The sequence below is a fragment of the Archocentrus centrarchus genome, chromosome 21, assembly GCF_007364275.1.
Source record: "Archocentrus centrarchus isolate MPI-CPG fArcCen1 chromosome 21, fArcCen1, whole genome shotgun sequence".
NCBI lineage: Eukaryota > Metazoa > Chordata > Actinopteri > Cichliformes > Cichlidae > Archocentrus > Archocentrus centrarchus.
In genome coordinates, this window is record NC_044366.1 from 29,092,760 (window position 1) to 29,214,655 (window position 121,896).

General features: G+C 40.6%; 3 protein-coding genes across 5 annotated transcripts; 1 reads left to right on the forward strand and 2 right to left on the reverse strand.

The window, feature by feature from the left end:
- Positions 1–2,797: 2,797 nt before the first annotated feature.
- Positions 2,798–4,425, reverse strand: LOC115801173 (zona pellucida-like domain-containing protein 1). The gene has a single exon (XM_030758910.1). The coding sequence runs from the start codon at positions 4,356–4,358 to the stop codon at positions 3,198–3,200; it is 1,161 nt and encodes a 386-aa protein (XP_030614770.1). The 5' UTR covers positions 4,359–4,425; the 3' UTR covers positions 2,798–3,197.
- A 49,817-nt stretch (positions 4,426–54,242) lies between these two features.
- Positions 54,243–67,052, reverse strand: wdr3 (WD repeat domain 3). 2 transcript variants are annotated; one of them, XM_030758083.1, is made up of 27 exons: positions 66,963–67,052; positions 65,291–65,492; positions 64,980–65,189; positions 64,644–64,762; positions 64,294–64,372; positions 63,656–63,751; positions 63,214–63,327; positions 62,859–62,960; positions 62,211–62,311; positions 61,742–61,846; positions 60,787–61,017; positions 60,563–60,656; positions 60,248–60,349; positions 59,978–60,060; positions 58,787–58,925; positions 58,620–58,676; positions 58,359–58,459; positions 57,831–57,942; positions 57,419–57,553; positions 57,280–57,330; positions 56,767–56,832; positions 56,554–56,646; positions 56,211–56,261; positions 56,074–56,117; positions 55,794–55,922; positions 54,685–54,778; positions 54,243–54,592 (listed from the first exon to the last, which is right to left on the reverse strand). In XM_030758083.1, the coding sequence occupies exons 2-27, from the start codon at positions 65,462–65,464 to the stop codon at positions 54,437–54,439; spliced, it is 2,838 nt and encodes a 945-aa protein (XP_030613943.1). In that variant the 5' UTR covers positions 65,465–65,492; positions 66,963–67,052; the 3' UTR covers positions 54,243–54,436. The 2 variants fall into 2 exon arrangements, with proteins under 2 accessions (XP_030613943.1, XP_030613942.1); XM_030758082.1 differs by having other exon boundaries at positions 65,291–65,540; positions 66,963–67,003.
- Positions 67,053–68,206: 1,154 nt separating this feature from the next.
- On the forward strand, positions 68,207–118,916 carry gdap2 (ganglioside induced differentiation associated protein 2). 2 transcript variants are annotated; one of them, XM_030757336.1, is made up of 14 exons: positions 68,207–68,268; positions 70,499–70,723; positions 74,075–74,214; positions 75,678–75,831; positions 77,089–77,177; positions 77,821–77,897; positions 78,395–78,554; positions 80,730–80,880; positions 81,663–81,739; positions 83,465–83,541; positions 84,124–84,263; positions 108,870–108,924; positions 110,261–110,404; positions 116,407–118,916. In XM_030757336.1, exons 2-14 carry the CDS (start codon positions 70,545–70,547, stop codon positions 116,446–116,448), a joined length of 1,485 nt encoding a protein of 494 aa, XP_030613196.1. In that variant the 5' UTR covers positions 68,207–68,268; positions 70,499–70,544; the 3' UTR covers positions 116,449–118,916. The 2 variants fall into 2 exon arrangements, with proteins under 2 accessions (XP_030613196.1, XP_030613195.1); XM_030757335.1 differs by having other exon boundaries at positions 68,234–68,460.
- The last annotated feature ends 2,980 nt before the right edge of the window (positions 118,917–121,896 follow it).

Below are 121,896 nucleotides of genomic sequence, written 5' to 3' on the forward strand. Positions count from 1 at the left end.
CATTTTTAGACCTTAGTGCTGCATGCCCTGCATCTGAACAAAAGCCTTTAAATACCTCACTGTCTCGTTAGCTGGCTGAGCAGAAGTATAGGCCTTTAAAGGAAGATGAATTTTAACTGCAGGAAAAGTACAGGAATTTAATTTGGCTGCTCCAGTTTTAGGGTCCTGCATGCACACAAGGACACTATGAGCCATTGGCAATGGCATGACTAACACTAATAGTGTGCATCAATTTGGATATTTCTGTCTTTCATGTAGTAAACATGTAGCCTCCATAATTCCTTGTGTAGGATGTGAATTTTAACAGATTAGTATCTCACTGAAGAGAACAGGTTGTCCACTTGTTTGAAATTACATTTGCAAACACTAAACACAATGATGCATGCAGTAATGCAAAGATGCATCTAAAATGTGGTTTTGCCAGAAATGCCTGGTAAAAAAAAAAAATCTGCTGTTAGCAAGCTAGCTAGGTTTCCATCATCGTTGGTGCTTACACTAAGGCGTCCTTTCAGTAGATGAAAATTGTTTGGTGGTCTCTCCCTTTGTGTTATGCAGCCGAGATAATACCCACTGAGAGAGAGAGAGTGTACAGTATTCCAGAGGAACATTTGACAATATTGAATGCATCCCATCTGGGAATTCATAAGGTACTTTATATAGCTGTCTTTGGCAGTGTGACCTATATCTCTATGAAAGTACACAATCTGAGACAAGATTGTTGTGAAATTACTGAAGTTAGTTTCTTCACCCAAACTCTGGGCTAGCTAACATGTCTGTTCACACAGTTCACATTTCTCCTTCTGCCCAACTCACTGCAAGTTTTCGTATATTATTTTAATGCTTTTATACTACTCATCCAAACAAGATCTAAAAACTGTTGTTTAACACTGAACGGATTGTTCCCAGCAGACCTAGATACTTAGATGACTTAGGCTACCTTTTGTCTTCAGAATGAGCACACAGCTTTGTTAGCCTCCTTTTCTCTTCTTTCCTATTAGACTCCAAGCCAACAAGAAAATCTCTTTGAAATGTAACTCAGCCACTGAGCTTTGCTGCCTCCAGAGGCTCTCTGTCTCTGAGATTGAACTTAAGTTCCATTCTGTGCATAAATGAAATTCAATCTGCTACATACATATATGCATGCATGCACATGCCAGCTGGAGTCAGGGACAGTCGGGCAGATAAATTGACTTCCCAGTAAACTAAACTCCCTTGAATAAAGCCTTAGAGAATATATCTCAAAATATATAATACCTATACACAGGAGACCAATCAAAAAATGGGCCTCCTTCCTCTTGGTCTTTAGCTCTTATCATTTCCTTGCCAAACCTTGTTGGTGCTAAACTGCCGTAGATCAAATCCTGCATGACTCTGGGAAATGGTTCAATTCCAAATTTGCCCGTTGCTACAGCAAAAAAATAATGATCTGATCAGTTTTGGAGGTTAGCGTGAAACCCATGCATAACTTGCTCCATGTGCTGTATGTGAAAGTGATCTGCATATGTGGGTAGGCTTACAGTAAAGGCTGCTCAACAATGCCAAATGTTTCTATTGAAACTCTGTATTTTCCACCTCACTTTTATCCAATCTATCTTTCACTGACAGATAGTGATGACTGGCCCATCATTTACAACTGGTATGGCATGGCGTGACATTACTGTGGACCTGAATACTGAAAATGCAATTTTTTTTTTTAAAGTATATTTAACTGACTTGAGTACTGGATGGATCCAACATCTGAAAAATCTGTTAAATGTTTGATTTACCTATTCTCATTCTTATTCTTGTGTTTGGTGTTGTTTTGCAGTTGGGATTTATGATTTATGCATTTAATTTGTATTGTGAACTTTGCACTTTATGGCCACCTCTGTGTATGAACAGCAGCTGCTACAGTAACAATGGTTCCATTAAAAAAGTTTAAATGTTGCGTGAGTTCTCTGTTTGTATATCTTCTGTTTCCAAGATGTGATGTTCAGTTTAATTTGTGATCAAGCAGGTTTTCAGCAAGTTGTGTCATAACAAATGTCTGCAGTACTTTGAATAATCTAAATAATCCTTGTTTCCATTTGTGCAATTACTCCAACTACAGGTTCTCAATCTAATCAAAAACAAGCAAAAACATGATTTCTGACATGTTTTTCTTAGTTTTGAACTGAAGCAGGAAATTATTCATCTAGCATCATAGAAGGACTAAAACAGCAGCAGAGAGTTGTTAGTAAAGATTAGGTACATGTCTGGACTGGTCAAGAAACTCTCCTGAGGGAGCTCAGCCTCTTCTTTCCATTTATCAGCCTATGTCTCCGGAGCACATCACAGAGCGGTGGGGCAGTTGCAGCCCAGTGGGGTCAGAGATATACTGCCCTGTGTATTCACATAGCTAAACAGCTTCCTCCTCTGACATATACACTGGCCTTGTGGGGCGTGATGTCAGTTGGGAAAACTCTGGGGACTTTCACAAAGGAAAAGGACATAAAGAGAAACCTTAGAGTCTGACGTATTAAGAAGCAGTCCTGTATTGTCATGATATATTCAATTATGAACCCATTTTTTATAACCTTTGTAACCGTTTATTTATAGTGCAGCCGAGACGATCATTTTAGGTGAATGAATAGTTTTGTTGTCATCTTGTGTTGTTTGTTCTCAAGCCTCTCTTGCATCAAGAGACCTCAATTTCAGTTAGATTTATCAATAAAACAATTATTTTGCTTTATCTGTTTTTTTATTATGGCACATCTTTCATGCTTCAGATGCTAAATACAGCCGTAAACTACAGCTCTTCTATACAATTATATGGATATTACAGGATATAATGCCATGGTGCCTTTTTTTCTTTGTATTTATGTATCTTGGACTGACAATCCTCTCCTATAGGCTCACTGATAATTTCATGTACAGACATGCATGAGTAAGACTAATTCCTAAAAAGCATGACCCTGTTTTATCTGATACACCAATGTAAACACAAAGAAATCGATTACAAAGTCAATGCTGGGTTTTACAGTCAGTGTCATAAAACAATATCAACATTGTCATAATGGGTAGTCAATGAGAGAAAGCTGACAAGTTGCTTTGTGAAAGACACCATACTTTTAAGAGTGCTCTGAGTTTACTTTCAAAAGATCGCACAAATTTAACATTTTACAGGTATCGTAATTTCTGAAACACTATTTTCTCTACTGTTTCAGCCGGTTGGTTACCTAACATCTTCTGCGCCTTTTACAAAGCAAGACAGCAAGAATAAGGGCAACTAAGCAGGCAAAGGCAAGGACGCCAACAGCCACACCAAGCCCAACAACAGAATTATCTTTGTCGGCAACAAGAAGCTGCTCTTTGGACTCAGCATTGTCGGCTTTGGTGATGATCTTTGGAGAGATGATGGTGTAAGCCTTGGTTATGCCCACGTCAGAAGCATCAGGGGTGCTCCTCTTCCTTCTTTTTGTGCACTGCTTGAAGGTGCTGCAGGTGCTCCTTTCACATAGACGAGTGATGCAGTGAAGGTAGTAGGAGGACACAGGCTCTTTCTGCTGTTCGATGAAGCGGAAGGCTGGGAACTTAAAGCGGGCTCTTTGGCTTTCTCCATTCTCAATCATGGTTGTGAACTGATCCTTGGAGCAGGAGACAAACAGGTTGAAGTTGCTGGAGTTGGACAGCAAGGGGGAAATGGAGGCATAGCACCGGTCTAACAGGACGTTATACTGCATTGTCAGGTTGGTGGCCTTCACCTCAACATACACATTGGTCCTCAGTTCAATTCCCCACTGTGGTATTACCAGTGGTTTGGTGTAGCTGGCATCACTGAACAGCCCCATGCTCAATGTGCTAATGAAAGTCCCATTGTTATCCTTGACTGTGATGGTGGAGGCTGGCACACTGATCTGGGTGTTGTTGATCAGATATTCTAAGGGGTAGGCACAGGAATAATAGTACATCAACTCAGCTTTGTAGGAAATTTTTCCTATGCTGGGATCGACGGACCAAACAACACCACTGACGTTGAGTGTCTCAATGCTGGAAAAGTCAGCAAATATACCTGTCCCAGGAGCACTAGTGGTCCTGAATGTGCTTCCACAGGCATGAGTCATATTTAGTGAAAAGTTAAAACGAGCAACTGGTGGAGTCACAGATTCATCAAGGGTGGCTCGACAGAACGGGTCCCACATCTGGTTCAGGATCAGGAGAGTCTCATTGTAGCCAGAGTAGATAATTGGGCAGATTTCGATTGCAAGCCCAATGGCCGAAGTACCGCACTGCACTGTGATGTCACTGCTCCGTGGTAATCTTCCCTCTGTTCCACACTTGTTCATTGTTAGCTGACTACTTGTGACTATCAGGGAGAGTAAAGGTAAAATAATCTTCATCGTTCTTTTGCAGCCTTGTCTTCAACTTGTTTGTGCTAAAATCTTGACTTGACCACTGGCTGGAAAGTCTTCATAGTTTGCATGAAGACTTTGGATTGTGTTCAGGGATCTTTATACACAAGTATGTCTTTTGGGATTGGCTTAAAACAAGGTCAAGTATTGATTTTTTTTTTTTTTCCTTTTGAACAACTGCATTGTATTTAGTAGAAGAACTCCAAACTGGACCGTAACCTAAGGGCATTAACTGAAACCCAAAGCACCTTACCTCCTTGAATACAGATGTAATGGGCTTGTCCTTTTGTTGATTATGTTTTAAAACATAAAACCACCTTTAAGTAACATGAGATGAATCTCTTCTTCTATCCCATGAACAACACCAAAGACCTCGTTGAAATCCAGAGGGTTAAAGGTGTCTAACCACACTGGATTTCTTGGAAACATATTGACAAAATTTAAAAACAAAAACACACTTTAGAAGCAATTTCACATGTAAATTAGAAAGCAATAAAACATATTAGCATTATATGTGGGAAACATCAGCCTATTATGTTGTTATATTAATAGTCAGTAAAAAGGCAAGTACTGCAAAGATATCAAAGTGTATATAATGTAAGAGATTCAGTAGCCCAGCTGCAATCTAAAAAGTAGTCAGATAATTAAATTTACACATAAAAAGCAGACTGGACCAAAATATGTACAAACAGAAAATCACATTATGCCCAAATCCTTACAAGCATCCTTCTTTTCTTCTGGCAGACACAGAATTAATCAAATGCCCAGGGACTCGTGCACAATTGGGGGCCCATTGAAGAAGCAGCAGTGTCCCTCCCACCCACGTATTTCCTGATTGTCGAGCAAGCGCGTGACTCCCGATTAACTCAGGGGGACACCCTGACCTTCAGATTATGCCTTCCCGGGCTGACAGTTCAAGGGCCCACATTTGTGTTCAGGGGTCTGTAGTTTGATGATTAAAATAGAATGCAACAGTTTGAAATTCATTTAAACCTTTTATTACATTGAAAATAAAATAAAGGATTTAATTCAAATGTCCAAAATGAGAAATTTGCTTGTTTTGTTTTGTTTTTTAGAAAATATTCCAAAAACATTTTTAAAAATGATGGGATATATGTGACAAAAAGGCTGGAAAAGTTGTGATATGCTACAAAAACATCTAAGAGAAACCGCTTCCTTGTAATTAGGTTATTAAGTCACTTGACTGGGTACACAAAATAAGCTCCCCAGAAAAACTGTGACTTTCAGAAGTAAAACTGGAAAGGGGCTCACCACACAGTACAAGATGGTGTAGGCAAATAATTGAGGAATTTAAGTGTAAAATTTAAAAGAATTTGGGTATTTAATCATATATGGTGTGGTGCTGCGGTGGTTTGCACTGCAAGAAGGTTCTGCATGAAGGTTCCTGGTTCGAACCCCATCCTTTCTGTGCGCTGGCATGTTCTCTCTGCGCCTGTGTGGCTGATTATAAACTAGCCATGAATCTGAAATAGATAGAATAAAATAAAGCAGTGTATGGTTAGTGTAACTTTTAGTCTGAAGCACTTTGAGTGGGCAGTGAGACTAGAAAAACAAATGTGCAGACATTACATTACAAACATTACAAACACACTTAAATAACCATGATCTTCAGGCCCTTGGGTGTCATTAAAAACAGACATGAGTCTGCAGGAAAAATCACTGCATAGTCTCAGAAACACTCCCGAGAACCACTGAAGGTGTGTTACTGCATTTGGCAATACAACTCTGCCATGCAAAGACAAAATTTAGCTCCACTGTATATCAGCTTTAAATGCACTGAGGTGAAAAGAAGTTCTGTAATCTGGTGACTCAAATTGCTGCTGAACAGTTGATGCAGGAAGGTCGTAGCCCTGTCCTGACTTTTGACACGCTGTTGCAGTCCACTTTTGTTTACACCTTGTCCCTATTTTTCTCTCTTTATTTAACATATAACTTCATTGATAAATACTTAGCTCAGTATTATCTGTATTAAAGTGCAAATGTATATATATTATTTCTGATAATGATTCATTCCAAAAATGACAGTTGCATTGCATGAAGCATGGTGCCCAAAGAGTACCAAGCACATCCCTTACCACTCTTTAAAAGTTCTTGCTACATTTATTCTATTAATTTACTTTTGTGTACCTAAAACAAAAGCCAACAACAGAATGCTACAAACCTGCTGTAGCAGCAAACAAAGCAGGGTAAAGAAACAAGTGAGAGAAAATTGTATGGATGGAGTATAAGGAATTACTGTATCTACCAGTTGCCGATACATATAAGAAAGTTATTTCATCCACTCTGTTTTACACACACACACACACACACACACACACACACACACACGCACACACACACACACACACACACACACACACACACACACACACACACACACACTTGTCAGTCTCATTAGATCTCCTCGTTGTCCTTTATTAAGCACTCCTCTTCTTTGTGGCGATGACATCAGGCAGGAAGTGAGAGGAAGGATGAAAAACAGACTGAGTCAAAGTCCTGCTGTGAATTTACTGGGGCACAGACGTGGTGTTTGGGGGGGGTGTGTGTGATGGGGATCACGAGTGTGGTCAGGGAGGGTCACCTGTTCTGCTGCTTGCTCACCTCTGCCTTAGCTGCGCCGTTAAAACCATGTGATTAATGGGCTGAGCCTCCGAATCAGCCGGAGGGTCTGTGGCATTGAAGAGTCACAGAGGCGGAAACGTGGAGAAAGAAGGCGAAACGAGGTGGGAATTCTGTTTGGAGGAAAAATACAACCCCTGTCTCTCTTTCACTGCACAGGTCGTGACCAAACGACCCCGTGTTTTGATTGGACCTTCCGGACTATTTTGTCCAGCGGTGAGCAGAAGCAAGGTGACGAGAGTTTTAGAAACAGAGGAAGTGATGTGATATGAACTCTATCAGCGAGAGTGTACAGAGAACATGAGCTGAGTGTTAATCTGCTGTTCAGACCACGGCTTCTTTAGCTGTAGGTTGACTAAAAGAACATGAAAGAAAAATACAACCATTTTGCCCATTATTTATTAGTCCGCATAACTGCTGCAGAATGTATTTATTTATTTTTTTTGCCATTTTTATTTTAATGTTATATTTTTTGAATGGATTGATTTTTTAATTTTTTTTTTACATAGTCTGGAAAATGCAATAGACAAGCTGTAATGAAGAGTGGCCTTGTCTTAATTGAAAATTTAAGACCTGAGTTTTCAGTTTGATTTGACATCCCATCTGAAACTTTTAAAGATCTCTGTGGCTTCAGCCTAACAAGAGCTTCGGTGAACACGCTTATGTTTTTTCCACATTAGGAAAAAGTAAAATATAACACGTGGAAACTTGCCTTCAACTCGGAGGAAGTGAAAAATAAACAGTTTGATATTTCAGGATATATGAGCCGCCTAATGAAAGTTTACGTTTACAAAAAAGGGGAATTTTTTAAAAGAGGTTTGGGGAACAGCACAAACACACACACAGGAGACCTTACCCAGTCACACAGCGCACTCACTCACTCACACACAAACACACACACTGTGGCTCTTTTCCAAATATAAAGCTCTGTACTAATTGAAAGCTCATCTGTTCCATACTTTACTTTCCTCGGCCATTTCCTCATCTGCTGGCTGTCTGCTGCGCAGCCATTGTCGGCGGTGACCTGGTTCACGCCAGATGATATATCACCCTGTAAAGTGAGCCGACATAGAAGTTGACCCAACACCCAATTGTTATGTTAAGGAAATTAAATGTCACATATGAAATGCTGTCAGTGCTCAGAGGTACAACATACTGTATGTTAAAGAGCACAATACTGGAAAAACTGTTAGAATTATATAAAAGGCTAAAGAAGGCATTGTCATGTGGCACGATGGGTTCATTACACATGAACATAAATCTGAGCAAAAAACCTCTGTGCTTAAAAATCAAAGTTACCTTTTCCCCCTAAACCTGGGAGTGTCAGTCTTAGAGATGCTGTGCAGCAAGTGAGATCACACCCTCCTGAGCACTTGAGAAAAAAAAAGATAACAGGTACTGCTGCTTCTCTTAGTGCTAATCTGAGACTTGACCCCTGAAACCAGAACTCTTCTCACTCTTTGTTATAAACAAATGAATGCAGCAATGCTATGCAGCATTAATGCTAGAAAACAGCAACATTACAGAAGAGCAAATATAAGAAATATGAGGAACAGTTGTACTATCTGTGCACTTCATGTTGTGCTTTGTCTATTAACTTGCTGGACGACACTTACTGTAGCTTTGTGTGTCCTTTAAGGTCCGGTGTTGCTTTGTATGGGACCAGTGCTGTCTTCTAGGAAAACTAAGTGTACATGTTGACTGGGTTTCATTTTTTGAATAACTGAAGTGCCACATTTATGAACTACATGCTTGGCAAGAGGTAATTGGGGTGGGTGAAGGACATACAGAGCACTTAGCCAGTATTTATATACAGACTCCCATCTGCGGTTCACACAACAGAAGCATGCAAACTTTGTTCAAGCGTTTTAACATCATAAAGCAAAAATAAGCTTCAGAGGCAGAAACTCAGAGGTTAGATCAACATTTTAGAAAAGTTTTTACAAACTATTTGAAGGATGATCTTGTGAGCAGGTTTTTTTTTATTGATTGTGTAGTATTTTGATTATTTGTTTTGTTAACATTTCATTAACCTTATTTATGTTAATACTGGTCAAACATGAAAATAAGAATTAGGTTAAAAATTGTCAATAAAGGTATATTTATATCACAGGGCATGTAGTGGACAATAAAGTTGGGTATAATTCTATTTCTAGATTAGATATATGCCTTCCAACATCTCTGACGAAGTGGATAACACTGATTATCTCTTCATCATGGCAGTTGTTATTGGGTGGGATATATCAGGGAGCAAGAGAACATTTTGTCCTCAAAGTTGATGCTAGAAGCAGGAAAAATGGGCAGCATAAGGATTTAAGTGAGTCTGACAAGGTCCGAAGTGTGATGGCTAGACGATCGAGTCAGGACATCTCCAAAACTGCAGCTCCTATGGGGTGTTCCCGGTCTGCAGTGGTCAGTATCTATCAAAAGTGGTCCAAGGAAGGAAGAGTGGTGAACCAGCGACAGGGTCATCGGTGGCCAAGGTTCACTGATGCATGTGGGGACTGAAGGCTGGCCCGTGTGGTCTGATCCAACAGACGAGCTACTGCAGCTCAAATTACTGAAAAGCTTAATGCTGGTCCTGATAGAAAGGTGTCAAAATACACATCAGAGTTTGTTGTGTCTGGGGCTGTATAGCATCAGACGAGTCAGGGTGCCCATGCTGACCCATCACCTGCTGAAAGCACCAACAACAGGCACCTGAGCATCAGAACTGGACCACAGAGCAATGGAAGAAGGTGGCCTGGTCTGATGAATGTTTTTTTTTTGGATTTCCATCACATGGATGGCCAGGTACGTGTGCATCATTCTGCTGGGAGGGAGGGAGGGAGGGATGGATGGATGGATGGATGGATGGATGGATGGATGGATGGATGGATGGATGGATAGATAGATAGATAGATAGATAGATAGATAGATAGATAGATAGATAGATAGATAGATAGATAGATAGATAGATAGATGGATGGATTTTTTGAATTACTTCTATTATAAAACTAATCGGTAACAGCAGCTCAAAGTCTATATGTATAAATCACACTTTCTGGCACACAGTTTTGTTCAAGCACACATCGTGTAACGCTGATTTATAAGACACTGAATATTTCCTCGATGCCTTTCTCTTTCATGTCTTACACACTGTACTCACACAAATGCATGTACACACAGCGTGACTGTTGCTCTTTCATGTGTGCAAAAGGGCAACTGCAGGGGCCAGCTGCTAAGAACTGAAGCAGATATGGCCCCTTAGCCGGAGCAGTTGCTTTTCTTATACTTGGTCTCACACACACACACACACACACACACACACACACACACACACACACACACACACACACACACACACACACACACACACACACACACACACACACACACACACAGTACAGTTATAAAATGTCATTGACTTTGACATACTGTTGACTGCCATTTACACTGGGGAGCTTACAGCTTGGTGGGGAGGAGGTTAAGTGTGTTCACAGTTTTCATGAAGACCAACATCTGAAAGCTCTTCATGGTCTTTGGTTCTATTTCCTCTTCTTTCCCTCTAAGCTTATATCTCTTTGTTGTCCATCTTCCTCTCCAATTTTTTCTCTGCTCTTCATCCTCTGGTCCCTTTATCTCTGCTTTCACTTCTCTTCATTTTCCCATCTTTTCTTTCCTCTTCTCTTCTTTTCATGGCTTTTCTTTCGCCTCTCACATCCCTTCCTTTTGAGCCATTCCCTTTTCCTCTCCTTTCCCTTTCACCCTTTCTTCTCATCTCTCTTTCATTCTTTGGTGAAGTTTGCTGCCATCACCTGCTGAATCACCTCACCACCCCCTCTCGTTTTGAGTTACACCAGATGTGGAACCTCGCTGTTTGGACGACTGATTGATTTTCGGCCTCACTGCAGTCCAGCTGTTGTATTTGTGAGCTGCTGGCAATTTAGGTTTTGTTACTTGGCTCTGTTGTATTTAACCATGCAGATATTTTCATTTTATTTGTGGAGGTGTCAGTGTGTGTGTGTGTGTGTGTGTGTGTGTGTGTGTGAGTGTGTGTGTGTGTGTGTGTGTGTGTGTGTGTGTGTGTGTGTGTGTGTGTGTGTGTGTGTGTGTGTTCTTGTATCTTTGAGAGTACCATTCAACCTTTAAAATGACTGTTTGGGATTTGGTTTATCAGTTGAAGCAGTCTGGGAGCTAATCAGGTAGTGCTCTGATGACCAATACTCCCAGCATTTCCAGTATCGTCCAGGTAGAGAATAAAGGACCTTCTGCTTCATTCACCAGTCACTGTTTCGAAATTCAAAAACACCTTTAAAAAGAAAATTGTTGCTACTGGTTTTAAGATTCGGCAAATCTATTTTTTACTCTCCACAGGGACTATTTATCTGAAAGCAACCAAACATGGCTGGTCAATAGAACCCAAACTGTTACACTCCAGATGGAAACCAGAAATCTCCCTGTACCAGAAATCTTGTTCCTTACCTACAGATTCAGCACATTTATATACAGAGGTCTATTTATAGAGAGTACAGGTTAAGGTTACAATAGTTTAAGGCTGGGGTAAGCGTAGAGCATTGAGTGTTGAGTGTCAAGCATGTAATTCTGGTGGTTAAGGTATGAGTTAGGAACAAGGAGATTTAACAAGGGTTCTCACAAGTACTGAAGCACCAGCATGTATGTGCAAATAATATGTGCAGGAATTCTTGTCACTGTGTGTTTCCACAACTGTGGGTGAGGAAGTGCGTGTGCTTTGTGTTCCAGACTCTCACGCACACACACTTGCAGTCTCTGAGCGTGCACGTGTGCGTACGCGTCAGTCTCCAGGGCTGGGCCATAACAGTGATGGATGGGCCGTGTGTGGAGGCTGTTATTATTTGTTATGTGAGCGGGTGTGTGTGACTGGGCTGAGTGGGCCATACACCTGCTGCGCGCTCAGAGAGCCCCGGCTAGCTTGGAGAACAGCTGGACGCATTGATTTAGCAGTTCGCTCTCCAGGCTGCAGGAACAAATCAAGCAACAGCTAATAAAACCGCCCTTTATGATGGCGGCTCCATTTGCCCTCCAAAACAACTGGCTACATCATGTGTTTTTCTAACGCCCGCCGCCACACAAAATTAAATCCCGGGCTAAGGTGTCGCTTCTGGATGCTGTGGAGCTTAAGGCCTAATGTCTGGCTTTAATGCAGCGAGAGTAATCAATGTTGCATGGTGGATGTGAGTTTGCATGTGCAACAACTTGCATAAATGAAAACAGTGCTTGTGTGCAGTGAAAATACATTTGCCTGTGCGTCTCTGTGTGAGGTGTTTGATGTTTGCTCAAACTTATGTGTGTATGTTTCAGGTATGTTTGTCTTTACACCTACATGTTAATGCGATCAATACTTTTCATGTCCAGGTGAAATAAGTGTTTGCTCAGTGCTAAATGCTGCAGCTGCATGAATGAGTTTTGGACATGTGTGTGTGTGTGTGTGTGTGTGTGTGTGTGTGTGGGGGGGGGGGGGGGGGGGGGGGGCTTTAAGACCGTTCCATATAGTGCAGTGACTGCAGCTGTGCTTGCAGATGATACACTAACACTATTGTCAGTCTATTGTAAAGCTTTTATCATGCCTGCTGAGCCAACGGATACAGAGGAACAGATTCACTAAGCCTTTGCACTTTGTTTAAGACACATACCACAACCAGAGATTTTTTTTTTTTTCGGATACAGCAGATGCACTGACCCTGGTGTGTCATCTGGAATTAGGGTTCTCTGTGTATCTCTACGCAGAGAAAGAAGTTATTTGTATCTGCAGGTCACAGACAAAAGGAATCTGATGCAGAAACTTCCCAAATTCCAACCACACATAACCTGGCCTTGAGCATCGAGTCAGCTGGTAGGTCGATCCAGTCGCTGGACAGCGGAGTGCAAATGGAAAAAATAAAACACATACTTTGCGTACAAGAGGAGCGGCAACCTGCAGGGGTGAAAAAGCAGCCAATATGGAAGTGCCAAAAACTGCCCACTTGAGGCTGAGTCAAGCAGCACTTTATAATACCAGTTATTAACAAATGGTAAATAGATGTTAATTAAACGTTAGTCACAGTGGCTGTAGGTGTTTAATTTTCTTTATAAATGCTTAATAAATACTTTGCTGTGCATCTTTTAACATGATTTGAATGGCTATCATAGATTTGAAACTGATGTTCAGAATATTTACACTGAAGAGCAGATAAGTTGCAGTTGGGTGGCAGTTGTATGAAAGTAGTCAGATGTAGTCAACACAGTTACTTGGCTAGATTCAGGAAAGGAATGTTACAGGGGATTTATACTTCTGTGTTAAATATATATGCTGTCAGAACATCGTGACTACAGCTGGAACCCTGCACCCTAACCTGAATTGCACCTCCTTAGAAATATAACTACACGTTGCCGGTGACACATCCTGCACAGGTACGCTGGCAACGCTGACACAGCCACATAAAACGGCACGATAAAATGATAACCATATGAAATAAACATGTTTATAAACCAGTTTATAGGTCGTCACAAAAAAGGTTTTGGGTCTCAATAAATTCACTTGTTTAAATTTTAATAAAGGCCTAAGGTATTCATGCCTTTTGGAGAACTTTTGTTTTGCTTATCGGACAAATAGTATGGCTTGCCTTGAAATTAATTTGACATCCAAGAAGTCTGTGCTCCTGTAGCGCTCCACCCTGTGGTCCTGATATTGTGATTTCTGGCTCAAAAGAAATCAGTGGGTTATGTCCGGTGTTGAGGTTATTAGTTTTAAAAAAAGTAATGCATTACTTAAAAGGAATGTAGTATTTTACTTAATAATTCATCAAAGAAAGTAAATCGTTAGACTACTCGTTACATTACTTTTGCGTTACTTCGTAAAATGACCTGAGACATTGTCACATAATTACCAGTTACCAGTGTAACGCAGTTGTTTCTGTCCTGGAGCATTTCACCATCATGCGCTCGTCCTTTCGTCCTTAAAATTAAAAGTAATGTCCACATCTCCACTCCACAAAAGCTGCAGAGCACTCCACACAAACTGAAATCAGCTAATTATAGCGCAAGTGTGCAGGTTTGATTTTTTTTTCTTTCTATCCACATTGTGCAGATAGTAATGACATAATTGTAACTGTAAGGTAATCACTGAATTTAGTACAGTAACGCATCACTTTGTTGCGCATTGCACCCAACATTGGTTATGTCCATGTCTCATATAAATCTATGGTAAAAGTATAAGCTACAAGCCAAGCAACTACAGTTCCACACAGCATATTTTAGCCATTAGGTGTATTTTGCAAGTAATAACTAAACCACACAATACTTTGATAGTTTCAGACAAGCTTCCTCAGCATAGGCATGTTTTTAAAGAAACATCAGACATGTGGCAGCTGCTTCAGTCTGTGAGGTGATACTATCAGAACAGCAAGGAGGAGAGTTGACGGAGCAAGCGGGGTGCTGTGTGGTCACCGCTGCCACGGTGCAAGAGTTGACACAACGTCAACCACAACAGCTATATTAAATATCTAAAGTGTGATGCCGTGGGCCAAAGCTATGACATTGTTAAATGGACCGACTGTTGTTGAGTGACACCACTTAGTATCACACTGTGAAACAGATGAAAGCAAAAAGCTTTTATTGAGCAACGAGCTGAGCCAGTCAGCTTGTTGTTGATGTGAGGGACTCACATTCTCCTGTAAATACACCCCAATAATAGATTTACAGGTCAACAGGCAGCAGTTACAAATCCGAGGAAAGATGACAGCCCAGCAGGACCATGGTCAGTTACATTAAGGCTTTGTGGGCTACAAAGGAAATATTTACAGTTGTATCTCAGCATCTTATGGCCTCAGCAGCATTTGTAGCTACCAGTAATGAAATCGGATTCAATAACTGAAGCAAAACAGAGAAGTACAAAGATTGCCTTTGACATTGTAGTCTCACCCACTTCTGTGCTCTGCGATATCTATTTCAGGAATCCTCAGGGCCAAGCCAAGACTATAAAACCCAAAGCTGGACTTCAGATGTTAAAGCTATCAGCTCTGTGCATGTATGCTCATGTGTATGTACAATGAATGATCTTACGTGCCTGTTTGTATCACATGCCTGAAGTACTTAGAGTCCATAGCTAAACCATGGAGCGTCACCATTCCATCATCTTTATTCACCCATGTGATAAAATCCCTGGCCGGTGTCAGAGACAGAGTGGGAGATGGAAAAAGATGTGATGAACCTCTCTGCTCACTGTGGCCCGACCTTCACAAGGATGTGCTCTCCCAATAAAACACACACACACATTCTTCTATCCTTACAGATGTACCGAGGCACCTGGGATCTCTGTAAGACCAGCAGGAACTGCAGCACCGTCAAGGTTGTCTTTCCCTATGTGAAGTGAGACATCCCCACCTTTATTGTCCACATTTTTTTTTACAGTAAACTCTAGCAGTATCCTGATATGATGGAGATTTTCACATGTGAGATTTCCGTCACCATCCCAGTACAGTCAGAATGAATGATTTTTTTAGTGCACAGTATTACAACTTTACACTGACTTTTAGGTGCAGCGGGACATGAGCTGATGAGCAAAACAGAATGATTTGTCCTCCTATCACAAAAAGCTCCAAAAGAAAAAAAGCTGACTGTGTATTCAGATGTACCCTTAACTATCAGAACAGTTTAATACCTATTTGTAGTTTATTATGGGAAACCTCTTTTGATGTCAAACCAGACAAAATGAAGACAATTATGTATTATTATGGAGACATATCAAAATAACTAATACTCAGCCCATGAAAACATGCCTTTTGTGGCTCTTAGGAGCTGTCAGTGGTCTGAAAAAAGTGACCTTGGTTGATGATATCATCACTATGGTTATTTTTGTTTAGGCAGAAGCTGTAAGCCTACATTAAAATAAAATTAGAGTCTAACACATGTAGGTATTTACCAGAAAAGATAATCACAGCATCTCATGTGCTGGTGTTTCTGTGAGCCTGTGGAGAGACCCATTTGCATACAGTCTTCCAAAAAGCTATCAGTGCCTACCTAGGGTTGGTCATAGGCCTGTCTTGTACAGGCAAGGAAACAACAGACTGACCCACTAAAAGGAAGAAGTGCAAAAAGAGAAAAAAGAAGGCTGCATGATAATGACAGCACTGGACAGTTTTTTTTTTTGACTATTACTCTTTCTGTATTTTCTGCAGTGTAGGATAAGTTAAAGAACCAAAAAAAGCACAAACTTGTTGCTCCAAAAATTTTTGATCCTGCTTTCTGCTGACACAGCCACAAAATAGGGGAAAGCCTTCAACTGCTGTTTTTCAGCCTCTCTATCTATGTAATAAGTAAACCACAGGACTGCACCTTTGTGTTTTTACTTTTTAGTTCACTATAATGTTACACGTTAGTACACTAAGCAGTAAACTGGCATGGTAAACACAGCTCCTTCAGTCTCCCTGAATGCTACAGGTGAGTTTATTCCTCATGTACTCTGTAAGACCGTGAATAAGGCTGTACAACCATGCCAAAGGGCTGGCTGTGCCATGAATAAGGCCATACAACGGTGACTAAGGTTGGTTGTACCGTGAATAAGGCCGTACAACTGTGAATCAGGCTGGTTGTACCATAGGCTATAAAAATCCTTGATCAAAAGCCCTTATCATATCATCAGTGTAATATTTTGGAAAAATACAATATGCTCAATTTTGAAAATTTTATTAAATTTAAAAATAGCTGCTTGATCTATAAAGTTCTTCATGGACTAGCTCCAGTTCCACTTTCAACATACATTAAATCAAGAACTGACCGAGGTTTTGGCACCAGAGCCTCTTCCAGAGGAGACCTTGAGATCCCCCGTAGAAAAACAACCTTTGGACAAACGGTTCTGTCAGTCAGAGGGGGTCATTTCTGGAATACTGTACCGACTAACATCAGAGAATGCTCCACTTACAGTACTTTTAAAAAGCACCTTAAGCAGTTCATTAAAAGTTCCCAGACATGTTCGCACTTTCACTAATTTTTTTTTTTTCTCCTTTTTTCTTTTTCCATTTGTATATTGTTTTAATGTTTGTCAATGTGTTGTCTTTTACTACTATTGTATATTCATGACGTTTTCTGTTGTTTGTCCTTCTGCCTAGGAACTACAGATGCAAATTAGCAAATATGCTATTATCTGGCTCATTTACAATCTGTACTAAGTATTGATTGTTTTATTAATGTGCATTGTCCCAAATAAATAAAATTAAATTAAATTAAATAAGGTTAGGGTTAGGGATTTACAGAACCCAACCCTAACCTAAACCTATATTGTTAGGGTTAGGGGTTTGGTAGGATTAGGGTTTTTTAAACCCTAACCCTATATTTAGGGTTAGGGTTCTGTAAATCCCTAACCCTAACCCTTAACCTATATAGAGGTTAGCCCTGTGTTTTTGTTTTGTTCCTTGCCCTTGGCCCTAATGCACTGCTTTTACCCTTTTATTTCCCCATTCCCACTGTTCCATTTTTTACTGTTTTCCAGCCTTGTGCTGCAGTCTTTTGTTTCTTTCTCGGTTTGTTTTGTGGACTATGTTGCTCTTTTGGTTTTTTGTCTCGGGGGGCATACACCTCCACATACACCTCAGAAAGTATATAGCTGGGCCTCTTCAATCACTATAAGCTCACATGGGTCTGCAAATTTTAGTTACAGTCGTACAGCCATGCTCACTGTATTTACAGCCACGGTCAAAATAGCACAGGTTTATTCACCATACTAACAGCCTTAGTCAAAGTGGTACAGCCTTCTTCACAGTTGAACGGCCTTATTCACTGTTGTACGGCCTTATTCATGGTACAACCAGTATTATTCACAGTACAACCAGCCTTACTGATGGTTTTATGGCCTTATTCATGGTACAACCAGCTTTGGTCACTGTTGTACAACCTTTTTCACGGTACAACAAGTATTACTCAGGGTTGTACAGCCTTATTCACGGTACAACCAGCATTAGTCACAGTTGTACGGCGTCCCTATGGCCAGCCCGCGGGTCGTATTATAAAGCGTTTCCCTTATAATTTTAACAAGTCTGGAAGCAAGTGGACCAACCACCATCACCCTCCTATTTTTGCCACTATACGCACCACCTGCCTTTCACAATCTAATATAATATTACTAATAATACTAAAACAAAAACAAGCAAACAAAAAAAATGTTTCTACATACACTATTTAGGTAAAAGTCTTTGCTCATTTGCCTTCACACACATATGAACTTGAGTAACATCCAATTCTTAATCCAGAGGGTTTAATATGATGTCGGCCCACCCTTTGCAGCTGTAACAGCTTCAACTCTTCTGGGAAGTCTTTCCACAAGGTTTAGGAGCGTTTATGGGAATTTTTTAGGAGCGTTTATGGGAATTTTTGACCATTCTTCCAGAAATGCATTTGTGAGGTCAGACACTGAGGTTGGATGAGAAGGCCTGGCTTACAGTCTCTGCTCTAATTCACCCCAAAGGTGTTCTATCACGTTGAGGTCAGGACTCAGTCATGTTGGAACAGGAAGGGGCCATCCCCAAACTGTTGGGAAAATTTGAGTTGGGAAAATGTCTTGGTATGCTGAAGCATTAAGCGTTCCTTTCACTGGAACGAAGGGGCCGAGCCCAACTCCTGAAAAACACCCCCACACCATAATCCCCCCTCCACCAAACTTTACACGTGGCACAATGCAGTCAGACAAGTAATGTTCTCTGATTTGTTCCTTCAGATTGCCAGACGGAGAAGCGTGATTCAACACTCCAGAGAACACATTTCCACTGCTCTAGTATCCAGTGGCGGTGTGCTTTACACCACTGCATCAGATGCTTTGCTTTGTGTTTGGTGATGTAAGGCTTGGATGCAGCTGCTCAGTCATGGAAACCCATTCCATGAAGCTCTCTACACACTTCAATCTGAAGGCCACGTGAAGTTTGGAGGTCTGTGGCGATCAGAGGTGGACAGTAACAAAGTACAAATACTTTGTTACTGTACTTAAGTAGATTTTTCAGGGATCTGTACTTTGCTTGAGTATTTATTTTTCTGATTACTTTTTACTTTTACTCCCTACATTTTTACACAAGTATCTGTACTTTCTGCTTCTTACATTTTCAAAACAAGCTTGTTACTTTAGGTTTAATGCGTCTGAGAAACGTTTGCATTTCCGGTCAGTGCGTGAGCCGGCTTTTTCTTGGAAGTCGCAACAACAGGGTGAGAGGGAGGGAACAGACACCCCACACGGTAGAGGGAGAGGCTCCTGCAACACTCGCTCGGAGACCGGAAAGAGCCAGAGGAAGTTGCTTTACATAGAGGCTGCGCGCCGGAACGGTGAGGAAAATAAATGACAGAAAACGTAAAGGACAAAAAAAGTGTCTGCAGTTTGTCACACAGTGTGTCTGCAGCTAAAAGAACAGCTGCTGTATTTTAAGGGAGAGCAAAGAATGAGCGATAACTTCACTCAGATGGAGAAAGATGGAAGAAAGAGGAAGAAACGTCCTCCAAGGAGCTACTTTTACTTTCTTACTTTGAGTAGATTTCAGAGCCTGTACTTTTTTACTTTTACTTGAGTACAGAAGTTGAACCAGTACTTCAACTTTTACCAGAGTAGTTTTTAACACAAGTACTTGTACTTATATAAATTTGACAACTGGACAGTTGGCATCCTGTCACAGTACCACACTGGAATTCACTGGGTTCCTGAGAGCGACCCATTCTTTCACAAATGTTTTTAGAAGCAGTCTGCATGCCTAGGTGCTTGGTTTGATACACCTGTGGCCATGGAAGTGATTGGAACACCTGAATTCAGTGATTTGGATGGGTAAGTGAATGCTTTTGGCAATGTAGTGTACATATCAGGCTCCAAAGCAAACCTCTGTCCAACAACAGAAAACATTTAGGTTCTCTGGAACTTTCTGGCCATGTGGAAATGAATTCTAAGAAGCTATCGAGTTAACAGTGTTTCCATGAGAAAACAGTGGTTATGAAGGTGCTATTTACACACGCAGCAAGAAGTCGCTGATAGTTAGACATTTATTCTCTGCAGCAAGTCTTCAGTGGATGGCGGGTGATTAATACCCAATGCCCATTGCTCCCAAGGAACAAGCTCTAAATTATCTGAAGGGGGAAAGGGCTGCCAGACTGAAAATTAAGGAGGAAAAAACTTTTCAACGTGAATTATTCACTGTACATGACTCGAGGGCCTCAGCTGTCCCTTTACAGCCTGACTCCTAGCTTCAGAATGAGTCTCCCTCGCTGTTTTTTTCTTTCCTGTGTCGCAGAGCAGTTTGCTGGTGCAAGGCTGTCCGAGTCTGTCGTCTTGCTTGTTTTATTATCACTCCTGAGATGTCAGCACAGCCCGCTCTTTGTCACCTCCCAAAGTTTCTCTTTATTCTTGGCGTGGCTTCTTTCTGTGGAGGTGTATACAAGCCCCAAATGGTGGAAATAACATTTGCTCCTCGCAGAAGTCCGGCAGGGACGGCAATAGGCGAGAGCTGACATTTGGGAAAACCATCAGGAGGACTTTACGCATCTGACCTTCACGTGTCTACATGCAGTAAATATAACCCCCTGGTTTTTCTGGATGAGGCCTGAGTACTTGCTTCCAGAGGGAGAAACAGGGAAAGGAGAGCGTGAGAGACAGGGATGGAAAGTCTAGCATGGATCACACAGCAGGGCTGCAACGTCCCATCAACATTTAGTTAAATTCACAATATTTTCCAAAATTAAGTTCTGGTAATGGCTCTCATCACGTCTGCACTTACAGAAAATGTATTGCTTTCAGCTGGCAGCTTGTTGGGCTTCACTTTGGCAAATGTAACAAGTGAAAAGTCACTGCGATAATAAAAGCCTTTTCTTAGTTTTAGGCCAACATTTGCCCAAGTTTTGGCATTTTTGAGAGATTTTTGCCTCCAGCCCACCTCAGTGAACGTAAATGGGATTTCATTTCTGGTGCTCACAGCGTAAATAAATTTAAGTTTTAATAGCAGGATTTCTTTACCAAAACAACGACCTTTTTATTCTGACTCCACTGTGAGTAGTTTTTAACAACCATCTGCTGAATGAATAGTTGTGTATTAAAATTGTGGATGTTGCTTGTGTAGGTTTTGCTCATAAAAAAAAAAAAATGCTTTTCAACATTTAGACTAGTAGTTATTTTTGTAACTACTTCATTAACGGGTCAATATCAGTATAAAGTACCTTTTGGTGTCCTCATCAGAATCAGTAAATTATTGTTAACATGTTTCAAAATAATGAAAATTTTAGGTATTATTATAAATGTGGATACATTGACACATACATCAGTACAACAACAAGTTTCTTAAAATGAATTTCACTAATTTTATGCTATTTTCTTTGGTTGGATGTATCTGATTTTTCTTATGTCCCACATGCTGGTCTGCTCCTTTCAAGCAGTGTATTAAAGTATTAAATGGCACAAAATTAAAATATTTTTTAAATGTTCTTATTACTCTTACCAAATTCTTGGGTAAAACAAACCATTTTGATTTTTTTTGTCTCCATTTTTATTATTTTATTTAACATTTTGTGCACGTCCCTAAAACTACTGTTTTAGGGTCAGGGTGGCTGGAGCATATCCCAGCTGTCATAGGGCGAGAGGCAGGGTACACCCTGTACAGGTCACCAGCCTGTCGCAGGGCTAACACAGAGAGACAGACAACCATTCACACCTATGGGCAATTTAGAGTGACTAATTAACCTAACCCCAGTAAGTGCATGTCTTTGGACTGTGGGAGGAAACCCACTCAGACACGGGGAGAGCATGCAAACTCCACACAGAGAGGTCCGGGCTAAAGTGGAATCAAACCCGGACCTACTAGATGTCATTCTAACAGCAGCAGTGCTAACCACCACGCCACCGTGCTGCCCTCTGAAAGATTATGTTAGTCAAATGGCAACTGGACACAAGCAAACAGTCACACAACTTAAGACAAAAATGCAGAGAGTTTGCGTACGATACAATGAAGAACTTTGTCACTTTGTCATACCAGAGAAGCAATTAGTCATACACTTCCTTTTGCCACCTTAGATACTATTATAGATCTTAATTGTGATGCAAAAAGCTTCTGAATGTTCATATTTATATTTTGTAATGTTCACTTCTGTTGAGAAAGCTCTTAATAAATCTATTCATGTCAGCAGTTAACACATTTTTGTCCACCCTGTAATTTTTCAGTTTTTTGAAAATAATCAAGTTATCGTCACAAGTTAGTAAAAGCTTTTCACATTTTCTTAATAAACTAATCACTGACAAATAATATTGTTTGAAAAACTGATCAGACTGTAGTTTTTAGAGATTTTAGTTAAAAAGGAAAACACAACTATCACAGATTCTTTGAATAATTTGCAATTATTTCACTATTTTCAAAAGCCTTATTTTACCAAATAAATATTATTATTGAGCAAGGGACAAACTAGCTATCTGAAAATGTGCATTGTATAATCATGTTGTTATGAAAATGTATTTATTTTCATTTGACTTTGTCCTTGACAGGGTGGACATATTTTACAATGTGCTCATTCTTTATCTGCTTTCAGTAAATTCATAAAAAGTGTGGGAGCTTGACCAGCATTCATTTACAACAGCCCAAGGTCAACTTGATACAATGGATATGAAATTAGTTGGAAAATTGAAACTTTTTTGGGGACGATTTACGAAGTCCCAAAAGCACTTTTTGGTGATATTGACCCAAACATGTTAACATTATTTTAAAAAATCCTGGCATTGTAAAACCACATGGTAAATCAATATTGGTCATTTTTGTTTTAATTAAATATATAATTTTCTTTTTCTCTTTTGCATCACCTGATTTTTCTATTCCTGTCACATCTTGTTGTAATTTACTGAACTTGCCTCACATGCTGCATGATTGCTCGACTGATTTAAAAGCTCAAATGCTTCTTCACAGACCCTGAGTTCCCGGCAGAGATGACATTTTGAAAATTGATGGACTTGTAGACAGATAATGATATATTTCTTTTGCACTGATGCAAGTAATGCTGTCACTGTACAGTAACAATGCCAATAAATGAAGCCAGCAAAGTGAGAAGAATTACAAGTGTATATAGAATTTACAAATATAAAAAAATAAAATATGAATATAAAAATACAAAAATGTGCACTTGTGCAATGTGCAAATGTGAAGTTATGACTGTGTGATTGCATATTACTCTTTAAATTGCATACATGAATGTGTTTGCAGAGTGAGTCAGGTTCCTGTCAGTGTCTGCATCATTCCTCAGATGGAAGCTCCAGAGCTGAAACTCTCCCTGGGCAGCACATCTGGAGGCCAGCAGTCCATCTCTCCTGTACAGCTGACGCTCTGCTTCTTCTCATCTCACATAATCTAACCTTCACATCAGTGATTTCAGTCACAGCTCAGTCAAGAGCTGGGTGTTGAAGTTGCAGGTGTACTGATGGGTCGAGCTGACAGAATTACGAACTTCAACCTGATGATGCATCTGTCCATCCTTCCGTCCTTCCAGCCACCCATCCATCCATCCATCCATCCGTCCGTCTGTTCGTCCATCCATCCATCTATCCATCCATCTATCCATCCATCCAGCCATCCATCCATCCATCCATGCATCCATCCATCCAGCCATCCATCCATCCATCCATCCATCCATCCAGCCATCCATCCATTTTCTTCCGCTTATCAAATCTAATTAACTTTACTACTACTTTAGTGACCGCTTTCCATTTTTCTGTTCTGAGTTTGGTTTAAAATTGATAATAAAAAGCATTTGAATCAAGGTGTTTTAATAATGATTTGATGCATTTACCTCCCCGGGGAAATCACTGCGTGTTTTATTTGCACTACGCACTACTTCCACAGAGGAGTCTCAGTGTTTGACCAGCTAATTTAATAACCTGAGACACAAACAAGCAAAACTGAAATAAGAGAACTGTTTTTTAGAATAAATCTCCTATATTGTACATGTGAGTACGTGGTCAAACCCTAAAATTTCCCTTCCACTTTCGTTATTTTCACTCACTTGGGTTTCTTTGACAGCTGAAACTGGCTGATGTAGTTTCCCATCATCATGCTTTTTCTCCTGACTCTCTGGGAAAATGAGGCCCACAGCTTCACCTTGTAATGGGCCTCCAGTTCTTGACCTTTGCCCCAGGAAGCATGTTGGGGTGTTGCTGGACATTTAAACTGATAGACTGACAGAAAACAAACGTCAGTGCCAATGAAAATGTAAATCATCTAAACTTGGTGAAAGGTGTCGGTGCCCCTGGGAAATATGGGGATACGCTGCAATAACGGCGTGGAGAAAGCTGCCATTCAGGACCATTTTCAACAAAACCCCATAAACTGTCACTTCCTGATTACCACTCACTGCGTTATTAATGAGCAGCTTCAGGGGAAGATTAAACTTCTCTTTAATACTGGTCCTACCATCTACAAGCTTTGTGAACTTTGTTCAATTTTATATATATATATATATATATATATATATATATATATATATATATATATATATATATATATATATATATATATATATATATATATATGATTTTATTTATTTATTCATGACAAATGATTCACTTAAAATTTGGCTATCATGTTAAATAGAATCCAGCATCTATTAAATTCCCCATCAGGACAGCCTGTTGTTTGCTTCTCTGCTTTGTGCGTGTGTGTGTGTGTGTGTCAGGGTCTAAAATGAACAGATAGGCTTACATAGTGCGTCTGTAGAGCTGGTGGAGGGATTGCCATAAATTGCCTTGCCATGCTGACATGCTGCTGTCTTTGAGGTCTCCTTTTTACAGCATAAACGCTCTATCAGTCAGCACAGACTGTTCACTGTCGATGGAGCAAATCGTGGTTTAATCTCTCCCCAGGCACAATGTTAGTTACATCCAGTTCTGTGGATGGAGCGACTGAGGAAGTTGTTGTTCAATTAGCTGAGTGTAGTGAGCTAAATGTCTCACTACAGTTTCCTTCAGTGCAGGTGGTCAAGGTGCTGTAAAGGGAGAAATACTCTGAGTCTAATACTGAGTATTAATATGAATATTAATAGGGACATAATCTGGGCCATCCTCTTGTTGTTGGTAATCCTCTGCACCCCAGTTTTGTCAAAACCCTAATTTGCTGGAACTGATGTTTGCAGCTTTAGCAGCAACTCAAACACTAAGTAAGCACCTCAGCTCATGTAATGTTAGTAAGGGGCCAAATTTGTAAATCACAAACAAAAAAAGCACAAACAAGAACGTAATTTAATCATAAATCCCAGAAAAATGTCAGTGTAGGTTTTTGGGTATTTGTAATCAGGTATTTGTGATTGCTGACATACATGTAGACCTATCTTCAAGGACAGCCGAGGAATATGTGGAGTGTGGCTTTTCAAAGAACTTGTACGTTGGCAAAGAACCTTCATTCATCTGTGGGCTTCATGTAAGTAAAACTCCATATTTTTCAGTTCCAGCTTCAGGTTTATTAACTGAAGCCTGCCTCTGGAAGATATTTGTATAAATAAACATCAATTTATCCCTCATGATCTGTAAAAGTAGACACGCTTCACATCACACATAGACAGCATTCATCTGCAAAAGCTGCTTTCTTTGTTGTTGCTGCCAGAAAATGATCGGGTGGAGAAATTTGTTGGGAGAAATAAAGCCTGAGCAGCTTAAAATCATAAAAAAAAAAAAAAAAAAATCATCCACTGACCTCCACACTCCCTCCCTTTGTCCCCCAAATCATCTCCTGTGCATGCTGTGCCCCCCACCCCCCCACCCCCCCTATATTTAGACTGAGTATTTGGGGCAACCACTCGCACCCACTCAAACACCCCCGGCTCCCTCTCCACTGGCATTTTGGCTCAATTTGTCTTTGTCAGGGACGGCCCAGTGATCTCTCTGGGCGCAGACATCTCATGGTGAGACGTAAATGTTCTGATAAGCTGTGAACAATGTTGTTACACGTTAATGATCCCGCCTGGAAACATGATGTAAAACAAACAAACCCATATGCACGCTCATTTCTTTTATGGCACAAGTGCTGAAAGTGTAAACTATTGGTGAAATATTGAAGATGTTCCACAGACATATTTTTAACTGAACTTGAATGTGGCCATTACCACCAAATCCTTTTTTTTGTATATTTAACAGGAGACTAGCCTGCCAATAGCAAGTGGGTGCTTATTACATATAAATTATCACTGCATACACTTCAGCAGACACTAGCAATGTGGCATGATGATGCAATGCAGGTAAGAGCTAATATGCTGGTATGAAGTTGCTACGTCGACATAAATACAGTGAAGCTTAGGCAGGTTTGTATTGGAAATCTTTTGTTTTCATGACAGAAAGATTTTAGGTACACAATACAAATTGTTCTCTATTTGATAGAAGCGTCAACTTTTAATGCATTCACTATAAACAGAAATATATGTGAAACATGCATAATATGATATTAGAATTATACAATAGTAGTCACTCCCTTAGGGTTTCTACACTGGAGTTTGGGCATTATTCTTGGATTAGATCTCCTTCCACACGTTGGGCTCTTAAAGTTTTTCTTGTGCTGCTTTTAATTTCAGGTTATATTTATTGAAAGGTTTCATCGTTCTCTTAATTCTTGGTATGGCTCTTTTTCTGTATTTTTGTCTTTGAATTTTGTTTAGATTTTAACTAAATTTTTAAAATTTTCCTGTTAATTTTGAATTTCTATAAAAGCGTGTTTTCTTTTTTTGTGCACTGTAAAACTCATTTTCACTCTTGTCTGTGAAAATCTACACATAAATATATTGCTTGCTTGTTTCTGAGAATAAATTAGCAAAGGAAAAGAAGAACACCAGTGCGTCCACTGTAAAAGGGTAATAAGAGTGAATGTGCCATGAATGTTTAATGTTGTTTAATGATCTTGATGTGTGCCAGTGCAGCGCACTTGAGGTGGAAAGGGTTAATTAACCCCACTGCCATATTTACATACTATTCTTCTTATTTTTCAGAGTGGTGCCTTGAGGTGCCTGTTTGTTGCAATTTGGTGCTATATAAACAAAACTGAATTGAATTGAACTGAATTGGTATTCAAAACTGGAGACTAAGCTGAGACAGATCAGCAGTGATAAACTGATTAAATCTGCAAATGTCTAAACCCTAAAAAGTCACTGCACACATGCAAAACACACACCATAGCTCTCGTGATGATTTCCCTGTCTTATATGGAACATCCATACAGTACAGTCATTATGAACTGTTTGAACACAGATCTGAATGGTGCATGGTGGTTGCTTTTCTTTCTGCACATGAAGCATTAAAATTTGTGAGATGCAAGAGTGATGAATGCCCATTTATCACTTTCTATAGCCTTCTGGAAACCTTTCACACAGTGCGTTGTACTAACACGGTTTCTGTGCACTGACCGGTGAGCATGAGAATGTGCATATATATTACACTCACACATTTTACATTTTGCACACTTTAAGCATGGGCGTTTATGTATGTTGTGTATGCTTGAGTCTGTATGTGTCTGTGTGTGTGTGTGTGTGTGTCTGGCCAGGCTGGGTTTGTTTGACCAGCTGTTTGGAGGGAAAGCCTGATCCCATGTGACCTTGTGTTTCTCCAGCTGCTCTTGGATCAGAACAACCAGCCCTCTCTGCCAGGAGACACACAGGATGGGCCCAAACCCTCTTCTGGTTTTCTTTTTCAGGATTATTATTGTTGGTAACAGTAGTACTGGAACCCACAACAAACATTAGTTCTTTATAGAAAATAAAATATGCGGTAAGGGTAAAAGCCCCTGTATTAGGTAACTGCCACCCTAGAAATAGGCATATAGAAAAAAATACAATCTACTTTAATTTGTATAGAAACGTATCTTAGTGAAGGACTGATACTGGGATCAAAGTGCAAGTGTTAGAGTGCACTAAAGGGCAGGTTTAATTACTGCATTATTTTATTAATAATGGTTTGATTTGCACTAGTCAGCAGATGTGCTATTAGATGCTGGTTCTCCACTAAAATGAGAAAAGTTTCAAAGTGCAGTTTGTTGCAGATGTTGGTCATTGGCAGGTTATACTTTTAGTCTGGACCACACCTGACCTGTGTCAGTCAGTGATCTCTACAAACCATCAATAAAAGGTATAAACCAAACGTTATCATAATTTGAGTTTTTAGACATCATTTCCTTGATCGTATGATAACATGAACAACATATGCCTAATTAACAATGGTTGTGTTAAGTCTTCAAAGCTGCAGTGTCATTTTGGATGAGCAAATATTACCAGTGGAGTCAGCAGCCTGGAGACGTTTCCCTTCGTCTGCGAGGTGACAGAGTTTCAGGAGCTGAAGACCACAAGCTGGACTCTCCAGAGGAGACGAGTGAGGCGGTGAAACCTGTCGGCTTCACACTCACACTGTCACACAAACACACGCAGAACTTTACACTCACAGACTGAGGAACACCGTTACACATAGGCACGCTCAAAATCCTGCAGTCACACAAACACGCACCACACACATCCCTGCATATGCATGCACGTACAAAGCTTATTGTAATGAGAGTATTATCATACATCAGTCATGTGTCATGCTGTTCACAGTAGGTATTTATAGTGCTGTTCACCACAAGTAAAGACTTGTGCATGCATGCGTGTGTGTGTGTGTGTGTGTGTGTGTGTGTGTGTATACACTTTGCCAATTAAAATGGCAAGACAGTGATGACTGTCAACAGCCAGGTGTTGGATGTTTGGTAGAATTTGGCGCAAGAATGTGACAAACCCAGACGCTGGTCTTAAAGGTGGAGGACGGCGAGCTGTAAGATTCTGCGAGCACGGCAGCTTGTACTGAAAAGCAGCCGCGACGTCTCCAGAGGGTCAGAGAGACAAATATCAATTCATGAATTTGTACATGAATCCTAACAATTTTTAACACAGATGACAGATAAAATACTACTATGTGTGAATAAATGGCATAAAATTATATTTAAAAAGTAATGAGTATTGATTGTTGTCACTGCATTAAGCATCTAAATGTTAAAATCCAAGTGTTATGTAAATTACATACATGCATATGAAAAAGTCAAATACTTCCATTAACAAATATAAAAAAGTTGTAAATTTAAAAAAAAAATACTCAAATTTAATTGTTAAAGATTTTTTGAAAAGTTAGGCATTGTTATTATTACTTTTTTTATTTAACAGTGATACTGTGCATTGCTTAAAAATAATAGTATCACATGTAAATATAGAAGATAAATTTTTTACCTTTGCTTTAAAATGTGTTCTGCATTATCAGTGCAAATGACCATTTTCATTAAAAATTAAAAAGATTAAATTAAAAAACACCTTCAGCTACATGTATGTCCTCTTAATTTCTTATCACTATCACTTCAGATGTTTAACAACAATTATATTTACTCTTCACGTGTTTCACATTGTTAAATACATTTCACATGAATCTAGCTTTTAAAATATACTCAGGAAAAAAGTCACGTTTCAGTCATGAATTGAGTTTTATCAAGTCAAAAAAAAACATGTCATTTTCTATGAGGTACTGTTTAATAATTGTGCTGAAGTTAATGAACAGGTCATTTGTCACGCAGAGAGACAGATACAGCTAGTCCTCAACATTTCTAGTAATCCCCCGTCTGTTCCAGCTCTTGTTTACAGATTCTTTCTCTTTGCTGCTTTAAGTTCGCTGATGTTTAAAAGTGTCCGCGCGGCCTTTTCGTGGCTTTCAACTGCAACCGAGGCTTCCAGCTCAGCTGGTCGCACATGTCTGTCAACACTGCTATTACCATCCTCTGTGTGTGTCTGCGTGTGTGTTACCGGGTGGGTGAAGGCTACCCGGGCCTGTGACCTTGAAACTAACACTGAACATTATACTCAACACCTTCCCACATGCACATATATGCATGCACATGTTAGCTAAGTCATATTCTCAGCCAAGGGCTATTGACCTTTTTGCAGGTTTTACATTACAAACACATGTTCAAATCTTTGCATTGCAGTGGACAGAAATGAAGACATAAGTCCTCAACATTTTAAGGTTGTTAAAATGATCTTTTCCTCAGCTGGTAGTTACATTTTTCATATCATTATTTATTGGTGCAGTTTGCACTACTCTCTTGCTCCAATCTCAGTCTTATTTTTTTTACTCTTCTTTAACTTAACCTCATTTTTAATTTTTATTTTATTTGTTTTTCATGACTGTTGTATATGCACATTTTGTCACAGTATTGTCACTATGCACCTGCAACACTTTTACTTTAACTATGTTTATTACTATCCTTATTCTTTATGCTGCTGCTGTAACACAGCTATCTATCATTGACGGGAAGTATGTTTGGATGTGATCACCAACCCATCAGTAAGGCTCTGCTTTTTATGTGTTTAATATATATGCGCTATAATATATAATTTATATGCTCTTCTGACCTAACAAAACTCAGTTCTCATGAACGTACCCTCCCAAACCTGTGTCAACACCTGGGCGAATGGGTCAACTATGTAAAAGGTAGTATAAGGTAGTAAGTGTAAGTATTGAGTTAAAGGGTCTGACACCAAGTGTATTTGACTTGTTATAGATAAAGTAGGATATTACAGATTTGAGCCTTTCAATTGTCATTTTATTGATTTTTTAAGAGATGTACTTTATTCTATTACTAATAGCTTTAGATCATGGAAGACATAGCTAGCTGTTTCCATGTTGCTAATGAACGCAACACACCAGCTGCTCACAGCATGGACCAGATAAGAAAGAGACTTCAGCTCTCTGTGCACTGCATTTCTCAGAGCTGGCAGGTAAGTATGCCTGCGGTGTCATGTGGTATTTGGATGCTCTCTTTTGTATTGGTGACACTTCTTTCATCATTTTTTAGCCACTGACTGAGAGCAAAACGGTTACTTTTGAGAAAATGCCTTCTAGTCTTCATTTCTACATTACAGCAGAATTTTCAGAATTATTCAGAATCCCTTACACCGAAGGCAAGCAAAACTGCACTCCACACGCTTAATAGATGCTAAAAATATTTAATATGCAAAAGTGTTTCCCCCTTGAGGGAAAACATTTCAGCTGAAGTGCCACGGTGCTAAAGTGAAAAGGCTCAGTGACCATGACAATGTGCTAATGCTACAATGGGTCTCTAACGAGTGAGAGCCAGCGCTAATTTCCCTGTTTGACAAAAGGACTCTGTGATCCTTGGCTGCTAGTGGTTAGCTGCACTAGCAGGTGTGTGTGTGTGTGTGTGTGTGTGTGTGTGTGTGTCACTGCTTTCTCCTATCAGTGTGTTAAAATGTGTGAGTTTGAGTTAGCTTGTGTTCTGCACTGCATGGAAAGGGTGTCTTGTTTGCATGCATATAAGCAATTGGTGAGGTTAAGGGTCACAGGCGGCCTGCCGGGGGTTACTGGGCGCAGGTCACAGAGTGGACAGGTTGACCTGCATATCTTTTACATCTCTCAGCATGCACAGCGTGTTACTGTCACAGGATGTGCCACTGTTGCCGACACTGACAGCAAAATCCCCGAGGAAGGTGAGCAGTCTGCATCAACCTACCCCTGCAGAACACCCACAGCTGCAGTGCACTGGTAAGCAGAAAAAAGCAGGAACACTTGCAATTGAGAAAAATCTAATAATTAGGCCATTTACCAAAAAAGGAATCACATTTTTAAAAATATTCCTCCTTTTTGTGGCAGCTGACAAATGACATGTCTGGCAGTTATTTAGCAGTTATTTCAATGAGAAATCTATTATGATAGATGGGTGTTTTGAAAGTATATATTTCTTAAGTATGACATTTCTTTTTAGTGTAGCAAACAGACAAATTTAAGGTATAATATCTGTGCTACTTGAAATTTCAGAAAGGTAAAGCAGAGAGCGACATCAGCAGCCAATTCAGAGGAGGATGTTTGTATTGCGCTCATGTTCCCACTCATCCATTTCTTTGGAACAAGAAAAAAACGTGCTAAAAATGTACACAGCTATGGTGTGTGCAAGGATCTTGGGTTAAATGTATCCACCAAATAGGACATATGAGAAGACATTGCTATGTGAGAAGATGAGGTGGAGACTGAGGAGAGACTCGGATGGTGATGAAGGCCTGGAGTGAGGCGAAAGGAGTGAGGAGGCGAAAGAAGAAGAGCCAGAGACAAGGGCAGGAGGACGGTGACAGCTCTGACACTCCGTCCACTCTTTCAAATGCTGGGATAAATTTAAAACCGAGGATTGGATGTGCCTTCCAGACCTGTCACTGAGATAACATGCATTCTTCTGTGTCTGTTCTATGATCGGCCTTTCTCTATTACAGTCTGTGGGTTCACAAACGTGAGCATTACCAAGAAAACTACAATAAACCTGTTTAGCCTGGTTGTGTAAATGGATCAGTGCCTACCAGACTACAACCACGGGATACATATACATGGTACACCTGACCATGACTGTGAGTTATAGTTTAGGTTACCTAATAAGGAAAGAAGTTCACAAATTGTATTTACTACCCTGTCATATGTCACTCAGCAGTATCCATGCTCCCATTGGTAGACACTCAAAGTTAAGATAACTCGGGACTTGTGCAGTACAAGTTGCCAATGATTATTTTACCTGCTGTCATTACAAGTCACTGAATTTCACTAATTTCAAGGTCTCTGGTTGTACACCGCTGCTCATCTCTTCCAATTTAAACACTGCTTTAGTCTTTGTATCAAGTGTCTCAAAATATCAAAGCCTGTTATGCAAACGCTGGTCGATTCCATTTTCCAGCTGTTGCCTCCAAGATCATGGAGCCTTTTTCTGTTGGTGGGAAAACAAAGCAAAGCCAGACATAAGAGGAAAGTTCTTGAGAATTTCAAAGGTCCCACACTGGATCAGCAGTGATCTTGACTTTATGTCCCCCTCTACTGTCCACATCTCAAGCAGCACATAAATCACACCGTATTCAGATACACAGACACCCTGGGGTGGCAAGCTGGCATTGCGTTCGGTCTATCAACCCTTAAGTCTGTTCTCCATAGTTGTCTGTTTGCATTCCTCCGCCTGTGTCATGCCAGCATTCTCCTCACATGTGCACAAATCCTAAGTGGGTGTTTGAGTGGTTCTATGAACTTGGATGAGTGTTGAGCCTCTCTTGAGGACTTGTGAGACTAATGACTGAATTGCACACCTGCCTGCCACTCCTAATGTTCCTTCAGGATGAGAAAAAAAGCAAAATACAGTGAGAGACTTTAACATTTGCTAAGTTGGTTCTTAAGTATTTGTTATATTTTTAGCATGTGCCCAGTGCTAACACCATCTGTTCTTGCACGTTATTTCGATCACGGTCTTCTTGTGAGCCTAGAGTGTGCTGAGATGGTAACAGACAAGAGATGAGGGGGTAAAGATTTAACTTGGCGCAGGATGGGACAAGCTGATGAAGTGAGACACTTCATACCTCTGGGGAGGGATCATGGCTTCACTTGCATCGTGTTCTGCTTCCTCTTGTTTCTCAAATTAGTGCCTCCAGTTGCTCGTGGAGGCTGTGCTTTAAATATCTCTCACACCATATGTGAAAAGGCAGTACAAAGTATTTGTGAAATAAGCATTTTGAAATCATCCTTTCACTTGGCAAATGTTAATGTGAAGATAGCCATTTCTATAGAAGATAGTTCATTTCTATGGCGTGAAAGAGCATTCAGACGAATGACTTTAATTGTAGAATTTTCCAGAGCTTTTACGCCTAGTTTTTGATTTTCACCAATGGATTAAGTTCAGTACATAAATGATATGTTTGCAGTCCATCTCAGTTCTTTATGTCTCCTCATATGTATGTGATGGATTTCACCACTCCACCAAATCGCGTTGTATGCGTGTGGCTAGAGATGTGGCCACTTACGTAGTACGCCAAAGCTGGAGGAGAAGAGAACTCGTAGGTGTTTGTGTGCCGTGGAGGCAAATTTTAAGCTAGGAAGGATTAGGCCTATGTTTTATCATCTGAGAAGGGGTCCCCTTCACCAAAGAAGTGAAAACACAAAGGAAAAAGACAACACTGCCTCAGGCCTCATCTGCTGAATTGAAGTCCAACAATGTTAGATCTACTTCAAAGAAAGTTTCACTACTGTTGGCTAACAGGAGCTAACAGAGGATAACAGCAGCAAAAACAGCAGTGCTCCCTGACAGAAAAGTTCAGGATATCTTCAGCGTCTCACCTCAGTATTGCTGTCATCAGACAGAAGTGAGCTTCACTGACTCATCGACTCATAAGTTTTACAGCGTCCTCTGGAGTAAATAGCCATAGACACCAGCTGAGGTAAACAGCGGATTGACAGCCTACCCTTACTCCAGATGAACAGCGGCCAGAGTTGTTTGTCCTACAGCAGCTACTGCAGATAGGATCATGCACTTTGTTTGGGAGGGGTAAGAAAACAGAGCTCAGCTGACTGCAATCTGAAATCTACTGACATCTGGTGGTGAGATTTTACACACTGTCAGTTAACTCCTCCTCTGTTATTTCCTCCTGCTGGCTCCCTGTTTTGGGGCTTGTTTTGTTTTATATGTATCAGTGGTTTGCCCTGTTATTCTGTACAGTGCCAGTACTTTTAATCAAATGCCTAGGTACTTGACTGAAAAGTGGCCATGTAGGTTGTAGGGTCAAGAGTCTAAGCGGAGATACTCAGACCTCTTTATCTCCAACCACCTTCTCCAGCTCTGGGGGAACACCTGGGCATCCTTGGTCCACAACAGGGACTTCTCCCAGTGGAGCATTCCCAAAACACCTTAAGTGACTCCTTTCAAAGTGGAGGAGTACTCTGAGCCCCTCCTGAATGATCAAGTTCTTCATTTCTAAGTCAGAGCCAAGCCATCTTTCACAGGAAGCCTATGTGATCTCCTTCTTTCAGTCACTAAAGAAAAGAAAATGAAAAGAAAGTAAATTGGCTGGTTGAGCGACAGCTTTGATTACACGCTCAGTTCTCTTCACCACAAGAGACCAGTACAGAGTGCACGTCACCGCTGTTTGTTTGTTTGACTTTGTCCTCCATCATTTGCATAAATGATAAAGTAAAAATGAGTAAGAAGCATGAGGAAATACATGAGAAAACAGAGCACAAATATAATGGATCATATACGCTCTCAGCATAACAATGAATCATTAGTTTGATTAGTTTGATTTACAGGAATGATTTTATGAGAGTGAATGAAAGACATCAATAAAAGTAAGTGATTTATGTTTGATACAACAATTTATTTCTGTTATTCAACCAAGCTGTCGAGCTCGATGGATGTAATCAGACACCACCAGCACAAGAAAATTGATTTGTATGTATGTTAAAACATATTCTGTCCTTTCCACAGTGCTATCAGATAACCGACTCTGACGGCCAGCGCTGGGTAACGGCTGCTATGGATTTGAGATTAGGCCACAGCTGTCCCAGAGAAACTTATCGTCCTGCCATGTTCGTGTTTCTCGCAGAATGGGATATTCTTTCCTTCCCTTGAGGGGGGGCCAAGACCGAAATGCTGGGACCATCTGACACCAGATCAGCCCGGTGGAATTTGGGGAATGGCGCTGTCCCCTTGCCATGCAAAGCCACACAGAGGAGGTGTCATCTCTGAATTGTGTTTATTTGTTGGCACCCTGTCATAAAAAACCTCAACATCAACTCCAAGTCAATCTTGTCAGTAAAGTAATTTTATTCTTTATCTTTAAGCCACCTCATCTGAATCTGAATTACTCCTCTTTTTTTCTCATCACCTGCCCCCCTTTCTTCTGTCATTTTAAATCCAGCAATCTTCTTCTGCACCCTGACACAAATGCAGACTCATAAACATGTAGTGGAGCATGGGTTTGGTGACATGTGGTGGTGGCAGTGGAGGGCACTAAAAAGGCTCCGGTGATGAAAAACCTCTCAGCCTTCCAGGGAGGCCATCTTCTGTTTCACACCAGGCAAAATTTATGAGCTTGCCACTCAGCATCTCTGCTCTCATGTTGAGATGTAGAGCGATTCAAAGAAAGACACATAAGCGGAGGAGAAGCAGTAGAAGAAGCAGTAGCTGTTGTTGGAGACGTGAGGCGGTGACAGGAGGAAAGAAACAAACAAACGATGCAGCTGAGAGATGAAAGGCAAAATTAAAATGGCGAGTTTTGAGTATGAAAGTCAAGACGAGGCTACTTAAATGTGTTACGCACAGATTAGTAAGTCACGGGGGTAACTCAACCTTTTTTATGTTTGATCAAAGGTCAAAGACTTAACTGGTCTGGACCAGTCATAAATGTTATTGGTCCATGGCAAGCTTAAATTAAAATGCTCCATTACTAATTGCTAGACAGCTGCTAATTTATTGTCTAAGTCAGAAAACTTATGATATTATGAGCGGGCACTCTAGACCAGACACTATAATATGAAGAGGAACATAACATAAGGCTTTCTTTTCTTTCCATGAACGACTGTCACCTTCAGTTTTGAATGCAAGCAGTTAAAAAGCTCTTTAAGAACACTTCTTAAATTTAACATCCCAAACAAAAGTTTGACTTTTGCATGTTGGCAACACAACATCACACATTCCAGAGTACAAGTAAGTCCCAAACAAGTTCTTCAGTGTGGAAAATACTGCTTACTAAACGCAGCAAATATCATTAAAAGAAATAATAATATGAACCAATTCATTCTGTATTTGTTTTGCTTTTTCACTCATTTTCATCTACTTTATTAGATTTATGACTATTTCAATTCCACAAATGGTCAATAAACTGAGTTACCCTCTACTACATCCCTGCACCACCCGCGCACCATTTAATGGAAACACCACTCGCCACAGAGCTGCGACTCATTTGAACCTCGTGTTTTTCCTTGCATATTTCAAAGGCTTGAAGTTGTGTTTTGCCCAATTCTGTCAGACAGCTACCGCATACAGCCTTCAAAGGGAGATTCACACAAAGCAGGGACTCTGGGCGACAGAAAAAAAATGACCTCTGCCATCCATCATCGTGTTTATTTACGTGGTGATGAGATCAATATTTTGTAAGAGAGGCTGGTGGAAATTTGGATGTCCTGACTTGGTGTGAAGCCACAGTGAACGCTTATGGAAAAAGTGTCGCCCAAGCAAATGGCTTAAGCTCAGCCAGGGTGTATGACCTACTGTTGTGCTGGAGATGGATGAGGGAAATGAAAAAAAGAAAAGCTCATGATCCCCATAAGGAAATTTGTGCTCTGCCTTTAACCCATCCTAGGTACTAAGAAAAGCAGAGGGCAGGCAGGACTCCCAGGCACCAAATCTGTGTCTGAATCAGCGGCCTAGCCAAAGGCAAATTTTTTGGAAACACACACAATCATAAGGAAAACATGCAAACTCTGTACGGAAAGGTCCTGGCTGGAGTTAAAACCAAGAACCTTCTTATTCAGAGGCAAGACATACGTGAGGAACACATGAGCGTCTTATCAGTCTGATCAAAAACAAGTTCCTTGTTTCCTTACGTCAAAGTGAAACCCACTCCTGCAGACGGGGGTTCAAGTGTCAAAGGGTTCTGTCATGTTAATTAAAATCCCAAATGTCAGCCAAGAGTCTGAGTCACTCCAGTTCCGGCATCAGTATTCCTGCCTTTCTTCTCTTATCTCCTCCTACGCTTCTAGCCTGAGACCAGATTATGTGGAAGAAGCTCGCTGCAGACTAGTGAGTGAAAAATGCACAGTTTGGAGATGAGGTGGGAGGCAGGCACGCAGCAGGGAGGAGTTCAGAGGGCAAAAATAACAAAGACAATGATCATGGTCATAAATTTTGCTGCAGACACATCAAGCTGTCCACGCACTCCTTAGGTCGAGTGTCAGCTGGTTTGGAAATGAAAACATTTAACCCCACTGTGGCTTAAAAGGTCATAACTCACAACTCTCCTCTCTGACATGAATTACTGGCTCTCGTTAGGACTGGACATCCCTGTCTCTCACCTTCTGTCTCTCTCTTTCCGTCCCTCCTCCCTCCTGTTCTATTTGTGCAATCAGTAGATGTATCTATTGCTGGTATCTCTGGAGGCGCGGAACAAGATACTCTTACCCAACCTACCAAAAATGTGTCACAAGTGTGCAGTAAGAGGAAGTGAAAGCAGCGGTGGTGTCACACACACTTTATTTTTACAGTTTGAACACACAATGCTCTCATGTGATACGGGTGCTTAATCTCCTCAAGTGTAAATTTATTTTCAATTCAAGCAGAGATACAGCTTCAATATGAGGCCCCCTACCAGTCAATGGTATTCTGCCTGTGAGACCTCTACCACCTCCATCACCAGTGGATAGAGCTCCTTATCCTTCTCAACACCTCATGCAGCCGGAATTCGGGAGCAGCCCGAGCTAAAATCGCTTTGATTTATCCGAGGCTAAACACAACCCTCAACACAGGAGTTATATCATTGGTTGCTTTTGCTTTTTTAGCTAAGGCGAGGGATGAAATGCAGAGGGCTTGAATCAACATGGACTTTCGCTGGACTTTAACGGTGGTGTGATGATTGAAGGATTTACACAGCCTCATAGATATTTTTTAAGACAGTAATTTGGGGATATGAAGTAAAATCTACTGCCAAGGTGGTGTAATCGAACCGTGGGAGTCGCTGCGAGCATAAAGGAAGATTTATCACCCGTACAGCAGCATGTTAGCCAGATAAAATGTTACTTGAGAGAATTTAAAACCCCTACTGCAGGTGTTTAATAATAAAAGATATTGACTCAGAGTGGCTGCTGTGAGATAGTTAAACTATACAATGTAGACAGATAAAGAAGTATAAAATTATAAAGCAGGGGAAGGAATAAAGACAGAAATAGCCATCATAAGAAATCCATAGCCTTTGGTAGTGTGAATGAGAAATTAAAATCACCTTCCTGCACAGATGAAATTTTTTCATTCTCTTGCAGGTGTGATCAAGTGAGGTGCGTGCTAATTGAGTTTATGATGGCTCTAAAAATCAAACATGGGACTGAGTGAATACACCTACAATGAACAAACGTAACTAAAATGCCAACTGTCTTTTCCGTGTCCAGTTAGCCAGCTGATTATTATCCCCATGGTGTCAAATGTTGCTGATTGGTCGAAGATGTTTCACAGACTCACATTTGCATCTGAGCTTTCGCACACCAGGTTATGACAATGGTGAGATTCACATACAAACACTTGTTTGTTCTCCCCATACCTGAGTGAGTTCTCTCCAGGTACTCTGGCTTCCATCCACAGACCAACAACCCGTTTGTCAGGCTAACTGATGATTGAGTGATTGTCTGTCTCTCTCTGTGTTAGCCCTGCTACAGTGTACGACACTTCTTGGTCTATGACAGTCTCTGAGGAATATTTTCAGCTCCCTGTTGAAGCTGTGCCGCAAAGAATTAAGGCAGTTGCTAAGAGAAAAGGAGTCCAACCTTGTAGTAGAAAGGTGTACGCAGTAGTGTCTTGTGAAAGTAGAATGTCTAGCTTGTTCAGTATTAATTATTAATTAGTAGCTCATCACTACTAACATTCCAATCTAAGGTTCCCTGCAGCTTATCTCATGTGGCTTTTCTGCTGTTCAGTGCTGTTCATAAACAAGTGTTGAAAGAAGAGGAGATTTCATCTGTTTTTCTAACCCTCCCTGTCATCTGATCAGAACCACAGCGACAGCCTCTGGAAACCAGATCTAGCAACTTGTGAAGGTGCTAAGCAGTGATCTGTCACTGTGGAGAAGGATGGGGAGGAGATGACGTGTTTGACACATTTAGTATATAGGAGTGAGAGGGAGTAATGGTACAGAAAAGTGGTGAACAAGACGGGATGTGTTGTAGGGAGCGGATGCAGAAAAACATGATTGAGGACAGAAGTTAAGCTCAGACTTTGAACTTAAAAAAAAAGGTAGTGTGATTGAAATTGTTTCACTGACTGATCACCCTGTCCCAGATCTGATGGAGGCAACCCATAGCCATGATAAAGTAAGTTTTTGCAAAGAAGAAAATAAGCATAAGGAAATGCAAAGCAAAGCAAAGCTCAGATCAAAGATCAGACTTTTTCTGTGCCTTGGTTTGTTTGTAATATTCAGTGAGTAGTTTAGACTTAGGTGTCCAGGTTGAAGGTAGGAAAAAGTGACTTTACAACCTGGAATCTCGACCCTATGACTGATGGAGACATTGGACAAAGTGCCTCGGACAAAGCGGCTTCTGTCCATCCATTTTCTGACACTTATCCAGGTCCAGGTCACAAGGAAATAGTCATAGAGCTCTGCTGTCATAAAGGAGCACAGCTCGTGTGGACAAAACCCAGCACAATATTTATTTGTGTCAATACAGGACCATTAAAATAATCTTGGACTGAAGCCAATACTGAAGAGGAAATAGTGTCTTTTATGGGTAACTTCTAACATATAATAACAAAATCAGCTTTAATGTGTCTCTGTGTTCTTAATTTTTTTTTTTTAACATCTAAAAAGCTGAAGAGAGTTACAGGAAATAAAATCATCTCCAACCTGCACATTGTTCTGTACGGTACCATTTTGAGAGTCAGCCTTTAAGATCAGATTTGAAATCTGCTCCCTGCTTCCTCCAACATTTTGGAAGACCATAAAGATGAAAGAAGCCGACCTGCTTGTCTTGGCATCAGTGAGGCTGAACCCTTGGCCGGAGGGTAAAATCCAAACCACAGAGAGTGAAGCTTGGACACTGCAGGGTTGCGATGAGAGTGGGCAGGTAGTATGAAAAGAAAACAATACGTCGGTGCATGAAAAACAAAGCCAGAGAAATGTGTGGTTATAGGAGGAGGTCTGCATAATAATTTTATTGAGTTAATCTGATGAGTGAGGCACCACTGATGGCCAGAGGCAGCTATCGGGGCTGCAGCGGTGATGGCACAATCTGCTTTTTATGGCCTGTGATCCCAGGCTGCAGGAACAGCAGCTCTGAGCCATGAAAGGAAAGATGACTTCAATTGAGTTATTGGACTGCGGAGTGAGAGAGGTGGAGAGAGGTCTTTTAACTTAATTAAACACTAATATGAAGCAGTCATTGCCTCTCCTCCCTTTTTCAAGGGGGCTTTCATGTGTGTGTGTGAATGGTGTGTGTCTGGCTGGGGGTGAAGGCTTTGACAGAAGTTTGTGAGCTTGGACCCCCCCCTGGAGACTCCTACACTGCACAAGTCGCTGGCGTTATTAGATTAGCATAGGCAGATTAGCGTGTGCGTTTTTGTGTGTGAATGCATGTGGCAGTGTGTGAGATTGTATGTTTTGACAGCATTACTGTTATAGGATTAGTCAGAGGCCATAGGGGTAGTGTTGGGCGCGTGTGTATGTGTACTAATGTGTGCATGGAGTTGGGCAGTTTGCTTGTTGCATGGGGGTTATGGGGGTTTTAAAAATGAAATTGACTGTAGGTATCAGGCCGACTCCAAACAACCCAGCTATGGTTTTTTTTTTCTCAGTTTTCATGAAAATGTGAAAACCAACTGAAGCGCTCTGAAAAACATGTAACAAACCAGCAGGTGGTGTTAACACCTAGAGCTCAGAAACTGTGGCTCTTAATGCCAAAAGTACTACTAAGTATTAGAAGTAATAATACTCATAATACTCACTGCTCATTATCAGACAGATGAAGGGACAAGAAGGAGAATCAAATCAAAGTGAGTGCATTTCGATCACAGGAACTGTTTTATTGTGCTTTTGGACATTTTGATTTTAAGCACGGAGAGAACAACAGCAGGGACTTTCTAATATTGGCCACCTTTAACCACCACAACCAGCTGCTTCTTCACACACAAAGGGCATGTTTCTGTTGTGGGTAAACTAAGTTTCTAATGTTGAGTTATTGTCTTGATTTTGTGCCGTCTTGCGAGTGTGTCGTGTTGTAAATCCTTGTAAAACCAACCAACCAACCGGCATGGATTCGCAGTATTTCATGGGGAAAACTGGCATCCGCGAGAGCCAATTTTTCCCATGAAGGACTGCCATCTTTCAATTTAGACATATTGAATTTGAAAAGTTTGCAGTGTTTGCAAACACTAAAGTAAAATTTGATGCTTTTTTGAATGTAGAAGAAGCATAAATCTTGTATGCGCTCTCTGTTGCACCTCCAGCTGAATTACAGACAATTTCTGTTCAGGTGGGATTGAGCAGAGGCCAGCTCTGCTTAGATTAAATCTACATTCAACAGATTTTGTGAAGTCACTGCACTTTCACATTAATACTATGTAAACTATTTCTAGACAGTAGCGTGCCTCCAATTTTGTAGCAGCAGTCTGAGGAAGGTCATTTCCTGTTTTAGTATAAATGCAACTTCAAGCACAAAGGTTCCAGGACCATGAAGTAAATAGCTTCTCTAGTTTATTAGGGAAGAACTTAACTGGCATGCTCGGAGCCCTGATCTTAACTCCAGTCCAGCACCTTTGGGATGAACAGGAATGCCGGGAACAAGCCAGGCTTTGCAGCCAAAATCAGTACTGAAATCCACTAATCCTCTTGTGACTGAATGAGAGCAAATGCCTGCAGCAGCTTAAGAAAATATGATGAAATGTGTAACCAGCATAGTGTAACGAGCATATAGATTCATTCTACATGTATTTAATGAATTCGGAGTACGATGTGCATGAATGTGCAAGTCCACATACTGCATGTCATGCAGATACTCCAGTTTTGAACCACTAGAAGCTGAGTTATAAGTGTTCAGATAACTCAGAGCAGGATATGCCTACAAGTCTCAGTCATACTAGTGGTTTTTAAAGTTGCTGAACCTTTGCAAACTGTGCTTTTCCTGCCATCTAGACTTTGCTCATTTCAGGACAATAGAACTACCTCACAGACACTGATAAATAAAGTGGGGCTTGCTTTATCTTTGTTTTTTCCTAAACTCTCAGTTTTACTTACCAATATTATTCACATTTACATCACAGGAAAATCAGAGCAAAACATTTGTAATACTTCATTTTGTTCCTTGCTGAAATTGCTCAACCGGGCCCTACAGCGTGTAGGTATCACACAGCCGCTACTACACTGACAATTTCTCATGTTGGGTTTACAGAGTGTCTGTCCAACAGCTCAATCTTGAGTGGTCCTGGGTGCTTTGTGATATGTAATCATATATCAATCTGTCAGTCACTACATGAAAGGAACGTGTTTACATTGACTGCTCTTAAATCTCCCTAGATTAGCCAGATGCCAGGAGGCCGTATGGCGGTCTGGGCTGAGGCTGTGGGTAATGTTCGGACTGATGTTAAAAGACTCGGTTGGTTTATTGGTTGGTCAGTGGTTGGTGTGTATGTTACTGGCAGGAGGTCCATTCACTGACAGAGGGATTACAGCAAGCTCCGAGTTCAAGCCTCTGCGCTGACAGACATCTTACCCCTGAGAGTCAACACGCACTCTGGAGACACACTCCACCTGCACCCTCGCCTGACCCTAGTGTGCGTGCGTGTGTGTGGGTTCATCATAGGCAGGATTAGCGCGCTGCAGCACAGTGACAATTTTTCAAACAGATTCTGAAAAATCTGCAACAACCAGAAAGTGTGCACTCACAGCAACACATCAGCATCTATTAAATCAATTAAAGAGAACCATGGAGCGATAGCTCACCAAGAAACATTATAGTGCTAGTGCCCCCCCCCCCCCCCCCCCCCTCCCCCAAAATGAAATGACTGACAGCTTACTATTCTTTCTGGGTGGTCTTTGGGTGGTGGTTGTGGTGGTGGTAGTGGAGACGGTTTGACCCCCTCAGCTATTTTTCATTTCTCATTTTTCCCCACGTAAATCTTTAATGGAAGTAACCACATTACCCTCGTCATGCGTCTGTTTCTTAGTCCCAAAGGCAATTCTGACATCTAATCACAGATCCATAGCACCTCCCTTTAAGAGACACTTTGTCCTCTTTAAGGATTTCAGACTCTTTGCCCCACTTGGGATATTAAGACAGCTTTTAACATGGTTCACTCTGCAGTCACAGAAAACCTTGTGTTGCTCCTCAGATGAAATGAGAGGCTGAGAGTTGATCAGAATCATTTCAAACAAACAGAGACTGTTTGGCCTACTAAAATCACTGAAGGCTCTAATGTAGCGTAATATTACTGGGAACCAGGTTTTGTGGGCTATGACCGCGATTGCTGCAGTTTTTATAAGAAAGTGCGTAAAGGCTTTAAGCAGAGGTGGCAAAAGTACTGACATTCTGTACTTAAGTAGAAGTACAAGTACTTATGTTAAAAAATACTTTAGTAAAAGTCGAAGTACTGGTTCAACTTCTCTACTTAAGTAAAAGTAAAAAAGTGCAGGCTCTGAAATGTACTCAAAGTAAGAAAGTAAAAGTAGTTCTTTGGAGGATGTTTCTACCTGCTATTTTTGTGTAAAACAAATCGAACCTCATTATATATTATTGTAATAATATAAAATAGTACATGAGAATACAAATGTTATTCCAATCTAAATTTTAATTCTAATGAATGCACTCAGCTTGAATCTGTTATGTAGGACACAATCTGTGAAAGGGAATTTAAACACAGCTCTGTTCTCTGTGTCCTCCATAGTAGAGGGTGACTGTGCCTCCACCTAAACACCAACATGAGGATACTCAGGGGTTACAGTGGGATTCAGAAGGTGGAGGAACCCTAAGATCAGCTGTAGTGGCTCTGCATGGGGAGAAGAATCACAGCTTTCTATTGTAGCTGCAGTAAATGATGTTGGTGTGCAGGCTGTGATCAGCTGACCTGCTGCTGCTGCTGCTCTGAGGTTTACTGCTCTGTGTGGATGAAGTGAACTCACAAAGATGTAACCCTGTATTTCACAGCTATCTGAGCTGATCTCCATCCCCTACACTGACAGCATACAGGCTGTAGAAATGTTGGATTCAGTGATTGAATCTCAGCATCAGCAGCTTTGATTCAAACTCATCTCTGCTGCACTGATGTAACCTGTAACTCTGACCATGAACACAAACACTGCGCTCCAGTCCAACACAGAGCTTTACTGTAAATACAGTACAACAAACTGACCTATTTATTAAACACTAAACTGCAGCATTTTCATAGAATCTTTGAATAACACAACGTCAGCATACTTCAGTTTGTTTTCCAGTCCTTACCTTTAATTCTAACCTCTCTTCTTCCTCTCCTGTCCTCTTTCTCCATCTCTGAGTGAACTTCTCTCTCTTTGCTCTCCCTGAAATACAGCAGCTCTTCTTTTAGCTAGCAGACACACTGTGTGACAAACTGCACACACTTTGTGTGTTTGCTGATATTTGTTGAGCATTTAGAAACATTGCATTTACCTGCCACACGTTACTCCCTTCATGCTCGCTCCTCTTCAGTAGCGCTAGCTAAGCTGTTTATGTGCCGCAGCGCAACTTACGGACTCGGTCCGGCCCGATTATAACGCTATAAATGATACATTACTTATATGGGTTTGCGTATTTAATCCCTTTGTACCCGATAAGCCCCGGTGATGGAGGATACGCAGTACGATTGTCTCTTATATGTTATTATTCCTCCGTTTAGGCTCAGATCGTTTTATGTTTGAAGGCGCACTGACCGGAAATGCAAACTTCTCTCTGACGTTAAAAAGTAACGAGTCTGTTTTGAAAATGTAAGAAGTAGAAAGTACAGATACTTGCGTAAAAATGTAGGGAGTAAAAGTAAAAAGTAGTCAGAAAAATAAATACTTAAGTAAAGTACAGATACCTGAAAAATCTACTTAAGTACAGTAACGAAGTATTTGTACTTCGTTACTTCCCACCTCTGGCTTTAAGAGAGCTTGATTTTGTCAACCTTTCCAACTCACGTGCGGGCAATCAGAACAGAACAAAACACACAAAATAAACCCAACAAAACCAAGAGGCCACGGACTCAGTTGCAGATATCTGATATAGTCCTCCAACTGCCAAATTCATGTTTCTAATGATTAGCTCAAATTAGTTATTAGGGAGCTGCAGATTCATTTAATAACACACAAATCATTGCCACATAGTTTTCAAATAACCTCATTTTGTTCCATTACATTACCCTCACTTTTTAATTGTTTACAGAGCATCCTTTTTAGCCCTTTTCAACAATTTTTCATCCTCTTGCTCTTGATTTTCTTCACCTGTTTCTAATCTCCCAATCAGAACTCAGCATATATTATCCACCATGTCCTCCACAGATGTACGTGCCTCCTGCTTATGGACAGGGGTCTGCATTTGTCTTTTGTTCTCTTTATTTGGCTACCGTGTCCATTCAAACTGACCAGCTACTGGTATTTTTTTACATACATATAGTGCTGCGACATATTCGTCACACTTTCATGTTTCAGATCAACAAATAAAAGTTAATCTTAGACAAAGATAACCCAAGTAAATACAAAATACAGTTTTTAAATGATGATTTTATTTATTTAAGGGAAAACGTTATCCAAACCTACCTGCCCCGTGTGGAAAAGTCGTCGCCCCCCTAAACCTAATAACGGGTTGTGCCACCCTTGGCAGCAAGAACTGCAGTTAAGGGTTTGTGATAACTGAAACTGACTCTTCCAAAATGCTTTTTAGGAATTTTGGCCCACTCTTCTTTGCAGTATTGTTTTAATTCGGGCACATTGGAGGGTTTTTGAGCATGAACAGCCTGTTCAAGGTCATGTCAAAGCATTTAAGTTGCATTTAAGACTTAGGCTCCAAAACTCTCCAAAACCTTAATGTTTTGAGCCATTCAGAGGTGGACTTGCTGGTGTATTTTGGATCATTGTCCTGCTGCATATCCCAAGTGTTGGGCTTCAGGGCATGAACTGATGGCTGGATATTCTCCTTCATGTATTTCTGGTAGAGAGCAGAATTCATGGTTCCATTGTTCGTCCTAAAGCAGCAAAGCCGCCCCAGATCATCTTTTTATGAAATGTGTTAGTTCTATATCGGATGTAACGAGATGCAAACCTTCCAGAAAGTTCAACTTTTGTCTCGTCACTCCACAGAATATTTTCCCAAAACTTTTGGGGATCATCAAGATGTTATTTTGGCAAATGTGAGCCGAGCCTTTGTGCTTTTTTTGGTCTCCTTGGAACTCTCCCATGGATGCCATTTTTGCCCAGTCTCTTTCTTATTGTTGAATCATGAACTCTGACCTCAACTGAGGCCTGCAGGTCTTTAGATGTCGCCCTGGGTTCTTTTGTCAAGTGTGACAAATATACAAAAAACAAACAAAGAAATCAAGAAGGGGCAAACACCTTATCACTACACTGTACATTTATGCTTAAAACTTTATTTTAATTTGACCTGATCTTCCTCGTGTGCACTGGAGTTCACTGTTTATATTCACAGATAATAGCAGCAGAGCATCAGCCATATAAACTGCATCTTCACCTTTTTGCATTGTATCTGAAACTTTACAGCTACCTTGTTGAAAGAGGAGAATTTTACGCTTTCTCTTCATATTTCATAACTCTATTGTTGGTTTGAACAAGCTTGCTTCCTGCTCTGGGCTAATAATCACATCCTCACTAAAGGCTTGAAGCAGTCATTGACCTTTGCCCTTTGAGTGTCATACCCTATCCAGATGTAGGGCTTTACCACCAACCACACTTCACAGGCATTCTTCAGATTGCTTCTCATTTCGGCTGATTATTCCTCGTTTCCCCTGAGTCTGCGCTAGTTTTGACACCTTGATCCAATGCTAGACCAAACACGGAGATTAAGACGCGGCTGCGAGGATGAACTGCTGATCACGTTTGCCTCCATGCCTCTGAGGATGTTTGGGTCAGTCACAGGAACAGACCTTATAATTGGCTGCGTGTTTGGGTTTCTGCTGAACTACCAAGGAATACAAAATGTGCTGTATGCAGCGAAACAAAGAGTGATTGTTGTAGACAGTTGGGGTTTTTAAAACAGGTGTATTAAGTGTTGAAAGAATGTTTGCATACAACGGCAACAGCGCTGACAGACAGCTTTTCCTACCCGACATTAAATCATTTTTCATTTTGTCTCTTTAGGCTTCAGTTGCTTGAAATGGATGCACTTCAGAGAGCTGCTCAAACTGCAGATAAAGTCATTGTGAGCTGAACTCTGCATTGCGCAGGAAACTAAAGAAAATAAGATTTATTGCCAGTTTTCCCCCGGGAAGAATAAGAAAGAAAACGTCGCCCGTGTTTGTTTGCACTCAAAACACCATTGTGGTTTTCTGAGATTACTAACGGCCCCGACCGGCTGCTTACATCTCAGTTCATACGCTTTAAACAGCGCCGGTTAAAAACTCATAAAGTATTTGTAAAATTATTTTCTAGAAGAATATTTATGATGTGTGCCTCCAGATTTGTGGAACTACATGAAATGAGTGAACTTTGCGGGCTAATTGTGCTGCTGGTGTTTATGGATTTTCTCAGGAAATACAGTAAAAGAATATAGTCAGAGTTTTTGTAGGAAAATATGAGTTGAAACTCTTAAGTGGCCAGCGACAGTCCAACTGTCTCATCTAGCATTCCCCGCTAGCGGTTTGACTGTTTTTCATGTACAAATAGTTTCTGTCCGTGGCTTTTTTTTTTAACCTTATGGATTAAGTTAGTGTTTTCTCACACAGGAAATTGCATGTCTGTCGGGAGGATTGCGGGTCAGTCATCCTCTTCATAAATCATCGCTCTAACAGTGACCACATACAAACTTCATGTTACATAAAATCACTCTGTTGCCCTCAATTTGTACTTAAACTCCTATTTTCAGCAAATCGTGCCATATTTGATTTAAAAACTCCCTGACCTTATTTCCAGCAGCATTCGCACCACCCCGAGCTGATGTCAGTTTACTGCAAATCTACCCGCGGTTTAAAGCTCTCCTGTGAGTGGGACGTTTTTTGATTTTTCACTGGATTTTCTTTTTAATGTATGAATTTGTCGTTCAGTCCAATTGTTCCAAGTAAAAAAAAAAAAAGAAAAGTTGAATAACATACACTTCCTCCAGGCTTTTCCAATTCAGCGGACAATCTGTGTTTTGCTTTGCTTATCCACATTTATGCCACCGTATGCTAAGATAATAACCAAGATTAAGCCTTCTGCAAACATTCAGCTTCGTGTCATTTCATCGATCAGCCAGCACCACCCTGTAAATCCCCCGGCAGAATGCCGTTGTTAAAGTATTTTTGGAGCAGACTCGGGGTAGAACAAACTGGCTGGATTTTTTTTTATTTATTTTCTGTGTTTAATTGGACAAATGAATAGCATTCCAGCCTAAGAGCATAGTAGCATTATTGTTCTCTGAGAATAAACACAGAGGGGTCCAGCGTAGACTATAAAACTCCAGAATAAACAGCACTCTCAAAGCCCAGTATTGAATGTCTGTTTATGACTTGTAATATGAAGTGCAGAGCTCTAAAATCACTAATTACATCAGCTCTGTGGATTTCTGGGGAGAGTTCTTAAAGAGCGGCCGTGCACGTGCGTGTAGGCTTTTAAAATTAAGTCCAGTGAGTTTTGTGGCTCGATGGCTGCCTCGTGCCTTCAGTGAATACGTTGGCCTTTTCTAAAAACATAGATCCATTTGTTTAACTTTAGCTGCACGCCTGTGCGTGTGTGTGCGTGTGTGTGTGTGCGCGCACGCACGCTCCAGTATTACGAGCTCGTTACGTGTGTTCTACATATGGGTGTGTGTTTGTGTGTGGTTTCATAAGGGCATTCAGAGTGTTGACCTCGGTGCAGGGTGGGAGGAAAAAAATGGTTTCCTTTCCCCTGATCTTAGCAGACTCTGGTTATTAAAACATGTTTCCCCCTTCCGCTGAGATGAAGGAAGGTGAGCTGCTGACCCTATCAACATGTGCAGCACCATTAAAACCTGGACGTGGAGGGGAGCGCACATGTCTACAGGAATAGATAAACCCTTTTTTATTGATCAGCTTGATAGATTTATTATTGCACTGATCCCACTTTGTGGATTTGATTAGAGTTCAAGGTTGCAATATTTTAAAATCTTTATTTTTTGTTGGTGGGGTAGACTTTTGTAACATTATTTTTATTAAAAATATTAACACTACAGCAATTTAACCTTTTCAAATCCTTAAAGGTAATACATATTATGATTTTTGGGGGGATTCTTACATATTACAGTTCTGTTGCACGTATTAAAAAAAATCATCTGCGACAGAGGAGAGACACAAACAAGCAAGCATCAAGGAAAGAAGTGTAAAAAGTCTGAGGACAGCTGAGGGATGAAGGGGGAAAGCAGTGAGGATGCAAAGAAAGGAAACATTCATAACTGTATGTGCACAGCTATGCAGTTAGTGGCCAGTCGGCCCTGTTGGCCGCCTCTGCATGCACCATCACCTCATCACTCACCAGCCTGCCTGGACGCCCGGCGGCCGCCGCCCAGTCCTCCCCTCCTGCTGCTGCTGCTGCTGCTGAAGCAGCCACATTACAACTATGTCCCAGCAGAATGACCCGTCACCTCATATCTCAGTGCAGGTATGGGCTCATTCATGAGTGCTGGACACAGATTTAACACGAGGCCAGTCGGTGGGATGACTGGTGGCCTGGCAGGCTGATGGATGGCCTGCCTGTAGGCTGAAGCTGTACTGCTGTCTGACTGGACGCCACGATGATGGTGCTGAGGTCATCACAGACAGATGAATCAAAATGGGCTGCTGGTAAACCATATTACACATCAGATATTATAATAATGAGCTAGTTGGCTTGTTTAATCAGAAATAAAACAAAATGAAATCATATTTGGAGTTGCAAAGTTCATGTAAACATTAAATGGTCAGCAGGTATAAAGCTGCTTTTAACTGCAAAATGCCTTATGATGTAAGGCACACACACATACACACACACACACACACACATGCTTTGCCACTGTGAAGAAGTAGACCAAAGTGGTTTTGAACTGCACATATTTTTAATAAAACTATCAACTGCCACTCAAAAACTTTTGACAACCTTTTATTTTAATGTAAATTATACATATATGCATTTTAATGTAAATTCCTTTTGTTATGCTGTATATCTGCAGAATTACATTAATTAGTCTCGGCTCAGATTTGAGATTTCAAGAACACGCTTCAAATGCATGTAAAGGATAATCCTGTGGTATATATTAAAGGTGCTTTATATTGTAAGGTAAATACCCTACAATAATAGAGTGGATCATTACCTACTTGGTACCTAATGAGAACAAATAGTATGCTTCTCCGTTAACATCTTAATAAGCCATTGTAATACATACAGGATGTGTTTGGGCACGAAAAAACAAGGTCTTCCCTGAAAAATATGTCACCTGGATGTCTAAAACATCCACATATCATTAAGTATTTATGGTGCCAGTTACCCATGTCATGTTCACTAATGGGCCATTTATGAACGCTGGCTTTTCCACTACACGGTGATAACAGTTAAGACGTCTCTCTGCTTCTGGCCCAGCACGCGGCTCTCCAATAAGAATGTCAGATTTGGACTCTTCACACCACAGGACAACTTTACAATTAAGTTGAATTAAAATGAGCTCTGAGCCAAAGAAGAAGAAACTGGAAGCATTTCTGGATGTTGTTGATATGTGTTGCTAATTATCCTGATTAGCTGTCAGTGAGATGTTGCACAAGCTTTTGTTTTGTTTTATTTGTTGGCATAAAATTCTAAATGAATGTATAATTTCCTGTCTTTTTTTAGTGTCAACATGTTTTAGTTTTCCTGTATTTCACTAATTTTCATTATATGTGGAGATTAAATTAATTGTAAATCACTGCTTCTCTCTTTTTTAAATTTACATTTTAGTCCTAATATTTTTGGAAACTTTTCTAAACTCATTTACACTCCACTCTAACACAACACACCCCAGATGTAATTAACCCAGACAAAATTGGAGGCCCTTTCCCGGAAATGGTCCACATTGAAAGCATTAACAGAACAAATTAAATACATTAAAGAATGGACACAAAGGATATGTTTGAGAGGCAACATTTCTCAGTTGTTAGAGTCCTCGTCTTCAGTCCCACTGTTTAAGAGTTGCTGTGTAAACTGTTCAATGGAGGAGCAGCGCTGCTGTAACAGGAGGCCTGTCACTGCCAACAACACCGATCTCAACTGTGGGTCGTTCATTTATAGCTCATATCACATTCACCGGCTACAGACAGCACCAGATCAAGTCAGCAACTGTGAGTAGATCGTATCCTGCTGTATATAATGCCATGCAGAGTGTACGATGACAGACTATAGCAATGTAGACCACATAAAGTAACGCAATCTCCTGTCCATCATTTTATAACGTAAATACAAACACACAGCGGTAGAGACACTAATGCTCGCTGCCTGGTAGCTCTCAATAAGGAGCAATAATGAGTTACACAGGAATCAATGTGGTTTTAGATTAGAGGGGAAGAACTAAAGAGTGAGAAGTGGATCACCTATAAAAACCTAAGTTCAGCATCACTGACAATAAATGCAAATTCAGTTTGTTTTTTTTTTGTGCTTCTTTGACTAACAAAACAGCAGCTGTGTGTTGCAAGTTATAACAAGTGCCACTGAAGCCCCCAGCCTGAGCAGCTCTGATTAGAAACTGCTGTTTTTTCCCCAACGGTCTACCATGATGGCCTGAGCTGCAGGAGGAGTTGTGTGACCTCCTAACATGGACTAAGGTATTAGATCAGATACCAACAGGGGCAAGCTAAAAGCTGCTTAAGAAAAGGCAAGACTGCCATCTAGTGAATGAATGTATGTTACTCCTTTAATTGGGCTTTCAACCACTGAAACAAGAGTGACTTTCGCCTTTTAACAGTATTTCTCAACCTTATAAGACTAAGAGGGAAGATTTAGGAATATTTAAGGTTGTCATACAAATACACTAAAAAAGTGACAATAAAGTTTTAAAAGGGTTAAATCCAGCAGATTCCTCATCTGTGGCATTAAAAACTGCTGTACCTGCTCGTTCACGTCAGTGTCATCGGCAGCTAAAACGTAGTCTGGCAAGTCTAGGGGAACAGATCAGCTTACAGATGGATTATTACATGACCCTTGGATTAACCAGCCTTTTAAGTTGACCTTCGATAACAGAGTCAGACGCGGATCCTCATGAAAACACTGTATACTAACTTTGAGATAACAAGGCTGAAAATGAGCTATGGAATAAGTGGCTTGCAGGTACACTGGTACTGTAATAAATGCTCTAATAAACAGTAAAGTCAGGACTGTTTGCAGGAACAGTACAGATGAGTGAAGTGGGACAAACTGTCAGCGTTTAAGCAGCACAAAGTTCTGTTACTGAGGGGGGAAAAAAACTCCCTGAAAATGAAACAGTCCTTTGGAGGGTTCATATTCTGCACAGACCATTAAAACTGTATTTTATACTGTTACCTCACTGCGGGTTCAGTGAAATGTCACATTTTGGCACAGATTAAGGCAAAAAGATGCTTGTAGATTTAAAGGCTTTGAATTTTTCCCATTTTAATCAGTTCGCGATGATCAATCTAAACCACAGTTGGGTGCTAACGCGCTGCCAGTGTCGTTTAAGTGAGCGAGAGTGCGGCCTGGGATTTTCCTGAAGAATTTTTAATTTTGCTAGGTGAGATATTTACAGCTTTGAGACCAAATCCAGACCCATAAAGAGCTGCTGCCCCCCCCCCCCCCCACACACACTTTTTTTTTTTTAACATCCCTCTAAATACAGAGTTAATTTGTTTTTTTGTCCGCTGTGAGATTAAAACATGAACAGTGAGTGAGAGGTGTTTTAAAGGGTTCATTTAATTATTCCTACGGTCAGGAAATAAACACACTTGTGGAAAATGAAGTGTCTGATGTGGGTGTGAAACTTTTCTAAAGGCCATAGGATTAGAGAGCATTCAAAAAGCTACACTGTTCACATTTGTGCAATATGCAGAGCTGGAAACCAAGATTTTCTCCCATGCTATGAATTATACTCACTCCATCTACCAGGCCTTGGGGTAATAAATTCTGGATGGGTTACTGGGGCTATAAAGTCAAGCCACATCTCCCCAGTTCCAGTGGTGGCTGACTGCAGTGAGGCCAACTAGAATCAGGGGACTTGCTTTGTGGGGCAGCGTGGTAACACCCAGGTGGTCCAGAGCTCAGGTAGTCTCTGACATCTTTCAAAACTACTGCCATGTCCAGACAATCTTTAGCCTTGGTTTGGCTCCACGCCTGAATGGCTCCCTTTGGGCTTGTAGGTCAGAAGCCATCTTAAATCATACATGTCCTTTGGTGTTTGTGGTGAGCATGAATGGAGTACTAGTGCTACTTTAAACCCGTATCTATTTAAAGTTTAGCTCTATTTGAATGAATTTTATAGAGACCCGAGGAAGGAGAGGGAAATGCTGTATCCACGCTGCGTTTCTCTGTGCCACCGAGGATTTATTTGTTTTGAAAGCCCCCCCCAAATAAAACATCAAGCACTGTGAGAAAACCTCAGACGCAGTTTATTTGGGAAATGAAGCGTGGCCCTGAATAACACTTTGTTACATCCTATCAGGACTTAATAACATATGAAAACCAACTGTGTGAGCCCTCTGGTCCACTCCTGAAATGAAGCTGAATGAGATGGGGAATGGATGTTTATACAAAAACAATTAAAAAAGGTTCATTATAATTCAAGCAATGGTCAGGACGGCCCTCTCCCGCTTCCTCCTCTTTTTCTTCTTCTCTTGCAGGCGACCTGTAGCATCAGCAAAGAACATCACGTCCTCCTTGCTCTCGATCTCCCGCTGGAGGAACTGCAGGGCCGCGCTATTCAAACCCATCACATCCTGAAAGAAGGAAAGTAGAAGAATTCCTGTGATGGTCAAACAACACAAAGCTTCGCTTGGTCACCCCCCCAACCCCCCTAGATGTCACTTACTCTGATTTCGCCCACTTTTGAGAGTGTATTGGTCCGTAGCTCATCGATGACAGAGAGCAGCATCTGGTTACTGGAGATCTGACCAAAATGGATCCTAGAAATAAACAAACAGCTTTAGCTGAGCCCAAAACCGTACACAGAACACTCAGATCTGCTCTACCAGGTCTGGAGATAACAGACAAATAATTCAAGATTATTATAGTTATTCTCACAATATTTCACTATTCTTAAATTCTATTTGCTCACAAACACTAAATAACTAATTCACTGCACCATGCACACTCATAGGCCACTTTATTAGGTGCACCTTGCTAGTATGGGACTGGACACCTAAGCCCAAAGTGTGCCATTACACCACCAGCATCAGCCTTAACTGCTGACACAAGGCAGGATGGATTTGTGCTTTCATGTTGTTTCCACCTACACTGAATGTTGCAGCAGAAATTAAGACTCATCAGTTCAGGCAGGTCTTTTTCCAGTACTCTATTGTCCTGTTTTGGTGGGTCCGTACAAACTGTAGCCTCAGTTTCCTGCTCTTAACAGACAGAATTGTCACCCAGTGTGGTCTTCTGCTGCTGTAGCCCATCTGCTTCAAGGTTCCACGTGCTGTGCATTCAGAGGTGCTCTTCTGCATACTCTGGGGTGTAGTGAGTGTTTATTTAAGTTTCTGTTTGCTTCCTATTGTCTTGAGGCAGCCTGGCTATTCTCCTGCAACCTCTGACATCCACAAGGCATTTCTGCCTAGAGACCTGCCGCTCACTGGCCCATTCTAATTATCTTAAATGCATTTTTCACAGTTTCCAAATACCGTGAGAGAAAACTTTACACTCTCTGCTTTTTGTGTCTTTTTTTTTTTTGGAAAATGAAGGTAAAACAATTGCACTGTGAAAACTGAAAAACTGTGCAAAACCACACACATACACTACACAAGTGTTAGATGGAATACAAAGAGCTCAACTACACATAAAAAAACAGTCCTTATGTTATTTTGTTTTTAAATCACCATGTTTTGAATGTTTATTTTCACCCAGACTTGAGTCACCACTGAACTGCCCAAACATTTAACTAAAGAAGAGACAGCCCTCTCATAATAGACAAGAATATCTTACTTGAGAAGGAAAAATAGGCAGCGGCAGACCAGCTCCACCTCCAGGCCCTGCTGGATGTAGCTGTTGAAAAGTTTCAGCAGCTCGGGGACATAAGGAAAAGGAAGCACCAGGAGAGAAACCTCCAGCTCACTGATGATTGCAAAAAGAAGAAAAAAACAAAATGCACTGAGTGTATTCAAATGCACGGGACAATACAGGCAGATGGTAATCAGCTTCACGGGCAAAGCCACAGTGAAATATTTGGTGGGTGTGGTCTTGTTACCCTTGGTTTAAATCTTACCTCGATCTGACCTTCTTTATCACATCTAAAACGTAGCGGGAGGGCTTAAAGAGGGACGCAGACAGATTTAGTTAATAGCCAAAGCAGAAAACAAGGTTTATTTGTATGAAGACATTTATTCTTCAGGTTTCTCTTACCAAAACATTTCCAAAGGCCACGAGGATAGGGTTGGGTTGCGGGGGAGGAAGCTGCAAAAGAGCACAAACTGTTTAATGATCTACCTGTGATGGTCTTTGAAAAAGAAAGAAAACAAAGACACCTGATTTAAACTTGGCCGATGTGCCCTTTAATCTTCTTGAGCATTACTCCCTGCAAGTCCTGTTCTGACCTCTTGCACTTGTGGATCTGTGGTGGGCGCTGGATCTCCTTCAGTGCGTCACATTTAAGTGACTCATCAACTTAAACTTCATTTCGGTCAGTGCAAAGACACACAAGCAGATGACCACATCAGAAGCATAATAACTGAAAGCATGTCTCTACCTCTTTGCCTGCATTCTCACAGGCATATTTGTGCTCTTCCATCTTCCTGGTTTCCTCTTTATAAAGCTCCAGAGCCTCCATGATTCGCTCTGCCTGCAAAGAGATCACACAACAGTAACAAGATCAACAAAGAAGAACTCCCCAGAGCTTGAAGCTAAGCTACATCTTTCTCAAAGAATGATATAAACAATCTGAAGCTTAAAGTGAACTCACAGCTTTGACTGTCTCCACAGTCTTCTTGCCAGCTGGTGCTGCCTCTCCTTGAGTCTCTCCGGGTACCTGAGGAGTAGAACAAGTAAAGGCACTGCTTATCTAGCATAAAAGCAGGAAACCTAGCTGAGAATAAGGTGGTAGGGATGATTTTTTTTTTTTTTTTAATTTCCTTTAACTCAGTTAACTAACCAAGAGATGAGTCATTTAAACTCTAAGAGACTGAAAAACAGCAATAAGAGACCTGCTGAAAATGCATTCTCATAAAAGGTCACCAAAATGCAAGGATGTAAGATGGTCTTACTTGAAAAAAAGCAAAAGTTTAAACTGGCTCAGAATCTGGTGATGATTTTGGAAAACTGTGCAGTTCATATTCCAGAGTCTGGAAGCAGGTTTTGACACATCCCCACAAAAAAAGAAAAATCCCTCTGCTGGCTCTTTCAGCCAAATAAAGGTCATTTTGGGGGAAATGTAGAAACATTAATGAGGTCTAGAAGTTGAACACTAAGCACTCACCACAGGTGCATCTCCTTTAGCCATGCTCTCCTCAAACTCTGCCTCTCGCTCCTGTCGACACAGAAACAAGGTGGTGTTTAAGTGTGTTTTATGTCAGCAATCATGTGAACCATCTGCATGGGCCTGTCCTCCACCTCACCAGCTCCCTTTCTTCCTCCAGGATGATGGGTTCCCTTGTCCTCTCCCACAGGCGCAGCGACTTGTCGTGAGATGACGACACAAGGTGGTCACCGTTCGGGCTGATGGCCAGACACCAAACCTCCCGATGGTGGCCCTGCGATTCAGAGAGGACTTTTATAAGTGTTACAATGTAGGGAAGTGGAAAAGTTTGATCCGTGCATGGGAGCAACTGAGCAGTAAGAACGGATCACCCAGAACTGACCTGCGTGTTTCTGTGAGGAAAATCTAATTAACACTCTCTGCATCTTCTCAGCTCATGAATGAAACGTGGTTGAGATTATCAGCATTTCAGGTTTCATAGAAGCCAGGCAGAGGACCCAGAGGTGAAGCCATTGGACCCTAAATATAAAGGGCACGAGGAAGTGTGTTACCTCAAGTGTCTGGATGTGCTCAAACTTGTCTGCGTCCCACTGTTTGATCTTCTTGTCCTTCCCCGCTGTGAAGAACAGATGAGTCTTTGGGACAAACTGGAGGAACATGACGCTGTGAAGAGCAAAAAGAAGGAGGGAGGAGAAGGTGAGACAACGCAGACTGAGAATAACTTCAAACAAAGAGCAACAACAAAAGATTTAAAAGGAACGAAAATGAAAAGAAATTATTGAAAAACAAGCTGGGAAAAAAAAATTTAATCAAAAAAAACATTTTTTTGTCAAAAAGGCAAAAAAAAAACATCAAGTATAGAAATTGAGATGATCCATGAGAAACCAGATGAGCGCGGAGATGAAAGTCACAGGCTGGTGTGAGTTAACAGGACACAGATCAGAGTCTCAAACCACAGAGATGAAGTCAGAGCTGGAAACTAAACGGCCCTGCAGATGACTTCATCACTGACTAAAAAAAACTCTTTTGTTTCCAGTTAAACCTACAACTGTTTGGTTTGGGTCTGTGCTGGGCAGTACCTGTCGTCATGAGCAAACATGGAGCGGTGACAGTCGCCAAAGTCCAGACCCCAGATCTTCACATTCCTGTCAGCTGAGCCAGTGGCAATAAGTGTGCTATCCTGGTTTAGAGAGACACAGGGTCAGAGCAGGGAAGACTGAGGCGACCTTTCTTGAGTCACAGTCTTGCAAAAAATGGCAAAATAAGTGAAGTTAACACCATTATGATCCAGGCTTAAAAGGGGCTTGTAGCTAATAATTTTCTATTTCAATAGTACTCACATGTGAGATGTCCAGACAAAGTACAGGCAGCTTATGTCCATACAGCGACAGGAAGAACTGGAGCAACAAAAGGGGGGAATGTGCAGTTAGGATGGAAACAGTATCGTGAAGCCAAAATGCAGTATGCAGTACACATATTTTAGTCTATTCTTGTATATCAGATGTACCTTAAGTGTGTCTGTGTAGAAGATCTTGACAGTGCAGTCTAACAAAGAGACAGCCAGCAGCCTGTGGTCAGGAGAAAACTTCACACAGAGCACGTCTTCCTCCAACTGCAGAGTGCGTGTGTGCTTCACTGTCAGCCGTCTGCATCGCAAACAAACACACAAAATGTCATCTGACACTTCCACTGAATATTTTTGTTCTTTATTAAGAAATCTGCTGGTGCAAACTGTTGCACATGTTCAATACAAAGAGTGTACATTAATGTATATTTAGCACTATATGGAAATCTTTGAAATACTGCACCTGTTGTAACAGGAATAGTAAATACAGTTAGGTTCACATGTTATTAGACGACTGCTCCCTTATTTCCCCAGAGGTCGCTGCAGTGGCTGGATCTGCATATTTGATTTGGCACAGATTTTAGACCGGATGTCCTTCCTGATGTAGCCCTCACATTTATCCGGGTCTGGGACCCTCTGAGCCTGCGAAATGATTCATTCACCCCTCCAACCCCCTTCAGCCTCCAAATGTCGACTTTTTTCTCCTTTTAAAAATGTAAAGTATTGATTTCATGTACGTGGGCACGAATCGAATCAGCACAGGTGAGAGCGGACTGATGCAAAGTCATGTTCAGAGACATGAAAATAAGACATATTGACCTGCACCAGAATGACAATAAGGAGAAGACTCAGAGCAACCTGACTTGATTGAAACCCTGCATCAGCCTCTGGAAAACAGAGGCAGTGTAATATATGGGAAATTTTCCAGTAGCACTGGGTCACTAGGATACTGCTGAGGTCACAGAAACAGATGCGAGCCTATACTGTCTGCCCAGCCTATTTCAACAAAGCTGATTGGATGATGCATCTCACAAAGCAGAAAGACCTGAAAACACAACCAAAGGCAGCTGTGTTAAAAGGTCTGGCAAAGCATGTGAAAGGCAGAAACCAATTCTTTGGTTTTCATTGGCTCTGGCCATCAGGCAGTCACTTTATTATGTTAATTTGTCCTATACTATATATATATACAGTCGGCTGCAGTTCCTCAGTGGTTTCAAACTTCTCATACCAACAATGCATCTTTCCCATATCTGAGCTGATGCTGACCACTTGATTCCAGGTGTTAAGGATGATGTGAGATCACTGAATATCTATAATATTGACTCGTGAACATGGAACAACATGACAACTTACTTCTGGACGCTTTCTTTGTCCTTTACCAGCTCAAACTCCCAGAACTTCACAGTCTTATCGGCACTTCCTGAGATAATCCCCCTCTACAGGATACACACACAAAGCAAATGAAAAAAACAAAACACACATACACACACACACACACAAAAAACAAAAAACAAAAAAAAACAATCAATCTTTGGAATTTGATTTAAAAAAATCAGTTTAGAAAAAAGATGAGGCAGGTATTAAAGACACTAAGGCACACTATCAGAGTATAGCCAGGTTTACCTGGTCTGGGGCCAGGCAAAGGGACCACACAGCTCCATCGTGGGCATCTACAGTTTCCAGAAGGCTTCCTGAGCCCAGCTCAAAGATCTGCAGCTTCCCGCTCTAATACAGAGAGAAAAGGCTCAAATTCTACAACTTTGCAAGGAGCACCGTCATCTCCCCCCACAGGTCACCATTACGTTACAGAATTCAGAAATAAAATGGACTCTACATGGTTCAAATCCAATGACATCAACAGCTGACAGAGAGCAGTGGTTCAAACTGACTATAAGCCTTATACAGAGTGCCTGAATGAGACAGAGTGTGTCCAAATACCTTAGTTCCCAAGATTATCTGCCTGTCTCCGGGCACAAAGAGGGAGCAGAGGGCGTATTCACAAGCCATGGTGCGAATCACCTGCAGAGTTGACCTGTCACAGTGGGCAGGACAGTTAGAAGACCAATGACTAAATGTGACTGCTTTTTCACTGAATGTGACCAAATGAATTAAATCTAATTATAAAAGCCTTCAAGGAGTCGCTGCATCTAAATCAGGGTCACCTGTTCCAAACTTTGACAGTATCCCCGGAGGCGGAGAGGACAGCCAGGTTGTCTGAGCTGAAGGCCAGAGTGCGCACATCTGTACGGTGTCCGCCGAGGGTGAGGCGAGCTGTTTTATTGGCTACAGGGGTCTTGTCTGAAGTCTTCAGGCTGTAGGTTTCAATGGTGTTGTTCTGCAGCAGCAGCACCACCTTCAGCTCACCACCTGTACATGACAGGCAGTCCACCCATCTGAGAGGGGACAGAGGACATAAATGGGGAGTTAGAGAACGGTGTGCACATCCGTGCAGACTCCCCCTAGTGAAGGTCCACCACCCCATTTAAGAAATCCTGGAAACACCCCTGCATGCATGTTCATCTTGTTTGAGGTCTGTCTGCTGGTGTTAAGATGTGTTAAGAGCTTATGTGTTTAAAATTAGACTATTTTTGTGTTTCTACAGAAATTAACCAGCAACTAAAGACTGTTGGTTGTCTGCAGTCTAAAGACCATCAGGGTTTGGGCAGATTACTTCCCTTGCATGCAAAAGCGACCGCAGTTTATAATACTTCAATTCTGCATGCCGCATGCTCCACTTCACTGTCCAGCAGATGGTAGCAATGTGCACAATGACCCTGACAATATAAAGCAATGCACAGGCAGCACTAGAGCAATATTAAGAACAGAGCAAATTCAAGTTGTGTTGCAGTTTATTTTGTTTTAATGCTTAAAAATGGGGTTGCTGAGTCAACACTGATGTGAATCCAAAATGCCTCAAAAGTCTTAAAACAAGCAAATTCATTTTAAGACCTTCTGTGATGCTATACCCCCCAAACTTTTCTTCATTTTTTCAAGAACACAATTCGGACCCAGGTCCCTGCAGTGGAACTGCTGTTCCTCCAGTTTTCCAAAGGTTTTCGCCTCTTGGGAAAGTCCCTGTGGTGGTGATGCAGCTGTTGTTTTTGGCTCCACACTGACCTGATCTTGGCAGATGCCTTGATGTTTGTTAGTCTGATGATCTCATCTGTCAGCATCCTCGCCACCGCCGGCTCTGCTGCCTCCTCACCTGAAGCTTCCTGAGCTCTGCGGAGAGGGCGTATAATAAGCTTCGGTTCAACGGGAGCACAAAGGTAGATAAAAAGCTTAAACTGATCATTTAAAGAGAAGCAATAGCACTTGTCCCTGCAACTGCAGTAACATCAGTGTGTTAGAAGCATAGGTGGTGTTATATTAGCCACATTCATGTGAAGTTTGCTCAGCAGAGAGTACAGATGTAAATTTGTCCACCTTAGTATATGCCTCGGATGCAATACTTTAAAAAAGTCTAGATGAAGTCCATCACACATTTGTTAAAAAAAACTGACACATGAGCACAACATAGTACGGGTCTCAGGTATGCTTTACAAGACTTAGCTGTGGTAACTGAGTGGGTCTTGTCTGTGCTTACTTGGCGGCCTTCTTTTTGGCTCTCTTCAGCTTCTTCGTCATTTTTTTGTGCACTTCTTCCTCTGACAGCACAGTGAAGAGCTCCAGCACCGAGTCATTGCCCTGATAGAGGGAGAAGACATAATGTACACCATCAATTGCTTACAGCTAAAAAAAATTAAACACAAAGGACGCTGAAGGTATATAACACTAACAAAACTATCGCGTATAAATTACAGCTGCATGCTGGCAGGCACTGCGTCTGTATGAGAGGAAATAACTCAAGAAACTCTCAGTGTTCCTGCTGAAGGAAAGACTGACAAAATATAACCATTAAAACCAGCTTTAATCACATTTAGCAATCAAGCCATGTGGTTAGATGACAAACCAATATACAGACGATTACAGCTGGGTGTGTACTGACCTACACCAGTGATGTCAGACTCTGATCTCATTCAGTAGCAGAAAACACATTAAATTAGTAAAACTAAATGAGAGCCACAAGACTACCTCTGATATGACCTACAGAGGAAAGTAACGTGGACTGCAGCCTCGATGGGCTCAAACTGCACTGAAAAAGCATCACAATGAACCCTGATATTCTCTGCGCTGTGCACTCCAAACAACTCCTGCCGAGTCAGAGGGAACCGTAAGAAGCTTCAATACTAACGTGGCAGGCGATGACTCTGCCGTTGTGGTCGGCTGTCAGTGAGACGACTCGGTCTCTGGCTTCTCTCAGGATGGAGCCGGCTTTTTTACAAGTTAGGATGCGCTGCCAAAAAAAAAAAAAAAAATCAATAAAAAGGTTAAAGAGAGAATTTATAATTAAACACATGCAAAAACTTGTTGCTTGACGTCAGTGTTGTAAAATCTGAATCATTTAAACAACTTTGAAACATTAAAAAAAAAGCATTAATTATCTCTCAGACACACACTGATTAATAAAGAATGAATTTCCATTATAAAAATGAGACATGCAGAATATTTTGATCAGTTTACCCTCACTCTAATGACTACTACTATACCTCGTCAAGGCTTTCATCCACTGCTTCCTCTTTGTCTTCATCATCATCATCATCATCCAGTAGAGTTTTCCCCTTCTTCACCTTCGGCTCACCCTCAGCTTTTTCCTGACGAGGCTGTGAGCAGACAGAGTTTTTATAACAACTCCTTTAATATCTTTTCTAGGGCCAAAGGGTACGATTAATAATGACTTGATTAACTGTAATAACAGTTTTAATGTCACTTAAAAAAGAAGCACCTCTATCGCTCGAGGAGTAAAATTACTGGCAAAATAATGTAAACAGGAAATGACAGACTACAGAAAACAAAACATTACATCTTCATAGTGGAGATCCAACATCGCACATCAGGACAAAATATTTAGGTTATCAAGAAAAATGTTTTCTTTCTCTTCGATTGCTGCAGGAGGACAAGAACAAAGCGGTCAACGGTGTCCTTTCTCACCTGCTCCAGGTAGCTGATGTCCCAGGCTCGAAGCTCACTGTCTGCAGAGCCTGTCAACAGCCTCTTCTCCTGGTTCAACAACACCATACCCCAAACCTAACACATACACACACACACACACACACACACACACAGAATAAAATAACAGAGTCATCCTAATGATCTCTGAAAGAAAATATATTAAAAATTCCAGCAGGAAGTCTCCCTTTCCCTCCAGTAAAAGCTACTGGGAATATCAAGTGTAGCAGTCACTACAACTACAATATTTCAATTCAATTTTATTTATATAGCGGCCAATCACAACAAACAGTCGCCTCAAGGTGCTTTGTATTGTAGGTAAAGACCCTACAATAATATATGAATAAAAGTACTGGGGGCACCTACACGTTACACCTACAGGAGCTACGTGGCCATGGAGACCACATCATCCTGTTACAGCGCCACACTCAAACTCAGTGAGCTCTTTAGAGCGACACATTCTTTCACAAATGTTTGTAAAGGCAGGCTTGCTGCTTAATTTTATACACCTGAGGCAATGGGACTAAAAGCACCTGAATTCAAAGATTAAGAGGCGTGGCCCACTACTTTTCTCCATATAGTGTGTGTAAGGACTACATGCAGAGCAAGAAGCCTCTCACCTCACTGCGATGGCCCACCATGGTCTTAAAGCAGTGCTGCGTGTCCAAGTCCCACCACTTCACAAAACTGTCTTTGGAGCTACACAGTGGGCAGAGCGCAGAAAATGCTGTTAAAGGTTTAACTGCTCTTAAAAAAAACAATCACAGCTGAAAAATGACACAAAACATTATGTTAGAAATAAGATGAAACTGTTTGTATCAAAAGAACTGAAAGCACCAATTCAAAGAGCTCAGAAAGGCGTCTGACTGCAGTAACACAAGGCTTGAACTGACATGCAGCACATTGCAAGGTTTTTGTTTTAAAACCTACATTTTACAAAAAAGGTGTAAAATGAAAAAAGGTGTACTACCATGTGACGAGGAGGTTCTTGTCTTTAAGGAACAAGGCCTGCGTGATGACATCTTTATGGCCTCTCAGCCGGTACAGCCCACACTCATTGATGATGTCCCACACGATCACATCTGTGTCCTAAGGGAGGAGAAAGGAGTTAACTATGCTTAACACAAGTTATAACTATTCAAGAACAAAACCAGTCCATCCTGTCAAAAAAAGCATTTTTAAGGACAAAGAAAATAGCTCAAACACATGACCTCCAATTTATCTTCCATTTATATATAACTTTGTTTCTGTGTAACTGCACTGCTACAAGCATTTAACAAAACCGAGGAAAAACGGGCATACTCGCCTTTGATCCAGTAACAAGCCTCGCCCCGAGTGCATCGTAGTGCATGATGCTGACTGCAGACTTGTGGCCATTGAAGGAGACGTTACTCTCACCATTCAGGAGGCTAAAGATTCTCACTGCGCCGTCCTCGTAACCCACAGCAATATGGACTCCGTCAGGTGAAGGGCAGAGGAAAGTCACCTCATGTTTCTGGCCCTGCAGGATCAGGACCTACACGACAGGGGGAAAAAAAGACAAGAACAGATGAAATCTAAAGAGAAAGGTACCTGCAAAATTGTTCTAGTGCTGTTATAACCATGCCTGAATCTCACCTTCTCTCCTTTTCGAACATCCCAGATAAAAACGTGTTCACATGCGGCCACAGCCACGTAGCGCCCCCTCTCCCCTCCCCGAAGGGTCACATATGTGATGTTGGCTTTCTGGCCGCCGATTACTCCAAAAACTGCACTGGCAACATAGCGCAGGTACTGCTTGGTCAAACCCATGACCGGCAGCCTAAGGTGATGTTGAATCCTGTTTCACACCAGGAGCACAAGAGAAACACTCGCTGATCACCATTCACTGAAGAAAAACAACAGACAATTCCTTGATTACTACCACCTGAATCTATCGAGTGTCTGGAGCAATTTAAGGAGAGTTCAGAGTGACTAACTTTTTATTAGTATGTTTTGAAACCTACGGATATGGATATGAGTGTACTGGAAGGTTTTCATCAAGAACCTACAGAAAAGGCCAACAGTATGTGGAATCATGAACATTACACCCAGATGTTATTACGCATCCCGTCATTCTGAATTCATGACCCTTACTCTGCTGTTTTGACAGCCTCCATGCTGATTTCAGGCTGTTCCAGTAGAGATGTTCCTCTCATCCATACATTAGGACAAATCAGCACTGGCTGACAGCAGCCTTGATGCCTCATATGAGCCTACAGTGGTGGTTACAGTGGGGCATAACATAACATATGTAGCATCAATTCTGTGCTAAATGTTCCAATATAGTGCGAGGAAGATCTGGAAAGAGTTTTGAACTTGAAGAGTGGCTTCCCAAAGAGGGAATAAACAAATGAACATTACCAAACACAATAACCATTTTAAATTTGGGTATTGGCCCATAATTAAACAATTGGAGCATCCCTGTTTCTTTTTAAAGACCTTGTTTTCTGCATATGTCTGCAAATGTCGCCACAACACTGGAACATAGCTCTAGCAATGTATATGTTTCATCACGAAGTCTGAAATGCACACAGGTGTCCACATTTTATTTCTGTATATTTACAGAAATAAAAAGATGAGTTATTGGATCATTTACTCGGTACTGTAAGTTGCCTCTGTTATCTAAACGTACCGTGTAATCTACCACTTATACCGTGATGTATTAAGACGCTGTCTGATCCATTTAACACCTTACAAGTTCAAGCTTTACCGCTGTATACAACACAGGGCCCCACATACTTAATATATGGCAGACCTTAGTGTGCTATTTGAAATTAGTATTTCCAAATGTGTCGATCCAGATCGAATTACTGCTTTTATTCCTACTGTGTAACTTTAATGTTGTAGGTTTTTTCCTTCGTTTTCTGCGCCATAATTTGAATATCCTGGTTTACAATAATACGCCAGAAGACGTACTTTTTAGTAAATTTAGTAAATGTGTAGCGCAGTATGGCACGCTAGGTTTCACAGTCCGGGGTACGTTCGTTTTGGTACGCAAAACTTCAGGCCGAGTCGGCAGTTGACGCTTCTCGCCCTTGAGTCAAGTAGACAAACGTTAAACCCCGCCCATCCACACACAACTTGGACCCAAATCGAGTGCACCTAACCACAGCAACCCGGTTATTGAACCCACGTGGTCAAACTCTTGGATAATTTTACTCAATGAAATAAACCATAACATAAATGTATGTCTCTAAACCTTTTACACAATGTTAACGTTTGTTTCGTCAGTGCAAAGCGTCTGTCTTTGTTCAGTTTGCCCTCTTACCTCTGAAGTGCTGCTCTCGCCAACTATCCTGAGCTGCTGTTTCAGACCTAATCAATCTATCACAGATCGTTACAAAAAACACAGACCGTGCAAAATTAGCTTGCCTATTAAAATATGTACACAAATAAATACTGTCAGCAATACCATATTGTTAACAATATTCAGAAATGGAAATTCAGCAGTGAACCGTGAGTCAAAGAAACTTTCCGGTTTGTTTGTGTTTGTTTCTCGATTGCGCTCCTTCTGTTGCTTTTGACTGCAATACCAGAAAAAAGGAGTCAGACGCTTTATTTATTTATTTATTTTGTTTGTTTGTTTTTTTATTCACAATCCAAAATAAAATAATCTGTTTTTCGCGTTACAGACACGTGTTTTTCTTTATTTAATTTGTGGTCAGACACGTTTGGCTTGCAATCAATGAGTTTTGCGGGTTTTTTTTTTTTTTTCATCATTAAAGTGACGTCACACCGATGCCTGAAGACCCACAGCGGAAGTGTTTTTATTTTTTTAAACTTGTTAGTCAGCTGACTCGAACCGGAAAAAAAACGAGTCAAAAAGAACCGTGAACAGCATCGGAAGCTAGTTTGTCTAACCATACAAAATAAAAGCGTGTGCTATTTTGATAGGACTGTCTGTGGACGTGACAAAGCATCAGAATGAAGAAGAAAAATATAAAGAGCACAGCAACGCAGCGTGGAGAATAATTTAAAAACAATGGTTGAAAGGCCAGATTAATTATATACATAGTTACGTGTATGATCTCCTGACGTTACATCTCGTTTGTATCCACAATCCAGTGTGCAGCATGGACACTTGAAACCCCCGGTGTAGACAGAAGGAGAAGAGAATTTCAGCAACAACTTGATGATGATATAATTGATAACACACACAATTCACGGTACCTGAACTGGATTTTTTTTTTTTTTAAAGAGGAACTAGAAGCAGATCTAATTTTACGGTTAATAATTTTAAGGTACATGCCTACTTTGTTACATGAAAGGTTCATGTATATGTTTTATATCTTGGTACAGGTCACTCCATTTCAGTTTCATGTGATCACCGACCAGAAAAGGACTTTTTATTTCTCCAAAGCAGCTTATTAGGTGTAATTTGAAAATTAAATGTGTGTGTGTGTGTGTGTGTATATATATATGTATGTATATATATATATATATATATGAATGAATGTAAAGAAATCAAGAGAAATATAGCCTTTTATTTTGAAAAACCCAACCGGATGTTGATATGTTTTAATATGGCAGACTTTTCGCCGCAACAATCAGCTCTTAGCATGGTTGCTAAATGTGTAAGTCCTAGTAACTGGCACTTAATGACTTATTTTTTGAGTGTCATTACACTATTTTTGCTTGTTAGCATGAGGACCCAGAGGAAGAACATCACGTCTTGATTATATATAGTGTCGTGTTAAGATTTATTAATTATTTATTTTGTATTTTTGGCGTGATAGCGCCTCTGTGTAGAGGAAATACATTGCTAGGTAGGTAACTGCCTGTTTGGTTTTTGAGACTATCTGACCAAAGTGCACTATCCATTTATAAAGACCGTATTCCTTTTCGGGACTGACATAAAAATGTTTAGGAAGATAAAGAAGTTGACTAGGTAAGAGGTGGATTGTTAATTTCTTGAGAAAGACGCTTATCACACGTGTGTTTTATTTATTTTAATGAAGTGCAGCTGTTACAGAGCCATGTTCCCACTAATTTAGCAGCAACATACGAAATGATCCGTCCTCAAACTGCTTGTTTAATTCACAAAGTATATGGTTGAAAAGAAACTGAACAAAGGTACTCAGTTTTCTACAAAATAACAGCAAGAAGAGCAGAAAATTCCCAGTTTTGTTCTTGAACAGTGTGGAGACTAAATGAGTTTGTTAAAACAACTTGGGTGTTACACTGAATCTATTTAAGGTTCACGAGTTTTGTTCCGCTAATGGCATGGTTTTATCTCGAGCTGGGGGTTGAGCTGACATTACATTTCTGAATAAAGGGACTGCTGTAATTCTTGTACTTGTTCTTATCTGGTGGTAATGTTATTACATGCGGGATTCTTGGCAGCTATGCTTTAAATCAGACACTCTGGTTTGTGTGGCTACAATCAGACTGGTGGCAGCCGTGCATGTAGTTCCACCGGTCTAGCATTACTCTGCGTATTCTGGTTTCATATTGTCTAATCCCTGGACCTGTTTCGTGGCAGACATCTTCACTTTACATTGCAGGGAAACCTTAGATGTAATAATGACGGCTGAGTCCCTTTAAGTGTTCCATTAAGCCAGGAGAGTGACCCAAGATGCCTACCGTTGCTGAATGCAGCCAAGTTAAGGTTTGTGCTGTGAGAGAAGTTGGCCGTCACTGCTGGCATGTCTTTCTGTGCTGTGCTTTGCAAAGCAGCGATGGTGAACTCAGAGCAGTGGACCTTTTGCACACCATAGGTGCATATTTTGTACTCCATCCAAGTTGCCTCAACACTTAATAACTTACATAGGTTTTACTTATCTCTAACAGCCACTGTGTTTCCCCCACATAGTAAAAATATGGATGTATTACAGACTCCTTTTCAGATCAGTTAAGGAGATTGACAGGGCATGCATTACATGAATGTTTACAGTATTTGCACAGAATAAAATAACATTTTAATCTTAGATGTTTGAGTCTTTAAAAACTTCTTTTTTTTTTTGTAAACCATTCATTTTAGACCTTAATTTATTTTATACAAAATAACTGCTCAGTTAAGCCATCTTATTTGGCCTTCTTGATGCTGCAGTGTGCTCTTCATAGCCACCAAACAGGTCAGTGGAGCCATCTCCTGGAGGCTGCAAGACCCTTGAACCACATTTTCCTCTAGCGTCCAAGCCTTGAAACATGTTCAGCAAAGTTATATTGGTTGTTTTGACCCTTCAAGTTTACAAAGATAACTTCTTCATCAGTTTGCCAACTTGCAGACCTGTTTCCCCTTGCCTGTGTGTGACCAACTGTACTCAGTGAAGAATTTCGTTTTGTTGGTGCAGTGGTTAGCATTATCACCTCACAGCCAGAAGGTCCTGGGTTCTAATTAAAGCCGAGGCCTTTCTGTGTCGAGTTTGCATGTTTTCTCTGTCTGTGTGGGTTCTCCGGGTACTCCGGCTTCCTCCCACAGTCCCACAACAAGTATGGGGTTAGGTTAATTGGTGATTCGTGGCCGTAGGTGTGAGTGTGAATGCTTGTCTGTCTCTCTGTGTTACCCTTGCAACAAATTGGTGACCTGTCCAGGGTGTACCCTGGCTTTCACCCTATGACAGCTGGAATAGCCCCTCCCCTGTGACCCTTAAGTGGATACCCAGAAGATGATGAATGGATAACTGCTCAGTTATATGTGAAAATGAAACAGAATACAGAGCTTCTCCAAACAACCTTTACTATCAAAAGAATCAGGCATACTTATTGTTCATTTCTATAGTCCTCTAGTTTTGTCAGAGCTACAGGAACCCACTGGAAATGGGCCAGTGACTTTCTCCTGTCTTTCTACTTTTCTCCTTGCAGCACAGCTAGTTGGTGATCCTGTCTGAGTTTGTAGTGCCAGAGGGGGATGGATCCTCTGGGTGCCCGCTCCCAGTTTGTGGATATCCAAACTCTTCCCACATGGCAGCAGCAGCTGGATGAGGGTGGCGAAGAGAAACGGCTGGTCCGGAGCAACAGCATGCTAAGCCAGACGTTCCCCTCACCCTTCCCCTTCAGACCAGACATCAACCGCAAGATCATCCTCTTGTGAGTCACTCTGTTTCTTCACATTGTTGCTGCTGGGTATAAATGTTGCTTCTTCAGACTGCCAGCTTTATAGCCGGTCGTGTCAGCCATGGTTTCTACAGAACTGCCTTCCAGCACAGAAGTGCTTAACAAAGATAGATAGTCATATCAGAGACTCATATAAGCATTTAAATGAAAATGCCACAACGAAGTAACTAAAGTTTGAAAGTGTGTTTACCTTTAGCTTTAACAGATTTGATTGGTTCAGTTGGTCTTGTCTGGCACACAGTGTAAATGTTTTCACTAATTTTGTAAATCTGTCATGAAGTTTGTTTTTTTTTAAACACAGTGACAAAAAACTGCTCTTTGCCTAACGCTGTAAGATAAAGCTGCTATATACGTGTCATTGCTTTGAAAAAGTGACCAATCATAAGGAGCCCAGTGCTTGCATTGGTTCACATGCCTAAACTGATAAAAAATCAGGATTATAAGTCGTAGTAAATGCTGCTTGTGTCTTTCCACGTGCTCACACAGAGCAGTTCAGAGTCTAAAACCTCGTAAATCCTCTTTGTGGAGAAACACATGACTTTCCGGAGCCCAACTTGGCAGCCGTTTTTCTTTAGGAGCCTTGTTGTTGTACCAGCCGTCCCCCTGAGCCATCATCGAGAGCACGCACATTCCTGCTGCAATAACATGACTAGAACTCAGGAACAAGTGACCCTCGAGCAGTGGTTACTTTTCATCTTCTCACAGCTAGAATTTAAAAAGAGGTCTACTTTTGCACTAACATTAGAGTTTCCATATAACAGTAGATACTTTTTCTTTTCTTACTCTGCTTATCTCTTCACTGCTTCCCGGACTTATTTTTTCATGTCATGGAGGGGCAGTCATTTGTCACAGCAGATTATCTGAAGGTGTTGAAAAAATTAATGGTAGCTCATTAAACAAATAAGTAACTGCTGGGTCTTTTCTTTTGGCAGAAAATCATTAATGGAACAATTTTATACTACTATGCTATAATTTTATAATAATTTTATTTACTTTATGGTTGTTTTAAATCTCAGTCAGACTCAAAGCGCTGCCACACTGAATGTCTTCAGTCTTGCAGGAATGTTTCTTTGCCTGTAAGACTTGTTTGTTGCTGCTATAGTCATGGCATAAATTTGTCAATGTGTTACTATTTTTATCTTTTTTCTTTTTTTTTTTTTTGAATGAACTCATGGTATTCATAAATAATTTGACAGTGCACAACACTACTGTAAGTCATAGATGAGGACTTTTAGTGATTCTGCTCTATAAATGGGGAGATGGTGTTTCATTAGCTTGCCTGCTCTGTGACTTTACACAGGAGAAGCTTGAATTTTGATAAAACAGGAACAGGGAATTGCAACAAGATGAGTTTCTCACTGTGTTCGCAGGCATCCTGTTTGACTTTAGTTGGTGACTCATCTGTAATTGAGCTCGGAGGAATGAGCTGAACAAAAAAAAAAAAAAAACTTTTCCATCTCGGTCCTGTTTGATGAACCCATCTTGTGATCAGTCACTATCAACACATACTTGAGTATTTCCTTGTTATTCTTTCCAAACACAAACTGAAGGGCTTCTGAGCAAAGCACTGACTTCAGGTATTAAAACAAGCATGATACTTTATAACCAAATATCTTCAAGGTCTTTAGGCTAAATGTTTGCAGTATGTTTGGTCCTTCAATCACTGTTAGTATTAGAAGGTTAAAAAAAATAATTGATTACCCTTGGACTGAAATTTGGGAATTTACTGGTGTACAAACTTGAGTTACAGTGATTGGGGCATGTTGATGACAGTGAATAAGTGGCACATAAATTTGAGAGTGTACACCAGGCCTAAAGTACATTTAGGTCTGGAAATATTTGGACAGTGACACAGTTCTCACATTTCTGGCTCTCTATGCCACCACAATAGATTTTAAAATAAAACCTTCAAGTGCTGATTTTCAGGTTTTAATTCAAGTGGCTATGCAACAGCACAACATTAACTGTTGAAGAATTACATTTTCTATACAGTCTCACAGTACCCAGATGTAATTGGACAAATTACTATAATAATAAATGAATATGTGTATATATATAAACTCTGTTGAGAGTTCTTTATATGAAGTAACTGCCTGAAGTATTAAACCCGCAGACTTTACCAAAGAGTAAGTTTCCTCTTTCTGGTACTTGCATTTGCCACGTCTGGGGCCTGCACTGCGAAACCGTTTTGATATTGCCAGGATGTCTTTGTTTCACATGCCCTAACCTAAACAGTCCAGCAAAGGTGGTTATCAACAGGATAAGTTTGCCTTAAGTTTACCCATTGGGCTACAACTGTGTTCACAAAAAGGTATAGATTATAAATATTAAAATACCCTTAATTAATGTGGGCACTTTAAACACTCAGACTGAAAATGCTTTATGTTATAAAAGTCTATCCAAAAAGCCTGTAAGGAAAGGTGGCAACAATGCAGACTGTAAGCTGAGAGACGTATCCCTGTAATTAAGACAGGGTGAATCTGACTATAATTGCACTTCTATATTCCTTTAAATGAATACATTTTACAGATGGTTTCTTGCCAAATGTAAGACAATTTTAGCCTCATTCTTTCAGATGCACACCTGTTGTTGTTGTTGTTGTTGTTGTTGTTGTTGTTAAACTGTCTGTCAGCAAATGAAGAGAAACTATAAAAACAGAATTCATACCAATCTCTAGAATCTATTGACCTTATTGTGTGCACTCTAAGGTAACACACTGGATCTTTAAGGAATGGTAATGTCATTTTCCAGAGAGCTGATTGGTCAGTAGGCTGGCACTGTGGTAGTGTACCCCAGTAAGAAGTCAACTACCTCATTAACATTAAAAACCTGTGATTAAACCTGACGTTATCCCACTCAACTTTAAATCCTGGGCTTGGCGTTCCAACTTTCTGGTGGATTTTTTTTTTTTTTATATTAATTTTGCACCATGAATGGATCGATGTTATGTATGTATGTGTCTATGCATGTACCACTTGTATTGAGAGCTCCGTAGAGCGCTGGTTTTGAATTCCCAGTTACAACTTTACAATTGCAAATGCCAGATTTGGTATCAGCTGAAGACATTTTACCTGCTCGATTTATGAAGAAATAAAGAAGAAATAGTCCACACGTCTCCATGAAACAGCTTTGGTTCAGCCCCTTGAATTGAAGCTCAAAGGCTGCTTTTTTTTGGCTAAAAAAAGAAAAGTGAACAATATTTTTGGCAAAACAACATCAAAAACTAAATGTGTAGCTTCTTTGCCAAAAATGTATGTGTGTCTATATATCATTCATATTTGCTATTTATTGTTTGAATACTTTTTTCTTTTCTTTCTCCATCAGTGCTGGCGACATTGCCCTGCTGAACTGCACCGCCGTCGTGAACACCACCAACGAGTCACTGAGCGACAAGAACCCCGTGTCTGACAGCATCCATCAGCAGGCGGGGCCTGAGCTCCAAGACGAGCTGCTCAAACTCAAAGGTAGACTCGAAGGGAGAAACTGTTTAAATGAGCTCTGTCGCCCAACAAACGCTGGGTTTGAGTTTGACTCTCTCAGAGATATCATTGTGAGTATTAAATATGACCAGTCACCTGCTGTCAGACTCTACAGCTGCTGAGAGAAATCAAAGGAGCTTGAAGCTCTGAAGAGACGTTTCATGGAATTTGTCTAAATTCCCACCAAAAAAACCATCAGAAAAACAAAGTCTATGAAAGAGTGAAGTTTCAAAGTGAGACTGCACTATTTAACTGGGCCAATTATATCTAAATCATATTTTTATACAGTTTAAACATTGTTTCCTTGAGAGAATTGCAGTATTTTTTTCTGGTGTGTCAACTGAATTATAACATTGAGGTTTTTATTAACTGGTTTTGCTGTTTAAAACTTGTAAAATATCCAACCTGATATTTGTCTGGATACAGTGCAAGTGTGTTTATCTTATGTTAGCAGGAAGGCCTGATGTATAAGAAAAATGTTTCCTGAATCACAGATTAAATACAAGTGGTATTATTAAATACATAAAATAATACCTTTCAGTGTACAGGCTTACAACTGCTTTTCCTCAGATTTATCAACATGTTGCTTCATCCAAATTCTCAGGTGGTCCAGAAAGTTCTCAATCCTAATAACACAAGAATAAGTGTGTTCTGGCTTCTCTCTAGTGCAGGGCTCTTCAACTCCAGGCCTCGAGAGCCGGTGTCCTGCAGGTTTTAGATGTGTCCCTGATCCAACACACCTGAATCAAATGGCTGAATTACCTCCTCAGTATGCAGTCAAGTTCTCCAGAGTCCTGCTAATGACTTCTATATGTGATTCAGGTGTGTTGAAGCAGAGACGCATCTAAAACCTGCAGGACACCGGCTCTCGAGGCCTGGAGTTGAAGAGCCCTGCTCCTACAAATTAGATCTAATTCTGAAATTTCACCACCACTGTGAATGGATTTTTAGTTGTAGTTTGAAAAATAAATAAAAAAATTACAAAAATCATCAAACATTATTTCCAGACAGAATCGATCTCCTCATCTGTCTGCTTTGACCTTTGAGCCCCAACCTCAAGAGACAAATTCAAATTTAACCCTAGCAGAAATGTAGTTTCTGTAATTTAACCGTTGAGATCATTTTTGATGTACGTGCTAATGTTCCTTTGAGGCTTCTTAGACCTCCCAAATACAAAAAAAAAAAAAAAAGTCTAGTTTTTGGTGTTCACACTGGAAATGCTTTTCACCAAAGATGCTGCCTTTAAGAAGTACTTCAAGAAGCTGGCACTCAAAAACTGAAACCTCTGTGTTGCTACCAGTGTACCAGAAAATGTAATCAGCAAATTTAATTTTCTTTAATTTTCTTTTCCCACTTGTAGGAGCTCAAACACACATATGTATTTACAGTCATAAGATTGTTTTTTAAATAGTAAATGATAAATCATTTTTATTTATATGTTTGTGCAGGATGCCGGACGGGGGAGGCAAAGCTGACCAAGGGCTTTAACCTGGCAGCGCGGTTCATCATCCACACGGTGGGACCAAAGTACAAAACCAAATACAGGACGGCAGCAGAGAGCTCGCTATACAGCTGCTACAGAAACGTCATGCAGCTGGCTACGTAAGAACCAGCAACTAGTCATTCAGCCCATGTCTCAGTCCTAAACTTCACAGCAATAACTTGTATTAAAAACCGCTGTGGTTTTCATCTGACAAAACAATATTTGTGATGTGAAACTCACTAATTTCATGTGAATTTGATCTGATGACAGTTTCTTAGATTTCATCTTTTTCATACGTCTTTAAAAAAAAAAAACAGCAAAGCCACGTTGATCCCTGACAAACACTCATTTAATCAAAGTGACTTCGAGCTTTCCAGCTCTTTCTAAAAGAATACATTTGTGAGACGACATGAACGCTTCAGATTTCAGAAACACTGATTTGAGAAAAGTTGCACCTGTTTTGAGGGTTGATGGAAAAACATGCTGTATAATATATATTCATTTAAGTTGCAGCATGTTAAAAAAAAAGCAGTTATTTACTCATTTACTAATTTACTAATACAGCCACACCCCTATTTCTCTACATAAGGAAACACGGTTAGCTGGAGGTGAAGTGGAGAGACGCTCACTGTGGCTCAAGTAAAAAAACAAAACATTTGGACTCAAAGTTGAAAACTAGACTAACAGACTGTCATTTAAAACAAAGATTAAATAATTTAAGACGAAATAAGGAATGCTAGAATATGTTTAAATTAAGGTTAAAGCCTGCACCTTTACATTTAGTATGTTTTTCATGCACTTTAATTTGTTTTACTGTAATTCTGAACATTTATTTTATTATGTTTTGTTAAACTGTAAATGACAAAAATCATTATTATTAGTAGTAGTTTTAAAGATTTATGTTTTATGTACACATGGTCAGAGCGACTTCTACACTTCTTAAAGTGCCAAAAAAAATCAGAAATATTAATAAATCATTGATTTGTGTGAAATCTTTGTACCCACAATTTTCACACAGTTGTGCCCGTGCACTGTTATTAAATCTGGGCCAGTGATAAATTATTAAATACTGTAGCTCTGGGTATATTAAAAAAAAAAAAATCATTACGGTGGATCTTACAAGGTACAAATTTCTGCATTTGAAATGTCATCCTTAATAACAGCCCATTTCTGCATTGAACATAAAAAATGTAAATGTAAATAAAGAATAATGAAGTCAAATTTCAATCCAATTATGTTGAATTCTGATAACTTTGTAAAAAAAAAAAAAAAATCTTAACAGAAGGTTTCTGTGTGTTTGGGGGGTCTGTTGAAATACAACCTCTAACAGAGTGGTACTGTAACCACGAGACTGAATGTCTTCATTTTCACCACAGAGAGCAGTCAATGGCATCAGTCAGCTTCTGTGTGGTGACCACAACCAAAAGAGGTTATCCTCTGGAGGACGCAACACACATCGCTTTAAGTAAGACACACAAACACACACACACTTTTGTTATTAACAAAAACATGCACAGCTTTTTATTAGTGTCCTATGTGCATATAAAGCCTTTTTTGGTACGTACACATTTCCTCCTGGTCATAGATGATTGATGTTAAACACAAGTAACAGAGCTCTAGTCCCACACAGGCACACACACATATTCCATACAAGGTCAAATACAGGGATGGGGACTGCTGTGGAGGGCCGTACCAATAAGCTGAACTCAGTTCTCCTCAAGATTAATTTTATCTCTTAAACACCTCTGGAGTTCGATGTACACGTCACTGTAAGTCTAAAATGTAACAGTTCTGCAAACTACTGTCCCTGAAATGATCACAATGATGAATCAACACAATCATTAGCAAAAACTGAACTGTGTAACCTTCATGATGGTAAGACATACTGTAAAGGTGTCACAATAGACTGCATTAGTTCAGCAAATTCATACACACAAAGAATAATTACCACAAATATGTGGTAATTATTCTGTTTGTTCAGGTATTACCTGCATACATGACCACACTCCACGCTGCAGGAAAGGACACGTTTTGTTTTATCTGCTTGATAAACAGTTTCTTCAGTCCATGTAGTCTCATAATAAACCCAATAACAAATGTGTTTGTAGGGACAGTGCGGCGGTTCCTGGAGAATCATGGGAACAGCATAGAGACGGTGGTGTTCGCAGTTTCAGACACAGAGGAGGTTTGTACAGCTTTAGTCTCTGCTGATTTGGAGGGAAAAAATAAAACATCATATATGGTAATTATATTTAGCATTCATTTTTTTTATGGTAAGAGAACCACATGTATAGCTGTTCCAAATGGTAATGGTCCCTGTACTCTTGGACTATATTTTCGTTATGGCATTTGTGGTTTTCACTCTATTGTGTATATACACAAAGTGACAGAACTGGCTGTAACATAGAATGACAAAAGAAAGCTAGAGGGAGACTTTGCAGCATGGAGAGAGAGACTGTCATACAAATATAGAAACTGTGAAGTCAGGGTTTCAGGCCCTGTTTGATTGCCCAGAAAGCACTTTGGTTAAAGCTTACTGACGCTTTTGTTTTAGACTCTTAGATGCTGGCTGTCACAAAAGTCTGCAACTACATGTTCTTCTTATTTAAAGCCACCTATACTAATACAGCCCCGTACATATTAATCAGTAATATATGTGTTAATACATTTGTGTTCTTTCAGTCTGTGTACAAGAAGTTGCTCCCTCTGTACTACCCTCGCTCTGAGGAAGAGGAGAAGGCCTGCCTGCCTCTCATCCCAGCTGACATTGGCAATTCTGAGGGCGAACCAGTCATTCCAGAAAGACAGATCCGTATCGCAGAGAAACCAGGCAGCATTGAAGGTACACAAGCTAGTCTCAGATCTTTATTCTGTAATGTGATAAAAGGTTTCCAGACATTTGAAAGGGACACGCTACACACTTCACTTAAATTTTTGTAATCTGTAGAAAAGGAAGCATTTCCTGTTCCCTCTAGTTTGGTTCTGTGGAATTTCATTTTGAAACACTTTAACTATCAGGTTGGGATAATCTGTTTGTCTGTGGAGAGAGTTAAGCATTTTATAGTCAGTTAGCAATGCAGTGATTTAATTTAGCATGTGGTACCTGTTTACTTACCAATAAGTTAGCCTTTTAAGATTAAATCACTCAGCAGTAAGCCAGCCATTTGGTTGTTTAGGCTGTCGGTCATTCATCCGCTTTCCCACTCAGTCATCAACTCAACCATAAAAAAAATATCAGCTGAATCACTAACTATGGTTGTCGATGGAGGTCTGGATTAAATGTTGAAATGTTAAAATTAAATGTTAAACTTTGTGGAAAATTTGACATCTGGCTCTTTTATCCCACAGTAATACCTTTACACACTCTCACGTACGTGCTGTTATAATGTTACCATCTGAATATTACAAAGAGTTTCAGGTTGTGACCAGCAGGCTGTGTGTGTGTGTGTGTGTGTGTGTGTGTGTGTGTGTGTGTGTGTGTGTGTGTGTGTGTGTGTGTGTGTGTGTGTGTGTGTGTGTTAAATACACAAACACACACTCACTGGGTCTACTCATTTTTGACCCGTTAACTTTTGTTGCTCTTGGTAGATTACCAGTGAAATGACCTGGCTGTATCTTTATTCATAAATGAATGCATTGTTAGTCGACCACTCACAGAGCTTTCCACTCCCGTTAATAGATTTGCAGTCTCATGCTAATTGGCCCCACTTGGTAAATCTGCTCATAGTGTTGAATGTGCAGTCAAACATGTTCTCTTTAAGACATTTCTGCAGGTTTCAGTGAAGACTCTTCCTTTAGGAGTTTAGTGAGGCTCACTTTCATTTGGGTGTTAAATAATGTGGCGTTGGGGGTCATCAGGAGGTGAGGTGACTATTGTATGAAAAGTTTGCATTTCAGCGGATCATGTGGAGTTAAGATGGCTGCACTTGCCTTCACCCCTCTGACTTGCTTTGTGTAGCGGAGCGCTGACGGCAGATGAAGGTGTGTCTAACAAGGTTCCAGAGACTTTGGAATTTAAAATTGGGAATCTGTGTTGAGGCACATCAAAGCTTTTCTAGGCTTCCAGTGTTTTTATTTGTCCTCCAGGTATATACAGACTGAGTCATTTTTATTACGTAGCAGTAATCAAGGAAATGAGAGGGGCCCAACATTTCTATGCAAATAAGAAAAATAATAAAAAGGAAAAAAAAAAGATATTTTAACATCTTGAGACCAAACTCACTGAGTTTTTAAACCCTCCACATAAACAGAATTTTGTTTGACCTCTTTAGTTTATCTTAACTAAGCCTTTGCTTGCACTCTAAATGTTAGGTTTTGGTGAAGAGGACTGTAAAAGTAACACCAGCCCATGTGTTAGCGAGTGTTTGTGGTTTCCATTTTGAGCCTCTTGTCTCCATTGACCTCAAGTGTGGTGCCTGCTGGCGCGATGCTTCAAAGCGTGGACATGTGGCTTTGGGGTGTTGATCCAAAGCAAGCAGGCTGCCTTCAAGTGAAACCCAATAACAACAGGCTGATGTATACACACTGACAGATGCACATGTCCATTTGGATGTTGATAAAATGCATGGACATGCTTGCAGCAATGTGGTCCTAGAGAAACAAGCAGTGAAACAGACTTGAACCTGAGCCTGGAATCTGTCAACTGAGCTTATGACTTCATAGCAGCTTGCACACAGAGATAATGTCATCTTTGCAGATAAATTAAACCTGGACAAGTAAGCGCACCCATGAGAATGTAATTAGATTTATAATTTTCTAAAAGTACTCGGATAGTATTTTGAGGGAAACAATCATTAAACCTATCTGACTCAACTAGATTATTTTCTTGAAGAAATATTTGCATCTCATTTATGTCCTTTTGTGAAAATGAAATTGAAGAATGTATGTGAACAATGTGGCTTTAAAGCTAAATATGCTGTTATAAATTCACCTCACTTTAGAACAGCTTCTGAGTCTGTTAAAGCTGAGAAATTCAAATAAAAGCAAATAAGCACTTCTCACCTGTTTGCTTGACTAGATGAATGTGAAGAAGACAGTCTGGAGCTGGATCTGGGTCAGGTCGGGACTCACGCCTTCGCCCGGATGGAGGGTGATGTAGACAAACAGCGGAAACTGATCTTACAGGGACAGATGTCTGAGGCAGCCATGCAGAAACAACACCAGAGGAAGTAAGAGTCCATCCAAACTCTAAAGTAACTTGATGGAACTGTACAAATGTATTTTTTTAATGTAATGATATACAGTCGTCCCTCACTATATCGCAGATGACTTATTGAAGCTTCACTGTATCACAGATTTAAAAAAAAAAAAAAGTTACTAATTCTGTTTTGTTTTCACAGTTTTCACTGTATTGCGAGAGTTTGTGGTATATAGGAATTTCTGTAACACGCCATAACTATGTTCATCACTCAAAGAGAGAAGTTACATCTACAAAAACTGTGGCATTCGCAACCATAGTGCACATGTACGAGTGCCCCCGTTTCCAAAAAGCATCATTTTTGTCCATTTACATGGAGACGGACGCCGGTGCATTTCAGAAACCCTCTACTCTGGATGCAGTTTCCAAAAAGTATCGTTTCCCCTCCGTTCTCCCTGTAAACGGGAGGCTGAAACGCATCAAAGTGGTGTCGCGTAAACGGGGCCTCGGTTTTCCCCCTAGATAAGATGGAGGTGGTGGCTGAGTCTTTTATTAAAGGTTTTACTCACAAAATCAAATGCAATACTTAACTCAGTTACTGTACCTAAATACAATTTGAATTAATTGATTTATTAAGTATTTCCATCTAATGTTTCAGCTTTCAGTTTAACTGAAATTGAATTTACAAACAGTTAAGTTTTGACTCCTTTCATGGTCATATTTAAAAAGTTTGGGGTTTTTTTGGCAATAACCTTTAGAGGCAATAGTATAATTGTTTAAAATATTTTCTCTTTGTGTGTTTCAATCCTGCAGCTACAGTCGCTGGCTATGTCGAGCGAGAGCAGAAGACCTGTCAGACATTGCTGCACTGAAAGCCTTATACCAAACTGGTAGGTGTTTGAGTGTGGGGCAGGCAGGGAGCGAGAGTCGTATATTAGATCTCTGCACAAGTCTTTCAGCTCCTGAATGTAAATGTAAAGTGAAACCAGCAAACACAAGGGAGTTTTCATACCTATGTATTGTAAGGTTGCTTGCTGTGTTGGGTGAACTTTGATCTGGTGAAAGTTTCTATTTCACTTCGTTTACCATGAGGAAAAAACGTACTGTATCCTTTTAGTTGTAAGGCACAATTGAATGCCATCACCAGTAGGAGGCAGTGTTGTCGCACACAGTCTAGAACCATTTGATCACAAAGGTTGTGTGCCAGTTAGCCCAACTGATTTTAAATCTCAAATGATATTTGAAAACTTGCAGGTGCCTGAATGCCCCCCCCCCCCCCTTTAAAAAAAAAAAAAAAAAACTATGGCCAGGGGCCTAAATGCATGTCAAGTGAGGAAAAGGTTGAAATTAATTGAACTTTTAGACCATGTTTTGAGGGAGTAGATTTAATCTTTAGGAATATTTAAAGTAATGTATTTAATATAAGTAACCAGAACAAATCAAAGCAATGTCTATCTCAGGAAAAGGTTTTTCATTTTGTTAACTCCATTAGCAAAATGGCAACAACAATGTAAATGTGTGAGAAGATACAAAAGCAGCTGGTGGTAACAAAGTAACATGATGATGCTAAATATACAAATTGTGCAGTTTTTAAAATGCAAAATAAGTGTTTTACTTTTTGTATTCATGCTACACAAGTAAAGGGCTTGTATGAATTCAGGCAAAGGACAAAGGATGGCATACAGCCACTAAGGCACATTAAACTCAGCAAACATGCATTTGTTTTTATCCAAAAGACAGCCCTCCAAAGAATTTCACATGCACTGCAGATTACAAACAAAAAGTCAAACTCATAATCAGAGACACAGGCTGAGCTGCTGCTCAGTGTTTTCCAGAATGTCTCTGTAGGCAGGGGGCCAGATTTGCAGAGGTAACAGACTGAATCTCCACACTACTCCCTTACTACAAATGCAGCTCCATTTCCATACTGTGTAAAATGTGAAAAAGAAAAAAAAAAATAGCGGAACAGTGATTTTCAAATCAGTTATACATGCTATTTAATTAAAACTTGTACAAAGACTATATATCTCCAACGTGGAATCTGGAAATGTTTTCTACTGTTTTTCAATGTAGGGTTTAAATGATTTGCCAATCATTTTATTCTTTTCTTACATTTTTCAGGAGAGAACAGGTTTGTAGATAGTGAGGATTCATCGATTAGTCATTTAATCTCAAATGTTTGAGAAAATGATCAACCACACACCATAAAACTCCTTTTTTGTTTGATCAGTATTCACAGAAAAACATGCAGGAGCAATAATGTAGTGGTTTACACATTTGCTTGGGAAGTGAAAGGTTGCTGGTTTGATTCAGCCAGAGAGAAGAATCCCCTTTGGGGTTGCATCAGGAGGGGCATGTGGTGTGAAACTATGCCAAATCAAACACGTGGAGCTGGGAGTAGCTTTGAACAGTGCAAGTCCAAAACTGTAGTAACTAACTGAAGTTTGGCATCTTTCCTTTACTTTACTAGCCTAGCTATGTGAACAACAGTCACAGTTAATCTGCCTGTGTTTTCAGGAGTTTTATTGTGTGTGTGTGTGTGTGTGTGTGTGTGTGTGTGTGTATGTGTATGTGTATGTGTATGTGTGTGTGTGTGTGTGTGTGTGTGTATCCAGGTGTGGATATATGTGGCAGGACGGTGATGGTTGTGGTTGGGCGAAACATCCCTGTGACCCTCATCGACCTTGAAAAGGTAACATTTCAAAATACATTTTGTTTATTGATGTTAGTTGTCGTTTATCTGGGTCTCGCCATGATTTGACCATCTTTGTTTGTCCTTTCATATTTTAAATAAGAAAATCATAAAAGAAAGTTTATCAAATATGGTTTTTGTTTCTACACCCGTTGAAAGATATTATGTGACCACCCATGGCGGGCGGGTGGGCATACATTGAAGTTTCCACTCAATAATTTGAGAACTGTTCAGCCTACACTTACCAAACTTCATGGGTAGATGCCTCATGACCAAAGCAAGGTTAGGAACGTATATGGGGTCACTGGAGTCAAGATCAAGGTCACGGTTGCTTACATTGCACTTTACTAGTTCATCGTATCAAGATGATTTGCAGTGATACACTTCTGGAGGTCAAGGTCACATAATTATTGAATCTTTGTTTTTCATGTGACAGCAAACAGGGTTAATACAGTGCGACGGGCGTATTTTGCCCCGTTAGGCGGTGCTCTTGTTAACAAAACTGTAAATAAATGAACAAAACTTACTGTACAGTTTTGTAATCCTGCGTGTTTACTTATTTTGTCTGTCTTTGTGTTGCAGGCCCTGTTGTACTTCATCCATGTAATGGATCACATCACAGTGAAGGAGTATGTTATGGTTTACTTTCACACACTGACCGGAGAGCATAACCATCTGGACTCCGACTTCCTGAAAAAACTCTACGACATCGTTGACGCCAAGTCAGTCTGATTTTTTTTTTTTTTTAAGCTTTCAGCCTCCGTGTTTTAAATTGAAACATTTCATGTGTGTTGGAAAACCGACGTTAAATCGCATATGAAATCAAAGAGAAGATTGAATAGATAAGACATTAGCTTAGTTCCGGTTTTTGTCTTATCCCTCTAGCGCTGACAGTCACTGAGTGAGAACAGTCTGAGGCTGTTATTGCTTCTACCTTCCACTCATCCAGAACTACTGTTGTTCCGGGTTTACAACAGAATTTGTGAAATTATTTAATTTTTGGAATTAAAATAATTTGGCTGACGTTGCTGGCCAACTACTTCTCCAGTCTTAAATAACCAGAACTAAAAAAAGAATCAGACAAAGAGGGGGTTATTTAAAAAAACGGCACGGTCTCGGGGAATTCCCCTCTTGTTCTCTCCTTTTCTCTGTCAAAGGCAATGGCGATACTATGATTAAGTCATTACAGTAGCCACTTTCGTATTCGTTTCCATACAGCAAAGTGCGCCCTAGATTTGTAACACATTTAATAACTATGTTGTATCAATAAAATGTGAAAGTGTCCACTTTGAAACATTCAGTAGAGTAAGTCAATTATGAGATGTAATATGCATACACACAAAAAAACAATATTTAGATTAACTTTTTTTTTTTTTCTCCTTATGACTTGGCTTTCATTTGACCCATGTGGTCTTCATTCGTCTCTTGCTTTTAGCGTGTGCAGCTGCATTGAAGTTCAGATACATTGTTCATGCCACAGTATGATACCACCAAGGTTACAGTGTTTAGATTTTGAGAAAAGCGAAACGAGCTGTGAAATGCATTTTGTTTAATTGTGGGTTTTTGGAAACCTGGCAGTTATATTTGGAGCAGGAAACCCAAACTTGGAGCAAAAGCTCGAGGTGACACGAGGCCAAGTCGCTTGGCTGTAACTTGGCCTTAATCAAAGAGTTCAAAGTTTGCGAAGCAGATCTTTGTTCTAAACTAAGACTGGACGAGCCTGTCAAAGACACCACTCAGTCATTGTCAGACGTTAGTTTGTGCAATCATTCTGATGAGTAACATGAAGTGTCAAGTGTGTGCCATCACAGTGTGGCTCAGGATGTAGAGCCAAGCCAAGCCAAGTTTATTTATAAAGCACTTTAAAAACAGCAACCACTGACCAAAGTGCTGTACATAAAACACAATTGGACAAGAGAAAATTAAAAAAGATAAAAGATTTAAAAATTTACACACAAATAAACAACTATACAATGCATAATTTATCCTAACAATAAATTAATCAAATAATACACACCAATAAAACAACTATAAAATGCATAATTTAACCTAACAATAAATCAATAACATAATACACACAAATAAAACCAATAATAAAAAGCATAATTTATCCTAGAAATAAATAAAATACAAATTTCAATAGACAGCCGCTCCTATTAATCAAAGGCCAAACGAAACAAGTGGGTCTTAAGAGCAGACTTAAACGTGGCCAGTGAAGAGGCCTGTTTAATCTCTATTGGCAAAGTGTTCCAGAGTTTTGGACCTGCCACAGCAAAGGCTCTGTCTCCTCTGAGCCTCCGCTGTGTCCTCGGCACATCCAGAAAAAGCCGATCAGCTGATCTGAGTGACCGGGAAGGGGTATGTACGTGCAGCAACTCGGAAAGATAAGGTGGGCCAAGGCCATGAAGTGACTTAAAAACAAATAAAAGGATTTTAAAATGAACTCTAAAATACACAGGCAGCCAGTGCAGTGAGGATAAAACAGGGGTAATATGCTCTCTCTTTCGTGATCCCGTCAATAGGCGTGCAGCAGCATTTTGAACCAGTTGCAGATGGGCTAGAGCAGACTGGCTAACACCAACATATAAAGCATTGCAGTAATCCAGTCTAGTGGTAATAAAAGCATGGATCACAACTTCAAAATGCTTCTTCGATAGTATATTTTCTATTTTTGCCAGCTGCCTCAAATGAAAGAAGCTAGATCTCACCACTGCACTGATCTGATCCTCCAATTTAAAATTCTCGTCCATAATAAAACCCAAATTTGTGACAGATGGCTTTACATATTGTGATAATGACCCCACGTCCACGGGGGAAGATCCACCTGGCACACTAGGGCCAAAAACAACCACCTCTGTCTTTTTCTCATTAAAACTCAAGAAATTTAGAGCCATCCATGCTTTAATATCATCAAGACACTTAAACAGGGTCTGTAAAGAGTGGGTTTCCTTGCGTTTCAAAGGCATATAAATCTGAGTATCATCAGCATAGCAATGGAAAGCAATTTTATGCTTTCTAAGAATGCTTCCGAGGGGGAGCAAATACAATGAAAATTAAAACCGCAAGCGGTGATATCGGGCCCTCGCACTCCCTGCGCGTCGACCCGTGGCGCTCGTCGACCCGTGCCACACTCGGAGGTCTTGTGATCGTGATGGTGTACAGAAGGTCTGTAGAAAGTTGAATTCTTTTTTAGGAAAAGATATCTTTTGCTCTCGGCATAGACGCAATGGAATATTTGGGGGTGGGGTCACGGCTCCAGCATGCAAAATAGGGCATGGGTCTGATAGACTGTTTTGATCAGGATGATGTCAAGAATGTTGAAACACATTTTCATACATTTCCGAGAAACTAAGTTTGTGGATGCTATACAAAATTTCATTTGCTTCTGTAGGGGGCGCTCTTGCAGCTACGTATAGCCTTGAATCCATAGTTATGGGTTCAGAGTGGCTGTGTACATGAGTGATTACATTTTCAGGCAGATCGGGCAAAGCATGTACGAACACGTGCCCAAACAATTTTGGTCGCCATTGAGAAAAATGAAAGCCAACTTCAATGGCCTGGTGTGACAACACCATTTAATATTTTGTCAAGATTTCCACAATATTTGATGGGCTGTTTGTCTAGATGATCTGGAGCCAATTTGGTCTCACTGGCTGAAATGCCCTAGGAGGAGTTCATTCAAATAGCAGGCCTGAAAATGGCAAAAATTGACACTTTCAATTGAAGATGCTGGACTTCCTGTAGGGTTTGGAGTATGGCTCCAAGAGACTTTTTTGTATGTCTTAGGATGTTACATGAGTGTGCAAAATTTCAGAGCTGTAGATAAAATGTAACTCAGGGGCTAGCTAAAAAACATGGTATATTATGATATTTAAAGCTGCCAGTAGGTGGCGCTGTAACATTTATGGACTTTATGCATATCAATGTGTTCAGGGCAGGAGGCTTATCAAATTGATGAGGATTTCGTAAGGAATGGTGAAAGATAGTTTCATGCATTTCAGAGCAAAACTAATTATGTGGACGTCATACAAATTTTCATTTGCTTCTGTAGGGGGCGCTATTGCGCCTACAGTCTTGAATCTGTAGTTATGGATTCAGCCTGGGTGTGTACATGAGTGATTAAATTTTCAGCCTGATCAGACAAAGCATGTGCGAACAAGTGCACAAACAATTTTGGTGGTGAGGGAGAAAAACGAAGGCCAACTTCAATGGCCTGGTGTGATAAGGCCATTTAATATTTTGTAAAGATTTCCACAATATTTGATGGGCTACTTGTGTAGATGATGTGGAGCAAATTTGGTCTCACTGGGTCAAATGCCCTAGGACAAGTTCGTTCAAATAGCAGGCGTGGAAATGGCAAAAATTGACACCTTCAATTGAAGATGGCCGACTTCCTGTAGGGTTTGGGGTATGGGTCCAAGAGACTTTTTTGTACGTCTTAGGATGTTACATGAGCCTGTACATTTTCATACATGTAGATAAAACGTAGCTCCGGGGCTACTCAAAAAACTTGCTATTTTAAGATATTCCGAGCTGCCACTAGGCGGCGCTCTAACGTTTATGGACTTTTTGCATATGAGTGTGTTCAGGACAGGGTGCTTATCACACCACTGAAGTTTGAGCCAGATTGGGCAAGTTGGGTTTGAGTTACAGCCATTTTTGTGTTCATGGCGAATCATCGAACTTTGCCGTCCCATAAGGGTCACGCCCTTTTGTCAAAAACTCACAGTTTTGAAAACACAGTAAGTCCAACTTCTTAAGGCTTTCCAGGTGAAATTTGAGATGGTTCTGCTAAACCACCTTGGAGCTGGACCTCCAAGTGTAAAATATGACATTTCCTGTTCCCACTAGGTGGCGCTGCGACTGATATTAAATATTGTCATATGTATGTGTTCAGGGGGGCACCCTCATCCTACTGGAGAAGTTTGATGCACATTGGATCATGTAGGTATGAATGAGAGGCAATCAAAATTTCATGGCGAATGATCAAAGTTCAAAGGGGCATAAGGACCCCTCCCCCTTGGCAAAAACTCACCATTTTCGAGATTTAGATTCCCCTGGGGGTGTAGGTTAGACAAACCAAATATGAAGATGATAACGTCTAAAACCTCTGAGTTATTAGAAAAAGTGTGAGGGCTGCAAATCGCCAAATTTGCATAATTAATTCAAAATGGCGGACTTCCTGTTGGGTTTAGGGCATGGCTCCAAGAGGATTTTTTGTGCGCCTGGACATGATATACATGTGTATGAAGTTTCATTCATGTACGTGAAACACAGCGGTGGGGCTCCAGTTTAGGGGGCGCTAGCGAGCCATTTGGGTGCGCCCTTGCCCGAGCCCATTAAAATACTTAAATTTTCACCAGGTGTGACGCATGTGCCAAGTTTCATGAGTTTTTGAATATGATAAAGCCCCCAAAAAGCCAATTCATTTGCCTGAATAATAAAAAAAAAAAAAAAAAAAAAAAAAAAATAATAATAATAATTAAAACCGCAAGCGGTGATATCGGGCCCTCGCACTCCGCGCGCGTCGACCTGTGGCGCTCGTCGACCCGTGCCGCACTCGGAGGTTTTGTGATCGTGATGGGTCTCTAGAAAGTTGAATTCTTTTATAGGAAAAGGTATCTTTTGCTCTCGGCATAGACGCAATGGAATATTTGGGGGTGTGGTCACGGCTCCAGCATGCAAAATAGGGCATGGGTCTGATTGACTTTTTTGATGGGCTGTTTGTCTAGATGATGTGGAGCCAATTTGGTCTCACTGGGTGAAATGCCCTAGGAGGAGTTCATTCAAATAGCAGGCCTGAAAATGGCAAAAATTGACACGTTCAATTGAAGATGCTGGACTTCCTGTAGGGTTTGGAGTATGGCTCCAAGAGACTTTTTTGTATGTCTTAGGATGTTACATGAGTGTGCAAAATTTCAGAGCTGTAGATAAAATGTAACTCAGGGGCTAGCTAAAAAACATGGTATATTATGATATTTAAAGCTGCCAGTAGGGGGCGCTCTAACGTTTATGGACTTTATGCATATCAATGTGTTCAGGGCAGGAGGCTTATCAAATAGATGAGGATTTTGTAAGGAATGGTGAAAGATATTTCATGTATTTCAGAGCAAAACTAATTCTGTGGACGGTCATACAAATTTTCATTTGCTTCTGTAGGGGGCGCTATTGCGCCTACAGTCTTGAATCTGTAGTTATGGATTCAGCCTGGGTGTGTACATGAGTGATTAAATTTTCAGCCTGATCAGACAAAGCATGTGCGAACAAGTGCACAAACAATTTTGGTGGTGAGGGAGAAAAACAAAGGCCAAATTTAATGGCCTGGTGTGACAAGGCCGTTTAATATTTTGTAAAGATTTCCACAATATTTGATGGGCTACTTGTGTAGATGATCTGGAGCCAATTTGGTGTCAGTGGGTGAAATGCCCTAGGACGAGTTCGTTCAAATAGCAGGCGTGGAAATCGCAAAAATTGACACCTTCAATTGAAGATGGCCGACTTCCTGTAGGGTTTGGGGTATGGGTCCAAGAGACTTTTTTGTACGTCTTAGTATGTTACATGAGCCTGTACATTTTCATACATGTAGATAAAACGTAGCTCCGGGGCTACTCAAAAAACATGCTATTTTAAGATATTCCGAGCTGCCACTAGGCGGCGCTCTAACGTTTATGGACTTTATGCATATGAATGTGTTCAGGACAGGGTGCTTATCACACCACTGAAGTTTGAGCCAGATTGGGCAAGTTGGCTTTGAGTTACAGCCATTTTTGTGTTCATGGCGAATCATCGAACTTTGCCGTCCCATAAGGGTCACGCCCTTTTGTCAAAAACTCACAGTTTTGAAAACACAGTAAGTCCAACTTCTTAAGGCTTTCCAGGTGAAATTTGAGATGGTTCTGCTAAACCACCTTGGAGCTGGACCTCCAAGTGTAAAATATGACATTTCCTGTTCCCACTAGGTGGCGCTGCGACTGATATTAAATATTGTCATATGTATGTGTTCAGGGGGGCACCCTCATCCTACTGGAGAAGTTTGATGCACATTGGATCATGTAGGTATGAATGAGAGGCAATCAAATTTTCATGGCGAATGATCAAAGTTCAAAGGGGCATAAGGACCCCTCCCCCTTGGCAAAAACTCACCATTTTCGAGATTTAGATTCCCCTGGGGGTGTAGGTTAGACAAACCAAATATGAAGATGATAACGTCTAAAACCTCTGAGTTATTAGAAAAAGTGTGAGGGCTGCAAATCGCCAAATTTGCATAATTAATTCAAAATGGCGGACTTCCTGTTGGGTTTAGGGCATGGCTCCAAGAGGATTTTTTGTGCGCCTGGACATGATATACATGTGTATGAAGTTTCATTCATGTACGTGAAACACAGCGGTGGGGCTCCAGTTTAGGGGGCGCTAGCGAGCCATTTGGGCGCGCCCTTGCCCGAGCCCATTAAAATACTTAAATTTTCACCAGGTGTGACGCATGTGCAAAGTTTCATGAGTTTTTGAATATGATAAAGCCCCCAAAAAGCCAATTCATTTGCCTGAATAATAATAATAATAATAATAATTAAAGCCGCAAGCGGCGATGAGCGGGCCCTCGCACCCGGCGCGCGTCGACCCCTGGCGCGCTCCAGCCAAGCCGCGCGTCGACCCGTGGCACGCTCCAGCCGAACCGCGCTCGGAGGTTCTCGCAGACGAGAGAGTAGCTGGCTCACCCGGCTGCTGACGGCTCAGCAGGCTAGCCGTACTTCGCGTCGATCGTGTCCCGCTCCCACTAGGTGGCGTCGGTGAGTGCCCACTAATTAATATGTCACAATGCTCTATGTAATGCCTGCAGCCATCAATGAAACTGTAATGACCATAGGATGATGAGTATCAGTGTCCTACTGATTTCCTGTTGCCACTAGGTGGCGTTATGAGTGTGAAACAAAGCTGATAGAGGGGTGTGTCCAGTCTCCCTTACCCTCCCATTAAGCCTGTGAAGTTTGAGGCAGATCGGACAATGTATGTCAGAGATGTAACAATTTGGTGCACTGTGGTATATGAGTAAAATCCCACATTTAGAGGGTTGCTACGGCAACAGCGTTCAATATTCTACAAAACCATGAATATCTTTTGATGGGCTACTTGTGTAGATGATCTGGAGCCATTTTGGTGTGACTGGATGAAAAGCTGTAGTAGAAGATGATTCAAATAGCAGGCCTGAAAAATGTGAGAAATGCTGCAAAAATGAAACCTTAATTAGAACATGTCAGGCTTCCTGTTGGATTTCGGCTATCGGTCCAAGAGACTTTTTTGTACGTGTTAGGATGTTACTTCAGCATGCACGATTTCAGGTACACAGACCAAGCACTGCCCTGGGGCTGATGTTTAGAACCTATCTGGGCCTGAAATGGAAAAAAAGTCCAAATTCAGAGGGTTGCTACGGCAACACCGTTCAATATTCTACAAAATCATGAATATCTTTTGATGGGCTACTTGTGTGGATGATCTGGAGCCATTTTGGTCTCACTGGGTCAAATGCCCTAGGAGGAGTTGAGGCAAAAAGGCCTGGAAAAGGCGAAAAATGCTGCAAAAATGACACTTTAAAGTGAACGTGGCTGACTTCCTGTTGTGTTTCGGCTATCGGTCCAAGAGACTTTTTTGTAGATGTTAGCATTTTACATCAGCAGGCACATTTTCAGGTACATAGAGAAAGCACAGCCCAGGGGCTGATGTTTAGAATCTCTGTGAATTTGAAATTGAAAAAAGTCCAAATTCAGAGGGTTGCCATGGCAACACCGTTCAATATTCTACAAAACCCTGAATAACTTTTGATGGGCTACTTGTGTAGATGATCTGGAGCCAATTTGGTGTCACTGGGTGAATGCCCTAGGACAAGTTCGTTCAAATAGCAGGCGTGGAAATCGCAAAAATTGACACCTTCAATTGAAGATGGCCGACTTCCTGTAGGGTTTGGGGTATGGGTCCAAGAGACTTTTTTGTACGTCTTAGTATGTTACACGAGCATGTACATTTTCATACATGTAGAGAAAACGTAGCTCCGGGGCTACTCAAAAAACTTGCTATTTTAAGATATTCCGAGCTGCCACTAGGCGGCGCTCTAACGTTTATGGACTTTATGCATATGAATGTGTTCAGGGCAGCATGCTTATCACACCACTGAAGTTTGAGCCAGATTGGGCAAGTTGGCTTTGAGTTACAGCCATTTTTGTGTTCATGGCGAATCATCGAACTTTGCCGTCCCATAAGGGTCACGCCCTTTTGTCAAAAACTCACAGTTTTGAAAACACAGTAAGTCCAACTTCTTAAGGCTTTCCAGGTGAAATTTGAGATGGTTCTGCTAAACCACCTTGGAGCTGGACCTCCAAGTGTAAAATATGACATTTCCTGTTCCCACTAGGTGGCGCTGCGACTGATATTAAATATTGTCATATGTATGTGTTCAGGGGGGCACCCTCATCCTACTGGAGAAGTTTGATGCACATTGGATCATGTAGGTATGAATGAGAGGCAATCAAAATTTCATGGCGAATGATCAAAGTTCAAAGGGGCATAAGGACCCCTCCCCCTTGGCAAAAACTCACCATTTTCGAGATGTAGATTCCCCTGGGGGTGTAGGTTAGACAAACCAAATATGAAGATGATAACGTCTAAAACCTCTGAGTTATTAGAAAAAGTGTGAGGGCTGCAAATCGCCAAATTTGCATAATTAATTCAAAATGGCGGACTTCCTGTTGGGTTTAGGGCATGGCTCCAAGAGGATTTTTTGTGCGCCTGGACATGATATACATGTGTATGAAGTTTCATTCATGTACGTGAAACACAGCGATGGGGCTCCAGTTTAGGGGGCGCTAGCGAGCCATTTGGGCGCGCCCTTGCCCGAGCCCATTAAAATACTTAAATTTTCACCAGGTGTGATGCATGTGCAAAGTTTCATGAGTTTTTGAATATGATAAAGCCCCCAAAAAGCCAATTCATTTGCCTGAATAATAAAAATAATAATAATAATAAACGAAGCAATTACAATAGGGCCTTCGCACAGTTCGTGCTCGGGCCCTAATAATAAAAAAAAAAAAAAAAAAAAAAAAAAAAATAATAATAAACGAAGCAATTACAATAGGGCCTTCGCACAGTTCGTGCTCGGGCCCTAATTAAAACCGCAAGCGGTGATATCGGGCCCTCGCACTCCCTGCGCGTCGACCCGTGGCGCTCGTCGACCCGTGCCGCACTCGGAGGTCTTGTGATCGTGATGGTGTACAGAAGGTCTGTAGAAAGTTGAATTCTTTTTTAGGAAAAGATATCTTTTGCTCTCGGCATAGACGCAATGGAATATTTGGGGGTGGGGTCACGGCTCCAGCATGCAAAATAGGGCATGGGTCTGATAGACTGTTTTGATCAGGATGATGTCAAGAATGTTGAAACACATTTTCATACATTTCCGAGAAACTAAGTTTGTGGATGCTATACAAAATTTCATTTGCTTCTGTAGGGGGCGCTCTTGCAGCTACGTATAGCCTTGAATCCATAGTTATGGGTTCAGAGTGGCTGTGTACATGAGTGATTACATTTTCAGGCAGATCGGGCAAAGCATGTACGAACACGTGCCCAAACAATTTTGGTCGCCATTGAGAAAAATGAAAGCCAACTTCAATGGCCTGGTGTGACAACACCATTTAATATTTTGTCAAGATTTCCACAATATTTGATGGGCTGTTTGTCTAGATGATGTGGAGCCAATTTGGTCTCACTGGCTGAAATGCCCTAGGAGGAGTTCATTCAAATAACAGGCCTGAAAATGGCAAAAATTGACACTTTCAATTGAAGATGCTGGACTTCCTGTAGGGTTTGGAGTATGGCTCCAAGAGACTTTTTTGTATGTCTTAGGATGTTACATGAGTGTGCAAAATTTCAGAGCTGTAGATAAAATGTAACTCAGGGGCTAGCTAAAAAACATGGTATATTATGATATTTAAAGCTGCCAGTAGGGGGTGCTCTAACGTTTATGGACTTTATGCATATCAATGTGTTCAGGGCAGGAGACTTATCAAATAGATGAGGATTTTGTAAGGAATGGTGAAAGATATTTCATGTATTTCAGAGCAAAACTAATTCTGTGGACGGTCATACAAATTTTCATTTGCTTCTGTAGGGGGCGCTATTGCGCCTACAGTCTTGAATCTGTAGTTATGGATTCAGCCTGGGTGTGTACATGAGTGATTAAATTTTCAGCCTGATCAGACAAAGCATGTGCGAACAAGTGCACAAACAATTTTGGTGGTGAGGGAGAAAAACAAAGGCCAAATTTAATGGCCTGGTGTGACAAGGCCGTTTAATATTTTGTAAAGATTTCCACAATATTTGATGGGCTACTTGTGTAGATGATCTGGAGCCAATTTGGTGTCAGTGGGTGAAATGCCCTAGGACGAGTTCGTTCAAATAGCAGGCGTGGAAATCGCAAAAATTGACACCTTCAATTGAAGATGGCCGACTTCCTGTAGGGTTTGGGGTATGGGTCCAAGAGACTTTTTTGTACGTCTTAGTATGTTACAGGAGCCTGTACATTTTCATACATGTAGATAAAACGTAGCTCCGGGGCTACTCAAAAAACTTGCTATTTTAAGATATTCCGAGCTGCCACTAGGCGGCGCTCTAACGTTTATGGACTTTATGCATATGAATGTGTTCAGGGCAGCATGCTTATCACACCACTGAAGTTTGAGCCAGATTGGGCAAGTTGGCTTTGAGTTACAGCCATTTTTGTGTTCATGGCGAATCATCGAACTTTGCCGTCCCATAAGGGTCACGCCCTTTTGTCAAGAAGTCACAGTTTTGAAAACACAGTAATTACAACTTCTTAAGGCTTTCCAGGTGAAATTTGAGATGGTTCTGCTAAACCACCTTGGAGCTGGACCTCCAAGTGTAAAATATGACATTTCCTGTTCCCACTAGGTGGCGCTGCGACTGATATTAAATATTGTCATATGTATGTGTTCAGGGGGGCACCCTCATCCTACTGGAGAAGTTTGATGCACATTGGATCATGTAGGTATGAATGAGAGGCAATCAAAATTTCATGGCGAATGATCAAAGTTCAAAGGGGCATAAGGACCCCTCCCCCTTGGCAAAAACTCACCATTTTCGAGATTTAGATTCCCCTGGGGGTGTAGGTTAGACAAACCAAATATGAAGATGATAACGTCTAAAACCTCTGAGTTATTAGAAAAAGTGTGAGGGCTGCAAATCGCCAAATTTGCATAATTAATTAAAAATGGCGGACTTCCTGTTGGGTTTAGGGCATGGCTCCCAGAGGATTTTTTGTGCGCCTGGACATGATATACATGTGTATGAAGTTTCATTCATGTACGTGAAACACAGCGGTGGGGCTCCAGTTTAGGGGGCGCTAGCGAGCCATTTGGGCGCGCCCTTGCCCGAGCCCATTAAAATACTTAAATTTTCACCAGGTGTGACGCATGTGCAAAGGTTCATGAGTTTTTGAATATGATAAAGCCCCCAAAAAGCCAATTCATTTGCCTGAATAATAAAAATAATAATAATTAAAGCCGCAAGCGGCGATGAGCGGGCCCTCGCACCCGGCGCGCGTCGACCCCTGGCGCGCTCCAGCCAAGCCGCGCGTCGACCCGTGGCACGCTCCAGCCGAACCGCGCTCGGAGGTTCTCGCAGACGAGAGAGTAGCTGGCTCACCCGGCTGCTGACAGCTCAGCAGGCTAGCCGTACTTCGCGTCGATCGTCTCCCGCTTCCACTAGGTGGCGTCGGTGAGTGCCCACTAATTAATATGTCACAATGCTCTATGTAATGCCTGCAGCCATCAATGAAACTGTAATGACCATAGGATGATGAGTATCAGTGTCCTACTGATTTCCTGTTGCCACTAGGTGGCGTTATGAGTGTGAAACAAAGCTGATAGAGGGGTGTGTCCAGTCTCCCTTACCCTCCCATTAAGCCTGTGAAGTTTGAGGCAGATCGGACAATGTATGTCAGAGATGTAACAATTTGGTGCACTGTGGTATATGAGTAAAATCCCACATGTAGAGGGTTGCTACGGCAACACCGTTCAATATTCTACAAAACCATGAATATCTTTTGATGGGCTACTTGTGTAGATGATCTGGAGCCATTTTGGTGTGACTGGATGAAAAGCTGTAGTAGAAGATGATTCAAATAGCAGGCCTGAAAAATGTGAAAAATGCTGCAAAAATGACACCTTAATTAGAACATGTCAGGCTTCCTGTTGGATTTCGGCTATCGGTCCAAGAGACTTTTTTGTACGTCTTAGGATGTTACTTCAGCATGCACGATTTCAGGTACACAGACCAAGCACTGCCCTGGGGCTGATGTTTAGAACCTATCTGGGCCTGAAATGGAAAAAAAGTCCAAATTCAGAGGGTTGCTACGGCAACACCGTTCAATATTCTACAAAATCATGAATATCTTTTGATGGGCTACTTGTGTGGATGATCTGGAGCCATTTTGGTCTCACTGGGTCAAATGCCCTAGGAGGAGTTGAGGCAAAAAGGCCTGGAAAAGGCGAAAAATGCTGCAAAAATGACACTTTAAAGTGAACGTGGCTGACTTCCTGTTGTGTTTCGGCTATCGGTCCAAGAGACTTTTTTGTAGATGTTAGCATTTTACATCAGCAGGCACATTTTCAGGTACATAGAGAAAGCACAGCCCAGGGGCTGATGTTTAGAATCTCTGTGAATTTGAAATTGAAAAAAGTCCAAATTCAGAGGGTTGCCATGGCAACACCGTTCAATATTCTACAAAACCCTGAATAACTTTTGATGGGCTACTTGTGTAGATGATCTGGAGCCAATTTGGTGTCACTGGGTGAAATGCCCTAGGACAAGTTCGTTCAAATAGCAGGCGTGGAAATCGCAAAAATTGACACCTTCAATTGAAGATGGCCGACTTCCTGTAGGGTTTGGGGTATGGGTCCAAGAGACTTTTTTGTACGTCTTAGTATGTTACATGAGCCTGTACATTTTCATACATGTAGATAAAACGTAGCTCCGGGGCTACTCAAAAAACATGCTATTTTAAGATATTCCGAGCTGCCACTAGGCGGCGCTCTAACGTTTATGGACTTTATGCATATCAGTGTGTTCAGGACAGGGTGCTTATCACACCACTGAAGTTTGAGCCAGATTGGGCAAGTTGGCTTTGAGTTACAGCCATTTATGTGTTCATGGCGAATCATCGAACTTTGCCGTCCCATAAGGGTCACGCCCTTTTGTCAAAAACTCACAGTTTTGAAAACACAGTAAGTCCAACTTCTTAAGGCTTTCCAGGTGAAATTTGAGATGGTTCTGCTAAACCACCTTGGAGCTGGACCTCCAAGTGTAAAATATGACATTTCCTGTTCCCACTAGGTGGCGCTGCGACTGATATTAAATATTGTCATATGTATGTGTTCAGGGGGGCACCCTCATCCTACTGGAGAAGTTTGATGCACATTGGATCATGTAGGTATGAATGAGAGGCAATCAAATTTTCATGGCGAATGATCAAAGTTCAAAGGGGCATAAGGACCCCTCCCCCTTGGCAAAAACTCACCATTTTCGAGATTTAGATTCCCCTGGGGGTGTAGGCTAGACAAACCTAATATGAAGATGATAACGTCTAAAACCTCTGAGTTATTAGAAAAAGTGTGAGGGCTGCAAATCGCCAAATTTGCATAATTAATTCAAAATGGCGGACTTCCTGTTGGGTTTAGGGCATGGCTCCAAGAGGATTTTTTGTGCGCCTGGACATGATATACATGTGTATGAAGTTTCATTCATGTACGTGAAACACAGCGGTGGGGCTCCAGTTTAGGGGGCGCTAGCGAGCCATTTGGGCGCGCCCTTGCCCGAGCCCATTAAAATACTTAAATTTTCACCAGGTGTGACGCATGTGCAAAGCTTCATGAGTTTTTGAATATGATAAAGCCCCCAAAAAGCCAATTCATTTGCCTGAATAATAATAATAATAATAATAAAAAAAAAAAAAAAAAAATAATAATAAACGAAGCAATTACAATAGGGCCTTCGCACAGTTCGTGCTCGGGCCCTAATTAAAACCGCAAGCGGTGATATCGGGCCCTCGCACTCCGCGCGCGTCGACCTGTGGCGCTCGTTGACCCGTGCCGCACTCGGAGGTCTTGTGATCGTGATGGGTCTCTAGAAAGTTGAATTCTTTTATAGGAAAAGGTATCTTTTGCTCTCGGCATAGACGCAATGGAATATTTGGGGGTGTGGTCACGGCTCCAGCATGCAAAATAGGGCATGGGTCTGATTGACTTTTTTGATGGGCTGTTTGTCTAGATGATGTGGAGCCAATTTGGTCTCACTGGGTGAAATGCCCTAGGAGGAGTTCATTCAAATAGCAGGCCTGAAAATGGCAAAAATTGACACTTTCAATTGAAGATGCTGGACTTCCTGTAGGGTTTGGAGTATGGCTCCAAGAGACTTTTTTGTATGTCTTAGGATGTTACATGAGTGTGCAAAATTTCAGAGCTGTAGATAAAATGTAACTCAGGGGCTAGCTAAAAAACATGGTATATTATGATATTTAAAGCTGCCAGTAGGGGGCGCTCTAACGTTTATGGACTTTATGCATATCAATGTGTTCAGGGCAGGAGGCTTATCAAATAGATGAGGATTTTGTAAGGAATGGTGAAAGATATTTCATGTATTTCAGAGCAAAACTAATTCTGTGGACGGTCATACAAATTTTCATTTGCTTCTGTAGGGGGCGCTATTGCGCCTACAGTCTTGAATCTGTAGTTATGGATTCAGCCTGGGTGTGTACATGAGTGATTAAATTTTCAGCCTGATCAGACAAAGCATGTGCGAACAAGTGCACAAACAATTTTGGTGGTGAGGGAGAAAAACGAAGGCCAACTTCAATGGCCTGGTGTGATAAGGCCATTTAATATTTTGTAAAGATTTCCACAATATTTGATGGGCTCCTTGTCTAGATGATGTGGAGCAAATTTGGTGTCACTGGGTCAAATGCCCTAGGACAAGTTCGTTCAAATAGCAGGCGTGGAAATGGCAAAAATTGACACCTTCAATTGAAGATGGCCGACTTCCTGTAGGGTTTGGGGTATGGGTCCAAGAGACTTTTTTGTACGTCTTAGTATGCTACATGAGCCTGTACATTTTCATACATGTAGAGAAAACGTAGCTCCGGGGCTACTCAAAAAACATGCTATTTTAAGATATTCCGAGCTGCCACTAGGCGGCGCTCTAACATTTATGGACTTTATGCATATGAGTGTGTTCAGGGCAGCATGCTTATCACACCACTGAAGGTTGAGCCAGATTGGGCAAGTTGGCTTGGAGTTACAGCCATTTTTGTGTTCATGGCGAATCATCGAACTTTGCCGTCCCATAAGGGTCACGCCCTTTTGTCAAAAACTCACAGTTTTGAAAACACAGTAAGTCCAACTTCTTAAGGCTTTCCAGGTGAAATTTGAGATGGTTCTGCTAAACCACCTTGGAGCTGGACCTCCAAGTGTAAAATATGACATTTCCTGTTCCCACTAGGTGGCGCTGCGACTGATATTAAATATTGTCATATGTATGTGTTCAGGGGGGCACCCTTATCCTACTGGAGAAGTTTGATGCACATTGGATCATGTAGGTATGAATGAGAGGCAATCAAAATTTCATGGCGAATGATCAAAGTTCAAAGGGGCATAAGGACCCCTCCCCCTTGGCAAAAACTCACCATTTTCGAGATTTTGATTCCCCTGGGGGTGTAGGTTAGACAAACCAAATATGAAGATGATAACGTCTAAAACCTCTGAGTTATTAGAGAAAGTGTGAGGGCTGCAAATCGCCAAATTTGCATAATTAATTCAAAATAGCGGACTTCCTGTTGGGTTTAGGGCATGGCTCCAAGAGGATTTTTTGTGCGCCTGGACATGATATACATGTGTATGAAGTTGCATTCATGTACGTGAAACACAGCGGTGGGGCTCCAGTTTAGGGGGCGCTAGCGAGCCATTTGGGCGCGCCCTTGCCCGAGCCCATTAAAATACTTAAATTTTCACCAGGTGTGACGCATGTGCAAAGTTTCATGAGTTTTTGAATATGATAAAGCCCCCAAAAAGCCAATTCATTTGCCTGAATAATAATAATAATAATAAAAAAAAAAAAAAAATAATAATAATAAACGAAGCAATTACAATAGGGCCTTCGCACAGTTCGTGCTCGGGCCCTAATAATAATAAACGAAGCAATTACAATAGGGCCTTCGCACAGTTCGTGCTCGGGCCCTAATAATAATAAACGAAGCAATTACAATAGGGCCTTCGCACAGTTCGTGCTCGGGCCCTAATAATAATATTAAAACCGCAAGCGGTGATATCGGGCCCTCGCACTCCGCGCGCGTCGACCTGTGGCGCTCGTCGACCCGTGGCGCACTCGGAGGTTTTGTGATCGTGATGGGTCTCTAGAAAGTTGAATTCTTTTATAGGAAAAGGTATCTTTTGCTCTCGGCATAGACGCAATGGAATATTTGGGGGTGTGGTCACGGCTCCAGCATGCAAAATAGGGCATGGGTCTGATTGACTTTTTTGATGGGCTGTTTGTCTAGATGATGTGGAGCCAATTTGGTCTCACTGGGTGAAATGCCCTAGGAGGAGTTCATTCAAATAGCAGGCCTGAAAATGGCAAAAATTGACACTTTCAATTGAAGATGCTGGACTTCCTGTAGGGTTTGGAGTATGGCTCCAAGAGACTTTTTTGTATGTCTTAGGATGTTACATGAGTGTGCAAAATTTCAGAGCTGTAGATAAAATGTAACTCAGGGGCTAGCTAAAAAACATGGTATATTATGATATTTAAAGCTGCCAGTAGGGGGCGCTCTAACGTTTATGGACTTTATGCATATCAATGTGTTCAGGGCAGGAGGCTTATCAAATAGATGAGGATTTTGTAAGGAATGGTGAAAGATATTTCATGTATTTCAGAGCAAAACTAATTCTGTGGACGGTCATACAAATTTTCATTTGCTTCTGTAGGGGGCGCTATTGCGCCTACAGTCTTGAATCTGTAGTTATGGATTCAGCCTGGGTGTGTACATGAGTGATTAAATTTTCAGCCTGATCAGACAAAGCATGTGCGAACAAGTGCACAAACAATTTTGGTGGTGAGGGAGAAAAACAAAGGCCAAATTTAATGGCCTGGTGTGACAAGGCCGTTTAATATTTTGTAAAGATTTCCACAATATTTGATGGGCTACTTGTGTAGATGATCTGGAGCCAATTTGGTGTCAGTGGGTGAAATGCCCTAGGACGAGTTCGTTCAAATAGCAGGCGTGGAAATTGCAAAAATTGACACCTTCAATTGAAGATGGCCAACTTCCTGTAGGGTTTGGGGTATGGGTCCAAGAGACTTTTTTGTACGTCTTAGTATGCTACATGAGCCTGTACATTTTCATACATGTAGATAAAACGTAGCTCCGGGGCTACTCAAAAAACATGCTATTTTAAGATATTCCGAGCTGCCACTAGGCGGCGCTCTAACGTTTATGGACTTTATGCATATGAGTGTGTTCAGGGCAGCATGCTTATCACACCACTGAAGTTTGAGCCAGATTGGGCAAGTTGGCTTTGAGTTACAGCCATTTTTGTGTTCATGGCGAATCATCAAACTTTGCCGTCCCATAAGGGTCACGCCCTTTTGTCAAAAACTCACAGTTTTGAAAACACAGTAAGTCCAACTTCTTAAGGCTTTCCAGGTGAAATTTGAGATGGTTCTGCTAAACCACCTTGGAGCTGGACCTCCAAGTGTAAAATATGACATTTCCTGTTCCCACTAGGTGGCGCTGCGACTGATATTAAATATTGTCATATGTATGTGTTCAGGGGGGCACCCTCATCCTACTGGAGAAGTTTGATGCACATTGGATCATGTAGGTATGAATGAGAGGCAATCAAAATTTCATGGCGAATGATCAAAGTTCAAAGGGGCATAAGGACCCCTCCCCCTTGGCAAAAACTCACCATTTTCGAGATTTAGATTCCCCTGGGGGTGTAGGTTAGACAAACCAAATATGAAGATGATAACGTCTAAAACCTCTGAGTTATTAGAAAAAGTGTGAGGGCTGCAAATGGCCAAATTTGCATAATTAATTCAAAATGGCGGACTTCCTGTTGGGTTTAGGGCATGGCTCCAAGAGGATTTTTTGTGCGCCTGGACATGATATACATGTGTATGAAGTTTCATTCATGTACGTGAAACACAGCGGTGGGGCTCCAGTTTAGGGGGCGCTAGCGAGCCATTTGGGCGCGCCCTTGCCCGAGCCCATTAAAATACTTAAATTTTCACCAGGTGTGACGCATGTGCAAAGTTTCATGAGTTTTTGAATATGATAAAGCCCCCAAAAAGCCAATTCATTTGCCTGAATAATAATAATAATAATAATAAAAAAAAAAAAAAAAAAAAAAAAAAAAAAATAATAAACGAAGCAATTACAATAGGGCCTTCGCACAGTTCGTGCTCGGGCCCTAAATAAACGAAGCAATTACAATAGGGCCTTCGCACAGTTCGTGCTCGGGCCCTAATAACAGAGGTCCTAAAATGGATCCCTGTGGTACTCCACATGTTAACGGAACAGAGGATGATTCAAACTCATTTAGATTTATGCAGAAAGACCTTTGGGTCAAGTAAGACTTAAGCCACTTCAAAACAGTGCCATGAAAACCAGCACGGTGCTCTAAACGAGAAATTAAAATATCATGGTCCACTGTGTCAAAAGCAGCCGTTAAATCTAAAAGCATTAAAATCACATGATCTCCTGTATCTGTAGTCAAAAGAATGTCATTAAACACCCTCAACAATACAGATTCTGTACTGTGGAGAGGTTTAAAACCAGATTGAAAGATCTCAAGAATATTATTTTTATCTAAAAAGGCTTTCAACTGGTTATAGACAACTTTCTCAAGTATTTTAGATAAAAAAGGGAGTTTAGAAATAGGCCTAAAATTAGATAACACAGTGGGGTCCAATCCAGGTTTTTTGATCAATGGTTGAATTGAGGCATGTTTAAAAGATTTAGGAACAATGCCTAAGGATAAACTATTGTTGATAAGAGCCAGGACTAGCGGGCCTAAGGCAGCAATAGCCTCTTTAAAAAGTCGGGGTGGAATGGTATCTTTAGGAGATCCTGAGGGCTTCAGATGACTAACAGTCTCATACAGCAAAGACAACGTAATCGGCTCAAACTGGTACAAGGCAGTCGAGCAAGGAACCGAGACTGAAGGGTCAAAAGTTGGAGGTGATATGAGGGCCCTAAAAGTGTTTACTTTATCCACAAAGAACCTACAGAATTCCTCACATACCTCAGGTGAAGGCTCAATACCTGTATTCTGGGGAACATTTAAAACTTTATCAATAGTATTAAATAAAATACGAGGCTTGTGGCAATTTGACAAAATTATCCTTGATAGGTGCTCTCGTTTGGCATGTTTCATAACTACCTGGTAGTGATGCCAACAGTCTCTTAACATTTGAAAAGACACCTGTAATCTGTCTTTTTTCCATTTCCGTTCAGCTTTCCGACAATCTCGTCTGGCAGCACGAGTTGTGTCATTTAACCAAGGCTCTAGCTTAATTTTAGGTTTCCTGAGCTTCAATGGGGCCACTTCATCTAATGCAGTCTGGCAGATAGAGAGAAGCCAGGAATTAAGCATCTCTGTGTCTAAACATACAGACTCCGGAATTCCGCAGTTCTGTTCGATAATGGCGGAAAAACGGGCAGCAGTGAGCTGGTTTACAACACGACGACTACGTGCAGAAACACAAGATTTCATACGGCCACAAGGCACAGCAATGTCAAAAAGCACGGGCTTATGATCTGAAAAAACAGCATCATTTAACGACAAGTTAGAAATAGACAGACCATAGGATAAAACAAGGTCCAGAGTATGCCCACGTTCTTGAGTGGGCCCAGATACCCATTGCATAAAATTAAAAGAAGTAATCTAATTTAAAAAGTCCTTAACCAACGGTTTATCAGGACAACAAACATGTATGTTAAAATCACCAATAATAAGGACTTGGTCATATTTGGGCAAAATTTCTGCCAACAGTCCAGAAAATTCATTTAAAAAGTCCTTACTATATCCAGGCGGCCTGTAGATAATAACACATATCACAGGGTGAGAACGACCCAATTCAAATAAACTTACTTCAAAGCTGGAGACAGGTGATGATGGGAGCAGCGATTTACATTTATACATATTCCGATAAAACGTCGCTATTCCACCTCCACGGCCTGACGTCCGGGGACAATTTATATAGTCACACTCAGGCGGTAAAAGTTCAGATATGACACTGAAATCACCAACATTCACCCAAGTCTCTGTCACACAGAGAAAGTCCAGTCCATTTGAGGTGAAGAAATCCTTAAGAATAAAAGTTTTATTTGAAAGGGATCTAGCGTTCACCAGGCCAAACCTCACGGACACCGGCGGAGTCGGGACGTTAACACTGCAGACATCCAGGTCATCTACTAATTGAAATGTTGGTGGTTTGATCCTTGGCCGCTCCAGTCTGCACGCCAAAGTGCTTTTGGGCAAGATACCGAACCCCAAGTTTCTCAGAGTTGTGTGTGAATGTTAGATAGAAAGCAGATGTGAAAAGTACTTGTATGAATGGGTGAATGAGACGTGCTGTATAAAGCACTTTGAGTGCTCATGTAGAGTAGATAAGCGCTGTATAAGAAGCAGTCCATTTACATTTAGTACTCAGTTCACGTATTGTATTGATACCAGCCTCTCCTGAACATTTCACCATTGATGAATATTTTCATCAGAGTAGACCTACAGCTTTATTGATCTGAGGTCCACACCTGATCAGGTTTCATGCTGTATTCAGAGAAACGTGTTTTAAACCTGCTCATATTCTCATTAAACACCTACAATTGTTCATTTACATTCAGTACTAAGTTCTTTGTTTGAAAAAACAAACTTGTTAACAAGTACTTGCTGCTGTTTTGAGTCGTCTTCCTGTTTAGTAAGATTATCTCCAACATCTGAGATCCATTTACTTCCATGTTTAACTATAAGGAGGTTTTCTGTCCAAAACTAATAAAATCAAAGTGGTAATAAAGTGGATTGTTATTAGAGTTTGGGTTTTAGTGTTTATTTCACAATAAGCCTAAAGAAGCACTTGAAACTAGATGGATTTATTTAATTTTGTAGCCCCCATAAACATCAACACCAGCGGTTCAAAACACACACATTATTTGGTCGTAGCTTTGAAAACTCCAGTGCGCAGTGGGTGAAAGACGCTTTTAAAGTTGTCATCTCTTTTTGGTTTTAGTTACTAGAAACCAAACATGCTTCCTGTGTCAGTGGGAAACTCCATGCTGTCGAGATGCACCTTTTCATGCTTGTGTTTCTCAGGTTTTGTTGCTTTCTGACTGGTCGTTCAGTTGGTTTCACAGCATTTTTCTTAACTTTTATAAAGAAAACTGCAACTGTAGCTTATTTGTGACGTTCATCCTTTATATTGCATAGTAAATTTACCCAAAGGCTGTCATCTCCTGGTTACTTGGTATAGTTCAATGACGCAGGAAAAGCGATTTAAAAAAAAAAAAAAAAAAAAATGCCCGTTTTACACAGCAACACCTTCATTCAGCTTCCCCTTTCATCGGAACAGGAAAACCCCCACTCAGTCATAAGCAATGAGAGTGAGTGTTTATACTCCCTTTAACGTTTGTGCTCTGCTGATTCATCAGTGAGTGCTGCAGCTAACGACCTTAAAATGTCAAGTTTCCACAACCTCTGCAGACCTTTAGCTTGAGCTAATGACATCTAGACAACAGTTAGACCTCTGCTAGCTGCTCATTTTGGTATTGTAACAAAAAAAAGTTGAGGTTATCTGTTTACTTGTTTACTTTGTGATTACTGCTCAGACCTCTTAAAGGTTTGTCATTTAGCAGGGACATGGGCCTGGCAGTGCTCTATGTTTTAAGCAAAAGAGCTGTGCCTGTGAACTGTGCCTGTCAGCCACAGAGCGAGTCAAAGCCTTTCTTCAGGACGTTTGCTGTGTTTATTCGGCTCTGCAGGGTGAGGAACACGCAGGGTTTCACGTCGTGTTTAGGAACTGCTTCACTTATAAACACAACAGTTACAGTTTCTGTTCATGTTCCAACTCTTTTGTCAGGGTGTGTAACTAATTTAGAAGTTTTTTTTTTTTTTTTTTTTTTTTCCTCTCATTTCTCATTTTTCTTTTTGGGGGGGGGGTGACGTGGCAGTATTGAACTCTGGTTTGGCATTTAGCTATTGATTGCAGATGTATTTTAACTCTAAATTACCTAGCCAAACAAAATCTAACCAAATGTTTCCAAAACTGGGGATATGTTTGCGTTTAGCAGGAGACTGATGAACTCAAGAGATTGATTCTTTTTAAAATACCTTTTGGCCCAGCTCTGGACCAGCGCAGAAGCCACACATCACGGTTTAGCATGCCTGAATTCATTTAATAACCAGAAGTTTGTGTGTGTTCCTCCATTTGTACAATGGAGGAACACACATAACACACGCATGTCTTATGATAAAGACTGCATGTCTTTATCATAAGACATGCAGTCTACTGCCGCCAGACCCTACAAAATAAACAGCAGGTCAGCACTATCCATTTGCTCTTCTGCGGTTTTTCCTGGATGCAAGAATTTTTTTGGCAACCTCCAAAGGGTATTTGGCCAGTTTAAAAGGCTAAAGGGAATATTAGGGTCATGTAAAATAAGTTATTTTAAGAGTAAAGTGGAAATACATGGACTGTGTGTGGACAAATATGTGTTATTTCTGCATAAATCTGACAGCTCAGGAGGAGCACAGGATTTATCCAGGGAACGGGCTCCCTTATTACAAACTGTTCCACCCTCTGAACCCAAAATTCTACAATGTGCAGAAGAACAACACGAGACATTAATTACAGTCAGATCGTAACCAGTATTAATATTAATAAAATGACTGCTGCATGCTTTTTCTTGCTTTTTCTTGCTTTTTTCATGTTATTTGATGGAATTTAATAAAGTTAATAGCCTTTTATGTAAGTTTAAGATGAACTAATGCACTTGTCTTAATCCCATCAATACCTGTATTTTGATAGACATTTCAATATGTTTTTTTTTTTTTTTTTTTTTTAAATGAGAAGTTGAAAACATCTGCTTAAAGTGTGCTTTGTGTGCACAGTGCTGAGAAAAGACAAGCACATGTTCTTGTGCTCTTGGCATAGTGGACTAGTTTGTATGAAGAAACAGACTAAAACATTCTTTCCCTCCAATGCACCACATTAAGTTAAAATAGGAGCATTGCTGAATACCAGAAATGTGAGGGTTTTGGCTCTAAACACTTATCCTGGTAACTGACCCACAGTTTTAGTTAGCTCTCTTTCTGTAACAGAAAAGCATGGTTAACAGATTAAGAGTTTCCAGAAAAGCCTACTTTCTGGAACAGACTCTGAATTTGTGGGTGTCGGTGGCTCACGTTGAAAATAGAGAAACTCCAGCAAATTGGGAATCAGAGTTATAAGAAGCTTATAACGGTTTGGTAACCTCAAGCTTGTGTGTCATGTTTTTGGCAGTGATGTGGTTTTGTTGCTTCATTGGAGCATAGCCTCCAGCACACACTGGTGCACTTTGCACTGAAGGGTGATGGGTTTGGAGTGAGGATCAGCACCTCCAGTTCTTGGGTTGGTAGTACTTTGCTAGATAATGTTAAATCACTGATTGAAACTGAGTCGTCCCCCCAAATGGAGGTGCCTCTTGGGATCCCTTTTCATCAGGGAGAGTTGGTTGCATGAGACTGACAGGCAGACTAGTACACTATCTGTGGTTTTGGCTGCTTAGATTGAGCTCATTGAGAAGTGTCAAAAATTTGTTTCCTTGTGTAGACTGGCATAATTTTATAGCTTAAAGTTGTATGATCAGTGAAGCATAAAACATTATATTATGGCAGCTGGTATAGCTGACACTGTCACTTAATTGCCTAATTATCTGTTCAATCAAATAAATTGTCTGGTGTTAGAAAAACATTTGCCACCTCTATATGGTAAATATCTCATGGTAATATGCAGGATGGAGCTGATTGTAAAGTGATTAATTTGGCGGGGGGGGCAGCAAACCTGTGGCTTTGGAAACAGCTACAGGAACATTGTGTCCTTCCTTTCAGAGGGTCAGTCCTTTTCAGTTCATCCATGTCCACATTTGTACAAGTTCTTTAATTTCATGTTTTATTTCCATAGTAATGGCAGCCCTGCTCAGAAGTATTGTTCCACTTATTTTTGTGTTTCTTTTCTTGCAGGTATAAAAAGAATTTGATGGCTTTCTACTTTGTACATCCAACATTTCGCTCAAAGGTAAGATGGATACATCTTGGCATGGTTTTATTTGCAGTGTCTGCAGAGCTTATAATACATTGCAGGCCTAGAAAATCACACCACTGTTTACATTTGTTACTGACTACCAGATATTTATGTTTCAGCTGATGCTGTGCTACATACAGAACCTTTGCATTGCATTATTGCAAACGTTGTCTGTGTAAGACCAAACTACTCGCACCCTATTTCTAAGGGTGCAGTCAGTCCCCATTTAGAGGAAGGTTATTTCCCCTGCTTGTATCCACAGTATTATTCTGTCAGTCACTACATGGAGATCATGACCACAGATGATAGTAGGAATGTAGACTGGCCTGTAAATTGACAGCTTTGCTTTCGTGCTCAGCTCTCTCCTCACCACAGCAGACCACTTGTGCTGAACAGTATATATACAGGTTTTAGAGCAATCACTACTTCCACCCAGATGGCATCTTTTTCAGGGAATGCCTTGCAAGACGATGCTTAACCTCATAATGGAGCTATTACAACAGCATGACTTCGTAGTTGCAGAGTCCCGGTGAACTGGCCTGCCTACCTGCAGTCCTGCTTGTGTAAATATTTGGCATATCATGAAATGAAAAATATAACAAAGAAGGCACAGGACTGAGCAACTAAAATGCTACATACAACCCCCTAAAACAGGAATATTTTTTACAGATGGAGGCCACCAATACTTTTCCCTGCTCATCAACTGTTTTTTAGTTTTGCATTTGACTTGCGATGCATTTGACCTAAATCCAATAGAACACCTCTGGGACATTATGTTTCGGTCCAGACTGTCCAGGAGCTCAGTGATTCCCTGGTCCCGATCTGGGAGGTTTTTTTCCCTGTGCGCCTGCAGGCTGTTTCAAGCATAGCTGCTATTTACAAATCACTATTTGAAACTCTTGCACAGAGAGCAACATCAGCTGCCTCAAAAGTGAAGGAATCCACTTTCCAAGCTCCAAAGTGGCCAAAAACACAACCAGGAGCTTGTTCTTTTTATTATCTTACATCCTTAGACTAAGCCATAACATTCCCATCACACTGTCAGTTCAGAACCTCTAAATATTTTTTCTCATCAAGCACTTTTTGGTTTATCTGTTTCTCTCTTGTTTACAGTAACTCAGTACTTTTTTTTCTGCCAATGACCAAACAGTTCTCTGAATCATTAAAGTTCAATCTTGCTCAGTTTTCTTTTTTGGAAAGCTGTGTTCAGTTTATTCTTTAATTATGGCATGACTGATATTTTAGTAACGCAAGATAAACATCAGATCTTTTCTATCACTCATGAAAGGTTCTTTTCACACACCCATTCTCTTTCTTTGTCTCAATCAAGGTTTCAACATGGTTCTTCGCCACTTTCAGCATTTCCGGCATGAAGGAAAAGGTCCGTTACCTCGACAGTCTGCAACAACTCTTCACCTGCATCAGGCCCGAGCAGATCGACATCCCTCCATTTGTCTTGGAGTACGATGCACGAGTAAGGACACAGTGACAGAGGGATCCATAAGTCATGAAGATGCTGTTGGCATATGAGCCATGAATATCATGTTAAAGCGAATTTTGCAAAAGCTAATTCCTGAAATACTAAAAGGTTTCCATAAGGCTCTCAAAACTGATCAAAAAAAATCACAATTTTATTTATATATATATATATATATATAATATTTAAAAAAAGAGGTGTATTTAACATTAACATCTACAAAAGCTCTACTGTGGATAAACATGGATTAATTATCTTTTCCACAACATAAAACAGTAATTAAACAAATCATCTGGGGCCTGCACTGCATGACGTTTTCCCCACTTGCCTAATTAGCAGCTGTTCTGCTTTTGCCACACAGTATATGTTACTGCAGGTGGATAGAGCTGCACTAACTGAGCACTAACAGTAACTGATTACCTTTGATGAACCTGAGTGTGTGTGCGTCTGTAGCTCCCTATAAGCATCAGTTTTTGTATTTCAGAAGGTGCAGGACATACGGTAAGCCTCTGTTTGGGGTTTACATATTGTTTAGCCTCATATCAGCACTTTGGCCTGTGGTGTTTCAATAGAAATATAAATTCCCGAAGATGTCCCAGATAAACCTGAAATCTGTTGATTATTTTTTTTTTTTTTTTTTTTTTTTTACACCCATGTGTGTTTTTTGTTTCTTTTCATCACTTGTATTTGACAGGACAACAGATGAGGCGACTCTCTAAACTTTCCCTTTCTTATTATCATCATACTGATTTAAATCAGAGATAGTGGAAACAATGAGTCAATGATTTGTCTGTTATTCTTTGCCTTTTTTTGCATGGGTATCCTTTTTCTAAAAATGACACCCATTAATCAAACCCATTTAAAACTAAGTTGTCCTGGATGCTCTGTAATAGCTGATTAAATGGTTATTAATAACTTTGATTAGACAAGATTTTTGTGCTGCAGATCAACTGATTGACTTAAGAGAGTCTCGCAAATCCTGTGAAAAAAAGGAGATCAGTAGAGATCTGTTTGTTTAAGGCTGAAGTATTTTGAAACATGCCGTCAGACAGGTCTCTATGTAATCTAATCTGATATTGTTTGGCTTCTGAGCGCCTTTGACTTTGTGGTGATTTGTAGTTATTGTTGGCTGATAAAGCATGACCTTTTGCTTGTCTTCTTTAGATGTGAGATTCTGGTATAAGGCCCTGTTGAGCAGTAAACTTTAGATGGCGTACCTGTAACTGTGTTTTGTGATGCCCTTCACAGAGTTGCCATGAAATGGCTTTAAATGTTTGGATTTTCTTTGGTGGCCACATGAGCAACTGCTGAAACAGATCGTCAGAGTGGAACATTAGCATTGTCTTTTTTTTTAATATTGAGGAAGGTTCAAAAGTGCTTGAGGAAAGATAGTTAGACTGTCTAGTTTGTTGCAGTTTGAAGTCTTATATCAGGCTCTTTGGAATAATTTAGTTTCCATGTGGATATCCATTTATTAGACTGAATTATAGACAGCAATACTGAGGTGAGCTGTTGGGGACATCCTGAACTTTTCTGTCAGTAACTTTTCTGTTGGCGAAACTTTCTTTGAAGTGGAGCTAACATTGTTGGATGCTCATACGATGTGAGAATGTATTCAAACTGTTCAGAGAGAGAGTGTGATTTATTTTTTTTTATTTAAAGTTTTATTTAAAGGACTAAAGTCTAACATTAGCTGGTGTAATGTTAGCTTATAACCAGTTGTTGTTGTTTAGCCGGCTCATTGTCAGCTGTCTGCAGACAAAAGTAATTGTGACAATATCGGAAAGAAGAAGATAAAAGACACAATGAGAAAGATCATCATGAAAATAAACTTCTGCAAATATTAAATGGTCATATACAGTTTCAAAGAGCTAATAGTGATCTTTAAATTAAAAGTAACTTCTATGCTCCTAGGTATCTTTAATGGATTAATTTTAAGTTTGTCAACAAATTTGTTAAAAGACATAATTACACACTAATCAATGTATATTTGTGAGTACAATATTCTTATTTCTATTAAGCAAAAAATTACATTATTTACTGTTCCTTTAAGGAGACACATGCTTCAGAATATAGTTTATGTTGTTGGAGCTTACATCATAAGATTAGGTACAGTATTCAAATTGTTCATGTTAGATTTTATTACTTACTATTACTAGTTGTCCTGAATAAAAAAAAAAAAAAAAAGAGGCTACATACATACTACAGAATAAACTTAAAGAATTACTGATGGAACAGAGAATGATACAGAAAAATGCAGTTGAGCATCAGGTTACCGGTACATTAAAAATAAGTTGGTCAAATTCAGTCTTTTGCAGTTAACTTTAAAACGATGTGTTTTTCCTCTTCAGCACAGCACACAGAATCGTTGCCAGATGAATTTTAGGAAAAGTCACCAGGTTTGGTGGTTCCAACTAAAGCTGCTCATCTTATCATTCATCTTATCAGTTTACCCCCGCCCAGGTAGAGGTAAACTGATAATGAAACTGATGACGTCACAGCTTTTTCTACGTAGTGCATTTAAGCAGCCAAATAAAACATGTATTGCAGCTTTGAAGCCTCTTGGGGAAATGTGGGTGAAGTGCACTCTGCTCCAGAGCTTCCACCTGACCAGTAAGGCTGATGTGGCGTGCGAAAGAAATGAATAAAGGTAGCTTGAGTTTCCACTGAGCTTAGATAATTGTAGTTTTTCTCAAAGGTGAATTGAGATGGTATCGCTTATGTAGCCAGCCTCCCATTTCCCATTATTAGAAAACAAAAAAGTGAAACTTACCTACCTCTTTCTTTGTCAGCAGAATAATTAGTTCATTTTACAATACCTTTGAGCCTACTGGCATGTCAAGATCACCACACAGAATGGGCTCAGAAGAACTGTTTGTCTTTGACTGTTTTCACTTTTGTTACAACTGACCACATTTATTTTGGCCTTTCTTGTTGGAAGTATTGCAGGCTTTTTTTGATAGTTTGACAAAACTTGGGTCTATCATTTATTTCTTTTTAATAGTCTAATAAGGCTTTTTAAGGCACACTGCTCACAATGGACCAGCCATTATGTAAATGTAACTACAAGTTGAAACAGGCAGAGATATTCCTCTTGCATAGAACTTGTATGATTGCCACTTCAAATAGCTCACATCCAAAACAAGAGGAGTTTTTAGTTATATATTTTTCATTTACCTTTTTGACAATCTGTGTGGAAATTTATAGTTGTAAGTTGGCTTTAATGATTTTTTTAGTTTGGGGGGGGGGGGGGGGGGTCCAGTTTTGATGATATTGGGCTTGTGTGAATTGGAATTGTAGCAGGTATGAAATTTAATTGTCTAACATCACATCTTGCAGTCATGTGAAAAAGAGTTTTCACATGACTCTATAGAGTCATGTGATAAACTAAATACACCGCAGGATTCAGTGACTTGTGGAACCACCTTTAGTAGCAATAACTTGAAGTAACTGTTTTCTGCGTCAGTCTCCCCCCATGGCTGTGGAGTCATTTTGGGCCACTCTTCTTTACATCGTTGCTTCAGTTCATTGAGGTTTGCGAGCATCCGTCGATGCACAGCCTCCAGCACAGCATTTCAGTCATGTTGAGGTTTGGACTCTGACTGCAACACCTCGATTCTTTACTTTGCAGCCATTCTGTTGGAGGTTTGCTGCCGTGCTCGAGATCACTGTCCTGTTGCATGATCCGGTTTCAGCCAAGCTTTAGCTGTGGGACAGATGACCTCACATTTGACTTTAGGATACTTTAGTATACAGAGGAGTTCATGGTCAACTCAGTGATGGCAAGGGGCCCACAAGGACATTGCTCCAGATGTCCTGTGGTTTGTTCAGAAACAGCTTTGCAAACCTAAGCCGTGCTGCCATGTTGTTTATAGAGAGAAGAGGCTTTCTGCTGACAACCCTTTCAAACAAGCCACACCGTTTCAGTCTTTTTCTGTGCTGTCATGGACTTTAACATTTAACATACTAACTGAGGCCTGTAGAGTCTGAGATGTAGCTCTTGGGTTTCTTTGTATTCTCTCTGAGCATCGCATGGTCTGACCTCGGCCTTAATTTACTGGGATGTCTGCTCCTTAGATGCTCACCTGAATGCTCCAGACCAGCAAACTGCCTCAACTTCTACTTTTACAGAGGCGCTCACACTGGCTGAGGATCAGCTAATCAAAAGCATTTGTTAAGCAACACCTGACACCTGCTACCTACCCTCTTAATTCCTATAGAAGCAGTAAGGGTGTTTTTCACAGGACTGCATAGAATCCCCTGAAAACTTCCTTTTTTTCCATTAGTGTATATTATCTTTATTGACCTCTACTGTGCCCTTGGATTTGGTCTTTCTAGAAGCAGAAAAATCTAGAAAGCTACTTTTTTTTTTAAGTTTATTAAAATATTCCACAAAACTGTTTTAATTTTCTTTCACAATATGCTGTTGACATTTAGCCAAGTGATTAAAACCAACATGCCTGTGCTGTAATATTCTGGGTAACTGATGAAACTGATGTTTCTCCCTGTCACAAATAGATACAACATCTTGGCCTGACCTGGAAGGTTGGGCTCTATATGAATTCAGTATTTATTATTATTAAGGTGAAATAACCCTGCTATGTTTTTTAGAAATAATGTTTCACATTAAACATATTATGTCATGTGGCAGGTAGGATTGGACCCAATAGCAAGACGTGAGCACGGAGTAAAACTTAAAAAACAGCTTAAATGCAGAAAAACAAAATCCCAGCCCAGGGCAGAACAGAGTCCATGAAGTGAAAGAAGGGAAACATTGGAAAGGACACAGCTTGCGATAAACAGACAACGCTGCGACAAGGAACAGAACGAGACACAGACAGTATACACACACATGAGGTAACAAGGCGAGTGGAAACAACCGGGGGAAACAGGTGAACAGTAAAACACTAACAAGACAAAGGAAGCAAAACTAAAGACAAAGCACAGGGGACAAAATAAAACAGGAAGAGACCAAACATGGCACAATGCAGACTTGACATATAGAAAGTCTGGCACACAGAGGGAAACTAAACATGACTAAATGAAAAGCTAAAAACAGACAGGGGAAAACAACAGGAAGTGAAATTAAAATAAGTCACGAGACAAAAGGCCAAGACAGATGCAGGGAAAACAAGAACAACAAGGGAAGACAGGAATGGGATACAATAACTAACTAAAAGCAGAATTCAGAAAACTACAACTAATAACAAAACTGCAACAATCAAACTGTAAGCAAACTGGCAAACACCAGGAAATGCAACAAAAGAGAACCTCACAGAAAACACAAAACACTGGGCAACAACTCGGGACCGTGACACATAAACTCAGAATCTATGATTAAAACTCATCTTTAAAAAAAAAAAAAAAAAGGTAAAATGTAAAAAATTTGTCACATTTAGAGTCAGCACATCAAAATCAAATCAAATTTATTTTCAACACAGAAAAGTTCAGAAAAATAGCTAACCAGTATTTTATTGTCCATTCTTTAAATGTTACTGTATACTGAAAAATCTTTATTTCACTCAGCTGGAAACTGAGGTCTTTATTCAGACTCTTAATTTATGTGGGGTTTTTTTGTGTCTGTGTTTTAAGTAAGAATTCACTGTGCTTTTAATGTTTTGCTGATACTCATTGATGAGAGAAAGTCAAACTTTCCCCCATGTTAACCTGTTGACATATTATTTGACATATTTTAGCAGTGTAATTGTGCAGCAGAGCACAGTAGTCATGCCACACTCAGCATTCTGCTGCTCTCTCTTCTCTTACACTTTGAAGTTGTATGAACCTTTCAAATGGACACAAGTGTAGTCAAATTACTGTTAACTCATAACTTTCTTCCTGCAATATTCAAACAGCCGAGCATTCATGGTATCAGGAAGTTGTATTGCTGATATCCAGGGAGGGATGGATGACTGCATTAGTGTTGTTAGTTCCAGCTTTTGGCTGAAGCGATCTATGTTAACCCAGGTGTGTTTTGTTTGTTTTATTCTTCTCTACAGGTGAACGGAGCCTACCATCGTTCAGAGGCTTCCGGCCTGTGACAGGAGTCCAGTCAGCTCTCTCTGCCCAAGTGACAAAGGGTCGAATGTCTTTTCTGGGTTGCCTGTGTGGTCTAAACTCCTCCAACCTCCTCTTTAAGGCTTTGAACCTCAGTTGGGGAAACTCTTCTTTTGTTCTGTTCCTGCCAAAAAGGACCAAATGAACAGTCGCAGTGCACATATAGCACGATGCGGTCTGGTGAGCAATCATTCTTACTCACCACAGACTATTTATGGATCTGGTATGGCTTCTGGATTATGCCTTACACCAAGAGATCTTACTCAGTTTTCTCATACTTCCCAAAATATGAAGTATCCCGTCACAGTTGGCATGTTACTCGAAGCCTTTCCTATGATGTGGTCATATCAGACATCCTCGCCCATGTCTCAGAAGATGGCCAGACTTTTGAAATGCTGGAGTGAGACGGGGAAGATGATGTCTGTTTGGATTTCCACACCATTTCATTAAGAATCGTGCAACACGGGGCGGCAGAAAGTCTGAAGTAAGGACAAACTTTGGGTTTCACTCAGCCGGAAGTTTTTCCCACCTGTTTCTACGTATGAGAGACTGTGTTCTCCAGCAGTCAAAACTGGAAAAATCCCAGAGAAGCATTAACGGCGGAGAGATTTTCTTTGATTAAAAACACTGCAGCTCAACTAATGTATGCCCGCTAGCTCACTTTAACTTTACATACCAAGGATAAGGTTGTCTTCATGCCTGTGTGTACATATGAAGCTGCATCCAGGAGATGGTTAGCTTAGCTTGGCACAAAAGGCTCAGTTTAAGACCTGGTTTTAGTACAGGTTACTCAGACAAGCTGTTAAGGATCAGCCAGTTTTAGAGGTGTTAAAAGTGGATTTTCTTACCTTTCAGCAGAGTTGGTTCAGCTGTAGCTTCATGTACCTGTTTAAGTTCACAGATATTAGAGGGAGATCCCTCTTATCATCCAATTCCTGGCAGGAGAATAAACAAACCGTCTACCAAATGTGTCAATCTGTTGCTGGAAGCAGTGCTGAAGTATTTCTGCTTAGCATTAATGTAAAAAGCCCTGTTTGTTTTCCGGTTGGCTTTAATGGAGGGTCTGAAAGGCAGCCGGGCATGTGTGCATCTACCAACCTTGTCAGCATCGTGCCACTGAAACAGAAATGTAACCTGCAGTTATTTGATCAGTGAATTTAGGAAAACTGCTTCCACTTTCTTTGCTTCATTGTTATAAATCGAATATTATAAAACAAGCTCATTTATCGGTTTCTGGAGACTGAACGTTTTCACGGTTTCTAGAAACTTTCTAGAATAGGCAGCAACTGGAATTGTTAAAAATAAATCAGTTGTCAGTGATGCAGGTCTAATAAAGTAGTGCCTCTGTAAGTGCTGACGGGTTTTACGCACGTCAAAAGGGACGAGAATGACTCATCACCCTCACAGACCCCCACAAAGGAAAACTGAGCTCCTTTTTTTTTTTTTTTTTTTTTTGTGCGTTTGTGTCAAAATGCTGTTACTCACTCACTGATTCCTTTGTTCGCACAGCTTGTTCCACTTTCATTAGTAGTTTGATTTGTCTTGGACTACCACACGTATGGGATTCCAAATCAAGCGGCGCAAACATCGAACCTCTAATCAGTCATGATGTAAGCAGACCCCATATGTCTGGTAGCCCAAGACTCACACTATCACCAGTCTCTGTTTGATGGACACCTGTCACTTTGGGGTGAGTTCACCTGTGTGTAGTTGTGTGTTCATCCAGTCCAAACATCTGCTTTGATCTTGGCTCTGTTGGCAGCATGGAAACTCTTTGGGAAGTCATTTAACACTAGCGCACAGAGTTCAGCTTAAAACTCTGAGGTTTCAGAAACTCTAATGTGCTGTTGGAGGATATGTTACTCACTCCAGGACCCTGCTTTTAAAACCAGTAAGAAATGACCTTGTAAAGAAAACATACACAGTCAAATTAAACTATTTAATGTCTTTAAACCTCTTTTTTTCCTCAGTGCTTCGAGTTCCTTTCAGTGAAATGAGATTAGTGTCCCCTCCTCTGATAAAATGCTCCGTATGCTTTCAGGAAAAAAAAACAAACAAATTTAAAGGCTGAAAGTGACATTGAGTTTCTAAAAGTGTTAAAGAAGCCTGACGTGTGTGAGGAAAAGCAGAGATCACTGAATTAATTGACTTACTGTTAGAACTGTGATTATTTCAGAATGTATAAATGAGCCAATTTTTGATGTCCTGAAATGTGTATATATCCTTTTTTTTTTTATTAAATAATTTTAAAGTGACATGGAGGACCTGGCTGTTGACATCTAAGCATGATTTCATTCATGTCTACATTTCCTGTAATGTTGGGTTTTTTTTGGTTTTTTTTTAAACACACTGATTATAAGAATGTTTTTTGTTTGTTTTTTTTCTTCTTGATTATTGAAAGCTCAGACTATCCTTTTAGGAAAAAGCTGGTTGTATTGTGAAAAGTATTTAATACCCGATGAAGAATAAAGATTGATTTTTGGTGCTGTAGAAAGATTTGTTTCTGTATCATATTTTCACATCACGAATCGGAGGAGCCCAGTTTATTTAAAATCTGTGTCCTGAATATTCCAAAAAGCTGTCCTAAAGCGGCATTTCTAATGTAACTCTGAATTCCTAAAAATAGATCATATTCATATCAACTCTCAGCTAATGGATGAGGAAATGTTTAGTGATACGCTTGATTAGAAGTTTGCTGAAACCCCAAACCTAAAAAATGGATCTGTTGTGTGCCCTGCAGCCGCGCAGTTCTGTGAAATGTAAATTCCTCAAATAGTTTATGAAAGGTATTTATGTGATACTCAGCATTTCAGAGATCCTCATGCTGAGTTCAAGCAGTTTAAACCTACATTCCAACACATATGGTTGAGCTTGACTAAATGGTGAGGTAAATGAAGCTTTTTAACTTTTTATTTTTCAGGCTCACTGTCACACACACACACACACACGTGCATTTAAAAAAGTACATACAGTAAATGTTAATGTTGCAGCATCGTGATACATTTATAGTGCATTGGGGTTGGACTCTTACTGCCTCTTATAATGACTTAAATACAGTTTAGACTGAGGTCAAATAATTCATTTCAGAATTGTCTTCAAATAATTTTTTGTGGTGGAATGTGAATGGACAAATATGTTTTATGCTACAGTTGTACTTGGGGAAATGGTGGTTGGAGACTGCAGCATAATTACCGCCACCGTGTGCCATGAATTTGAAATCTACCTTTTTATATGGTTGCTTCAAAGACGGGGACCAAGCAACTAATTTTATTTTTCAAAACTGTCAAGCTGGCAGCAGTCATTGTGCTATCAGTGTGGAACTGAATTGGGTCAAGCAATTAAATGCGCTCTGTTAAAGTACAGATGAGGACAGAATTATTAGTCCTCCTATAAAAATTAAATTTTTTTTCTTTAAAGTATTTCCAAAGTGCTGGTAAACAGAGCAGGGGATTTTTTAACACAGCTTTTCCAAGAATCCTACTTTTATTTTGGATGCTTGCATTACTGCACAGAGAAAATTTCTTAGCGCCGCTCGTGCTAACGGGCTGCCGTAGTTTGCTGTAGTTTTCAGCAGGTCTCTCACACGTCTCACACTGAGTGATCCTAGCCCGTTCTTTGGCGAGCTCCAGATTTGATGCTCTTCTGGCATGGACTTTGCTCTTCAGTTCACCTCACAGATCTTCAGTGGATTCAAGTCGGGGCTTTGAGCAGGCCAGTCAGTAACGCTCACTTTGGTCTTCTGGAGGGCGTTCTTCATCAGGAGTGACATGTCTGTAGGCAAAGCAACACAGACCCAAGTTTTGCTGCCGACTGAGGATTTCTTTCAAAATCTTCCCATACCCTTTCTTCATGATTCTTCCACCTTGATGAGAGACACTGAAGCATCCCCACAGTATAATACTCCCATCACCGTGTTTCACTGCAGGGACAGTGTTCTTCGGGTTGTGCGCCTCTCCCTTCTTTCCCCAAACATAAGCAGCATCTCTAGGCCTCTCCTGCAGAAGTTCTTCTTGGTCTGTAACCTCTCAGTCTGTTCCTGTGCAGGGTTCTAGTGGCCGTCTTCTTTGAGGCTGCAGTTCCTGTCTTGGCTGAGTCGTTCTCTGCTGTCCTGGTTGTTCTTTGGTCTTCAGACTCATCTGGCACCAGTTTGCTTTCCAGAGTCTTTGAAATCTTTTGCTTCCTACTTCTGTCAGGCTTGTTCTACACTGTGTGGCTCTCTTTGAATCTCCTGATACTTCTCACTCCAGTTCTTCACACTTGGAAACACTGTGATAACTCTGGATATCCATCTCCTGCTTTGTGAGCACCAATTCTAAACTGATTTCTTTGGTTGTTGTTGGCACGATGTTTTCTCAGTGACAGCTCAAACCCTTTTACACTGGGTGTAAATTGGAAGATAACTCAGTTTTAACTTGATTTTATAAGCTTTGAGCTTTATGAAGTTAAAACATCATTGCACAGCGTTGGTTTGTGCTGTAGCTCAATGTAAAGGTCAGCTTTTCAGGGGGCTGATAACACTGACCCTGGGCTTTTTTTTCCTGAAATATTTCTGTTACTGTTTACAAATAGAAATAATTTATGCTTCCTATAGTATACAGCATAAATACAACCAGCTGGCATCCAGTTCAGTTGAGTCGAGTCCTCTGTTCTAAAGAGAAGCATCACAGATGAGCTGTGCTCATCAGTGCAGACTGACTCAGACTGCAACATGTTTGCAATCTGTTTAGAATTAGAAGGCAATTATTTACTAACCTTCATCAGTCTCAGAGTGATTGCAGTCAGTCCGAGTTGGACTCAGCCTCAAGCTCTGGTTGGCACGTTGGTCACTGCAATTACTTTCAGTCTCCAGCAAAACAAAAAAGTAATCACCAGTAACTATCTTTTTCTCGGCTGCCAGGAGTTTGTCATCCTATTTTCACTGTAGTGAGACTGAGCCACACTTGGTGCTGTGTGTTATTCTTTATGATAAAAAGACAAAGTAATATTGATGTCTGTGTTTTTTATTTTAAATCAATGTGAAAATATTATGAGGTTTCACAATGATGAATATAATGTGACTTTAATTTTAGGTAATTTGCTGAAACAGCTGTTTTTTCACAAACAGAAGAAAGTAGTGTCATTTTTAGGGATTATCTCAGGTGTGCTTTAATACAGATTTTGTACTCTTGTGGCAGTGGGAACATCAGTTCTTCTGAGTATGTTCACGATGACAATGAAGGAACATGTCACAGAGTCCTGTGGTGTGACTCACTGAGGTGTCTTTAGGACAGCACTGGCAGAGAGGCCTACAGCCCTGAAGTTACACAACTTCATTTTGATGCAGTGGAAGAAAACAAGACCGTGGGGGAACAACAGGACATCTCAGAGACACAGATTACACTGGGGGGTCTATATAATGTCAGGAAACAAAACAAAAGTTTGAGGATAATGGT

Bases quoted from the DNA above. Each gene is read 5' to 3' on its own strand.
- gdap2 (XM_030757336.1), top strand. From the start codon at position 70,545: ATGGATCCTCTGGGTGCCCGCTCCCAGTTTGTGGATATCCAAACTCTT. The intron at 75,832-77,088 runs GTAAGAACCAGC...TTTTCACCACAG, and splicing joins AACGTCATGCAGCTGGCTAC to AGAGCAGTCAATGGCATCAG. The intron at 80,881-81,662 runs GTAAGAGTCCAT...TCAATCCTGCAG, and splicing joins CAGAAACAACACCAGAGGAA to CTACAGTCGCTGGCTATGTC.
- wdr3 (XM_030758083.1), bottom strand. From the start codon at position 65,464: ATGGGTTTGACCAAGCAGTACCTGCGCTATGTTGCCAGTGCAGTTTTT. The intron at 58,460-58,619 runs GTGAGTACTATT...TCTCTAAACCAG, and splicing joins TTTGTCTGGACATCTCACAT to GATAGCACACTTATTGCCAC. The intron at 57,943-58,358 runs GTACTGCCCAGC...TGCTCTTCACAG, and splicing joins ATGTTTGCTCATGACGACAG to CGTCATGTTCCTCCAGTTTG.
- LOC115801173 (XM_030758910.1), bottom strand. From the start codon at position 4,358: ATGAAGATTATTTTACCTTTACTCTCCCTGATAGTCACAAGTAGTCAG.